Below are 144,179 nucleotides of genomic sequence, written 5' to 3' on the forward strand. Positions count from 1 at the left end.
GTAGATCTGAAGTCCAGCCGTTCCTAGCCTGGGGTTCTATGACACTCCCAGCCTGGAGTAGCTGGAACTAGAACCCAGGTCTTTGTACTACCCCGCCGCCGTCCAGCCTGGTACTGCTGTGTCAGGTTGGATTGGAGAGCTCGTCCCTACTCTATCCCTGGGTTTAGCTTAGTGTCCCACAGAAGGAAAGGCTCCTCCCCAGCCTGCGCTCGTCTCCTCTAACCCAGGAGCATCGCTCTAGGGTTAAAAGCAACCTCAGAGATCTTGTCTTGTCTCCCCCTTTTACTGACAGGGAGACTGAGGCTCACAGAAGTGATGGGATGTTCTCAAGGCAGAGCTGACATCTGAACCCAGGTCTTTGGACTCCCACTGAATTTGGTTGAGAGAAACGCCTCCGAACCTGTGAAAGCAGCCCTTTTGTTCCCTGCTCTAAGAATGCCGCCTTTCCTCCCCATTCCCCCTCCACCTCCTGAGGCTGCCTACAGCAGAAACATCTGGCCGGGCTACGAATGAGCCCCGGCGCTGGGCTGCCTTTTCAGGAAGTGAGAGAGCAGCGAGCCGCTTCTGCTCTCAGAAACTCGCGGTCCAGAGCCGCCTTGCTCCGTGGGAGACCCGTCCACGCTCTAATGGCGGCGAGCTCAGCCCTGGGAAAATTCCTCAGCCTACACACACCAGCTCTCGACGAACTCCGAATAGGAACCGCGGAGAGGGACGTCGCGGGGCATTTCGGAAGGGATTTCGGTGACGTCACAGACGTTTTTCCTTCCCAGAGGCTAAAGTGTGCAGAGAGGAGGGCGACCCTCCCCACCCCCCAGCGCCTAGATGGGAGGAAAGAGGAACAGGTGCGGGCCGGCCTCGCTGGGCTCTGCAAAGCATTCGGAAGGCTCTTCCACGGCCTCTGGAGGAATTGACCCTTCCCGGTGATGTTGGGAGGCGCGGGATATCTGAAAAGCTGGAGCAGTCTGTTTTTGCTTTGACCTAGCCTTCCTCTCCAAGGATTTCGTTCCTCCTCCCTCTGCCCAGGGAATCATCTTTCCGGACAAAGGAGAGAAAAGTGGGGCGCTGGGTGGCTCGGTGAATGGAGAGCCTGGCTTAGAGATGGGAGATCCTGGGTTCCAGTCTAGCCTGACACTTCCCAGCTGTGTGACCCTGGGCAAGTCACTTAACCCCCATTATCTATTTTTTTAAAAGGGAGAGAAAAAAGCCATTTAGCAAAACTAATCAAAACATCAACTAAAGATGACAGTCCCCCACCTATGCAAAGGAAGGGAAATGCATTCTACCAAATCTACACCAGGGCCAGGCTTAATTAACAAAACCATACAGCATTCAGGTTTTAGAGGGATGTTCTCCCCATTTACATTGCAGTATAGAGCACTGGACCAGAAATCAGGAATATCTGAGCTCAAATCTGGCCTCAGACATTTACTGTCTAACTCTGTTACCTAACCCTGTTTACCTCAATTTCCTCATCTGTAAAATGAGTTGAAGAAGGAAATGGTAAACCACTCTAGTATCTTTACCAAGAACACCCAAATGCAGTAAAAAAAAAAAAGTCAGACTTGACCAAAATGATTGAGCAGCAATAGTGATTGTTATAGTTTTCCTGCTTCTGTTGATTTCACACTCTTCATGAAAATCTTCTCATGATTTTCTGAGTTCTTCATATTTGTCATTTTTTTAAGATCCAGGAATATTCCCTTATAGTCACATAACCCAACTAGTTTTTCCATTTTCCTACTTTGTTTCCTTTTTGTGGAGAGCATTAAAAGTTCTGCTATGATATCACAACATGTATGACACCTTTCTGCCTATGAGTTCCATGGACATATATATCTAGTAGTGGGAGCTTTGAGTGGAAGACAGTAATTCCTAATGGCTTTCCAAAATGGGAGAACTAATTCATGGCACCAACAATATATGAGTGTGCCTATCTTTCCACAGCCCCTCCAGCGTTGACTGTTTCCATCTTTTATCATCTCTGTTAATTTCCTGAGTATGAGGTGAAGTAGAAGTTAATTTTCTCTTGGGTTAAAGCTCTGTGTGTAGTCTATGAATGGCTAACTCTCCTTTCATCAGCAAAACTGAATCCTGAGAGGCCTTAGGTACTATTAGTCCATTGTCTGATGTCATTCAGTAAATGACAAATATTATAGCAAAATTTCCAGGTAACTCCAAAACAATACTCTGAGATTTGATAGTCCAAAACATTTCTGCTCGGGTTTTTTGGGGGGGGAGGGGGAGCTACAGTCTAAGGTTGACAATCTGAAAACAACCCAATTCTGCCCTAAATTCTACAAAGTAGTGTTTCTGTTTCTAAGAATGAACCTTAAAAATAGGCTCATCCTTTTGAAGATAATAAATGATTATTTTTTAAACCCTCACCTTCTGCCTTAGAATCAATACTGTGTATTGGTTCCAAGGCAGAAGAGTGGTAAGGACTAGGCAATGGGGATCAAGTGACTTGCCCAGGGTCACACAGCTGGGAAGTGTCTGAGACCAGATTTGAAGATATATTATTTTTTTAAACCCTCACCTTCCATCTTGGAATCAATACTGTGTATTGGTCCCAAGGCAGAAGAGTGGTAAGGGCTAGGCAATGGGGGTTTAGTGACTTGCCCAGGGTCACACAGCTGGAAAGTGTCTAAGGTCAGATTTGAACCTAGAACCTCCCATCTCTAGGCTTGGCTTTCAATCCACTGAGCTATCCAGCTGCCCCCTTGAAGATATATTATTTTAAATAAATATTACTCTTAAGGTTTCTTAAGGTCATAGATTGGTAGTTGAACAGGCCCTTAGAATTCATCAGGACTAAACCAATCATTTTATACTTCATAGGATCATAGTTGTAGGGCTAGAGGGGGTCTTAGAAGATATCCAGTGTAAATCCTCTCATTTTGCAGATGAAAAAGATGAACCCCCAAAAGAGGAAGTTACTTGCCCTTGATCACACTAATAGTAAGAAGTAGTCAGAATTCAAATACAGGTCCTTGTGACTCCAAATCCAGGGTACTGATCTAAGGCTCAAATCTTACCCTGACCCTAATAGCCAAGTTATTCTAGCCCTCTGAGTTTCAGTTTGGCCATCTGTAAAATGGGCATACTAGGAGAACATATTTCCATAAACTGAGATCATGTAAGTTAAACAGCTTTTGAAACCTTTAAAGCACTGCAAAGTGACAATGTTTCTCGTGTTACTATTCTCTTTCTTTACTGGAAGACCGTGGATAGCAGCCATCCTGGGACAAGTCACCTTCCTACTATTGTTCTTTTTGGTCTCATGTTCAGCAGTCTCCTTCACGGGAATTTATGCCTTTCTGTCATTGTTTTGTAATTAAATAAAAGTGTCAGGATAGAACAATAATAAAATAACCTCTGAGATGACCAGGTGGCCACGTAAGTTCTTGATGTCCCAGAGAGCTCTTTAAGACTTGAAGTTGCAAATGGGCACTGGTGGAGGGAATCCCTCATCTGGGAGTTCCTGATACCAAGGAAATCAGAGACCAGGCCTAGTGGTGATGCTTTTCTATTCCTTCCTCTAGACGATGCTGCCTGTTCATAGCTGCGAACCAGGTCCAGGAGAAGGTAAAGCACTGCAGAGGAATGACTCCTGCCTGGGGGTCCCAGCTCCCCGCTAAGAGCTCCTTAGGAGGTTGTTCGCCTTCGAGTGGTTCAAGCCTGAAGAGATGAGAACACTCTGAGCAGCCAGGAGACTCTGAAATCAAGCAACAGTTCTGAAGATCTTAAGAACAGGCAAGGTGACGAGAACTCAGACATGGAGGTCTGATAAGTGCTGGGCTCGGGAAGAAATGTTGCATCCCGGCACCATTAGCCACATTGGTTGGGTTTTTTAAATAGTTGATAGAGCATAAAGCATTGACCTCAGCTGACCCCAAAGAGATGAAGCAGCAGAAATAGAGCACAGTTGTCAGGGCTTCCCAGAGACATTCATTCATTTATTCTACAAATATGTGTAAAAATATAAAACATATTTACTCCATCCAAAGCACTATGTCAGTCAATCAAGATATAGTCAAAAATGAAACAGTTATTGTCTTCAAGGAGCTTACTTTCTCCTGGGAGAGACAACACATACATAAGCAAATACAAGATACAAATCATTAATTCTAAAGTGGGACTGCTAGGTGGCACAGTGGATAGAGTACAGGCTCTGGAGTCAGGAAGAACTGAGTTCAAATCCAATCTCAGACATGTCCTAGTTGTGTGACCTTAGGCAAGTCACTCAACCCTGTTTGCAGTCATTTCCTCATCTGTAAAAATGAGCTGGAGAAGGAAATGACAAAACATTCTGGTATCGTTACCAAGAAAACCCCAAAAGGGGTCATGAGGAGGCTAAAACAACTAAACAATAACAAAAATTATCTAGATAGACTTCTCTCAACCAAGAAAGAAAGAGAGAGAGAGAGAGAGAGAGAGAGAGAGAAGGAACTAGGGAAGGGAGGAAAGGAGGAAGGAACGAATGAACAAACAAAGGAACGAACGAACAAACGAAGGAACGAAGGAAGGAAGAGAGAAAGAGAGGGAGGGAAGGAGGGAAGGAGGGAGGAGAGAAGGGGGAAGGGGAAGGGGGGAAGGAAGTCTTTTGAGGAAAAAGAAAGAAAGAGAGAGAAAGAGGGAGGGAGGGGGAAGAAGGGAGGTAGGAAGAAAGGAAAGGAGGAAGGAAGGAAGGAAGGAAGGAAGGAAGGAAGGAAGGAAGGAAGGAAGGAAGGAAGGAAGGAAGGAAGGAAGGAAGGAAGGAAGGAAGGAAGGAAGGAAGAAAGGAAGGAAGGAAGGAAGGAAGAAAGGAAGGAAGGAAGGAAGGAAGGAAGAAAGGAAGGAAGGAAGAGAGAGAAAGAAAGAGAGAGAGGGAGGGAAAAAAGGAGGGAGGAAGGAAGTCTTTTGAGGATGAGCTCCCTTTTGGGGAGCTATTAGCCAAATTGGTTATTATTATTTTTTAAATGGTTGATAAAACAAGAAGCATTGGCCTCAGCTAAACCCCCAAGGAGATGAATCAGCACTGATATAGCATGGTTCACAATATCTTCTTCAACAATGTCATTGAGTACTTCAAATTATATACTCCCAGAAGATATATATAGATAGATTATAGATATAGATATAGATGTAGATATAGATGTAGATATAGATGTAGATATAGATATAGATATAGATGTAGATATAGATATAGATGTAGATGTAGATGTAGATGTAGATGTAGATGTAGATGTAGATGTAGATGTAGATGTAGATATAGATGTAGATATAGTAGTCTCTTGGTGATCGAGAATGACTATTGTCTTTGTGCGTTTTCATCTACGGTGTACCCTCATGTGGCTTTGAAGTCCAAAGGCTGAGGCGCACAGTTTGTGGCACACGGGGCATAGGACGCCAGTTGTTACGGGAGGTGCGGTTCTGGCCCGGTGTCGGCATTCACACGCAGCAGCAAGACGTCGACGTCGCTCATCTTCAAAGGTGGTGGCGGCATGGTGAATGTGGGTTCGCCAGCTGCTTCTGTCAGAGGCAGCGAGTTCTAGTTGCTTTGGTGTAATATCAGCCCACTTCAAGTTGGACTTTAGCTGATCCTTGAATCTTTTCTTTGGTCAGCCTTGTTTCCTGAATCCAGCTGACAGCTCACCATAGAATAGCTGTCTTGGTATTCTCTGTGGGTCCATGTGGATGACGTGTCCAGACCATCGTAGCTGGGTTTTGAGGACCAGGACTTCAATGCTGGTGGAGTTGGCTCTGTCTGTCTGTCTGTCAAGGACTACCTGATCAGTGATTCGGTCCTGCCATTGGATCCTCATGATTGACCGGAGAGAGCGTTGGTGGAATTGCTCCAGCTGTTTCATGTGCTTCCGGTACAGTGTCCATGTCTCACACCGTACAGGAGCGAGCTGAGGACCACTGCATTGTACACTTTGAGCTTCGTCACAGTGCTTACACCTCTGTGTTGGAGGACTTTGCAGTGCAGCCGCCCAAGTGCCTGGCTGGCCTTTTGGATCCTGGCATTAATCTCGTGGTCTAGGGACCCGTCGCTGGCGATGGTGCTGCCCAGGTACTTGAAAGTGTTGACATTAGTAAGCTGCGTGCTGTCGATTGTAATGCATGGCTGGTTCGTTGGCCTCCCTGGTGCAGGTTGGAACAGCACTTCTGTTTTGCTGAGGCTGATTGTCAGGCCAAACAGTTTTGTTGTGGTAGAGAACCTGTCCACAATGGTTTGGAGATGATTTTCTTGGTGGGCCATGAGAGCACAGTCATCTGCAAAGAGAGCTTCCAGGATGAGTCTCTCTGTTGTCTTTGTTTTTGCAGTCAGGCGGCGAAGGCCAAATAGTGAGCCATCCAGTCGGTATTTGATGTAGACGCCCAGGTCTAGATCCATCACAGCATGTCGTAATACTTGGGTGAAAAATAGGTTGAATAGTACTGGAGCAAGGACACAGCCTTGTTTCACACCATTGGAGATGTTGAAGAGATCGGAAGTCTCTCCACCAGATAGGACTTCCCCTGTCATGTCAACATGAAAGATCAGTTTGACGAATTTTGCAGAGCAACCGAGCTTGCTGAGGATCACCCACAATGCGTCCCTGTTCACTGTGTCAAACGCCTTTGTCAGGTCTATGAAGACAATGTAGAGACTCAGGTTCTGCTCAAGGCATTTTTCCTGCATTTGCCTCACCGTGAAGACCATGTCGATGGTGCTGTGATCTGGTCGGAAGCCACATTGTGATTCAGGCAGGTTCTGCTCTGAAACAGATGACAGGAGTCTGTTGAGTATAACATGGGCGAGGATATTTCCAGTAGTGGAGAGTAGTGAGATGCCTCTGTAGTTGTTACAGGCTGCTCGTGCGCCTTTGTTCTTATATAGGGCTACGATGGAGGCATCTCTGAGTTCTGAGGACATGTCTTCCTCTTCCCATATGCTGGTCAGTACTATGTGGAATGCCTGAAGCGCCTTTCCATTTAAGGCCTTGTATACCTCGGTTGGGATCCCGTCTTTACCGGGTGCCTTGCCTGCACTCATTTGTTTAATGGCTTTTTGGACTTCCTCTATTGAAGGAGGGACATAAAGTTGTTCAATGGAGCGGTTTTGGGGGATCTGGTCAAGGGCACTTTGGTCAACTGAAGAGGGTCAGTTGAGAAGCTGACTGAAGTGTTCTTTCCACCTGTTGCTGATGCCTTTTTTATCTTTTATGAGAGTGTCACCATCAGAGGATAGCAAGGGAGTAGTGATGGGTTTTGATGGCCCATAGACAGTCTTGAGGGCACTGAAAAATTGTTTGTAGTTTTTCATATCAGCAAACCGCTGGATTTCTTCTGCCTTTTTTTCCCACCATCGGTCTTGCATCTTCCTGATCTCACGCTGCGTGGTGGCTTGGAGAGACTTGAATCTGTCCTTTTTAGGAGCAGAGTTTGGGTTATTTTGCCACTCCATAAAGGCTTTGTTCTTCTTGCTCAATAGGTCTTCAATAGCACTGTTGTTCTCATCGAACCAGTCCTGGTGGTTGCGTTGTTTTGGGCCTAGGACTGCCTTTGATGTTTCCTTCACTGTGTCTCTGAAGTGGTTCCATTTCTTGGTTGAGCTTCCAGTGAGTGGTCCCTTGGCAGACAGCTTGTTGTCCAGGCAGGACTGGAATGTTTGCAAATAAGATGGATCTCTAAGACGACTCATGTTGTAAAATACGCAAACTGTCTGGGCGCGTTTTGGATGGGGAGGCACAATGCGCATTTGAAGAGTCGCTCTAACCAATCGGTGGTCTGTCCAGCATTCAACTCCTCTCATGGCTCTGGTGATCTTTACATCCTAGATGTCTTGCCGTCATACAATGATGTAGTCAATGAGATGCCACTGTTTTGATCGTGGGTGCATCCACGTTGTTTTATATTTGTTCGCCATTCTGAACACAGTGTTCGTGATGGTGAGTTTGAACTCTGAGCATTTGCTGAGTAGCAGTAGGCTGTTGTTGTTCATTTTGCCCACGCCGTGTTTGCCGAGCACTTCTTTCCATCTTTCATGGTCCTGGCCAATGCGGGCATTGAAGTCTCCCAGTAGTATCAGCTTGTCATTTGTGGGCACTGAGTGCAGGACGGCACTCAGGTCAGAGTAGAACTGCTCGATGGTCTCCTCTGTGCTGGTCAGTGTTGGGGCATTTGCGCTGATGATTGTGGCATACCGGTCTTTGCCGAAAGGCAAACGGATCTTCATGAGCCTCTCACTGATGCCCACAGGCAAGTCTGGCAGCTGTTTGAGCAAACTGGTCTTGATAGCCAGGCCAGCACCGTGGATTCTGTCTTCATAACCTTTCCAGAAGAAGGTGTATCCAGTGGTGGGTTCGCTGAGTGATCCCTCTTCTGGTAAGTGTGTTTCACTTAAGGCTGCGATGTCAATGTTATATCATGCCAGTTCTTTACCGATTAGAGCTGTTCTTCTCTCAGGTCTTGGGGTATTCTCTCTGTCAAGTAATGTCCTGATGTTCCATGCTCCTAGTAGGAGTTTCTTTGTATTTTTTCTTTGATTTCGACCACTTAAAGGGATGACCCGCCAGCCGCGGTGTGCTGACCAGGTGTTTGTAGGGCAGGCAATGTTTGGGACACCTTTTCTAGTCCCCTCCCTTGATTAGGGTGAGCAGTGCTGTCCTAGAGAGGGCTGTTCAGTCGCCCAGGATGCTGCCGAACATCCTTGCTGCCCACAGGGCTGAGCGACCACTGGCCTGTGTGCCGCCTACGTGCAGGATCGTGACTACAACTGCCTGTGGTCACCTCCACCTGTTGCGTCGTCACTCCCCCATCGCCGCAGGTCTTGAAGAGGGTGGATGGGGTTAGGATAGATGAGTGTGCACAAAGATACTTGTGCGTGAAGGAGATTTAAGTGGAAAAGTCGATGCACAGAGACAGTCCCACTCTCTCAGCGTTGGAAGCCTGGGTCCAGTGGCACGAAGAGTCGTTACACCTGGAGACTTCCTCAGCTGCATTGGATGGCCGTGTTGTCTTTTGTGCTCCAACACGCCCTGAGCACTCCACAGTGCTTTGCTGCATCGCCATCTCAGCTGTTGAACCTTCTTGTTGGTTTCTTCCGCCTGTTCCGCTGAAGCAGTCTTCACATGCTGGGTGAGCAAAGCCCTGCTTCACCATGGGTCGACTACCCTCACAAGGTTTGGCCAGAAGAACATAATAATAAATATGTTACAACTTCATCTTTAAATCTGTAAGTCAAGGTGCCCTTATATACCGAGTTTGCATGTGTGAGTATATGTGCACATGCCTTTTTTTTTACATTTAAACCCTTAGCTTCTGTCTTAGAATCAACACTCTATCAATTCTAAGGCAGAAGAGGAGTAATGGTGGGCAATGGGGTCACATGGCTAGGAAGTGTCTGAGGTCAGATTTGAACTCAGGACCTCCCATCTCCAGACTTAAACCACTGAGCTACCCAGCTTCCCCATGTGCCTTCCTTTTGTAGAGTAAATAAACAGCTGTCCTGTTATATCTTTGTTCCCTTTCTTCTCTTTTGGAGAGACACTAGACATGAGCCAAACCTAAGTTTCAAGTGACTCTCCACAGAGCTCCAGATGAAGTTTTAAATAACCACAGACAATGAGAAAACACAAACAACAAACAAACAAAACCAACCCTGAGTCCTCTCTTTGGAGGCTGGCCATCCCCCTTAGCACTTGGGTCCTTAATGGAGGGGGATGGTGACCACCCAAGGCCCTGGAAACCATCAGGCTCTGTTGTTGGACTCCAACACATCCACTAACACTTTCTGCTCTGTATAAAGCACTTGGGGGGAAATGGCAGGCGTCTGCACTAACGTGTCATCTGAATTTCACATCGCAAATATTGGAATGGACATCTTCAAAGTCGGATTACTCGGTCCAAAAAAGACCCTTTTTCATGTAGGGATTTGACATACCAAAATTAAAGGAAGCAAGTTGACAGGAAGGAAATTCATCGCTTCCCCAGCAACTAAATCTGGCTTCCTTTCATTTCTATATTGAAACAGACAGATCAGCAGCAAGCATATTAATAGAAAACTAGAAAGCTCAAGAATGGATTAACCATAGGGTGGAGAGACTCAACACAAAATGTCATTGTTCTATCAAAATATCCATAACTCGGGGCCACACCTAAGCTAAAATGCCCTTACGTATAATTTTAACTGAAATAATCTCCCAAAGTGGCAGCCGGGTTGCTCAGTGGATAGGATGCTGGGCCTAGAGTCAGGAAGATTCATCTTCTTGAGTTCAAATCCAGTCTCAGACACTTAGTAGCTATGTGACCCTGGACAAGTGACTTAATTCTGTTTGCCTCCATTTCCTTGAGTTCCCTTAAAGTGGATGTCTTGTGGCAAGGGAGGCCAGGGTTTGGGCACATCGTCTTGGTGGTCCTCTTCTCCATTGATAGTGCTATAATGGCTGAAGAGGATATCTCCCAAAATGCAGCTGGCTTTGACCAAGGAGCCCAGCAGCTCCTAAGGAAGTCCCTCTTGAAATAAGCCAGAGAAGGAAATGGCAAACCATTCTAGTGTCTTGCCAAGAAAACCCCAAATGGAGTCACAAAGAGTCATCCAGGACTGAAATGACTAAGAACAACTACAATAACCATGTAACCAAAACCTACTTGACCACCTAAGTGATTTCACCCACCTCCCAAAAGGCATTGCAGACCTCAGATCTAGCCAGCAGAATCCTAGATCTAGGGCTGGAAGGCAGAGGTCATCAATGAAAAAGCTGAGGCTCACAGAGGTGAAGGGATATCGCACAGCCTGGAAGTATCTGAAGAAGAATCTGAATCCAAGACTTCTTGACCCCAAGTCTAGGGTTCGATCCATTAGACCAAGCTATCTCTTGAGGCATAAGCAGCCAAGTCCTATCTCTCCTCAACATTCCATTTCTTTCTAGCTTAATGAATGTTTTAAGATCCAGAAAACAATCATAGGAGGTAGTTTCCTGTTTTACACAGCCCTAGTCAATAAAGTTGAAGGTTGGAAGGGTAAATGACTGATACCAAAATAAAAGAATACCTTTCCATTGTCAGGGAAGCTCTCTACCTTAGAAAGGGTCTGAAGAAGGAAAAACTTGACTACATAGACCGAGGCTAGCTGTCAGTCAATCCATCCACATGATATCCACTTCTGAACCTCTGCTGATGCTATTTTCTATGCCTTTAATGTCCTTGCTCCTCTTCTTCTCCAGCAGAATTCTGCCCATCCTTTATTTATTTGTTTCATTTTCAAAAATTATTTAAAATAAAATCCTTACCTTCCGTCTTAGAATCAATATTGGATATTAGTTCTAAGGCAGAAGAATAGTAAGGATTGGGCAATGGGGGTTAGGTGACTTGCCCAAAGTCACACAGCTGGAAGTATCTGAGGTCAGATTTGAACCCAGGACCTCCCATCTCGGGACCTGGCTCTCAATGCACTGAGATACCCAGCTGCCCCTATCTGCCCATCCTTTAATAGCCAACTTGAAGGCCACCTGTTCCAAGAAACCTTCCCTGCTTCCCTCTAGTTGGTCACAACCTTTTCCCCCCAAGACTTCCTAATCATGTATTACATTTCTACTTTGATGGTACTTGTGTCTTATCCCTTTGGTGTTCTTTGTCAATAAATTCATAGATCCAGTCTCTTTTTTGATTGGAGGCAGGGTTCCACCATATTTCTCTTCCAATTCTATATACTGGACTCCTACTATTGCAGTGACTTTTTTTAACCAACTTTTGCTTACTCCATTCATTCACTTATTTATTCATCCATCCATCCATCCATCCATCACACTTCTATCAAGCAACTGTTGTGTGCAAAATATTGTGCTAGGTTTCTTGAAAGCAGTTGGGAACAATGTCCAAAAAGGCACTGATCTGCTTTCCCTTTGATCCAGCAATAACACAACAGGCCAAAGAGATCAGAAGTACTTACCTTTGCCAAAATATTTATAGCAACTCTTTGTGACGGTGGCAAAGAACAGAAAGCTAGGAGAGTGTCCATCTGTTGGGAGATGGATGAACAAACGATGGCATGTGGATATAATGGAATATTATTGCACTATTTGAAATGACATGGCTTCAGAGAAAACAAGGAACCAATGTGGAGTGGAAAGAGAAGGATCTGGTGGTCAGTGTGGTCAATAACAACATTCTCAATAAAAATGACTGAAGGGCTTGAGACTTCTGATCCCAATTCCAGAGGACAGAAGATGAAGCCTCCTATTCTTCCCTACTTGTTCCAAAGGTTTTATTTGACTTTTGTTATTGTTGTTATTCAGTTAGGGGAAAGAGAAGAAGCAGAGAATAAATGTTTGTCAACTGAAAAAAAGGTGGATGAAGGGAGGGAGAGATGACTCCATGCTAGGCTCTGGGGAAGCAACTGGAGTCCAGTAGACCCAAAAGGCTGCTGTCCTAATTTCTCCCAGGCCATAACAGCCAGACACCATCAGTTGAGCCAGCAGACCTGGGGCTGTCCACCGAACAGTAGCTGAAAGCCTGACAAGTTCTCAGCCTCTTGGCAAGACTTTTGTAGAAAAAGGCCATGAGAGGGGAAGGGATCCAGCACTTTCCTTTTTACATTACAATTCTGGCTAAAAATGACTTCATGCAGTGATCTCAACCACAAACTCCAGGGGGAAGTACTCTGCACATCGAGGGCATCCCGGAAAGAGCCCCCAGCGGAGAAGTCCTCTCAGCCTCCATGAACATCCTTCAGCCTCAGCTCGGGCCCATCTGGGAGCACGCTGGCACCTTCCAAAGAACACCCAGGCTGGGTTTGACTCCCTCCTCTAGCAGAGGAGTCAAGAGGGGGAAGGAGGCAGGCCCAGGAGTCAAACAAGCATGGGGAGAGATAGAAAGGAATGGAAAGAGGAGGCTGTGCCCTCATTTGGGCCGACAGGGCATAGGACCTGGGTTTGAATGCTAACTCTGTCATTGACTTGTTCTTGGGTGCATGGTCCCCTTTTCTGAGGCTGTTTCCTCATCTATAAAAATGAAGAGACTAAACTAGGTGATCCCTAAAGTCTCTTCCAGCTCTAATTCCTATTTCCTACATATAGTTAAGTTTTAAATGAATAATATACACTAAACTCAGGAAAAAGAAAAGGAGTCTACAAGTCTGTCAGCAATTTGTTAAGTACTCACTAGTACCTTGCAATGAGGTGGCACAGTAGTTAGAGTGTTGAACCCAGAATCAGGAAGACCTGAGTTCAAATCTAGCTGGGTTACCCTGGTCAAGCCACCTAACTCTGTTTGCCTCAGTTTCTTCATCTGTAAAATAAGCTAGAGGAGGGAATAGCATACCACTCCTGCATCTTTGCTAAGAAAACCCCAAATTGGGTCGTGAAGAATTGGAACTGAAACAACTGAAACAACTAAGCAACAACAAAAGTCAGTGCCATGAATAGAGCACTAGGCCTGGAGTCAGGAAGACCCGAGTTCAAATCCAAACTCAGATACTTACTAGTTGTGTGACCTTGGGAAAGTCACTTAACCCTGTTTCCCTCAGTTTCCTCATCTGTAAAATTAGGATATTCCATCCTCTAGAATAGATTCTTGAGGTAAAATATAGAGGAAAAAGAAATCACTAGAGATAGTGGAAGACTTTCTGAACAGAGCAGAGTTTGTCCAACTCAAAGGAGATTACAAATCAGTCAGATAAGATTTGGGGAAGTCATCCATTCTATTCTGAAAATCAGTTTGGAACTATACAAGAAAGTGCCTTCTAAATCTAAACCTACACTCCTCTAGAATCCCCTTAGAAGTCACCAGACTGGCCATGCTCTTTGACATATAAATTCTAGTATCCCAAGTAGGTCCAAAACACTATGAAGGTCCCATTTTCACTAAAATATCCAGAGCAGCACATTTCATTATAGCAAAAATTGTAAACAAAATGGATGCCTACTGACTAGGAAATTCCTGAATAAATCATGGCATGGGATATAGTGGAATATCATTGCACTGGAAGAAATGGTGAATAAGTGGGATTCCAAAAAACATGAGATTTGTTCAACTTGTATGAACTGTGAATAATGAAGAAAGCTGAACCAGGAGAATAAGTGGTTGCCATATGTAAAAAGACCCAAAAAAGCGGCATCTAAACTCAGATCAGTGATTAAGCCTGGTCATGAAGAGCAGTTCAACTCAACAAGCTTTTATTAAGCACCTGCTAAGTGTGAGGACACTATATTAGGCAGTGGAGACAGAAGGGCAAAAGAAAACAACATTGCCCTCAAGAAGCTTACATTCTACTGGCACAGAGGGTGAATCCTTCTCCCCCTTCTTTTTCCATTCTCCTCTTCTCCTTCCTCCTCCTCCAACTTTTACTAGGGATAAATGATAATATAAGGACAAAAGAAAACACACACTGCCCTTAAAGAGCTTACATTCTACTGGAAAGATGGTGAATCCCCTCTTCTCCTTTCCTCCCACCCCCCCATCTCTCTGTCTCTTTCTGTGTCTGTGATTCTCCACGAGTCTCTGTCTCTCCATGTGTGTTTCTATCTATCTGTCTTTCCATCTTTCTTAGGCTGTCTCTCTGTCTCTGTTTCTCTGTCTCTCCATCTCTCCAATTTTCTCTGTCCCTGTCTCTCTGTATGTCTCTCAGTCTCTCTGTCTCTGACTCTATTTTTCTCTATATATATTTCTGTGTATGTCTCTGTCTCTCTATCTATCTCACTGTCTCTCTCCTGATAAGAGATCAACCCCCAGTAGCAAAGAATAGGGCAGAAGATCCAAGGAGCAGACAGAACGAAACATTCCTCCACTTCTATTTCAATTCCACTCTTGGGAATATATAATGCCAGGAAAACAAATAGGTTAAATTGATCTTAAAAATGTGCCCTCAAGTAATCAACACACACACACACACACACACACATGCAAGAACCAACACTCAGACACACCCATAGCAATTCCAACATTCCTGGAGAAATAGGACACCTGGTTTAAATCGGGTCCCTTTAGATTGAAGGGGGGAACAGGGAGGAAGGGAGGAGGAGGAGAAAGAAATTCCCCCTCCCTTGTAAAGGTTCCGAACTCCCATTCTCTTTAGCTGGGTGTTTGTGACTGATCCTGGGGAGAGATGGAGTACAGAATATCTTTGACTCCTATTTGAAGCTGCCTCTCAGCTCTGGAGTTTTTTATTCTTCTGCCTGTCTCTGAATCTCTCTCTTCTTTTCTCATCCTTTCTTCCTCCCTCTCTCCTCTTCTCTCCTACAATTGCTGTTGCCACTGTGATTGCTCCCAGCACTCACCAACCTCCACCTCACCACCCTTTCCCTCCCCACCCCCAACCCATTCACAGCTTAGTGTAGTTGTCACGGGTTCTTCATTTCCCAGAATCCTTTTGGAGAAAGCAGAAACCCCAAAAGATTTTTACAGCATATATATATATGAGCTCTAAATTGAATAGATTTTGAGGGAGATTTTTAAAGTTACTCTGACAAGTTCAAAAAGGAACTGACCCTGTACTTTTAGCCTAAAATTCCTGAACTAGAAGAAAACCAGAGCATGAAAATGGGATCCAAAGCAAGCCTGGACCTGATAGTAAAGTTCAGTGAGTTCAAGTTCCTTTATATCATAAAAGGAAAAACAGAACTGTGTCATGGAAAGGCCAGCTGGGTTGAGCCTTAGCAGCTGTGTGATCACTTATCTCTGAGCTTCTTCATCTGTAAAATGGGGATGATGCCTGTTGGGCCTTCATGCAGAGTTGTTTGGAGGGTCAAATGAGATGGTGTATGCAAAGCATCTTGTCCAGTTATTGAAGTAGTTGCTCTGACCTCATAATTTTATTTCCCACAGCGCTTCAGTGGGTAGAAGGCAATGGCAAATTGCTGAATCAGAAGAGGGCAAATGGAGCATCATGGCTAGGAAGACTTGAATCCAGGAACTGTAGGTACAACCTGGTAACTCCAGAGATATGAGAGGCTTTAGCTGTTCTCAGTTGGTAAATATTCATTGTGGGTTAAGTACTGGATATAAATTCCAAACACAAGACAGCCTCTGTCCTCAAAGGGCTTACTGTGTTCTTGTTCATGGTAAAAGCAATACAGGTTAGGGACAAGATGAAAGCAAAATGACTTCAGAGGGTAAGGGATTAACAATGGGAGAGGGGCTGAAGAATCAGAAGAGGCTTTGAGGAAGTGGCACCTATCTAAGTCTTAAAGGGAGTGTGGGCTTCTAAGAGATGGAAGTCTGTGTCAAAGTATATGGAGACAGGGCGACTGGGTGGCTCAATGAATTGAGGACCAGGCTTAGAGATAGGAGGTCCTGGGTTTGAATCTGACCTTAGACACTCCCTAGCTATGTGATCCTAGGCCACTCACTTAGCCCCATTGCCTGGCCCTCTTCTGATTCAACAATTTGGCCATTGCCTTCCACCCACTGAAGCACTGTTGGGAAATAAAATTCGGAGACAAAGCAACTACTTCAATAACTGGACAAAATGCTTTGCATACACCATCTCATTTGACCCTCCAAACAACTCTGCATGAAGGTCCAATAGGCACCATCCCCCATTTTACAGATGATGAAGCTTAGAGATAAGGACTCTGCAGTGATCACACAGTTAAGGCTCAACCAGCTGGCCTTTCCATGACACAGTCCTGTTTTTCCTTTTATGATATAAAGGAACTTGAACTCACTGAACTTTACTATCAGGTTCAGGCTTGCTTTGGAACCCATTTGGAAGGAAGGAAGGAAGGAAGGAAGGAAGAAGGAAGGAAGAAAGAAAGAAAGAAAGAAAGAAAGAAAGAAAGAAAGAAGAAAGAAAGAAAGAAAGAAGAAAGAAAGAAAGAAAGAAAGAAAGAAAGAAAGAAAGAAGAAAGAAAGAAAGAAAGAAAGAAAGAAAGAAGAAAGAAAGAAAGAAAGAAAGAAAGAAAGAAAGAAAGAAAGAAAGAAAGAAAGAAAGGAAGAAAGAAAGAAAAGAAAGAAAGAAAGAAAGAAAGAAAGAAAGAAAGAAGAAAGAAAGAAAGAAAGAAAGAAAGAAAGAAAGAAAGAAAGAAAAGAAAGAAAGAAAGAAAGAAAAGAAAGAAAGAAAGAAAGAAAGAAAGAAAGAAAGAAAGAAAGAAAGAAGGAGGAAGGAAGGAAGGGAGGGAGGGAGGGAGGGAGGAAGGAAGGAAGGAAGGAAGGAAGGAAGGAAGGAAGGGAAGGAAGGAAGGAAGGGAGGGAGGGAGCAAGGGAGGAGGGAGGAGCGGGAGGGAGAGGGAGGGGAGGGAGGGAGGGAGCAAGGGAGGGAGTAAGGAAAGAGAGAGAGAGAGAGAGAAGTATATGTGTGTGTTTATATATATATATATATATATATATATATATATATAATATATATATATATATATATATATTACCCAGAGGAGAGTTGCCTCAAAATATTAGACATCCATTTCTGTTGGCAACCTTCAAAGGGATGTGATGGAAGGACCATTAGATCTTGAAAACTCCTGGTCAAAGGCTTCAGTACGCCACTTAACCTCCATTTTCCAATCTACAGAGTAGAGGAACAGGCTAGGAATGGAGAGACCAGCATGAGAGATCCATCACTTAGTGCTTGTACAGGAGGAGTGATCCAAAAGAGTCATCTGAGAGCTGAGTATGGCTGCTCTCAGTTGGAGCCATCTGTTTTTATGAGCCTGCTTTTTGCTCAGTGAGAAATTCCCCATTATGTAAATATCTCCAACCCAATCAATCAGGCTCCATTTTGCATCTGTGATGGTGAACTCCTGGGGCTGGTTACAAAGAAAACAGAGAGTCAAGGTTGTATGTTTAATGCCCATTTTAAATGCATGACTTGAAATAAGTCCCCTATGCATAATTCATGGTGCCACTTACCAGGCTTTTCTGGGTCTGCTCCTTTAAGGGGTAACTAAAGAAAGACCTCCTCAACCAGAACAAGTGGGTCATTCTGCAGATAGCTCACTCTTTGGAGCCTACTGACTAGCAGAGGCTGGAGCCTCATTGGGTTAAGAGGGAACTTTTTCTGGTTATATCACAGCCTGCATTAACTTATTTGTAATTAATGAGAAGAACTGGGCAGGGGTAAATATGGGTAGGAGCCCTTTTCTGCACTATGATACTGTTTACCCTGAAAAGTGAAGAATTGGAGGCATGAAAAATGCAGTGGGATCCAGTGTGAGAAGACATGAGTTCAAACCCCCGTTCTGTCACTTATAATCTAGGTGTTTTAGGGCAAGCTGATCCACTTCTCTGAGGCCTCGGTTTGCTCATCTGGATAACTCCAAATCTATTGAATCATTAATCAATCACTGATTCATTATGATAGAGAGAAAATGGCTGCTTTCTCTCCTCTGTGGGCAGACATTGAGCAGTCCTTAGCACTAAATTCCTAAGAGAAGAGGTGGAATGGAGAGAGTCCTGGGGCTGCAGCCAGAATCAAGTAAGACTTGATTCATGGTCCTACACTGCCAACCACCTGGATGTGTTACATTGAGCAAGTCATCTAGCCTCTTTTTGCCTCAATTTCCTAATCTATAAGAAGAAGATCTCTGACACCTTTTCCAGCTGGAAAACTTTGATCCTAGGACCCATCCAAATTTAAAATCGATCAACCAGTGTTAGATGCTAGTTAGTGGGGCTACAAAGACAAAAATGAAATCATCCTTGCTCTGGAGATTTTTTTAAATGTATTTAAGTTATTGAATAACATCCATAATGGATCTCCTTGTAATTTAATAATTAGTTTCTTCCTTCTGTATAATCTCAAATCTGGCCATCTTCTCTTGCTCCATTGTTAATAGAAATGGATTGTACAGTCTATAGAGAGAGGTATGTTCAGTGCGTACTTATATTATGTACAAATGTAATGGCACACAAGTCCCACTGCTCAGATCCCTCTCTCCTCTCCTTTTTTCCCTCTTCTTCCCTCTCCCTTCTCTGCTTCTCTTGCCCTCCCTGCACCCTATCACAGTCTATCTATCTATCAATCAACAGGCAGGCATTCATTACATACCTACTATGTGCTAGTAGATACTGTTAGGGGCTGGGAATACAAGAATCAAAGTCAAGCAGTATAAACAGGGATAACATACAAAAGCAAGAATATATTGTATATACTTACATATGGTAATTTTCCAAGGAAGGTGTGAGCAGCTGGGGGAATCAGGACAGATTTCAGGTAAAAGTTGGTATTGAGATGAGTTTTGAAGGCTACAAGGGATTCCCAGAGGTGGAGGAGAGGAGAGAATGAATTCTAGGCACAGGAGGCAGCCAAAGAAAGACACAAACAGCCAGAACGCCATAGAGCCCAAAAATGGAATCACTCTATTGACACAACCAGAAAGGTAGTTTGGGTTGATGTTCTGAAAGACCGTAAAAGCCCAGCAGAGGAGTTTGGATTTGATGCTAAGCACAATTGAGAGGAGGAGCTGGGGTACCACAGTGGATAGAGCACCAGGCCTGGAGTTAGAAGTACCTGGGTTCAACTCTGATCTCAGACACTTCCTAGCTCTGTGATCTTGGGCAAGTCACTTAACCCCAATTGTCTAGCCTTTGCCAATTTTCTGTTTTAGAATTGATGCTAAGGAAGAAGTTAAATATATATATATATATATGTATATATATATATATGTATGTATATACATATTTTTTTAAGTAGAATTGGGGTTTAGTAGCAAAGTGACCTGGTCAGATCTATAGTGAAGGAAAACACTTTGTCAGCAATGTGAATGATGGGATAGTGGGGGAGAGAACTGAGGCACAGGGACCAAGTAGGAGGCTGCTACTCTAATAATGTAGGAGAAAGGGTGTGAGTAAGATCAGTGAAGTATGAGTAGACAAAAGAAGTGGGATGTAAAAGATGTCGTAAAGGTAGAAATGAGAAGATTTGGGGGATGCCCTTCAATTGGGGAATGGCTGAACACATTGTGGTATATGTTGATGATGGAATACTATTGTGCTAAAAGGAATAATAAAGTAGAGGAATTCCATGGAGACTGGAACAACCTCCAGGAAGTGATGCAGAGCAAAAGGAGCAGAACCAGAACATTGTACACAGAGACTGATACATTGTGATATAATCGAAGGTAATGGACTTCTCCATTGGTGTCAATGCAATGTCACTGAACAATCTGCAGGGATCTAAAAAATACTATCCACAAGCAGAGGATAAACTGTGGGAGTAAAAACACCGAGGAAAAGCAACTGCTTGACTCCAGGGTTGGAGGGGATATGACTGAGGAGAGACTCTAAATGAACACTCTAATGCAAATACCAACAACAGAGAAATGGGTTCGAGTCAAGAACACATGTGATACCCAGTGGAATTGCGTGTGGGCTATGGGAGAGGTGGTGGGAGGGTGGGGAGGGAAGAAAAGAAAATGATCTTTGTTTCCAATGAATAATGTTTGGAAATGACCAAATAAAATAATGTTAAAAAAAAAAGAAATGAGAAGATTTGGCAACTGAGCAGATAAGTGGGGTGAGGGAGAATAAGGAGTTGAGAAACCAAGGTGTCTCTGTATTGGCCTTTGCAAGACCATCAACTTCGATTCTCTGGAGGTGATATCCTAGATATAGCTTCTATGTGCATAGCTTTTTACTTGCCATCTCCACTACCTTGAGGGCAGGAACTGTCTTTTGGTTTCTTTGCATCACCAGCATTTAGCACGGATTCAGAAATAGAGGAAATGAAAATCATTTTGTAATCAAGGCAGATTTCATTCTTAAATTTGGGTGCCAGTCGTGAACCTTGAAAACAGAAGACCTCAATGATGCTTTAAGTTGTTTTAATCAAGTGGCAATTGGGGCCCACAATCACCTGGTATGAACCTTAGTAACTCTTAAAGTGGAAGCCATAGTAAGTGGTTAAGAAATATTTACTGACTGATTATGGCGTTCCTTATTGTTGTTATTGTTCCTTTATTTAATTTAAACCCTTACCTTCCATCTTAGAATCAATACTATGTATTGTTTCTAAGGCAGAAGAGCAGAACTAGGTAGGCAATGGAAGTTAAGTGACTTTCCCAGGGTAATACAGGAAGTGAATGAGGCCAGATTTGAACCTGGCGCTTCACAGAGCCTACTTCAATGATCTTTGTGGCTAGAACAATGTTCTCATCCACCTGAATAGGATGTTCTCATTCACTGGGAGAAGTTTCCACATGCTTAGGGTAGATGCCCCACTAAGTCACCAACAGGTTTAAGGCCTGTCAGTTACCCTCAACCTGGTTTAGCCTCTCTGATGGTTTTACTGGGATGTGGCCATTGTGCATGCTATAGCTTCTTGGAGGCAGGTGAGAGTTGGGTGACACGTGGATACCAATGGTTGGAGAGCAACCCTGAAAAGGACTAGGCAAGACCTCACACCAGAGGTACTAGTCCTCCCTGAACACCTCTACACCCCATTCCTATAGCATTATCAGAAGAAAACCAATGTAAAAATGAATCTTTGTTTCCAGGGAAAGCATGGGATCATACAAACCTTGTAGTTTCCCAAAGATGAGCAGGAGAGAGCCAGAGAGAGGGAGAGGGACAGATGGACAGACAGAGACAGAGAGAGGAGAGAGAGAGGAAAAGACAGATGGGAGAAAGAGAGACAAAGACAGAGACATAAAGACAGAGGGGGGGAGAGACAGAGAGACAGAAAGACAGAGAGAGAGAGAGAGAGAGAGAGAGAGAGAGAGAGAGAGAGAGAGAGAGAGAGAGAGAGAGAGAGAGAGAGAGATGGGAGAAAGAGAGACAAAGACAGAGACATAAAGGGCATAAAGACAAAGAGAGAGGGAGAGAGACAGAGAGACAGAGAGAAACAGAGAGACAGAGAGACAGAGAGAGAGAGCACTCTATGGGTTATCCATCCAACTGTACAAATAGTCACCCTCCACCCCCTTGTTATACCTGAATAGATCACAAGACCAAACTCTTTTAAGTGATTTTGGATCTCATTTAGGGGCATCTGCAATACCCCAGGGGTGGATACAATCAGTAAAATGTCATCTACAAGCAAGGACATCTGGAGGACTTCACTAAACCAGAATCTCTCCTCCATCTGGACTCCATTTATATGTATTTATATATTTATTTTATATTTGTAATGAAGGTCTAACACTTACCAAGACAGTGTCATCCACTTGGAAGATGCTAGGAAGCTCCTTCTGGGAGAATCATGAGAATGGGGGGGGGGGGGGGGCATAGCCAGAACTATCAAAACTTTCAAAAGACCCAAGTCAATGCTGGAGTTTTCCCTGCAGTGGTGTCTGAGAGAGCAAGGTAGTCCTTTCCTGATGGAGAGAACTGTACTATAGGACAAAATTTACCTTCCAGGCCACATGACTCCTCAGAAGTTGGCCTGAGTCCTCAGACTTTTCATTTATTCTTTTCTGCTATAGGTGCAGAATATGATCTGGACCAGGAGGCAAGTCACAGGGATGGAGGACTGGAGGGGACTCCAGGAATCGAAGCCAGGTATTGCAGTCCTGAGAAGCAGGGGTCTGAGACACCAACTGAGCAGAACATGTGAGCCATGCTGACTTTGGACATGAACTTAGTGGCACCGATGCTATGTAGGAACTGAGCTACGTTGTAAACCTAATTACTGCTTCCCCTCCCATCCTTGTTCTTGCTCTAGCTTCTAAGTCAATATTCCTTTGTAAAAGCTATCCAGTAGTTGTTGGCTGAATGGAACCGGGATGCTAATCTCTGGGCCCCTAAAAATGAGGGGACACGTCTTGGCAGGGGGCATTGGTTCAAGCTGATAACACAGAAAAGAGAGACATCAGGTCCATCAGGGTACCTGAGAATCCTAAGGTAAGATGGAACTGGAACTGACATGAAAGATTTTTCTCCCAGGAATTTCCATTTTGGATACCCTAGTTTATAGGATCCCAGAGAATTGGACCGAAAAAAAAAGTTTTGACTATAATTGTCCCAAGGATTCCACACCCACTGCCCCAGGGAAGCTATGTAGTCCAATGGGTAGAGCACTGGCCCTATAGTGAGAATACAAATAGAACCTCAGACTCTTACTGGCTATATGACCCTGGACAAGTCACTTAGTCTCTCTGGTTCAGTTTCCTCATCTGAGAAATGGAAGGAAGTAATGATAGCACCTACCTCCCAGTGTTGTGAGGATCAGATGAGAAAATAATTCGAAAGCTGGTACCGTGGTGCCTGGCCCATAAGAAGTGGTCTATAAATGCTAGCTGTTATTATTCTAGGATGTGTTCCCTCTCAAGGCAGTTCCATTAAGGGGTAATTTTGCAAATTTTCCACTTATTGACTTCTTGAGTGTATTACTATATCTTGTGTAAGTGTTGATATTGATTCTAATATGAGAAATATGGGGTTGGGATCTCTAGAATATTGGTGCCTGGTTGGAAAATGTTGAGTTTTTTTCTTTTTGCATTTAAACAGACCTCTACTGCTTGCCCTGTTGTGAGATCAATATTCCCTGAAACTTTCTAGAGTAAGATCCGCCTATCTTGGGAGAAAATCCAAGTATTTCGCTTGGCTTCTCATTTTCCTAGCCAAGCCTAGGGGGTAAGTTGGCAGCTCTGCTTGAATTATCTTTGCAGTGGCAGGGATCAACTGGGAAAATTTGGGGAACCCTTTGAAATAGGATCCAGAGAAAATTTCCCTGTACCTCCCAGGAGGTTACGTTATGGTCAACAGCCCCCCAGAGGAACATCCCTAGGAAATGGTGTCCAGACCCATTGGTTGTGGATGGCTTTATGTATGGAAGAAATCATGGCAGAGGTTTCACCCAGCATAGTTGGCTTTTCATTTCAGAGTGAGGGAGTCTTAAATCTCTGTGGGAAGAGCTCCACTTGGCCTGGAAAGCCCTGTATTTCTTTTTTTATTTAAACCCTTACCTTCTGTCTTGGAATCAATATTGGGTATTGGTTCCAAGGCAGAAGAGTGGGAAGGGTTAAGCAATGAGGGTCAAGTGACTTTCCCAGGATCACACAGTTGGGAAGTGTCTGAGGACAAATTTGAACCCAAGACCTCCCATCTCTTGTCCTGGGTCTCAATCCACTGAGCTACCAAGCTGTCCCCTAAGCCCTATATTTCTAAGGCAGGAAACAAACTTTATGTATCTTTGCTTTTTCTTGCTTGCTTGCTCTTAGCTTTTTGTTTTCAACTTGAGAGAGACCATTTGCTAGACATTATCAGACATTTGTTGAGTATTAAGCAAACAGTAATCTTTGGTAAACTTTGTGAAATGTTCCTCATTTCCTGAATTTGCATAATGTTCTGTTGGGGCATAATTGTGATTTTCACTTAATATGTGGGACTGAAGTGGGCAGCTGGGGGGCTCAGTGGATGGAGAGCCAGGCCTAGAGAGAGGTCCTGGGTTCAAAATCTGGCCTCAGACACTTCCCAGCTGTGTGAGCCTGGGCAAGTCACTTAACCCCCATTGCCTAGACCTTAACACTCTTCTGCCTTGGAGCCAATACACAGTACTGATTTGAAGATGGAAGGGGAAGGTTTAAAAAAATATATGTGGGACAGAATGTAAGATCAGAGCCCAGTGGCTGTTTTCAGTCAGTCAGTCAATAAAGACTTATTAAGTGCCTGCCATATGTGCTAACGATGCAAAGTCAGAGTCCCTGCTCTCAAGAAGCTGACAGTCTAATGGAGGAAAGATGACCTGTAGAAAGAAAATGAAAAGGAGAGAAAAGGGGAGACTGGATGCTGAGGAGGAGCTCTCCAGCCTTCCTGAAGCAAGGAGTACTGAGGAGGAGCGAGTCTCAGGATTGCTGTGATCTTCCAGGATAACAAGATTCAGGGCATGACAAAACCCAAAAAAATACCCCTGTGGGGAAATGAGACTTTTCTGAATGACGCTGGAGAATCCGATGAAAGAAGGAGGCTTGTGCATCTCCAGAGACCCAAGAAGACTTCTAGGTTGTGTTCAAAATTTGCTAGAGATGGAAAACTTTTCACAGAAGGGAGCAATGTTATATGGAGGTCTGGTGAATGTGCAGAAGCCATCTGTATGATGCCAGCACCTGCGTGAAAGATCCTAGAGGGGACTGCATCTTGGATGGTCATGATTGGGCATCCTCCATTGGCTGACCATACATTGGCTAAATAATGGGAATTGTTGGTATCTTCAAAGTGGCCTGAGCTTCAGAGAGTCGAGCCCAAGGCCACCATGTTGCACATTTATTGCTGTATGTGTGTGTGTGTGTGTGTGTGTGTGTGTATTTGTCTTTCATAAAATGCAAGCTCTTTGGGATCTTTTCAGATTTGTATCCCCAGCAGTTAAAAATGCCTGGTACATAATAGGCATTTACACTTTTGTTGTATTATTTCCTAATTACATGTAGATAGCATTTTGAATAATTGTTTTCTGACAATTTGCAATCCATGTCCTCTCCTTCCTTCCCTCCCTCCCTGAAACAGTAGGTAATATGATAGCAATTATACATATTCTATCATGAAATACATTTTTCCACATTATGTTGTGAAAGAAGACACATTGTTTAGATAAGAAAAAACTCATGAAGGAAATAAATTTAAAGTGGTTTGCTTCAGGGGCAGCTGGGTGGTTCAGTGGATTGAGAGCCAAGCCTAGAGACAGGAGGTCCTAGGTTCAAATGTAACCTCAGACGCTACCCAGCTGCGTGACCCTGGGCAAGTCACTTAACCACCATTGCCTAACTCTTATTACTCTTCTGTCTTGGAACCAATGCAGAGTATTGATTCTAAAATGAAAGGCAAGATTTGATTGGTTGTTTTTTTAATGGCTTGCTTTCATCTGCATTCTATTCCATCAGTTCCTTCTATGGTGGTAGATGGCCTTTTTCATCATGAGTCCCTTGAAGTTGTCCTGTATCCTTGTGCTGCTAACAGTTGTCATTCACAACTGATTGTCATCCTTTATAGCTGTGACTGTTTACAATGTATCTCTGGTTCTGCTCACTTCACTTTGCATCATTTCATAGAAATCTTCCCAGGTTTTTCTGAATTCCTCCTGTTTGTTGTTTCTTATGGCTCAATATTATGTTAAATTTAAATTTGTTTCTCTATTAAAAGTATTATGTATTATGAGGTTTATTAAAAGAATTAAGAAATAAAGAAAATACAAAATAAGAGAGCATGTACCTAGGCACAGAGCCCATTCACAGCCACCTACATCTTTCCTTCGCGTGCTTAGAAACGGAAGCAGAGAGACCAAGTAGATGGTACAGTCAGTTTAACTACCCATTGTGTTCTCGGCCCAGGTGAGCACTCAGGTGAGATTTTAGAGAATTCTGGGAACTACCAAGGACTTCTGGGAATTGAAGTCTGGGGTTCAAATCTCCATTTTTACAACTATTCCATTAAAGTGGGCATTTAATAAATACTTAATTGATAGATTACGCCCTGGACATTCTCCATGACAACAGAAAACACCTTTCATCTCTGTTTTATAACTCATAAGAACTAGAATCGCCCAAGGGGTCTTTGTTGTTACCACTTCCTAAGAACAATAATAACAGTAGCCAGTGTTATATAGTTTCAAAGCTTACCAACCATTTTGTACAAACATGATCTCAATTCCTAAAGATAACACTTGCCTCTGGAGGCTTGATTCAAAGAGTTCCAATTTCTGGACCTCCAGAAAGCTTGTGGAGATTTCTTTTAGAACAACTTGAACCTGAGGCAACCTCCTGAATAAAACCATCCTATAGGTGATGACTTCCCAGTACTTGTGCATCAAATGAGTGTTGATGTGTTCAAGGTAGACCCCCTCAGGGAGACTATACACTCATTTTTTAAGGTGCTGCCATTCCTCAAAACATTTTAAACCCTTCCCTTTGAGAACTGTTTTCCAAGACTACAATGCAATCATTTGAAGATTTTCACCCCATGAGAACATCCAACAGTCATTTGAGGTCAAGTCTGAAGAAAGAAAATGGGCACAGTGGCTGAGGGATGCTGATTCGATTTATTTTTTTTTTCCATAAGGTAATAAGTCTGATTTTCTTTACTGTTTTTGAAATATTATGATCTGAAATTTTCAGACAATCCCGGCTTCAACAAGAAGTATCATGCATATACGTTTAGAGTTCAAGGGAAACTTAGTGATCATCCAATCCAAATGTCTTATTTTACAGATAAGGAAATCGAGGTCCCAAGATGAGGAATACCTAATGTGAGATCATATGGTAATAAGCCATGGGAGAGGGAATTTTTTTTAATAAACCCTTACCTTATGTCTTGGAGTCAGTACTACGTATTGGCTCAAGGCAGAAGAGTGGTAAGGGCTAGGCAATGGGGGTCAAGTGACTTGTCCAGGGTCACACAGCTAGGATGTGTCTGAAGTCATATTTGAACCTAGGATTTTAACACCAATGGTCCACTCCAAGTAGTCATTTGATTTCTTGCCTAACCAGTGCCAGCCCTGTTCAGATCTCTGAACAAGCTTTAACAAGAAAATAGAGAAGATACCATGCAAAGGTCATGGTCTGTGGTACAAACAGAATTAGAAACAAAACCACAGAGCATGTCTTCCCTCTTTCTTTCCCTCCCCCTCAAGGATGTCTCTTTATTGGGCCAGCTTCTCACTCATCTTAGCCCCAGTCACTCAAACAAATTATATAACCTGATAGCCTCTTGGTGTGTTCCACCAAGAAAGCAAGTATTCCTTTCAGTCATCCATGGACTGTGAGGCAAATCCTGAGGACTACTGCCATAATCGTTGTTCCGTTGTATCTGACTTCATAACTTCATTTGGGATTTTTATGGCAGAGATGCTGAAATGGTTTGCATTTCCTTTTCCAGTTCATTTTCCAGATGAGGAAACTGGGGCAAGCAGGGTTAAATGACTTGCCTAAAGTCACACAACTAGTAAGAGTCTGAGACCAGATTCGAACTCAGGGACATAAGTCTTCCTGACTCCAGTTGGGCATTCTACTTAATGAATAAAAAGGAAAGTGGGTGGCATCTAGTCTCATGGACCAGACAGGCTCTCGTGCATCCATTTCTCATTTTAGATCCTGCTGGATGATCAACAATGTCAAATGCTCCAGAAATATCAGGAAAACTCATACATAAGGTCTGTGGAACTAGATTTCAATGACTTTTCTCCTTATTCACTAAATATTCTTGAGGAGACATGGATAATGCCTAGAAGACTAAGAAAAGGCTACGGACAATTAGGAGATGAGCAATAACTTTTTTTTTTAATCCTTTACCTTCTGTCTTAGAATCAATACTGTGTACTGGTTCCAAGGCAGAAGAGCGGTAACGGATAGGCAATAGGGGTTAAATAACTCAGCCAGGGTCATCCAGTTAGCAACTGAGGTCAGATTTGAACCCAGGACCTCCCATCTCCAGGCTTGGTTCTCAATCCACTGAGTCACCCAGCTGCCTCCAGGTGATAACTTTAGAGAGCAATTTCAGTCAAGCAATGAGATCAGAAGCCAGATGGCAAAGTATTGAGGAGTGAGAGGAGAGGAAGTGAGTTCAACTCAAGTAGACAACTTTTCCTGGGACTTTTGTCCATGAAGGGTAAGAATTGAACACAAATCTGTACTTCTCTTTCCTTTCTAAAAGGAAACTTGTGAAAGTCCAATGTGGTCTCGCCCGCCACCCTTTGATTGGGTTGGGTTCTCGAGTGTTCTGGAGAGCAACATGCCATCAAACTCTGCATGCCCTTTGACTCAGTGATGCCAGCCGCTACTGGCTCTATATCCCAAAGAGGTCAGAGGAAAGGTGCTGCCTGGACACAAATATTTTTGGCAGCTCTTTATGTCGTGGCAAAGAACTGGAAACTGAAGGGTCGTCCATCCCTTGGGGAGTGGCTGGACAAGGTGGGGTCTGTGGTCATAATGGAACACTATTGTGCCATGAGGAGTGATGAGGATGAGTTCAGGAAAATCTGGACCAACTTCTATGAACCGATGTAAAGTGAAGTGAGAACAACGTATACGGTAGCAGAAATGTTCTACAATGCTCCACTGTGAAGGGCTCGACTCTCCTCAGCAAAGCAAGTTCCCAAGATGCCCACGAGGGACCCATGATGAAAAATGCTCTCCACAGCCAAAGGAGGGACTGTTGGAGTCTGACTACAAAGCAGAGCCTGCCATCTTCCACGTTATCTCCTTCCTGGCTTTTTATTCTATGTCTGATAGGTGTCCTCCTTGGGAAGACGCCAGGACACTGCTTTGATCCTATTTCATGCAGGTTTTTGGAAGGAAAAAAACTAAATCTGTTGTCTTTTATGGGTGGGGTCTTAGCTCCCTTCTGTGGCAAACTGGGAAGTAAGACTCTTCAAATGGGAGGACTCTGTAGAATGGACCCCACACACACACTCACACACTCACACATACTCACACTCACACACACACTCACACACACACACTCACACACACTGCTCCTTCCCCCAGACACCCAAAGGTGTGATCTCATCATCAGTTCGTCTAATATCATGGAAGGGTGACTGAATGCTGAGCTTATTAGAGTCACTAAACTCCATTCTCCTTTCCGGCTCTCAACATCTTCCACCTCCACCTCTGGGAGGAAGATGAGGCCATTCAAATAACGCTGGAGCCTTGAAAAACCTCCATGGCGGGGTTGCCTTTAATCCTCCAGGTCTTGTTTTATGCGTGTACAAACATTATTCTGAGAGATTCTGAGCAGGGTGTGTTTCCCCCCAACTGGGTCAGAACCCCTAGTCCATGCCCATCCTCTACATCGTGGCCAAATGGATATTCCTAGAAATCATGGCTGACCCTGTCATTCTCCTTCTCCACAAGTTCCCATGGCTCCCTCCTGCCTCTAGGAAAACGTGGAAAACCCTCTGCTCTTGGCAATCGGACGCCAGCCTTCCTGGCCAGGATCCCCTACGTGCAATCTGCTTTGCAGGCACACTGGCTCCTGCTGGCTTCTCCTACACAAGCTGCCACCCCACCCACATGCCTCGGTCCACGCCGTCCCTCATGCCACAAATCCAAGCCTTCTGCCCATGCACCTCACCGAAGCCTGGCTTCCCAGCTGCCCTCCCAGGCCACCTCCACTGTCTCTGATCCTCTCCCCAGACAGTTGCCTCTTCCCCTCCCCTCCCCCACAGTTGCCTCCTGCTGACTTTGTTTATAGAACGTATTTCCGGATTGGTGAACTTGTACTATCGCCGGGATGCTCTTGTGCTTGCCACAGAAGGACAAAGATGTTGGCTTTTGTGTTTCCACCGTCTAGCACAAAGACTGGTACAGAGGAGAGGAGGTGCTCCATAAAGGCAGGGGGCTTGAGTGATGACGTGTCTGCGTGCATGTGTGCATTCACATGGGCTTACACAGTGAAAGAGACAGAGACAAGAGACAGGGGAGAGAGGGAGATGGAGAGAAAGACATAGGGAGAGAGGGAGAGAGGGAGAGGAGGGAGAGAGACATAGGGAGAGAGGGAAAGAGAGGGGAGGAAGAGGGAGAGAGGGAGAGAAGAGACAGAGGTGAAGGGGAGAGAGAGAGAAAGGGGGTGAGAGAGGCAGACAGAGATAGAGATAGGGGAGACAGAGACAGAGAGAGAGGGAGGTGGAGAAAAAGACATAGGGAGAGAGGGAGAGAGAGAGAGGAGGGGGAGAGACATAGGGAGAGAGAGAAAGAGAGGGGAGGAAGAGGGAGAGAGGGAGAGAAGAGACAGAGGTGAAGGGGAGAGAGAGAGAAAGGGGGTGAGAGAGGCAGACAGAGATAGAGATAGGGGAGACAGAGACAGAGAGAGAGGGAGGTGGAGAAAAAGACATAGGGAGAGAGGGAGAGAGAGAGGAGGGGGAGAGACATAGGGAGAGAGAGAAAGAGAGGGGAGGAAGAGGGAGAGAGGGAGAGAAGAGACAGAGGTGAAGGGGAGAGAGAGAGAAAGGGGGTGAGAGAGGCAGACAGAGATAGAGATAGGGGAGACAGAGACAGAGAGAGAGGGAGGTGGAGAAAAAGACATAGGGAGAGAGGGAGAGAGAGAGGAGGGGGAGAGAGGGAAGGAGAGGGAGGGAGGGAGAGAGAGGAAAGGAGAGAGGAGAGACATAGAGAGAGAGGGAAAGAGAGGGAAGGAAGAGGGAAAGAGGGAGAGAGGGAGAGAAGAGACAGAGGTGAAGGGGAGAGAGAGAGAAAGGGGGTGAGAGAGGCAGACAGAGATAGAGATAGAGGAGACAGAGAGAGGGAGATGGAGAAAAAGACATATGGAGAGAGACAGAGATAGGGGAGACAGAGACAGAGAGAGAGGGGGAAAAGGAGAGAGAAAGGGAGAGAGAGAGGGAGAGATGTGTCTATGGACAGAATGCTGGGTTTCAGCAGAAAGATTCGGATTCAAATACCCTTTCTGACATTTGCCAGCTGAAAGAAGGGAAAGTCAATTCCATCTTCATGAGCCTGAGGCAACTCCCTAGGATTTATTGGTTCTACTTCTTTGTGTTGGGAAATCCCTGGTGGAGTTACTTCTGCAGAGCAAACCCTGTATGACCTGAGGCATTCAGATGTTAGATCAATCAATCAATCATAGCATTTATTAAGTGTCCAGGCCTGAAGATTCGTGTAAAAAGAATAGTTATCCCTGCTCACAAGGGGTTTACATTCTAATGGAAGAGACGAGTACATAAAAACATAGAGAAGATGAATATAAAATTAGGAGAAAGAGAGAAATAGGGTGAGGAGAGACTATAAAGGACTTTAAAAGCTAAATTGCCTTTGATCCCTAAAGGCAATAGAGTCAGTTGAGTTGGTTGAATATAGGAATCACATGTTATTGTTCATTCATCTCAATCATTTCTGATTCTTTGTGATCCCATTTGGGGTTTTCTTTTTTTTGTTTTTAAACCCTTACCTTCCATCTTGTAATCAATACTGTGTATTGGTTCCAAGGCAGAAGAGTGGTAAGGGCTAGACAATGGGGGTTAAGTGACTTGCCCAGAGTCACACAGCTAGGAAGTGGCTGAGGCCATATTTGAACCCAGGACCTTCCATCTCTGGTCCTGGCTCTCCATCCACTGAGCCACCCAGCTGCCCCCCTTCTCCAATAGTTCTATCCCAAGAGACCAGCCCTGTTTCTTGAAATTTGGTGTATTTATGGAATTGGTTTGACATCTCATTATCTTCCCATTCCCTCCTCCAACTTACCCTCTTCCTAGCTTCCTTATTACAGTTAAAGCCATCTGAATTCTAAGACTGAATTCTAGGGTGGTTTGAATTCCATCAGTGTAGAAGGATTTTACACAATGGGAGCTCCTTGGGTCAATGAACTCACAAGTATTAATGAAAAAAAAAATACTTGGATAAATGAAGCAAGGCCGTTTCTTATTGTGTGCCTCTCAATTAAACATGGACCAATAAAGCCAGATTTTTCAAATTCATCCTTCACTTACCATTATCTTATAATCACTTTAAAGGTTTGGTAGAATACATGACTGGGGAGGAAATATGCTCACTGTATGCTAATTTACATATTAAAGAAACAGAAATGCTGCAAATTAGGTCTATGATCTTAATTTTTTTTTTACTTAAATGCCTTAAAAAAGAATTGATCTTTGAATAAACCAGAGTTTTGGCTATTGCGATTTATTGATCGTTTCTGAGTAAGCAGGAAATTCTTGACCCAACACAGATTACCTCTTCATTTCCTATGAACCAGAAGCAGAAGACAAAGCAGCTTATCGTTTGCTCTGCACTCCTCTGGTTGGTTAAAAGTAGCTAAAGTTTTAACAAGAGTAATAAACATACGGGGGATTCCCTGCATGCAATGGCTCAGATGTATTTTCCAAAGCAAGCAAAGCTATTCTTTATGAATTGATGACTTGCCAGTAAAAGGACATTTTTTCTAAGGAGGTGCATATAGTAAAAGCTACATCGCATCCTTTTGGATGGAGGCATTTACTTTGATCAGCAGCCTGAACTCATTAAGAATATCCATAAATTAAGCCAGGAAATGAAGCTGAGGGAGATCATAAATGAATGTCTCAAAATGGCAAAGAGGTCAATTTCAGCTCCTGGCTGTCAGGAAAAGCTTCCTAAGAGAAGGGCTGCCTCAGGAGGGAGTGAGGTCCCCCTGCCAAGGCTAGAATGCCATTTGACCCAGGGACTCTTTGTCAGGCACTGGTTAAACTAGATGGACTCGGAGGTCCCTTCTGTCTCTGATGTTCGGCAATCTTTCAGGTCTCCTGCCATACACATTTTGAACCATCTTCAAAGCAATTTCCTTGAATATATGTAAATAACTTAAACCAGGATTGAGTAATCAACTAATCAGTCAATCAATATGTATTTATTAAGTGACTCTTTTATGTGATGTCCTTTGGTAGGCACTAGAGAAGCAAAGAAAAGGATGAAAGAGTTCCTGCCTTCATGGATTTTATATCCAATAATGGGAGAGAAAAGGCAGCTAGGAGGCACAATAGAGCACCAGAACTGCAGTAGGGAAGACCCAAGTTCAAATTTGACCTCAAACACTTACTAGCTGTGTGACCCTGGGCATGTCACTTAATCCTGTCTGCCTCAGTTTCCTCATCTGTCAAACAAGTTGGAGAAAGAAATGGTGAATCACTCCAGTACTGTAGCTGTGTGACCCTAGGCAAGTTACTTAGCCTTGTCTGCCTCAGTTTCCTCATCTGTCAAATCAGCTGGAGAAAGAAATGGTGAACCACTCCAATATATTTGCCAAGTAAACCCCAAATAGGGTCATGAAGAGTCATACACAACTGAAAAAAATGACTCAACACCACCACCAAAAAGGAAAAGAAAATGTCCACATATAAATATACAGTGTTCTCCTCCTCCCCTGGGGTAAACAAAAATAAAAACTCCTTCTGAACCACAAAGGTCTTTCCTTTTTCTGCCCTGCTGCTTTAGATAGTGGGAGGACTGGAAAGAAAGGGAAGTAACTTAAAGGTGATTCTCATCACTCTTGACAAAGAACCAGAAGCAGCCCCAGAGTTTTGAAAACGCGTGCTTCCCTGTGGTACATGAATGTCACGGAATATCACTACGCGGTAAGAAACCATGAATGTGGAGACTTCAGAGAAACATAGAAAAACTTAGATGATCCGAGGCGCGTGAAGTCAGCAAAACCAAGAGAGCAAGAGCACAAAGAATGAAACAAAAAAAGGAAGAGGAAACTGAACAGTGTGCAAATGAGAATGCCCCATCGAAGCCCTGGAAAGAGCTTAGAAAATGAACTTCCCCCCATTCTTGGCAAAGTGGGAGACGTTGGCTTTGGCATCTTGCATATACTCCCAGACATTGTTGATACATCGGTCAATTTTGCTGGATATTCAAAAAGATTTCTTTTTTATTTTTTGTTACAAGAGATGGCTCACTGGGACAGGCCAGAGAGGAGAGATTTCAAAATAAAATTAATTTTTTCCTAAAGATTGTGATAGAAAATAAACATTTTAAAAGAAAAACAGTGGGTGCAGCTAGGTAGGTCAGTGTGCCAGACCTGGAGTTGGAAGGATCTGGGTTCAAATCTAGTCTCAGATACTTCCTGGCTATGTGACCCTGGACAAATCACCTAGCCTCCATTGTCTAGCCCTTGGTGTAGAATTTATCAATATCAATAAATATCAAATAGTGATATTTGATATCAGTTCTAAGATAGAAAGTAAAGATAAAGAGAAGGAAACCTAATTTCCTTAATATTTTTTGAGGGAGGTTGACTAAAGTTGTGTGGGCATACATTTGGGGCAGGGGGAGAAAGAAGATAAAACCTGGTTTTAAAATTCAGAATATTGAATACATTTTATTCAAAATACAACAAATAATTTTAAATTGACTTTGATTTCAAACTGGGGCCAGTTAATCCGAGAAACAGAAGAGGAAAAGGAAAGAAAAAAAGGAGATGAAGAGATAGGAAGGGGGAAGAGAATGAGACAAACTACCATAGAAAGAGAAAAATGAAAGGTAGAAAGGAAGAGTATAAGAATGAGTGAGAATGGCTGTGGAGAGACTCTAAATGCATACCCTAATGCAAATACCAACAACATGAAAATGGGTTCGAATCAAGGACACATGTCATACCCAGTGGAATCGTGCATCAGCTATGGGAGGGGTGGTGGGAGGGGGGAAGGAAAAAAAATTATCTTTGTTTCCAATGAATAATGTGTGAAAATGACCAAATAAAATAATGTTAAAAAAAAGAATGAGTGAGAAGTGGAAATGGGTTAAGACTTCAGTGATGGTGACTCTTTTAGAGACCAAGTGCCTAAACTACAATCCTCGTGCTGCATGTGAGTCCCCCTGCCTTACCCCAGACAGGAAAGGGAGGAAATGCTCCCATTAGGCTGCTTGGCAGAGGGGCAGGTAATGAAAAAAATGTCCTCAGGTGTGCATGGAGAGGGTGAGAGGAGCAACTCCCTCCAGCACATGTGCCATAGGTTCACCAACACAGAGCTAAGTGAAGCTAGCCCAGTATGGGCTGACTATCAGTGAACATAAATTGCTTTTGTCAGCTAGTCTAAAGTTCACTCAGCTATGGGCATCAAAGGAGGATGATCACTTATCCCTGCTCTTGGAAATTGTTACCCATTAACTAATAGCTGATCCCAGATCTTCAATGCAGTTTTCATCATTAAACCACTGTAAGTGCCACTCCAAATGGGTTCAATCTAGTAACAAGCTTCCTTTCTGGTCTTCATTGGCCACAGCAATACTAGCCTTGGAGAGGGTTGTCCTGCTGAGAGTCGAGGCCAGTCTGCACACTAGAGGTTGTCCATTCTTTCCCTAAACCATGATCCTTTGCCTCACAAGGCTATTTTTCAAGTTTCTGATGACACGTGTCTAATGAAAAAGAGTCCCCTTACACTGTGTTATAAAGTAAGAATATAACTGGCATGGTATCATTTAGTAGAGAACCAGAACTCAGGGCCAAATCCAGGGATGCTTCCACTTCAACCTCTCTGGGCTTTAGTTTTTCCTGTGTACAACAGGGTCACACAAGGGACCTTCTTGTAAGATCCTCTTCAGTTCTAGCATTCTAGATCAGACATGAAGCTCAATGAGTTCCCACTCTACTCCTCTCATGGTCAGATACCATTTTGGAAGACAGGTAGACCTAGAACTCAGACTCTATCCACCTTTGGTATTGGGTAAAGAGAATCAAAACTTCAGACACACTTAGAAAACTTAACTAATCCATGTTGAATTTTTAAAAAGCAAACTTGACTTCCATATAACCTTTTCTCCTCCATGCTATAACCTTTAAAGTATACTGTATGGGCAGCTTTGTGCACATTGAATTGAGAGCCGGGCCTTAAGATGAGAGATCTTGGGTTCAAATCTAGCCTCAGGCACTTTCCAGCTACATGTGATCCAGGACAAGTCACTTAACCCCCCTTGCCTAGCCCTCACTGCTCTTCCAACTCAGACCCAATACAGAATATTGATTCCAAGATAGAAGGTAAGAATTTAAGTAAGTTGTATTATAATCTGATGAGGACTTTTTTGGTTAAAGTTCCAAAAGATGAGATCATATTCATTCAAAATGTAGGAAAATCTTTAGTGTGCAGAAAAATCATTGTCATAGCTCTGGTCTCTTTCTTCTTTCCTTCTCGTAATTGGATCTATCAGTGGAGATGCTTGTGGATTATCAAATTAGCTCATTCTTGGATAACACTTTCAAAATCCAAAAAGATCTCCACAGGCAAGAACACTGTATTGTATCTGATTTTGAAAAACAACAATGTTTAGTGGAAACGCATGGACTTGGATTCCAAAAAATAATTCACAAAACAAGATGTGGGCTAGACAACAGTCAAGGTGGAAAAAGATCTTGCTGCCCAAGTGGACTACAAGCTCATTATGAGTCGATGATGGGATATAGACTAACTTTTCCGAATTACTAACACAATTGTGGGCAGCTCCACCTGCCCACCCAGAGTTGTACCTACACAGAACAATGCAAATGTTCAAAGAAAACCAGATGCTGAAGACCAGCCCTTGGTAGACTTCCCTGCGGCTGCCTCCATTGGGAACACCCATGCCAGTGGAATTCACCGTGTCTTCTCTTGGGGATTTCAATTATATATTTGCATTTATATCTCTGGTTTTTACCATCTTCGTTTCTGAATCGATTCTTCCCCTTCCCTTACACCATGAGCTACCTCTTGTAACAAAGAATAAAAAAGATGGAAAAAATAGCTCAGCAAGGCTAACTGATACATAACCAAATAAACCACCTCTGCCATATGGCTTTGCACACAGGAGATGCTCAGCAAATGCTTGTAGGGCTTAAAATTTGACTTCAGCTGAAGACAGTTCATTGTATCCCAAAGGAATATGGGACCCTGGAGAGAGAGGCAACTCCAAACCAGGAGCACCTGGGGTCAAGCCTCCCTTCTGATCCATGTCTACAGCATGACCCCGAGTAAGGAATGGAATCCCTCAGTGCCTGGGCATTGAGTTCTCCAAGAGCCCTAGGCCTCCAAGACTAGAAGTGGCCCAGGGAGTGTCGACCTGCATTGGTAGAGGGACTTTCCTCATGTGGGAGTTTCCTATATGAATGAGATCACAGGTGCAGCCCCTGTTACTCTGCAATGACATAGGAGCCCAAGCTGCCCAAGGGTCCTTAGAGAGAGCTCACTGGAACTCTTCACTTTACAGTTGAGAAAAAAGAGGTATCTTGTCGTCCCTAAACCATTCCAGGTATTTGCCCAAAGTTTTAATTTTCCACAGTGGCAACATGTAAATTCCCACTTAACTCTACTCTACTCTAAACCAGCACTTCATCTTAGCTGCCTTTTATCCTTTATAACCCCCCCAAACTCTCTCTCTTTCTCCCTCCCTGCACCCCCTCTCTCCTATCCTCTGTCTGTCCTCCCTCTCTCTGCCTCTATCTCTTTCTTCTTCTTTCTCTTCTTCTTCTTCTTCTTCTTCTTCTTCTCCTCTCTCCCCCTTTTCTCTGCATATATGTATTTATTAAATGTTAAATTTATCTCATAGATATTGTATATGTACTTATATGCTTTCCTTTCCCTCCATTCAGTTGTAAACACAAGGAGAATCGAGTAGGTAGTCTACCATAGCAGAGAGAGTGGTTGTTGGGGAACCAGAAAACCTCTCTGACCACTGGCAAGTAAGCTCCATGAACAAACTCCACCTCAGCGAGCCACTTTGGATTCGACAACGCACAAACAGCGTTAATCACCCCTGTAGGAAATGAGATGATGTATTCTAGGCACTCTGCAAATTGTGAGGATGTCCCAGAGGGTCAGAGCTGGGAGGAACATCAGTGGCCATATATAGTCCAATCCATCCCCCAAAGGATTCCCCATTAAAACCTCTGGCTCTAATAAGGACTGGTCCTCTACCTCCCAAGGCAGTTAGGTGGGAAGACGATTTTCCAGACATCACACTTCTATTTGCCTTTTCATAATTTCCATCTTTCAATCCTGGTTCTGCTTTCTGAGGTCAAACAAAACAAGTTAAATCCCTTTTTTCTCATGCCTGAGAAACACAGGAGCATGCCACCATGCCCAGCTGTCAGTTGCCTCTTCTAGGACCTAGACCTTAACCATTCCCAATGATCTTCTCTGGACACGCTGCATGTAATTTATCTTGTTATGCATCAGCAAACCAAAGTGAGCATGATCAGATCCTGCAGGCAAGGCCTGACCAGGGTACGTACATAGGGCTATTATTTCCTTATTTCTGGATTCATAGCCTGTCCCCAAACTCTCCAAGACCGTGGCAGAAAAGGGACTGACCTGCTTTGGTAGAGGGAATTTCCTCCTCTGGGAGTTCCCATCCCAGTGAAATCACAGGCCAGCCCTGAGCCCTAGTTCAGATATCTTAATTATTTTGTCTCACAAATCACACCAAGGTGGTGGCTGGGTGGCCCCATGGATAGAGTGCCAGGCCTGGAGTCAGGAAGACTCTTCTTCCTGCATTAAATCTGTCTTCAGGCACTTAAGAGCTGAGTGACCCTGGGCAAGTCACTGCACCCTGTTTTCTCATTGGTCAAATGAGGTGGAGAAGGAGATGGCAACTCCTTCCAGTATCAATGCCAAGAAAATCCCAACCGGGGCCATGAAGAGTTGGATGTGACAGAAATGACTAAGCAACAACAAACATGGACTCTTTCTCAGAAAAACGTGTTTGTTTGTTTGTTTAACAACTTTATTTTTTTAGAACATTTTCCCATGGTTACATGATTCATTTTCTCTCCCTCCCCTTTTCCCTCCCCCCTCCCAGCATTGACTAGCAGTTCCACTGGATTATACATGTAAAAAAAAAATCCTAGGACTCGGTTTCTCTTTTCATGCCCTCCCATCTTTCTGGCTTTAGGGCTCCCCTGAGGATCAGACTCCCACCCTTGGCATTTCTCTTTCCCCAGCACTGTTCTAGAAGTCCAGCTGCTAACAGATTGTGCCACTGGAGGCACAGAAAACCCGCTTTTAACCCCATAAAAGGCAAAGAAAGCATCGGAATATTTCGCTGACACCCCCCACCCCACCGCACCCCAGAACCTAATGGAATTTCACCGGAGCTTCACTTGAGACCAGGAGACAGATTTAAAGAAGGAAAGGGCGCCAACTCCCTCACTTAACAAATGAGGAAACTGAGGCTAAGTGACTCACTCCATGTCACGCACATGTAGTAAGAGATTTGTACCCAGGTCTTCGAGGCCCCAAGGGTAGCTAGGTGGCACAGTAGATAGCACACCAGGCCTGGAGTCAGTAGGACCTGAGTTCAAATCTGCTCTCAGACCCTGGGCAAGTCACTTAACTCTGCCTCAGTTTCCTCATCTGTCAAACGCGCTGGAGAAGGAAAAGGATTGCAGACCACTTCGGGTCAGGGGGCGGAAAGGACTAAACGAATGAACAGCAGATCTCGCCCCGCTGCAGCTGCGGGACGTCGGGCTTCACTCAGAGTTCCCGGCTTGCTCCACCGGGTGAGGTGTCCCCCGGGGGGCCAGGGATGCCTCCCTCCAGCAGGAAAGCACCCAGCAGAGGCCCTTGGCTCTTTTTTAGAGAAAGGAGAGGGCAGGCTGGACTCCCGGGAGAGAAGAGGGAAAGCTCAGAGCAGCAAAGCAGCGGTCCAGCTTTTGGCCCTTGGAGCTGTGCAGTCTCTGGCAAGTGCCTTGCCCTCTCTGGGCCGCCAGTGTCCCGGTCTCCCATCCTCATCCCCAGGATGTGCTTTCGGTTTTGCCCGGGGACTAAGGCGGTGGATCCCGGGCTGGGCCGGGGCGGGGCGGGGCGAGGCGGCCGGGCGCGGTCTCGGGTAGAGACGAGTGGGCGGCCCGGGGACTTAATTCGAAAGAGTTTGCCTGGAGGGCTACACGTGAGCCGAGCCGCTGGTATAGAGAAAGCCGGCGCTTGGAGAAACAGACAGAAAGAAGAGAGGAAAGGAGGAGGGACAGCGAGGGGGAGGGGCGGGGGGCGAGAAGAGCCCGGGGCCCCAGAGGACCCTGGAAAGTCCCGACGGCCGCTACAAAAGGGGCCACCCCCTGGCTACCTCCAAGCCGGCTCCCACCTGCGCTGCCGATTCTAACAAGCCCCACCAGCCCTCGCTGAGCTCCGGACATGAGCCCCCAACGTGAGTATCCTAGCGGTCCGGAGCCCTGCGCCCCGCCGGCCCCAGCCTAGGGACGGGAGGCCCGCCAGGGAGAAAGGAAAGGGCCGGCCCGTAGGGGCGGGGGGGAGGGGGGGGACGGCTTTCGGGAGAGACTCCAGTCTCCGGCAGAAGCAAGGAGCGACAGCGGGCAGCTCCGGAGCTAGAGGAGGAGAGACCCGAGTTCTACTGTCACCTTTTAGCCCCCGGATGGTCCTCAGTTTGCTGGTCTAGTAAAGGAGGAGGGAAGGGAAGGGAACTGCTTGAGGAATGATTATTCAGCAGGAAAAGGGATGACTCGCATCTGAGCCAATATGAGTTCAAATCCCAGCTCTGCTACTTGGGCAAGTTAGTTGACTTCTCTGGGCCTCAGTTTACTCAACTGTGAAATAAGGGAATTGGACATAATGAGCTTTTTGCCTGTGATCTTATGATAAGGGGAAAGACTGGCGAATCAGGAGTCAGAAGATGGGAGTTCAAATCTCCATCCTGCTTCTTTCTACTTGTGTGGGATTGGCGAGCCTCCTCCATAGCCATGGTTCCTTCATCTATAAAATAGAGAGGGCTGCATCTGAGAGCTTTTCCTAGCCTCTGACTAGACGAGGACCTGAGGACTAGGAGAAACTGAGACTCACGTGGGGACTAAATTGGGACATTAGAACTCAGGTCTCCCCTCCTCCAGCTCCAGTGCTGGCCATGGTGGCCCCATGCGGAGAGCCCAAGGGTAAGGAAAGGCAGGACAGGAATCCAGGGGCTGAGGTGCCCACTGGGAAACAGAGATGCCACCCTCCAACAGAGGAAGCACCCAGCAAAGGGTCTTGGCTCTTTTTTTAGAGAAAGGAGATCTGAAGAATAGAAGGGGTCAAGGAGAGAGAGGGGAGGGGGAAGACAGATAGGATGGGAGAGAGGCAGGCCACACAGGAGGCCAGCTGGCAGATGGGCAGGAGGGAGAGAAGCAGGAAAGCCCAGGAGATGGTCCAGGGCATAGAAAGATCTCCCTGAACCAGCTGGCATGGAGAGGAGGCTAGGGAAGAAGTAGAGGCATTCGAGAGCCGAGGAGCAGGAAAGTGGATGATCCAAGTGCCCAGCATTTCCATGGCCACCTTCTCTTCCAGATATCTTCCTCATTGCCACATTGATTGGCCTCAGCCAGCTCCAGTGGGCCACGAGCCTTCCTGTGCCCCAACCCGAACCCAGCATGCCTCAGTGTCTCACAGCCTCCAAGAACCTAGTGGAGGCTACAAATGAAATTCTCCAGAAGGTACAGCAGAGATTCTTTCAGGGTCTTCTAGCTTTCCAACATGCCTCTCTTTACTTGTGACTGCTTAAATGAGCCAAAGACATTTTTAAGGGCTTTTTCCTTTTTTAAACTAAAACCCACTTATTTTTCTTCCCCCCCCCCCACCTCCCGCCCTGTGGGGGGGGGAGGGGGGAGGGAAGGAAAATGAAAACTTTATTTTAAAAAATGCATAGTAAAACAAAACACTCCCACATTGACCGGGTCCAGAAATACCTCACTCTGCTCCCTGAGTCCGTCATCTTTCTGGGCACATGTGGGCAGCTGGCTTCCTCACTGGTCTTCTGGAATTGTGGTTGGTTTTGGCTCTGATCAGCAGTCTTAAATCTTTCAAAACTGTGTTTTTAAAGTTGCTTGTGGCTGTCAGTGGGACCAGCTGGGTGGCTCAGGGGATGGAGGCCTAGGATGAGAGGTCCTGAGTTCAAATGTAACCTCAGACACATCCTAGTTGTGTGACCCTGGGTAAGTCACTTAGCTCCCATTGCCTAGCCCTTACGGTTCTTCTGCCTTGGAACCAATACATAGTATTGATTCTAATTTGGAAGGCGAGGGTTTGAGCTTTTATTTTAAGAGTGATTAGTCGATTGGTTTGGTTACCAATAAAGGAGAGACCAGTGAATTACCCTAACTAATGAACCAATTGCTTCCCTAAAATATGTCCTTGCCCAGGGTCACACAACTAAGTGTCTAAGACTAGATTTGAACTCAGGTTCACTTAGCTGCTCGGCTATCATTTATCTAGAACTTATTAGGTGCCAGGCATTGTACTGAGCACTTTAAAGTTATTATCTCATTTGATCTGCACAACAACTCTGAGAGGTAGATGCTATTGTTATTCCCATTACTGATGGGGAAACTAAGGTAAATGGAGATTAAGTGACTTGTCCAGGATCACACAGTTATGAAGTGTCTGAGTCTGGACTGGAATTCTCAGGTCTTTCTGACTGGAGGTCCCATGCTCTACCCATTGGGCCACATTGCTGCCTAACCAAGCTGAAGAATAGCATCTCAGAGGAAAAAAAGAGTTTCGATTGGATTTATTCTGTATTACTTTGGTTTTCTCAAAATCCAGTGAGGACAAGCCATGTTGTGAGGTTCCAAATGAAAAGATTGTCAGGTCACCCCAAGTAACAGTAACAGAGTAGAAAAGATTCGCCTTGTAAAACTCCCCGGGCAAAGGGCCGAAGGGCCCCAGCTACCCGGGCTTCCAGGAACAACAAGCAGAGCCTCTTCGAAGGAGCTGGCCGCTGCCTTTTTGATATCAAACTTCTGGGTCCTTCCAACTGTCAACGTAGGATCGCACGAGCACTTGTGCTCTCACCCCACCAAGGCACAAATGAAGTGCCAGTCGGCTTTGTCGGAGGGAATTTCCATAGCTGAAGTTCCCTCCCACATGAAATCATAGGTCAAAAGCAAAAAAAAAATTGAAGCAGCCTTAAGGTTTCCTTTTTGGAGAGTTATGCTTGAGAAAACAGTGGGGGTTAGGGGACTGCAACTAGGTGGCTCAACGGCTTGGGAACCAGGACTAGAGATGGGAGGTCCTGGATTCAAATGTGACCTCAGACACTTCCTTGCTGGGTGACCCTGGGCAAGTCACTTACCCCCATTGCCTCACCCTTACTGTTCTTCTATCTTGGAGCCATCACTGAGTGTTGATTCTAAGATTTCCAAGACTACACCTGTTGATTCTAAGATAGAAGGTAAAGAGGTTTGGTTTGGTTTTGATTTTTTTTAGACAAATTTTATTTTAGTTAGAATATTTTTCCATGGTTACATGATTCATGATCCCCCCCCTCCCCTCCCGAAGCCAACAAGCAGTTGCACTGCTTACACATGAATCATTGTTCAATTGGTTTTGATTTTTTTAAAGAAAAAGAAAAACTATTTGGGGAAAATAGTTCTTTGCCACAAGCAAGCATGGCAGCAGAGTGGTTACTGATGAGCAGTTTGTTTAAATGATGAGAGAGAGACAGAGACAGAGATACAGAGACAGAGAGAAGGAGGAAGGAATGGAGGGAGGGAGGGAGAGGGAGGGAGAGACAGAGACAGAGAGACAGAGAGAGAAGGAGGAAGGAACAGAGGGAGGGAGAGACAGAGAGAGAGAAGGAAGGAAGAAAGGAGGAAAGAAGGAAAGAAAGGAGGAAAGAAAGAAAGAAAGAAAGAAAGAAAGAAAGAAAGAAAGAAAGAAAGAAAGAAAGAAAGAAAGAAAGAAAGAAAGAAAGAAAGAAAGAAAGAAAGAAAGAAAGAAAGAAGGAAGGAAGGAAGGAAGGAAGGAAGGAAGGAAGGAAGGAAGGAAGGAAGGAAGGAAGGAAGGAAGAAAGAAAGAAAGAAAGAAAGAGAAAGAAAGAAATGACGGGCAATAGCTGTATTATGGAAAACACATCTCTGAAAGAACTTTGTCTAAACTGGGGATGGGGGCAGCAAAGGGAAGCACAGATGATTAAAATGGGGCTTGTCTTCTTGTGGTTCAATAAAACTGTGAAAGATGGAGGCCAGGGGAGCCATGTCTGTCCCAAGCTGGTCCACCATGACCTACTTCTTCACTAATACTTGGTGCAATTCACCGGATGGGCCATTCGGGAGGCTGAGCCAATGCTTTTATTTCTACAGTCAAGAAAGATACTTGAGCTTTATCCTTGCTCCTTGGAAGAAATTGATCACGAAGATATCACTAAAGGCAGAAGCGACACCGTGAGGGCTTGCTTGCCCCCAGAATTCATCAAGGTAGAGATGACATCTGGGTTTTGTTTTCCTCTTCAAAAGAATTTCATTTGTAACCCAGTGGGGCAGAGCTTGATCACTAACGTCCTCTTCTCTGATTCTAGAACGGAAGTTGCCTGGTTTCCACAGAGACACTTTTCATTAAGGTAAAACAGGAAGTTCTCCGCTGTTGTGCTTTTTTTTAAGTTCTTGGTGAATTTCTGTGTTTCCTTAAACCTCGTTTTGCTATTCTGCAGGATTTGTGCCTGAGAAGCATCTATGAGGACCTGGAGACCTACAAGGCTGAGTTTAACGTGATCAAGAAAACTCTCACAAAGGACCCTGCCAAGCAGATTTCTGTGGATCTCAACATGTTGGCTGCCATTGAGGAGATGATGCAGGTAAAAATCCTTTTGCTCTTTATTCCTTGGGCGCATCTGCTTGTATCTGATTGATGATTGATATCAATCGATGACTGTCAACGTGGAATCTAGAAGCCCCCAAACTTGTAGCCTAGTAAGATCTGCTGAACCCCAAGTTTTAGGAGTAGCTTGTAAGTTGGAGACCCCAAAGCTTGTCCTTGTTCCTGTGAGAATCCACCCTGAAGGGAATCTCAGGCTAGCAGTTTCAGATTGAATTAATGGATCCCAAAGTAAAAGACAATCCCTGACACATGAGGCCAAGCCCAAGCCAAGTGACTTTTCTTGTCTCCAGAAGGCTCTCCCACTGAATCACACCCTCCTTTAGCTGTATCACAACCCATCGAACTCAGGACCTTCAGCTTATGAGACTTGGCTTGGGCTTGGCCCCACCTGATGGGGATTTTCTTTTTTCAATCCAACAGAGAAAGCATTTATTAAGCATGCCCCGTGGGCAAGGCACTGTGCTAGGTGTCAGGGATAGGAGGGAAAATGACCTTGTCTTCAAGGCCCTTCAAGTCTCATGGGATGAGGATACAACTTGCAAACAACATTGTGGAGTCAGAGGACTGGAGTTAGAATCTAATGTCAGAAATAGCCTATGCAACCATGAGCAAGCCATCCAGAACCCTGCATTTTTTAACCCTTACTTTCCATCCTAGAATTAATACTGTGTATTGTTTCCAAGGCAGACGAGTGGTGAGGGCTAGGCAATGGGAGTTAAGGGACTTGCCCAGGGTCACACAGGTAAAAAATGTCTAAGGTCAAATTTGAACCCAGGGCCTTCCATCTCTGGACATGGCTCTCAATCCACTTAGGTACCTAGGTACCCCCCCCCAACATTTGTTAAGTACCTTCTCTGTGCTATTGACCATGGACAAGTCATTTAACTCAGCCCCATTCCTAGCACACAGTAGGCACTTGATAAATACTTTCTGTCTTGACTTGTTGCCTTAACTTAGGAAAACACAGAGTATGTGTAAAGGCATTTCAAGAGGGGGAAAGAGCTGGATGAAGGGGAGCCATCGGTGACAGGCGATTGCTAGGAGAGACAGTTTTGCTAACTACATGGACCGATTCGGATTGTAAAGTGAGCAGCAGTCTGCTTCTTAGTATGCCATAGAAACCATTGAGAATTCCAGGCAACACCATCTTTATTAGACTGCTCCTTGGGAGAACCCAGCTTCAAGGCAGGGATCTAAATGGCTTCTAGAGACTTGTCAGAGTTCTCGAATAGCTTCTGGCTGGCCATCTGACTGGAAGTCAATCTGGGGACTAAGCTTGGGATTTGCTCAATCAGTGACGAGGTAACAGAGTGTGCGGAAAGGGATGGTGGCTTAAAAGTGGGGGAGGATGGGGAAACTTGGATTAAAACCTTGGTTCCACCACTTCCTATGAGTATGACCTTGCACAAGTCATCTCCTTTCTCTAGTCCTTAGTTTCCTCAGCTATAACATGAGAGGAATTGGACTAGATGGCTTCTTGGGTCCAGTTGAGCTCTAGATCTCTGATGGAGAATCCAGACCAATCATTATTAGCTTTTCAGGTTTCTCCTGATGGATTAGTTTCATGCTCTCTCCTTCCTGTTGTAGGCCCTGAATTTCAACAGCAAAAATGTGCCCCTGATCTCTTCACCCAAAGAATCTGACTTTTACAAGACTAAAGTCAAGCTCTGTGTCCTCCTTCATGCCTTTCGAACCCGGACCGTGACCATCGATAGAATGATGAACTACCTGGCTCCCTCCTAAGGAGCCCATCGTCCAATGGCTTCATGGGCATTGGGATAAGAGCAAAGCCTAGTTCTGAAGAGCATCACCATTATTGAAATCCCAAAGGAATTCCTATGATTCATTGACCAATCACAGTTTTTCTTGAGAAAGGGTTGGGGAACGAGGGAAGGGGTGGGAATGGCTGGGCTCAATTGCATCTCACTTAAATTATTCTATTTATATTGCATGTGTTTACATTCTCCATGGCGCAATCCATGAAGGTTGTGGCCATCCTCAATAAGAGCCATTATTTGATTACTTTACTAGGTTTACAATGGATGGAATCTTCTTGGTTTTCTTGACTAGAATTGCCGATGACTTTGAATGTTTTGACCAAATATCTTCCTCTTTTTTTTTTTACTTTGTTAGACAAACCAGGTATTTATAAGCTATTTCTGTACCCAAATGTTCTCGGAATTGTGGAACACTTTTGAATGTATTCAGAAATATTTATTCAGAATTATTTATTCAGAATTATTTATTTATACCTTTAGAGGTTATTGTGGAAACATGCTGAGAAGTAACTTATATTTATTTATATTTATTCAAGTATTTATTCTCCAGTGGGTTTGAGAAATTCAACTGTGAATTTTGTTCTTATACGAATAAAGTTTTGATGATACAAAGATTGTGCTGCCTCATGCTTTGAAGCCATAGACTGTCACCAGAAACATATTTTCTTTTTATGGGATTTGAACTTGTAATTTCGAAGGTATATGGACTTCCCTTTGTGAAATCTCCCTCTGTCAATGCAGTTCAGAAAGTCAGCCATAATATATAGTCTTTAAGAGTTAGCTGGCAGGCTTAGAAATCAGAGGTCCTGGGTTCAAAGCTGGATTCAGACATTTCCTAGGTGTGTGACCCTGGGCAAGTCACTTAATCCCAGTTGCCCAGCCCTTACCTCTCTTCTGCCTTGGAACCAATATTTAGAATCGATTCCAAGACAAAAGGTAACAGTTTTAAAAAAATTAGCTGGACTCTAATAGTTATAAAGCCATCCATGATCTTGTGATTTGAACTCAGTTCTTCCTTGTTCCATTCTCCATACTGCCTCTCAATCAAAAAAAAAATTTTTTTGGACAAGACCTGTGATTTCATTGGCAGAGGGAATTCCCTTCAAGGAAACTCCCTCTGCCAGTGCCAGTCAGTACCTACTCTGTAACTTAAAGCTTTGGAGAATTTCCTGAATGAAGTGTGAGAGGTCAGTGCTTTGTCTGGGCTACACAACTAGTATGTGTCAGAGGTGGGATTTGAACACAGATCTTCACAACTTCAAGGTTACATCTCTCTCCATTACTCACTAGAAGAGTATTGGAAGGATACCAGAAAGAATACTGACATTACCAGGGGTATTTTGCTTTGGGTTAGAACCTTGCTCTCAGTCTTCTGAATCCATTGGCCATCTGCAGAACTATAGATTGGGAGTCCACTATGGAAGTGGTAAAAAAAAAAAAAGCAAATTAAGGCAGGGGCAGATTGAGAGCCAAGACTAGAGCTAGGATGTGGTAGTAGTCTCTCGGAAGCCGAGAATGACGATTGTCTTTGTGCGTGTGTGCGCAAAGATACTTGTGCGTGAAGGAGATTTAAGTGGAAAAGTCAGTGCACAGAGACAGTCCCACTCTCTCGGCGTTGGAAGCCTGGGTCCAGTGGAGCGAAAAGTCGTTACACCTGGAGACTTCCTCGGCTGAATTGGATGGCCATGTTGTCTTTTGTGCTCTAACACGCCCTGAGCACTCCACAGTGCTTTGCTGCGTCGCCATCTCAGCCGTTGAACATTCTTATTGGTTTCTTCCGCCTGTTCCCCCGAAGCAGTCTTCACATGCTGGGTGAGCAAAGCCCTGGTTCACCAGGGGTCCACGACCCGATGGCTACCCTCACAAGGTTTAGCCGGCCTGTCGAAGCCGTTGCCCGGGGTGTGGCCGCTACCACATGCTAGCAGGTCCTGGGAGCCACAAGTGAGAACTGGGTGTCAGGTGGGGGTCAGAGGCTGGAGAGCTGCCCTAGGAGGGCACGACAAGCCCTCCATACCAGAGATACTACCCCTCCCTGAACACCCCATACACATTCATTTGTATACATATCTGAAAAGATGTCAAAATATTTTTATTTCCACAAGTCTCATATGTACAGTAATACCTTGACTTTCATTGACATGATTATCATTGGTTTTGGTTTTCATTGATTTTTCCACAAAAATTTTGTCTCGGTTTTCGTGGGATACCTCAGATTTTGTTGGCATGCCCACTTGACCTTGCTGCTCATTTTGCAAAAACAAAGGGTATCTCATATGTTCTCCTACTCAATGTAAGCAATGCATGTACTGAAAAGCAAATAAATCCATTTATCTATATAGGTAGTGTCAACTAGAAAAAACACAGAACTATTAAATAGTCAAAATCACTCTTTAATCAAGGGAAAAAGGGGTTAGTGCTACTAAGTGCGACAACAGAGCTGCTCCCCAAGACTGCACAGAGTCTGGACGCCCTGGTCACTGACCCCTGGGAGTGCCACTGACTCAGGATGGACTCCGAGGAACACAAGAACTTGGGGAGCCTATATACCACTCTAGATGACCTGGGGGCTTGGAGTGAGAGGGACAGTTGATTGACTTTACAATGGTAAGAAAGGAAAATGAGGAGTTCCAGACAGGAATAACAGTGAGGGGCTGATGCCCTGCAATGGACACATAAAGGGAAAGACTCAGCCCAGGCCTGGGTCACCCTTGGTAATGGGCTGCTCCCACCCAAACTACCAGTATGTCCATTGTCTGGTGAAGTGGGTCCTTCCCTCAGGGGGAAACTCAAAAACTGGGGATCTCTAGATTTCCATGTTGACAGTAGCAAATGAAAATCAGATAAAGCATATAGAGGAGAATATATACCTGACAATACACAAAATGAATAAGCTCTCTCATTGAGAGTGAGATATCTCCCCTCAGTCAAGTAGAAATTCTCCCATAGTATCTGTGTAGGAGAGAATTTGCGAGGCACATATGCAAGAGAGAATTTACATGCATGCAAGACAGAAAGCTGAGGACAGAAGAGCTGCCAGTCAAGTGACAGTTCCATGGGAATGTTCCCAGGAAAGACAGTTGGAGCTAAGCCAGCAGCTGAACTGAGCTGGACTTACTTCTCACCTAGGCTGAGAGACCCTTTTGGCTTCTGGAGCTGGGGGAGAGACTTGTGAACTAAACTTTTGGCTGCTTGTGGATGATGGTGGAGACCCTGAAGCTTTTGCTGACTGACTGATGTTTACCTGGCTGGTTAGAAGAAAAGAAGGTCCTCACACCTCCCTGATAGACTTTGTGTCACGGTTGTGACAGAACAGCCATTTTCCCCCAATACCCTCCAAACCAAGGCTCCTTGTATAGACTAGGGAAAACCCCATCCCTCTTACCTCACCCTCTATCCTTGTCCTGTCTTCCCCAATAAACCTTCTTACTTGAGAAATTAAGAGAAAAGAGCACCTTCTCTAAATCTCATAGTTTACCCTGAGTAAAACTGAAGGGAAAGGGGGCGGGGAAGCTAAAGGCTTCAGAAGAGGGGAGGAAACTGGAGGCACTGAGGGAGGAGGGTAAGTAAAACCTTTGATCCATTAGTCATCCAGTAGAGAATCAATAGATACCCTCAAGAGTATCCCTCTATTACAATTTATCTCTCTATTACATATCTCAGCTAAGAAGAGGGATATAATCTGGGTGACAGCTCCTTTACATGTCAGCTTCTTCCCAAAGTCTTTCCAGATAGTGTCTTGATACTTAAGATCCTTATGGAGGGGGATTCCCCCTCCAAACAATAACCTCTCTCTCCCTTCCTTGTTGTTTTCTATGTGCTAAAAATAGTCTTCAAAAAGGTAAATGCCATGTTAATATTCACTTATCCTTTACATTCGTCTTTTATATTCATCTTGTTTCAATTTCTTATTGTTTTTAGTATAAAACACTATACTTATTCTCTCTAAAATGTGTTTGGGGAATATATTTTGTAGTATCTAGAATGAATTAATTGGATTTACATTGATTTATGTGGAACTAATTGCCTCGGTTTTCCTTGGTTTCAGATTTCGCCAATTGCTTTCCAATGGATGACAGACAAAAACTGAGGTATCACTGTAGCTCCTTCTTTCCAATCAAGCAGCCACTTTGGTTCAGCTTCTCATTATCTCTTGCCTAGACTATTGAGATAGATCCCAAAGTGATATCTCTGGCTCAAATCTCTCTCCTCTTTAGGCTAATTATCACATAGTTGTCAAAATGAATTTTCTAAAATGCAAGTATGATCCCATCACCCCTACCAAAAGAAATGAAGAGACAAAAAAAATCCAATGCCCCCCTATACTTCTTTAAATAACAACAGCAACCTTACTTTCTAACTTAGAATCAATACTAAGTATTATTTCCAAAGCAGATGAAAAGTAAGGACCAGGCAATTGGGGTTTAGTGACTTGCCCAGGGCCACCTAGCTAGGAAGTGTCTGAGGCCAGATTTGAATTCAGGACCTCCCATCTCTTGGCCTGACTTTCTGTCCACTGAAAGGTGAAACTGCCCCACCTCCTTGTACTGGGTTCAAAACTGGCCTCAGACACTTTCTAGCTATGTGACCCTGGGCAAGTCACTTAACCCCTATTGCCTAGCCTTTACCATTCTTCTGCCTTGGAATCAAACTCAGTGTTGATTCCAAGATGGCAGGCAAGGGTTTAAAAAGCAAAAATTAAGGCTTAATATTAGGGAAAACTTTCCAGCAATTAGAGCTGTCCCCTTACTGAAGGTTCTCCATCTGGAGAATATTTCAAGCTGAACAACCTTCCTAAAATAAGAATGTATTATTAATCTAGGTATCATTTGGACCAGATGATGACCAAGGCCCCTTCCAATGACAAGGATTCTGTTTGTGTGACTGATGGTCATCCCTTTGACTTGCCATCACATGCCCACCCTTACTTGCTCTATTCCCACGTTCCTGAACTCTGGAGTTCCCTTCTCTGGTGTTCACCTGTTATCATTCCACCTCTCTCTGTCCCCGAGACCTCAAATCTTCTTCATTCTCAGTGACACCCAATCCCACAACTGCTCTATTCTCTCCCATCATCACCCCACTAGCTATGCTCTTCTCCCATCCCTCTCTTGGCCCCTTGGTGAGCTGGTTCAGCTCTATAGTGCCCTCTTCTCTCTAGTCACTTGCCCCTTTTCCCATCAGTTTTCCTTTCCAAGTCTCAGCCTTGGATTACCCCCACCCCTCCACTGCCTTCACTCCTCCTTGTGGGCTGCTGAACAAAACTGGAGAAAATCCTGAAGTGATCCCATCTGGGACCAAAATAAATTTGCTACATAATCCCAACTGGGCTCTCACCACTGCAAGGCAGTCCATTTACAGCTCATGAGTTAGCTCACTATCCTACTCACCACAGCAGCTTTCCCAAACTTCTTCTCCCGCCCCCCAGGCTTTCCCAGGCTCCTCCTCTCCCCAAATCCCTTTTAGCTGAGAACCTTGTCTCATATTTCACTGGAAAAAAATTGGAAGCTATTCACTGGGGAATTCCTCTTTTCTTCTCTTGCTCCTCCTCCCAGATCACCTGAATCACCGTCTGCCACTCTCTTCTCCTCTCTCCCTTATCCTCATTCTCTCCACATCTATTGGCTGCTTCCCCACTGCCTACATACATACCTGAATAATCCCTATCTTCTTCAGAAAATCTTCACATTGATCCAGTATTCCCACTGACCTACATCTCCAGCTTTTCCCTTATTTCATCCTTTAGTGACTGCTCCCAAAGTAAACAAGGTCACTCTGGCATGAATGGTATTGGATTCAGCCATGTTGGTTCTTTGTGGTTACTCCTTCCTTTTCCTATTTGCTCACTGCCTACTGCTTTGGATTTTTAAAAGCCTTTATCAGATCTTAGAATCAATATCAAGTATCAGTTTCCAAATCAGAAGAGCAGCAATAGCTGGGCAATTGGGATTAAGTGACTTGCCCAGGGTCACCCAGCTATGGAGTGGCTGAGGTCAGATTTGAAGCCAGGACCTCACAAGTCTAGGCCTAGCTCTCTACCAGTTAGGCCACTGAGCTTTCTCTTTAATAAAATATTTTGGGGGGCAGCTGAGTTGCTCAGTAGATTGAGAGCCAGGCCCAGGGATGGGAGGTCCTGGGTTCAGATCTGACCTCAGACATTTCCTAGCTGTGTGATCCTGGGCACTTAGTCACTTGACCCCCATTGCCTAGCCCTTACTGCTCTTCTGCCTTAGAACCAATACATAGTATTGATTCTAAGACAGAAGGTGAGGGTTTAAAAAAATAAAATAAAATAAAGTATCTTGGAATAGTCCCAGAAATCAAGGTCAAGTTCACTAACCTATCTTTGCATGCTTCACTCTTTTTTTTATTTAATTTTTTTCTCAATTACATGGAAACAAACATTTTTAACATTTATTATTTTAATTTTGAGTTTCAAATTCTCTCCTTCCATCTTTCTCTTCTGCCTTGGAACCAACACACAGTATTGAATCTCAGACAGAAGGTAAGAGTGAGAAAAAAGGAATAAACATGAATGAAGACCGCATTATATTTCTAATGTTGACTTGGACAAAATAAACTGATTTTTGAAGGAAAAGCATACACATAGCCAAAAGTAATAATGATTTAATGTTAAAATATTTCAAAGAAAAATATTTCCTACTTAAAATTTAAATGGTTAAGAATTCAGAATTGCACGTTTGCTGGTTTCATGACAAAGTAATTATATGTTTGTTATTAAAGAAAGGATCCAGAATTCACGAGCTTACTGTTTTGGTTAAATAAAATAAATATTACTTGGGCAATCGTCGTCCTTCAAATACAACATGGCGCCACCAGTCCCGTCTTCCTTAATTCCTCCCCCAACAATCTACTTCGAATCAGAGTTTTAGGGCCAAGGAAACTTGGAAGTTAGAACTCCTTTGCAGGTTAGTTTATATGAGCAAAATAACTAGTGATTTCAAAGCAACAGGACAAAAGGAATATGGTCTTAGATATAGAGCTAGAAGAGATTTCAAAGGCCTTCTAGCTTAATCCCCACATTTTACAGATGAGGAAACTAAAGCTCATGTAAGTTAAATGACTTACCCAAGGCCACATGGGTAGTAAATACCTGAGCCAGGATTTGAATTTAGACCCCTTGTCTTTAAAGCTGGTACTCCTTCCATAGTCCTTGCTGCCTTTGACTTAGCTGGTTTTTAGAGCATTGCATAAAGCGAATACAGGTAAAAATTACTTGATCAGACAGAAGAAATCTTTTTAGCAAATGGCTTGACATGGTTAAATGGGTATTTAACCCCAAAGAGAGATTTCCAGTATCTTGGGGAACATAAACTGTACCAACTGTTGGAAAAGGAGCTCTCCCTTTGGCACCCTTCATTTTATTTGATTATGGTAATTCTTTTTTTTATTTTTTAATTTAATTTATTTTTAATTTCAAATATTGTTCCTTGGTTACAAAAATCATTTTATTTCCCTCCCTCCCCTCCCATAGCTGATGCGCAGTTTGATTGTGTATTGCCTGTATTCTTGATCAGAACCTCTTTCCATGTTGTTGGTATTTGCAATAGGATTCTCATTTGGAGTCTATTTCCCCATTCATATCTCCTTCAGCCCATGTCATTAAGCTGTAGTTTTTCTTTAGTTTTTACTCCCACAGTTTTTCCTCTGGATGTGGATAGTGTTTTTTCTCCTGCACCCCTCTGGGTTGTTCAGGGTCACTGTATTACCACCAATGGAGGAGTCCATTATATGGTAATTCTTTTAAATCGGTGTACCCAGTGGTCTTCCAATGAGAAAATGGACAGAAAACTTACAACTTCAGGAAAACCTAAAAGGATCCATTTTGTTTCTCTTTGAAAACAATGAGCAAACTTTTGGTGCACATTCCACGTGGCCACAGGGAGAGCCCAATGAGCAATGTACGCTTTGGAGGACCAGAGAGCCATCAGTCTGTTTATAATTAGAAATACATGATCTCGGACACAGGGGAGAAGTCTCTGGATTGGTCTTGCATTTTGGGTAGGCTGTTAAAAGAAAAAATCAGGTTTCTGTCCAATCCTCATGTAAACTTTCAGAGCGCTGTTTACATTAACCTGCCTGGAACTGAGCTAGAGAAACCGAGTCAGGTTAGCAAAGAAATCATAAGATAGACGAGAGATGGAAATGACCTTTGGGATCACCTAGTTCATGGGGTCCTCAATCTTCTTGGTGTTTGGCAGCCAATCTGGCAAAGCCTGTGTGTTTCTCAGAACAACATTTAGAAACAATATTGATAGAGCTTAATTTTTTATTTAATTGCTCTGCTGCACTTAACAGGAGATTAATGAGATGTATAAAACACCACATAGAATTACAAAGGAAATTAATGATATTGAAAGAATTATCAAAATATATTTTTTAATGTTCCTGGACTCCAGCCTAAGAAAGGCTGAATCTCCACTACTTATCACCCCCAAACACTCTCACGCCCAGAAAAGGAAGTGAATGAGTAACAATTAAACCTTGAATTTTATCTATAACTTTAGAGTTTACAAAAAGCTCTTTCCATCCCTGCTCCTATTTGATCCTCACAGATGATAAGGGATATTAGCCCCATTTTACAGATGAGAAAACTGAATCACAGACGATCAGATTTGGAAAAAGCTCAGGTTATTATAGGCAAACTGTACCAACCTGAGAGTCATAGAATTATGTAGTCAGAGGGGAAAGGAGCCCCAGAGGTCATCTAGACCCACCCACTGTTTTACCTTCTACAAATAAATGATTATATCGTCATCTGAAGACCTCCAACAAAAGGGAACCCACTGCTTCTTCTGAACGGCTCTAACTGCTAAGAAAATATGCCTCACGTAAGCCAAAATGCTCTCGTGCAACATCCAGTCATTATTCTTCATTTTGACCTCCAGAGCCAAGCAATTTCTTTTAAAGTTGGTCTCTGATTTTTGTAATGATCATATTTGTAAGTGTTAACAATAAAGCATGAAAGACAAGAAGGCATGGCAGACAGTTCAAAGCCTGGCTCTCACACTTGCTGCCTGTGTCACTGAACCACAGTGCCCCTGAGCAATTATTTCAGGGAAGACAAAGATAGCTGCCAATCGCCATCATAGAAGTCATTTCCTCATCAAGGTCCATAAGCTTGATGAAATCAACAGAGATCGTGATTTTAAAAACATAGCAGAAAAAAGAAGCCATAATTCAGTCAGAACCAACAAGGCTTATCAGAGGGTCAGGAAAGTTGAGTGCCTTTGCCCATCACCCTTCCACCTGGAACCTCCAGACCGCCAATGTCTCCCCCTGAGGTGTACGTCATATTGTTTCTCATTAATAACAGCAACAGGATACAAGAGGGAGAAACCACTAAGACACCCAGTCATCCAGTCAGCATAAAAATGTACAGAAAAGTAGAGACAAACTCTTCAGGATGCAAGGAAGATTTATTTGAGCATAGACAAGCCCTTCAGTGTTTATTCGATCATAGACAAACATCGGTACCCAGGCAGATTTTTTTTCCTGACATCACAGCCAAATGGAAGCAGATAAACATGGTGCAACTTATGGCATCATCTCATCCTCTAGCAATCCATTGAAATGAACAGCTTTCTTTAGTATGCTTATCCAAAAAAAACTGTCTAAACAGAACAGAAACAATCTCATTTATATAGTTTAAAAAGCCTACCTTCCACCTCCATCCTTGTTTTCTAGGCTACACTGCATCTAAAAAAGAAACTCATAGAGATTCCACATGGATTCCTGAAAGCTAAAAACATGTGCGGTGCTAAGAATTCTTTTTTCTAAACAAGCAAGAGTGTTATCTTTAATAGAGGGTAGGTCAAAGTTCTATTTCATGTCAGTTGAGGGCCTTTTGACATTGGCCTCCAATTTTTTTCCATTGTACATAGAACCAGACATCTCAGTCATTCCCACACCTCATACATGATTTTAGTCAGTCAGGACAATTGCTCAAGATACACAACATTTCAATCCCCCCAAATAAACCAGATTTGAGGGGATTGCAATAATAACATTAAAAAAAACAACAATACCCAAAGAGGGCCAATGTGGCCCAAAATTCCTTGGGAAAAGTCTTCCACAAGAAGACAGGACAATTTTTCCTTGGCTCTGCCGGGGGCTCAGCATCTTGCCCCTGGCAGGGCAGGAATCTCATTTTGAAAGTTTAAGAACCGTAGTGGTTGTTCACACACTCATGGCAGTGGATCAAGTCTGAGTCAGCATTCATCAACAGCGTGGTCATGAAGGTAGGAGAAAATTTCATTCCTCTCCATTCACCCTGAGTGAAGATCAGCATGGTTCAACAGCTTAAAGAAAGTGGCTAGCTGCCACCCAATCAATCCTAAGCCATAGCCTTGGTCCTTTCCACCAGTGCTGGAAAGAAGCCCTAGACAAATAAGAGACAGAGAGGCAGAGAGAAAGAGAGAGACAGAGACAGACAGAGAGAGAGAGAGAGAGAGAGAGAGAGAGAGAGAGAGAGAGAGAGAGAGAGAGAGACAGAGAGACAGAGAGACAGAGAGACAGAGAGAGAGAGAGAGAGAGAGACAGAGAGAGAGAGAGACAGAGAGAGACAGAGAGAGAGAGAGACAGAGAGAGAGAGACAGAGAGAGACAGAGAGAGAGAGACAGAGAGAGAGAGACAGAGAGAGAGAGACAGAGAGAGACAGAGACAGAGAGAGAGAGAGAGAGAGAGAGAGAGAGACAGAGAGAGGCAGAGAGAGAGAGACAGAGAGAGACAGAGACAGAGAGAGAGACAGAGAAAAAGAGAGGCAGAGAGAGGCAGAGAGAGAGAGACAGAGAGAGACAGAGACAGAGAGAGAGAGACAGAGAAAAAGAGAGGCAGAGAGAGGCAGAGAGAGAGAGACAGAGACAGAGAGAGAGAGAGAGAGACAGAGAGAGACAGAGACAGAGACAGAGAGACAGAGAGAGAGAGAGAGAGAGAGAGAGAGACAGAGAAAAAGAGAGGCAGAGAGAGGCAGAGAGAGAGAGACAGAGACAGAGAGAGAGAGAGAGAGACAGAGACAGAGACAGAGAGACAGAGACAGAGAGACAGACAGAGAGAGACAGAGACAGAGAGAGACAGAGACAGAGACAGAGAGAGAGACACAGAGACAGAGAGGGAGACAGAGAGAGAGAGACAGAGAGAGACAGAGATGAAGAGCGAAAGACAGAGACAGAGGCAGAGAGAGAGTGTGTGTGTGTGCAGTGTTTAATGGAGGTTGTATATTAAATAACCAAAGGAAGGTGCATTATTCTTTCAGCTTAACAGGTTTCAAATGCCTGATATAGATTTCTTGGTTCAGTTTCCTTAAGAAAAACTGAAGACGTTTCACCCCCAGCTAAGAGGTGAATACTGTTCAAGCATCATGGAAGACCTAAGCAAACAGTACGCTGACTTGGGGAGAGAAGGGCGAGACCAAAAGGTGAGGAGGAAGAACTTTCTTAAGATGCTGAGCTCTTCGCTCCTCCCCTGCTCCTGCTCCCCTCAAGTTTTCTGGCCCAGGCTATCTTCCATTTTTCCCCAGCTTTACTTCAGCTGGGCAATATGGCTGTCTTCTGGAACTCTACAACAGCTCTCTTGTTGGCTTGTAATCTCAAAGCTGCATCCATTAATGTACCCTTGGTACGGTCCGGAACGGCTCTTTGCCGAGCTTCCTGAGGCTTCTGTTTTTGTAGCTGCTCTTCCAAGACGTCACATCTTCTCCAAGAAACCTGCGAGAAAAGAAAGGCCAGTGCAGGTCAATGCAACGAAATACAGCTCTGTCCTTAGGTTAGAAGCTCTTCGAGGGCCAGGGCTGTCTTCGCCTCCTTTTTTATGCCCAGTGCTTAGCACAGCTCCTGGCACATAGTAGACACAAAACAAAATGATTGATCATCTACATCTACATCTACTGTCCTCTCCACAGCCTGGGCTTCCTTCAGTGTCCTACGAGATCTTATTTGCAAACCGAGAATGTGATGCCAGATCTTGCATAATCCCATAGCCTTGACAGTTTTACTGTTAAAGCCCCAAAGATAGAGCCTGGAACCCTGGGGCCCAGCAAAGAGCTGGAACTAAGGAGGTGCCCATCAAACGGGGAAAGGCTTAGCAAGTACGGTGTGTGGCTACTATAAGCACCATCAGAACAACGAAAGAAATGTTTGGGGAGAAACCTGGGAAGACTTCTGAACTGATACGGTGCTTAAGGGGAGCCAAGAGAACAATGTACAAAATAACACGGTTGTAAAGACAGCTTCTGACCAACCATGATTCCAGGGAAATGAGGATAAAGTTCACTATGCCGGGAAGTCATGATGGGCTCAAAATGCAGAATGAGCCCCCGATTTTGGACATGGACAACGTGGGGACTTGCTTTGCTGGACGAGGCACATCCCCCTCCCCTCCCATCCTTGACTCAAAAGGAAGGAATGGCAGGTGGAGCTGGATAAAGGTTTGCTCATTTTTTAAAAGTCACGTAAAATAAGTTAGAAAAAAGAGGGGAAAAGGAGTCCGCTCAAGGGCGTTTGCTTCAGAAGCTTTCACCCCTTCTCTAAGGTTCCTTTCCATCTACTCTGTCTGGATGGATCCCGTGTGCACCTATTTACATGTTTCCCCCATTAGCACGGAAGCTCACTGAAGGGAGGGATTACCGTTGAGTTTTTGCCTCTCTGTAGGTTAGTGGTTAGCCCTAGTTCTTGGGAGTTTGTTGATTGATTAACTGATGGACTGATGATCTCAAATGTGCCTACATATTTTTTTCTTTGAGAACATTAAATTAGTACGTAATGTCTTCTTTTTCATTCAAAGATATGTCATTTTCCCAATGACATGTAATAATAATTTTCAATATATATTTTCCAAAATTATAAGATCCAAACTGACTCCCTCCTTCCTTCCCCCCACTTGGAGATGGTCAACTATTTGTCTGGGCCGCGCATGCATTATCTAAAGCAAGTTTGTATCCTGGAGGACCCCTTGGGCAGCCAGGCCTCAGCAGCCTAAGGACCCCTTCTCAGAATGCATTTAAACTCATGAAATAAAAAGAATAGGAGGACAAAGGGAATAAATTTTATTGAAATGCAAGATAATTGGGGCAGCTGGGTGGCTCAGTGGATTGAGAACTATGCCTAGAGCCTGGAGGTCCTAGATTCAAATCTAACTTCAGTTACTTCCTAGCTGTGTGACCCTGGGCAAGTCACTTGACCCCCATTGCCTAGCCCTTACCCTCTTCTGCCTTGGAGCCAATACATAGTATTGATTCCAAAATGGAAGGTAAGAATTTGGGGTTTTTTAATTTAACTGAATTCTTTAAAAAATTTAATGCAATATAATTAAGATAGTTTCAAAAAAATTCATAGATGATTCCCTTCACCCCTAGGTCAAGAGCCTACATGTCATCCAAGGCCAAAGCAACTTCCTGCTGCTCCAAGCAAACTAAAAACATGCAGAAGAGATTACAAATAAGCCCCCCTGCTCTAAGATGACCCTTCACTGAGGAGCCCCAGGCAGAAATCAGAGAAAGAAAAATTAGGTAACACATGTGTGTGCACAAACTTATACACATGTGCACATATATGTTCCATGAAGAATGGGTGGTTTGGGGACAAAAAGGAAGGGAAATTCCAAACAAAATCCTTCCCCCCAGTTTACAACACAAAACGTTTCTGGGTTCCACAAGGGTCATCACCACTGGGCTACTTGGGATCTAGCTGGTGCTTACGGTAATGGAGAAACGGTTGGAGGTGGTGAAAGGACCAGGATCTAGGAGAGGACAGCTGATGTTTAGGGTTGGCTCAGAGAGGAGACCTTCCCCTTCTGCCTTCCCTCCTGAGCTAGGGCCGCTCTCCCAGATTCTCTCTTGTCCCTCTGGTTCCCCCCCACTACCTGGAGCCTGGCCCATGACAAAATATGATGGGTCAAGTGGGTCCAATTTCAGGCATCACACATTCAAAGACGAAGGGCATAAAGGAAGGAGTGATGCGCTGTCCACCACACGTTCCTGAAACATTTACTCTGCTTCCTAAGGCAACAAAAAATAGTCAACTAAGTGAGAAGCACGTCTGCGTCTGTCTGTCGACTTGGGGAAATGAGGATGAATCTAGAACTGGGGGAAGGGGTGGGAAAGAACATGAATCTTGTAACCATGGAAAAATATTCTCAATTAATTAATTAAGTAAAATTTTCCGAATTAAAAATAATAAAGACTTTGATCCTTCTAAATATGAATTGACAAGGAGCCCATTTGCCAGGGATAAATCTAATGGGATATTCTGCTCTGGCTGTTACAAAAGACAATCTATCGATCTCAATTAAAGCTAAAACAGAATTAGCAGGATCAGGGACACCACATCAGTCCTGAAATACTCTGGGCCAAAAAGAAGCCTATTCATCTCATTAAAATTATAATTATGGTTATTATCATTATAGGGAACGTGTATGAAAAGTGTAAAGGATCTTATCAATAAATATTGGCATTTCTGTGTAGCGTGCAGTTTGGGTAGCATAATAACACTGTAGGAGAGTAAATGATGAGCTAATAGGAGGATAGATGAATAGGCAGGACATTCATTATGCAATGGTTAAGAGGGTGAGGTTTAAGGAAAAACAACCTGAAGGAGGGGCACGATAATTTTTTATAAATTTTTTTATTTTATAAATTTTATAATTTTTTATATTTTTATATTTATATATTATATATAATACATATATAATATATTTATATATTTTATATTTTGTTTTATAAATTTTATAAAATTTTTATAAATTTTATTTTATTTTATATTTATATATTTATATATTTTATATATATGATACCTATATAATATATTTATATATTTTATATTTTATTTTATAAATTTTATTTTATTTTTTATATTTATATATATATTTTTATATATATGATACATATATAATATATTTGTATATTTTATATTTTATTTTATTTTATAAATTTTTTATTAAAAAAATTATAATTTATAACAAGCATTCGTAGCCCAGCACTGTGGTCTGCCCTACAGAGAGAGCCCAGGCATGCTTGCTCAAAGGGGTCCCGTCTCTGACTGACGTCATTCCCAGACCTTTCCCGCGTACCTTTCAGCATCTCGTGGACCTCGATGGAAGCATCGCTTTCCAGGCAGTTGTACAAATTCTTGGCTGTGGCACTGTTCCGCTCCTTCTCCTGCCATTTCTTCAGCATTCTGAACTTGCAAACCGTAATGTCTTCGGACTTTTCCTGAATGGTATCGATGTCGGCAATTTCTAATCCCAAGTTGGCGATGGCCAGTTGAATCCACTCCTTTCCAAGCTTCCGAGCCAGAGTCATCAACTGCTTATCTGACAGCACCTTCTCCTGATCTGTGGGTTCTAAAGACAGAGGAGACTTTTAGCAATCAGTTCTGACTCTTCTGATCGGTGAGAGCCATTTATAATGAAAATAGAATCCCCTAAAGTCAGTCGATAAACGTTGATGTGTCAGGCACTGTGCTAAGTGCTGAGGATACAAAGAAAGTCAAAAGTCAGACTCTGCTCCTGAGGAGCCACTGGGTGATGGAGGAGGCAACATACACAAAAAACATCAACAAGATAAAAAGGAAATCCTCAGCGGAGGGAAGAAGCCAGCGTTAGAGTGGAGCACCCTCTCTTGGAAAATGTTGTGCTGCAGTGGGAAAACATTAGACTGGGAGTGAGGGGGAACCCAGGCTCAAGTCCTGCCTCCTGTACTAGCTGTATAACAATTTTCAGTCCCTCAGTCTCATCTGTAAAATGGGGGCAATAACCGCACCCACCTCATAGTGTTTCTGTGAAGATAAAACAAAACCACTGAATAGACATCACTTTGCAAACCCCAAAACACTACATAAATGTTGGCTGGGATTTTTTTCATTCTACAGAGGGTATTTATCAGGCATTTACTATTCATCGGGCACTGTGATACATGCTGGGGTTACAAATATAAACTAAAAAGATAGTCTTACACTCTCCTCGATACATTTACATTCCATTAGAAGGGCTACTGTTTGTCCTTCTTGTTCTTGTTTTTTTTTTTACACCCTTAGCTTACATCCTAAAACCAGTACTGTGTATTGGTTCCAAGGCAGAAGAGTGATAAAAACTAGGAAATGGGGGTCAAGTGACTTTCCTAGAGTCACACAGCTAGAAAGTATCTGAGATCAGATTTGAACCCACCCACCTGAAAGTTAAATTAACAGGAAGATAATAGACTGAGGGCTGCCAAGAACTTTACAAGTCAACCATTTTCTGTGTTTTCTAGTCAAGGAAACTGAGGTCCAACAACCAAGACAATTAATCGATGAATAAACACCTAGGAAGCTCCTACTATGCGTAAGTCACTGCACTGAGAGCTAAAGATACAAAAAGAGGCAAAAGATTGCCTCTCTCCTCAAGCAGTTCATGATCTAGTAGGGGAGACAATGTGCCAGCAAATACATTCACACAAGTCATAGGCAGGGTAAACAGGAAATCATTAAGAGAGGGAAGGCACTAGAATGAAGAGGGAAGGCTTCCTGTAGGAGGGGGAATTTTATTTGGGACTTAGGGGAAGTCAGTGGTCTGGGCAGAGGAGGGAGACGACTCCAGGACTGGGGGAAAGACAGTGAGAATGCTGAGAGATAAAAGATGGAGCTTTTCTTGTTTATGGCACAGCCAAGAGTTTTGAAGGATGTGTTGAGGTGGAAGTGGGGTGTAAGTTAGTGGGAAAGGCAGGCAAAGGCAAGGGCTTTGAAGGCCAAACAGAGCACTGAGTATCTGACCCTGAAGGAAAGAAGGGGCCCCTAGAGTTTACTAAGTAGGGCACGGCATGATTGGACTGTACTTTAGGAAAATCATCTTAGTGGCCAAAGGGAGGAGAGACATGAGGCAGGGAGATCCACCAGAGCCTACTGCAATAATCGGGGCATGAGGTGATGAGGCCATGCAGGGCAGTGTTGGACGAGAAGGGGGTGTATTCCAGAGATACTGCAGGGGTCCAAACAGCAGCTTGGAAATGAAAGGTGAGAGACAGGGAGGAGACCAGGAGGATGACGCCTAGGCTGGCAGCCTTAGGGACTGGGAGGAAGCTGGTGCCTCCTATCATAATTGGGAAGGGAGGAGACGGGAGAGTTTAGGAAGAAAGATGATGAGTTTGTTTTGAGTAGAAGATGTTTATTGGTCAATGAGTTCAAGATGCCTGAAAGACAGTTAGAGATGGGAGATCGGAAGACAGCAGAGAGATTGAGGCAGAAAAAGTAGCCTTGAAAGTCATCGGTAAAGAAAGGAATTGATATGAGCCATCAGCATAGAAATGGGAATTGCTAATATCCCCAAGAAAAGTAGTACACAAGGAGAAGAGGGCCCAGGACAGAAGCCTGAGGGACACCTGTGGTTAGAGGCATGATCTGGAGGAGGATTCAGCAAAAGACAGAGAAGGAAGGGGAAGAACCAGGAGAGGAGGGTGCCCTAAAAACCTAGAGAGGACAGAGTTCCCCCCCACCCACTCACACACCCGATGTAGCATTCCATTATTCTGAGGATGCCGTGGTGACTGAGGGAAATGTCACGCTGGCACCCTTTCTGCCCAGGTCCCTGCTCCAACAGTCTTTTCTTGCTTTTTAATATTCCAAACATTGACCTCAGTGCCTGGCACAGAGTAGTCACTAATAAACGCTTGCTGAGTCGACTCAGTGGCCAAAGGACATTTAAGATGTCACTTCCCTTAAAACCCAAGTGGTAACCAGGGTGCTCTCAAGGGGATCCACTGTCCTTGGGGGCTGCAGCATGAAAAAGGAAGCAAGAGCAGCCACCCCCTCACTCATCTCTTGTAGAAAGCATTCCTGAATGGGAACTGAAGCCAGGAGGGGAAATGGGCATCCTCCCTGCTGCCAAGCTGCCTCCTAGAAGTCAAGATGGCAGCTTAAAAGCAGCAAAAATCCAGACGTCTGAAACCCTTTCATACCAATCAAAAACAAAGTGGTTTGAGGGGACAGAAAACCAAATCTAACAACAAAACAAAGATGGGGGACCCTCCTGCTGGATTCAACTTAAAAAGGTGCGCCCCCCGAAAAGCCTGAATTATTGAACTCTCGGGTTCAAGGTAAAGGAAGAAGAAAGGTCCCAGGACCCTCTCCCACCTACAGTGCTGAGTCTCCAGCAGTGGCTAGAATCTCTGGGCAGGCAAGGGAACTAGTTTGGAGGAAGTGCCTTGCTGGCACAGCTGTGCCATGCTCAGGGCATTGAACACAGGCATCAGGAAGGCAGCTGGAAGAGAAGCTCAGAAAGGGCAGCCTAGTCGCAGCCAAAACACTCCATCTTGCCCCTCCCCTTGAGGTTTTGGCCTCAGGGCACGTCCAACACTGCAAATCAACTCTGCCCTGGCTTAATCTTATCAATAGGGCAGAAAAGAAGCCTTCAGAGGGCAAGGAAGCTCAAGCTCCAACATTCCTCCCCCATAGACTGCACTGAGAACAGCTGTAAGAATCCAGCTGACTGAGATCCCAGGGCAAAGGCTGTAGAATACCTTGCTTACAGGATTGGAAGCCCAGCTCCCTTCAACTACACCTTCACTTACCTGGGGAAGATCTCATCAATACCATCAGCCTAACCTAGTCAATTAGCAGAGCAGTGAAGAAGCCCCTTCAGGGTAGAATAACTCAAACCCACAGATCCAGCAAATAATCAGAGGAGCAAGATTACAGTCAATTACCTGGGGGGGGGGGGGAGGGGAAGAAGGAAAAAACATGAGTAAACAACAGAAAAGAAAAAAGAAATTCCCTTAAATGGCTTTTTTCCAGGTAATGAACAAAGAACAAATGGAACAGAGCAGGACCAAGGAACACCAAGCAAAAACGCAGAAACTACAGTGAATTGGACACAGGCTTTGGAAGAACTCAAAATACAATTCAAAAAACAATTCAAAAAACAATTAAGAGAGGCTGAAGAGAATTGGGAAAAGAACTAAAAAAAAGCAAAATTCCATCTGGAAACAGAAAATAATGTCTTGAAAGCCAATTTGCAAATGAGGCAAAGAAGATGAAAGATAATCTACAAAGAAAATCAGACAAGAAGGAAAAGGATGACCAAAAAGTCAGGAATGAAATTCAGTCTTTAAAAATTAGAATCCAAAAGATAAACAAATGACTTTACAAGGCAGCAAGAATCTATAAAACAAAATCAAAAGAATGAAAAAATTGAGGAAAATATGAAACTCCTCATTCACAAAACATCAGACCTTGAAAACAGATCGAGGAGAGACAATTTAAGAATTATTGGACTACCAGAAGATCATGACAAAAGAAAAAGCCTGGACATCATTCTACAGGAAATTATCCAAGAAAACTGCCCTGACATTCTTGAACAAGAGGGAAAAGTGGATCCACAGATCACCTCCTGCATTTAATCCCCAAATGACGATACCAGGAATGCTATAGCAAAATTCAAGAATTACCAGACCAAGGAACAAACATTACAAGCTGCTAAGAAGAAGTCATTCAGATACCAAGGAACTACAGTTAGTACAACACAGGATCTGGCTGCATCTACACTGAAAGACCAGAAGGCATGGAATATGATATTCCAGAAAGCAAGAGAACTAGGTCTACAACCAAGAATCAACTACCCAGCAAAACTGACTATATTCTTGCAGAGGAAAGTATGGTCATTTAACAAAATAGAAGAATTTCAAGCATCCATAAAGAAAAGACTGGACTTAAACAGAAAATTTGATGCCCAAACACAGAACTCAAGAGAATCACCAAAAGGTAATTAAGAAAGGGGAAAAAACAACCAAAAAAAATTAAGGACATAATAAGTCCAAATGATTTGTATTCCTATAAGAAAAAATGATATTGGTAAATATTAAAAATTGTTATTATCATCAGGGTAGTAAGAAGAAGTATACTTAGAGGGAACAGTGACAAACTGTATAGGATGAAATGTCAAAATCTATATATGTATGTATAAATATATATAAAACTAGAGGTAAAAAAAAGAAGATAATACTAAGAGAAATGGGAAAAGAAACAAAAGGAGGTAAATTTATATGTCACAAAGAAGCTCATGGTGGGAGGGGAAGAACATCAATAAACTGGAAGGGTAAAGAAGTTGGAGATAGGAAATACTTAATTCTTACATGCATTGAAATTGACTCAAAGAGGGAAGAATAATCAGATCCATTGAGGCAGAGGATTGATTTGTGCCCTATAGGGGAGTAGAAGGGTAACAAGCTGCCTCCTGCCTCTTAGTCACCATTTTGGAAAAGACGAACTATAAAAGGTGACACAGTGCCCTCTAGTGGCTGCCTCGTCACATCAGGAGGACCTCTACAGCACTGCCAACCAGGGCCCTTGTCCAGAGGGACCAAAACATTAGACTTGCCCAAAGGCTGGCTTCAAAGAAGGGGAAGAAAATCCGCCTCCCACCCCCATCTCTGCAAAAGTCAAGAATACTACAGAGAACATGGGATGGGGGAGAACGGGGGAGGGAGAGCAGGTTTTCCCCTGCTTCCTTCTCTCTCTGTGAGGGGATAGAGGAGGCAGACATTGGGAAACAGGCAACAGCAGAACAAAAGACCTAACAAAACTGATTCTAAATCCTATCAGAGAAGAATTGCTTTCACATGTAACATTGGCTTATAAACAGAAGCAAACAAACTTGGATGTCTACGTACTTCTCTCTCCCCCTCCCTCTCCCTCTCTGTCTCTGTCTGTCTCTCTATCTCTGTTTCTCTATCTCTCTCTGTCTCTCTCTCTCCCCCTGTCTCTGTCTTTCTCTCTGTCTCTGTTTCTCTATCTCTCTCTCCCCCTCTGTCTGTCTGTCTTTCTCTCTGTCTCTGTTTCTCTATCTCTCTCTGTCTCTCTCTCCCCCTCTGTGTCTGTCTTTCTCTCTGTCTCTGTTTTTCTATCTCTCTGTCTCTCTCTCCCCCTCTGTCTCTGTCTGTCTTTCTCTCTGTCTCTGTTTCTCTATCTCTCTCTGTCTCTCTCTCTCCCCCTGTCTCTGTCTTTCTCTCTGTCTCTGTTTCTCTATCTCTCTCTGTCTCTGTCTGTCTTTCTCTCTCTCTGTTTCTCTATCTCTCTCTGTCTCTCTCTCTCCCCCTCTGTCTCTGTCTGTCTTTCTCTCTGTCTCTGTTTCTCTATCTCTCTCTGTCTCTGTCTGTCTTTCTCTCTGTCTCTGTTTATCTCTCTCTGTCTCTCTCTCTCCCCCTCTGTCTCTGTCTGTCTTTCTCTCTGTCTCTGTTTCTCTATCTCTCTCTGTCTCTGTCTGTCTTTCTCTCTGTCTCTGTTTCTCTATCTCTCTCTGTCTCTCTCTCTCCCCCTCTGTCTCTGTCTGTCTTTCTCTCTGTCTCTGTTTCTCTATCTCTCTCTCTCCCCCTCTGTCTCTGTCTGTCTTTCTCTCTGTCTCTGTTTCTCTATCTCTCTCTGTCTCTCTCTCTCTCCCCCTCTGTCTCTGTCTGTCTTTCTCTCTGTCTCTGTTTCTCTATCTCTCTCTGTCTCTCTCTCTCCCCCTGTCTCTGTCTTTCTCTCTGTCTCTGTTTCTCTATCTCTCTCTGTCTCTCTCTCTCCCCCTCTGTCTCTGTCTTTCTCTCTGTCTCTGTTTCTCTATCTCTCTCTGTCTCTCTCTCTCCCCCTCTGTCTGTCTGTCTTTCTCTCTGTCTCTGTTTCTCTATCTCTCTCTGTCTCTCTCTCTCCCCCTCTGTCTCTGTCTGTCTTTCTCTCTGTCTCTGTTTCTCTATCTCTCTCTGTCTCTGTCTGTCTTTCTGTCTCTGTTTCTCTATCTCTCTCTGTCTCTCTCTCTCCCCCTCTGTCTCTGTCTGTCTTTCTGTCTCTGTTTCTCTATCTCTCTCTGTCTCTCTCTCTCCCCCTCTGTCTCTGTCTGTCTTTCTCTCTGTCTCTGTTTCTCTATCTCTCTCTGTCTCTCTCTCTCCCCCTCTGTCTCTGTCTGTCTTTCTCTCTGTCTCTGTTTCTCTATCTCTCTCTGTCTCTCTCTCCCCCTCTGTGTCTGTCTTTCTCTCTGTCTCTGTTTTTCTATCTCTCTGTCTCTCTCTCCCCCTCTGTCTCTGTCTGTCTTTCTCTCTGTCTCTGTTTCTCTATCTCTCTCTGTCTCTCTCTCTCCCCCTGTCTCTGTCTTTCTCTCTGTCTCTGTTTCTCTATCTCTCTCTGTCTCTGTCTGTCTTTCTCTCTCTCTGTTTCTCTATCTCTCTCTGTCTCTCTCTCTCCCCCTCTGTCTCTGTCTGTCTTTCTCTCTGTCTCTGTTTCTCTATCTCTCTCTGTCTCTGTCTGTCTTTCTCTCTGTCTCTGTTTATCTCTCTCTGTCTCTCTCTCTCCCCCTCTGTCTCTGTCTGTCTTTCTCTCTGTCTCTGTTTCTCTATCTCTCTCTCTCCCCCTCTGTCTCTGTCTGTCTTTCTCTCTGTCTCTGTTTCTCTATCTCTCTCTGTCTCTCTCTCTCCCCCTGTCTCTGTCTTTCTCTGTCTCTGTTTCTCTATCTCTCTCTGTCTCTGTCTGTCTTTCTCTCTCTCTGTTTCTCTATCTCTCTCTGTCTCTCTCTCTCCCCCTCTGTCTCTGTCTGTCTTTCTCTCTGTCTCTGTTTCTCTATCTCTCTCTGTCTCTGTCTGTCTTCTCTCTGTCTCTGTTTCTCTATCTCTCTCTGTCTCTCTCTCTCCCCCTCTGTCTCTGTCTGTCTTTCTCTCTGTCTCTGTTTCTCTATCTCTCTCTGTCTCTCTCTCTCCCCCTCTGTCTCTGTCTGTCTTTCTCTCTGTCTCTGTTTCTCTATCTCTCTCTGTCTCTCTCTCTCCCCCTCTGTCTCTGTCTGTCTTTCTCTCTGTCTCTGTTTCTCTATCTCTCTCTGTCTCTCTCTCTCTCCCCCTCTGTCTCTGTCTGTCTTTCTCTCTGTCTCTGTTTCTCTATCTCTCTCTGTCTCTCTCTCTCCCCCTGTCTCTGTCTTTCTCTCTGTCTCTGTTTCTCTATCTCTCTCTGTCTCTCTCTCTCCCCCTCTGTCTCTGTCTTTCTCTCTGTCTCTGTTTCTCTATCTCTCTCTGTCTCTCTCTCTCCCCCTCTGTCTGTCTGTCTTTCTCTCTGTCTCTGTTTCTCTATCTCTCTCTGTCTCTGTCTTTCTCTCTGTCTCTGTTTCTCTATCTCTCTCTGTCTCTCTCTCTCTCCCCCTCTGTCTCTGTCTGTCTTTCTCTCTGTCTCTGTTTCTCTATCTCTCTCTGTCTCTCTCTCTCCCCCTGTCTCTGTCTTTCTCTCTGTCTCTGTTTCTCTATCTCTCTCTGTCTCTCTCTCTCCCCCTCTGTCTCTGTCTTTCTCTCTGTCTCTGTTTCTCTATCTCTCTCTGTCTCTCTCTCTCCCCCTCTGTCTGTCTGTCTTTCTCTCTGTCTCTGTTTCTCTATCTCTCTCTGTCTCTGTCTTTCTCTCTGTCTCTGTTTCTCTATCTCTCTCTGTCTCTGTCTTTCTCTCTGTCTCTGTTTCTCTATCTCTGTCTCTGTCTCTGTCTGCCTTTCTCTCTGTCTCTGTTTCTCTATCTCTCTCTGTCTCTCTCTCTCCCCCTCTGTCTCTGTCTGTCTTTCTCTCTGTCTCTGTTTCTCTATCTCTCTCTGTCTCTCTCTCTCCCCCTCTGTCTCTGTCTGTCTTTCTCTCTGTCTCTGTTTCTCTATCTCTCTCTGTCTCTCTCTCTCCCCCTCTGTCTCTGTCTGTCTTTCTCTCTGTCTCTGTTTCTCTATCTCTCTCTGTCTCTCTCTCTCCCCCTCTGTCTCTGTCTTTGTGTCTGTCTGTCTGTCTGTCTCTCTCTCTCTCCCATAATTACAAAGATTTCATTATAAGGACAAACCTGCACATAAATGCACAAACATACATGTCCACTCAGACAAGCACACATATGATCACACATGCCTGTACTTACTACAGACATGGTATCCCCAAAAGGTTTAGAGCAATTTTAAGCTTTAATTGTTCAAAATGACACTAAAGTTGAGATGACGTGTGTGTGTGTGTGTGTGTGTGTGTGTGTGTGTGTGTGTGTGTGTGTGTATCCTGTGAGTTCCCTATTAGGAGTCTCCCAGTAGGCACCCCTCTAGCAAGTAGCTCCCACCTGCTCTGCAGCTTCTAGTCCTAAAGAGAACTGCTAGCGAGATCTGGCCAGGGGCACACAGCCAACATCTAATGAAGACGGGATCTGAACCCAAGTCTTTATGACCCCAAGGCCATCCTGGCATCCACGCAGTGTCCGACTCCTGTCTAGGATCACCCCTGGATGGATGCCTGATGGAGAGCTGTGAGCCCATCTGGCCCAATCTCCCCATTTCCTGAGAGGCTCAGTGACTTGCCCAGGGTCTCCTGGCAGTGACCACCAAAGCCGGAGCTTGACCCCAGGTGCCCAACTCCGGATGGGAGCAGAAATGATTAAGAAGTGCTCTCACTCTCCGGTGAACACCTGAGTTCTCCTGAAGGCCAGTATTAGCCCATTGTTTCGCTCAGAGAGCATTAATGCCTGCTAACGGGCACTGAGGAAGTTAGAAAAGAGCCCCCGATGCTCAGGCCCCAGGACGGGAGGCACGTTTCAGGAGTTGGACAGCAGTTTCTCAAACTGAATCGTCCCTTCCCAGGAAGTCAAGTCACCTTCTTGACGAGTTGTTTTTAAAATGCTCTCCATAGTGTGATTGAAAACAAAACAGCCCCCAACACACTTTTAAAACACCTACTGGGTGCTGTGGGGTACGTAAGGATACAGAGTTGAACAGAAGCTCCTTGAAGGCACTGACTAATTCATTCATTTTTGACTTTGTATCTCAGTGCCGAGTTCAGAATCTACAAGGCACTCGGGAGGAATAAGAATAATAACCGGCGTTTGTGTGTACTTTAAGGTTTGCAAAACACTTTATATCTGCATCTTTTGGGCTCCTCACAACAATCCTGTGAGTTAGGTGCTACTATAATTCCCATTTTACAGATAAAGAAACTGAGGCTGAGAGAAGTTAAAGGCTTTGTGAAGGGTCACAAAGCCAGTGAGTGAGTATCTGAAGCCAATACAGAAGTCAGATCTTCCTGCCTTCAGGTCTAGCATTCTATCCGCTACACCCAGAGTGCTGCTGGAGCCAGCTCAGGCTGGGAGCTGGATGTTCAGTCTTCAGTGGGAGCATTTACACCCCAAAAATCAGCAAAGGCTACAAGCCAGGGCCTGAGGGATTGTTCTGTTGATTGTCTAGACTTAAGAAAGTGATGGGAGAAAAAGTAAATAAAGCAGAATAAACGTTAAAATGTGGCACGTGAACATTTGGGGTGGGGGACAGACGAAAGCCAATGGTTAAACATTTACCAGCATGCCACCGACTATCCCTTCTAATTCTTCCAGAATTATTTGTTAAAATGACAAAAACAAGACGTCTCTTTTACTCAAGAGACTTGGATACTAATCAGGCATAATCATATACTGGGGAGGGGAGGACAAAGACAGAGAGAGACAGAGAAATGAGGAGAGACAGAGAGAGGGACACAGAGAGAGCTAGAGACAAAGAGGGAGAGGGAAAGAGAGTAAGAGAGCGTGCGCGTGCGCACGAGAGAGAGACAGAGACAGAAACAGAGACAGAGACAGAGACAGAGAGAAACAGAGAGAGAGCGAGAGAGAGAGTGAAAAAGACAGAGACAGACAGAGAGAAAGAGGAGAGAGAGGAGAGAGAGAGAGAGAGAGACAGAAAGGGAGAGAGAGGAGACAGAGAGAGCGGGAGGGAGAGAGAGAGAGAGGGACAGAGACAGAGAGACAGAGAGACAGAGACAGAGAGAGAGGGAGGGACAGAGACAGAGAGACAGAGAGACAGAGACAGAGAGAGAGGGAGGGACAGAGAGAGGGACAGAGAGAGAGAGAGGGAGGGAGGGAGGGAGGGAGAGACAGAGACAGAGAGACAGAGAGAGACAGAGAGAGAGAGAGAGAGAGAGAGAGAGAGAGAGAGAGAGAGAGAGAGAAAGAGAGGGAGGGAGGGAGAGAGAGACAGAGACAGAGAGAGAGGGAGGGACAGAGAGAGGGGACAGAGAGAGAGAGAGAGAGAGAGAGGGAGGGAGGGAGACAGAGACAGAGACAGAGAGAGACAGAGACAGAGAGAGAGGGAGAGAGAGAGACAGAGACAGAGGGAGGGAGAGAGAGACAGAGACAGAGAGAGAGGGAGGGAGAGAGAGGGGGGAGGGAGAGAGAGACAGAGAGGGAGGAAAGAGAGAGGGAGGGAGACAGAGACAGAGAGACAGAGAGAGAGAGAGAGAGAGAGAGGGAGGGAGGGAGGGAGGGAGAGAGAGAGAGAGAGAGAGAGAGAGAGAGAGAGAGAGAGAGAGAGAGAGAGAGAGAGAGAGAGAGAGAGAGAGAGAGAGAGAGAGAGAGAGAGAGAGAGAGCACATGCTTTCTGGCAAGGAGGCAAGTTAAGTGACAGCCACCCGCCCGTGCTTGGGTGAGTGTGGCCACTGCATGAACTCAGCTTTACGCACCTGGAGCCTCGTCGTACTTTGGTCTCTTCACACAATACTCCTCCTCAGGTAAACTGTCACTTTTTTTCCGCCTTCTGCTAACTAGCAAAGAGACAAAACAAAGAGTCCTTCACGTCTCGGTTCCATCTTCAGCCTCCCCCCACAAAGCAAAAAGAACAAATATTCAGACAGACACAATTGTCTGAGGAGGATTCCCGAGAAGATGGAGACAGCGGTCTCCCCCAGGACTCCCCCCATCCCCTCCCCACACTTCCGTGTTTTCAGTCCTGGGCGGGGGGGGGGGGGGGGGGGGGGGGGGGGATAAAGCTGCAGATCTGGGGTCTTTAAGCAGGCCACAAAAATGTCCACTGAACGCCGATGGTGGTCACTCACCGTTCTGAACATTCTGGTTCTGATCGTGCTGGATCCAGTCACCTGTTAAAACATTCAAAGATGAACAGCTTTGAAGGGAAAGGACCGATTCGGGCAGAAACAAGGCACAGGGGGCCTGACGAGAACATGTAAAAAGTGTCTCCCCCACAGGGATGCCGGGACATCCCTGCCATCGTCTGCTCAGGTCTGGGCTCGATTCTGCCTCTATCGGCTTGGAGGCAGCAGGCGTGGGGGCCCGTCTCCCACCCAGCTGGCCTCGGGCTGATTCTCCGCAGGAAGAGGCCAGTTGTCCTGGGCTCTGCACCCAGTGGGCCTTCATTCTCCCTCGTGCTTTCTTCCTGCTCCGGCTGTCCATGGACCCTTCCTTGACTTTGGGCCTTTCCCCCCACCCCAATTCTTTAGAGCCTCCCCTTCTGTTTCAGAACTAATATGAAGTATCGGTTCTGAGGCAGAAGAGCAGGAAAAGTTACACAATGGGAGTTAAGAGATTTGCCCAGGGTCGGCCAGCTGAGGCCAGATTTGAACCCAGGACCTCCCATCTCCAGGTCTAGCCCTCTATAACCTAGCGGCCCGTACCCCTAAAACTCTCCCACCTGGCTTCTGGATCTGATAGCTCCTATTATTTCTGGGTCTGACTTTTGGACGCAGTTACTGGTCGCTGGCCTGAACCCTGAAAGGGGATGTGACAGGTGAAATCCTCTGTCCCTGCTTCCAGGAGCTCATCCAGTCTCTCTCTGTTCCCACAACCTACATCTGCTTCCTGCCGGGGCCCCTTCCTGGAAGGACGAGGTCACGTAGGGTAGCCGGCTGTGGGGCCCGGAGCTAGGAAAGGGTCTTCCTCCCTTGGAACTTCCCTGGAAACCAACTTTCTTATCCGTGAACCCCAGAACCCTCCCATGGAAGTGGGCAGAGCATTCTGTGTAAATTCTAGCTTGGATTAAGCCTTTTCTCTGGGTGCACCTGAAAGAAATGCCCCAATGGCTTTGGAACATCTTGATCAATGAGTTGACTTTGAAGAGAAGACCTGGGTGGAGACTCCTCTCTTCTCATCATTAAGAAATGGGATTACTGGGGGTAACTGGGTAGCTCAGTGGATTGAGAGCCAGTCCTAGAGACAGGAGGTCCTGGGTTCAAATCTGGCCTCAGACACTTCCCAGCTGTGTGACCCTGGGCAAGTCACTTGACCCCCATTGCCTAGCCCTTACCACTCTTCTGCCTTGGAGCCAATACACAATATTGACTCCAAAACAGAAGGTAAGGGTTTAAAAAAAAAAAGAGAAAGCAAAGAAGTAAGGCTGGGGAAGGGAGAGAGGGGGGGAAGAAAAGAATAAGAAAGAAAGAAGGAAAGAAAGAAAAGAGAAAGAAAGGAAGGAGGGAGGAAAGAAAGAGATCATCTGATCTGATGAGTTTCATCAAATATATATCCAAGTCAGTGGAAGATGAGTAGGACACAATATCCATGTTAGATGGTTTTGCTGAAATGTTTTTCTTTTTCAGAAAAGAAAGCTCAGCTGAGGGGGCAGCTGGGTGGCTCAATGGATTGAGAGTCAGCCTAGAGGTCCTAGGTTCAAATATGACCTCAGACACGTCTTAGCTGTATGACCCTGGTCAAGTCACTTAACCCCCATTGCCTAGTCTTTACCACTCTTCTGCCCTGGAGCCAATACACAGTATTGATTCCAAAATGGAAGGTAAGGGTTTACATTTTTAAAAAGGTGGATTATCGAAGCCCTCTCTATCCCCAGCCACCCCCAAAACCCATTCTCCACTGAGCTAGGAAGCATCTCTTCATGCTTCTTCTTGCCACTGTTACTTTACTGCACAGGTCCGAGGACATTAGTTCCACAGCCCTGGCACTAAAGGATAAATTGTCACTGATTTGGGACTCATTTACTCATGCAAATCTAGGAATAAAATGGAAAACAACCCATTTCTCTGTTTGGTGACACTGAACTTTGCAAGGTGTGTTGGGCAAAGCAGAAGGATTGTGAAGAGCCAGCAATCAGGTGGGGCTGGAGCCTTAGAAAGGCATCCAGAATGCAGAATGATGACTGGACAGAGGGAAAGGAGTGCGGCGGCACTGGGCTCTGGGCTGCGCCACCCTCGGGTCTCAGGGAGAAATAAAACAGCCCCAGCACCCACACCCGGGCTCTACTGATCTGCACAAACAACAGCTGTGAAAGGGAAGGTCTGCTGATCATCCCTACAGATACTGTAAAGCCTCCACCGTGGAGAAGCCAGGGATGGGTATGTGAGTGAGTACTCAGACAGCAACAAATGCAAGAAGGACTTAAGAGAAGATGTCGGAAGTGTTTCTCCTTAGGAACAGTTAGGTGCTCAGTGGATAGAGCCAGGTCTAGAGATGGGTTCCAATCTGGCCTCAGACACTTCCTAGCTGGGTGAAGCTGGACAAGTCATTTGATCCCTATTGCCCATCCCTTACTGGTCTTCTGCTTTGGATACAAAATAAACTATTGATTCTAAGAGAAAGTAAGGAGGAGAGAGAGACAGAGAGAGAGAGAGAGAGAGAGAGAGAGAGAGAGAGAGAGAGACAGAGACAGAGACAGAGACAGAGACAGAGACAGAGACAGAGAGAGAAAGAGAGAGAGAGAGAGAGAGAGAGAGAGAGAGAGAGAGAGAGAGAGAGAAAGAGAGAGAGACAGAGACAGACAGAGAGAGAGAGAGAAAGAAAGAAAGAAAGAAAGAAAGAAAGAAAAGAAAGAAAGAAAGAAAGAAAGAAAGAAAGAAAGAAAGAAAGAAAGAAAGAAAGAAAGAAAGATGGGAGAAAGAAGGAGGAAGGAAGGAGGAAGGAAGGAAGGAAGGAAGGAAGGAAGGAAAGAAAGAATGGGAGAAAGAAGGAGGAAGGAAGGAGGAAGGAAGGAAGGAAGGAAGGAAGGAAGGAAGGAAGGAAGGAAGGAAGGAAGGAAGGAAGGAAGGAAGGAAGGAAGGAAGGAAGGAAGGAAGGAAGGAGGGAAGGAGGGAAGGAGGGAGGGAGGGAGGGAGGGAGGGAGGTAGGAAGGGAGGGAGGGAGGAAGGAAGGAAGGAAAAGGAAGGAAGGAAGGAAGGAAGGAAGGAAGGAAGGAAGGAAGGAAGGAAGGAAGGAAGGAAGGAAGGAAGGAAGGAAGGAAGGAAGGAAGGAAGGAAGGAAGGAAGGAAGGAAGGAAGGAAGGAAGGAAGGAAGGAAGGAAGGAATGGCTTCCCCCTTAACCTGAGAGTTGGATAGACATATAGAAATATATTTGTATACACACACACACACACACTCCTAATGGCCCAAAAGTCAGTACATTTTAATAGTTTATTATTATTATTATAAGTTATTATTATTAATAGCTTAAAGTGGCACTAAGACTTTTGGGGCCAACACACATATAATGAAGCCCTAATCCCAAGCTGTGTGGTTCAATAGGATGAGCACTGACTGGCGTCAGGAAGATCTACTTTCAAATCCAATTTAATACACTGTGTGGCCTTTGGCAAGTCTTGAGCTCCCTGTGACTCGGTCTCCTCTTCTGTAAACTGTAGGAGCCTGGACCAGAGATGCTCTGAGGTCCCCTCTAGCTCTGAATCACGATGCTATTGGAGCTTCTATTTGGAGCAATAAACATTTCTATATACCTGAGCCTGCCTGGCCTGATACTCTCCGAGCAGACTCGGAACAGCATGATCTTTCCATGTTGCCATGACTGCACATGTATAATCTGCATCGAATGGCTTTTGCCTTCTCAAAGAGGGCAAGAATTGGGAACTCAAGTCTTTATTAAAATGGACGTTAAACATTTTTGTTTGCATATACTTGGGTAAAATAAAAACGAAGTGAAAAAATGAAACAAAAATAATATCCCCACACTGATGATACAATGAGAGGGTGTTTCTGAGCCAAGAGGGCAAGAGCTGCTGTCAGCACTTTGGGGGGGGGCTCCCCAGCAGTCTCTCTCCCTCTTGGGGCTGCCTAGAAACAGTAGATAAGACCCAGAGACCTCCAGCACCTTGGGATATTCCTAATCTGACTCATCCACACAGAGGGGCTGTGGAACTGATCACCTTGGGAGGAGGGAGACCATCGCTGTCTTCTGAACCTCTTGGGACAAAACAGGGTGGACTTGGGGGTCTCAGTGTCCCCTGAGCATCTGTGCTTGCACTCTTCTGGGAAAATCTAGGCTGTGCTGCAAACTGCCTGAGATTTTAGACCCAAAGACCCAACGGTCACGAGGCAGGCAGTGATGGCTCTGTGGGAGTGAGGAGGGGGTATAGAATAGAAATGGGGGAGCTAAGATTTCACTATAAATTGATTTCAGCAGACGAGGTGCTATCGACAAGCAGTGTTCCATTTATCAGCCAACTGAATAGATAAGCAAACACCATCCATTGCTTACTTAGAAATTAACTCCTGAAGACTTTGTTGTTATTCAATGACTCTTCAAGACCCCACTTGGGATTTTCTTGACCAAGATGCTAGAGTGGTTTGCCATTTCCTTCTCTGGCTCATTTTACAGATGAGGAAACTGAGGCAAGCAGGTGAAATGACTTGCTCAGGGTCACAGAGCTATTGAAGTGTCTGAAGCTGGATTTTAACTCAGAAAGGTGAGTCTTCCTGACTCTAAGCCTGGCCCTCTTGCCACTGGGTCATCAAGCTGCCCCATGTATAATCTTTTTTATACCCTTACCTCCTATCTTAGACTCAATACCGTGTATTAGCTCTAAGGCAGAGGGCCGAATGGCACAGCTAGGAAATGTCTGAGGTCACATTTGAACCCAGGACCCCCCATCCACCAAGCCCCCCACCTGGGCCCCATAGATAAATTAACACCTGAAAACTAAGAAGTTAAAAACTATTTTATTTTCGAGGGCGAGAAGGGAGGTGAGTTTGCTGACTCGTTATCTATCCCGTGCTCTCTGAATATCCTAAAAGGACTGAATCGCCCAACGCCAGGGGAAGGAAAGGTTCTCTGAAAATCACGACTAGCCGCCTGCCCAGAATCAAAGACTGTGAAGAGCATCGGATCCCACCCGTGGGGGGCCGAGCGTCCACTCTACAACCTGACTGGTGTTCGCTGTTCCTCCCCTGGAGACCCCCAGCAAGAGCTCCCTCCTGGCTTCCTGAAACAGCCCAGTCCCCTCCTCTCCTTTCAGGCCAGCTCCAAGCATCGCTCCTGTTCCTGCCAGAATCCTGTACTAGTGCAGGGAGAGAAATAAAGAGGGACAGGGATAGGGACGGGGCTTGGTTCCAAGTCGAGAAAACAGGGCAGGGGAAAGACTTTCCTAGACTTTTGACCTGAGAGAACCCCAAGAACTTAAACCTAGAACCTGAGAACGTGAGTGGCGTGCTCAGGGTCGGCGGTGAATACGAGACTGAGGCGCTTGCGAATGAGCAGACCAAGCTTATTGGACACGAGAAACACTCACATTCTCTCAGTTTCGCTTTCCAGACGATTTCCTCAGAATCCAGTTCCACCAGAGACAGCTTAAACTCCAAAGGCTGCTCCAAGAAGACTTCGATGTAACTCTTCAGCTTCAGAAGGGAGCCGTCAACAAACTCAATTTCCTTTAAGAGAAAATCGATACACACATTGTTTTGTAAACCGTCGCCGCCTCCCCTCTTGGAATCCATACTAAGGATTGGTTTTAAGACAGAGAAGGGTGAGGCAATAGGGGTTAAGTGAGTTGTCCAAGGCCACACAGCCAGGACTCGGGACATTTCCTAGTTCTAAACCCCAACGAAGTCCCTTAACCCTATGTGCCTGCCTTACAGTTGTTAGCAAGGCAGAAAGTCATTGTTTAAAAATGAAATTAAAAATAGAGCATCCCAACAACAGAACTGAGCAGTGGCAGGAGAAGCTTAGAAACCTGAAGCCCCAAAGGCACCCTGGCCAAGGCAGCCAATCTTAGGGGAGGGATAAATGAGGCTGAAAGTTGGGGCTCGGAGAATTGTGGGAAGAAAAACCTATTCACCCTGTGGGAGGAGCTCCAACCATTGGCCATCAGCAGAGAAAACTGGCTCAGTGGTCCATAGTTTTAGTAAGTCCCTCCTCACGAGGGCCCTCAGCCCTTCTTTGTATCATGTGGACCCCCATCACCCCCGCCTGGGAAGCCCTCAGGATCTCTTCTCAGAGCCATGTTTTAAAATGCACCAAATTAGATTCTTTTAAGACAGAAATAACGGTGTATTTTTTTTTCTCATTCAAGGGAAAAGAATTCTAGGCTAAGACTTCTTAGAGAACTACCTAGAACCCTGAGGTCTTGTGACTTGCCCAGGGGTACAGGAATGAAACTGGAAGCCAGGGTTCTTTCAGGCTCAGCGGTCAGCTCTCTGCCTGCTGTCCACGCTATCCCAGAAGACCATTAACCCTCGGGGGGACCATCCTTTGGGGGGTGCTTGAAAGATCAGTCATTTACTAGAGCCCAAAGTGGTCTCTTCATTTCAGAGGCTTTACATAACCCAAAGGCGCCACCAACCTCCGGGGTGATCTCGGCCTCCGGCTCACTGACCAGGCGGTACCGCTTCCCGTTCTCCAGCAGCTTCAGGCATACGGGAGGCTTGTCGATCTTCATGAACTTCTTGGAGGAGTGTTTGACGGATTTGGCAATATCCTAAAGGTGAAAACGGGGATTAACCTGGAAGTCATCAGGGCCCAGCCTGGGAGGGGGTCTGAACAAAGCGAGCAGCTGCCCCACCAGCCCCTGCTCTTAGCGGCCTTTCCTGTTCCAATGAGGAAGGCTGACGAGCTGAAACTCCGGAAAAAAGCCAGAGATCTGCCCACAGAACCCGGACGCTCCTCGAACCCTCAAGCAGACACACTAGCCATTCACAGCTGCCTTGGAGTTCAGAGAGAAACACTCCAAGAGTAGGCAAGTGACTGGGGGGTCTTGATAGCGGATCATAACTAAGATTCTTGATATCTAATGCTCTCTGGGCTCCAATGGATCAACTGCTTCTGAGAATGAGATAAAAGTACTGGATGGAAATTCATCTTGGGCTTGCTGAAAGTATCTTGGGAACAGCTCCAGAGTGGACAAGACAGCAGGGAGGGAAGGAGGGAGGGAGGGAGGGAGGAAGGGAAGGAGGGAAGGAGGGAAGGAGGGAAGGAGGGAAGGAAGGAAGGAAGGAAGGAAGGAAGGAAGGAAGGAAGGAAGGAAGGAAGGAAGAAAGAAAGAAAGAAAGAAAGAAAGAAAGAAAGAAAGAAAGAAAGAAAGAAAGAAAGAAAGAAAGAAAGAAAGAAAGAAAGAAAGAAAGAAAGAAAGAAAGAAAGAAAGAAAGAAAGAAAGAAAGAAAGAAAGAAAGAAAGAAGAAAGGAGGGAGGGAGGGAAGAAAGGAAGGAAGAAAGAAAGGAAGGAAGAGGGGAGGGAGGGAGGGAAGGAAGGAAGGAAGGAAGGAAGGAAGCAAGGAAGGAAGCAAGGAAGGAAGGAAGAAAGGAAGAAAGAAAGAAAGAAAGAAAGAAAGAAAGAAAGAAAGAAAGAAAGAAAGAAAGAAAGAAAGAAAGAAAGAAAGAAAGAAAGAAAGAAAGAAAGAAAGAAAGAAAGAAAGAAAGAAAGAAAGAAAGAAAGAAAGAAAGAAAGAAGAAAGGAGGGAGGGAGGGAAGAAAGGAAGGAAGAAAGAAAGGAAGGAAGAGGGGAGGGAGGGAGGGAAGGAAGGAAGGAAGGAAGGAAGGAAGGAAGGAAGGAAGGAAGCAAGGAAGGAAGCAAGGAAGCAAGGAAGGAAGCAAGGAAGGAAGCAAGGAAGGAAGCAAGGAAGCAAGGAAGGAAGCAAGGAAGCAAGGAAGGAAGCAAGGAAGCAAGGAAGCAAGGAAGCAAGGAAGGAAGGAAGCAAGGAAGCAAGGAAGGAAGCAAGGAAGGAAGCAAGGAAGCGAGGAAGAGAGGGAGGGAAGGAGGGAGGGAGGGAGGGAGGGAGGGAGGGTCCTTTATCCTGTCCCCATCATGACTTTGGTTTCTCTCCCCCAGTCTCTGTATTTTGAAAGCTTTTCATTCCCTAGAATACAAAATGAATGAGCACTGGGTATGGTCCTTTTAATTCAATCTGACTTGTGATTTAATTCTTATCCACTAATAGTCTAGTATCTTCTCTGTAATTTCTAGAACCCTGATATACTAAAGGAGCTCCTTGCCCAAGACCAGACAGCCAGGATGGGACAGAAGCAGGATTTGAATTTGGGTCTTGCAGACTGCCAGGCTACCTCTACCTTCTATATCCTACTGCTTCTCAACCAGATTGTTCTTTCTTATTTATTGTGGACTCTCAGGATGGCCAGTGCCAGACGGAATAATTCTATTACCTTTATTTGTGGAGTCTGTTTCTACTCAGGAACTGATCCCTCGTTCTGTTGTCCTGTTCTATCTAGCAGAAGGGCTGAGGGGTGGATGAACGAGAGGCAGCCATGAAGCCACCGAGGGAACCAGCCAGGTTTCCTGAGTGCAGAGGTCAGAGCTACCTTTCCCTCTCAGTCAAACAGGAAAAGTCACCCCAGGAAGAAAAGGCCAACCCCCACAAACCCTAAAAATAACAGAAGGACGGCGCTTCCTTCCTCTGTTTTCTTCTTTTAAAGAAGTCAGGCCTCTCATGGGGCCTCAATTCCTCACCTCGATTTTGTTCAAGCTTCCCTTGGTTGGTGTTTGAAAAAGGAATTTCCTGTTTTCCTTAGTTCATAAGTAGGGGAGCCCCTTATTCACCCCAAAGTCAATGATTTGGAATTTGTGGCATTCTACCTAAAGTACGATCCAAGACGAGAGACCCTGAATAAATAACTGGAACTACGAGGATAGAGCTGGCTTAACCTGATTAAAAAGGAAAGGAAAGTTTTTCACTTTTACAGCACATGAACTGTTTCTGTGCTAATGGCTGGGCCCCATTACTCTGGGTCAGTTGGGTCACCTAGCATTTATTAAGGGCCCAGACCAGCTACAGCATCTCAGTGGCACAGTGGATAAAGGACCAGGGCTGCTGTCAGAAAGAGGAAGCTCCCTGAATTCAAATCCAGCCTCAGACACTTACTAGCTGTGTGACCCTGAGCCAGTCACTTTTTACCCTATTTGTCTCAGTTTCCTCATCTGTAAAAAGGGCTGAAGAAGGAAATGGCTGATCACACCAGGATTTCTGCCAAGAAAAGCCCAAATGGGGTCACTAAAAGTCAGACTTAACTGAACAACAATAGTTGAGCCGAGCACTAGAGACCAAGAAAGGAAGAAAAAACAAAAAAGGATCCCAGCCTTCTGGGAGTTTGCATTCTAAAGGGGTAGAAAACAGAGAAATAACTCGATCCACATAAGCCGAGAGAGGAAGGGAGTGAATCTACTCAGAAAAGGAAAAACAGCAAAGAAACAGCGGACGGGAGGATGGTAAAGCCAACAACTGTGTGCACTTGAAAATAACAGAATTATGCTCTTTTTTGGTTACTCTTTTTTATTTTCATTAAGTACATGCTAATTCATTTTTAAGGTTCATTGTTAGATTTTATTTTTGTATCACTTTCATTTTCAAATATATTCTTCCTCTTCCTTTACCCACTTAACAGTTGCCTGCCTCAGTTTCCTCAACATTAAAAACTAAAATGAAAATAATGCCAGCATCCACCTTCCAGGGTTCTTGTGAGGACCCTGTGAAGTGACAGGCAAAGTTTAAAGCACAAAATAAATGCTAGCTATTGCTGCCATTATTATTATAAAAAACAAAGAATAATAGAGGGAAAACAGTTCAGCAACAGCAGTTCATAGCCAAGAGGTTGTCAGAACCTGCAGTCTCTCTGTCTCTCACACCCTTTCCTCTCTTCTTCAGAGACAAATCTGAGGACTAAGTAAATACTGATGGCTACAATTTTAAGAAAAAGCTTCCATAATTCAGATCTATCATTAATCCATGATTCCTCATTTCATCCAAACTACTGAAGTTTTACACCCTCACCTTCTGTCTTAGATTGATTCTAAGGCAGAAGAGTGGTAAGGGCTAGGCAATGGGGGTCAAGTGACTTACCCAGGGTCACATAGCTGGGAAGTGTCTGAGAGCACATTTGAACCCAGGACCTCCCATCTCTAAACCTGGCTCTCCATCCACTGAGCTACCCAGCTGCCCCTTAAACTATTTTTAACAGCTGGCTGAGTCAGAAAGGCCCATTTGGAACCTGAATCCCCAGTTGTTGCTTTTAAGTCAAATCATTATTTCCTGCCTTTGTCTCAGAAGTCACAGAGCGTAAGTTTGGTTTCTACTATGTGATTTGCATGTTAAAGAGATAGAAAAAGCACAGGGTTGAGTCTGCATAAAGGACAGGGCAGGGCGGAAGCCTACAGTGAAGTTTCAGGGATGTTTGTAGGCATTTCTCACAGCAAACCAGCAAAGAAACAAAGAATGAAAAGTCAGTGCTAGAGGGCTGTGGAGAGACACCCTGAGGTGGGCTGAGGAAAGGGCCTCGCCATGGGCAAGCAATCTGGGATGACGACGCTTTTTTCACAAAAAGACCATAAAATGTCCATGCCATTCAATGGAGAGTTCCCACTGCCAGGTGCAGACTCCCCGGCATGAAGGGGAGAAATTAAAGTCCGCCAGAGAACAAGCTAGTCCCAGAGGCTCGAAACAAAGTAGACATCCACTGGCTGCAGAATGGCTCCCCAAGGGACACAAGGGAATGTGACGGGACCACGAAGGATACAAAGTAATAAGGACAAGCTTACATGAACAGATACAGTAACACAGAGAGAGCCTGGAGAACAATGTACACAATGACTACTACAATGTAAATGGAAAGACCAAGAACCACAAAACCACAGAAACTGAATGTTGCAAAATTACAAAGAAAAAAATTTAGCAACTAAGTGGTTCAGTGGATGGAGAGCCAGGTCTAGAGACCTGGGAAGTCCTGGGTTCAAATCTGCCCTCAGATACTTCCTGGCTGGGTGACCCAGGGCAAGTCACTTAACCCCCATTGCTAAGCCCTGACCACTCTTCTGTCTTGGAACCAATACACAGTATTGACTCTAAAGACAGAAGGTGAGAGTTTAAAAAAATTTTTTTAAATAAATCTGGCCCCAGAGAGGAGATGCTTCCGGCCCCCTTTGCATAACTCAGAGGTCCATGGGAGTAGAACAGAGCACTGCATCTACCATTAGTTTGGATCAGTTTTGCTGAGTTTTCCCCTCTTCTTAAAAAAAGTTCTTTGTTAATGATTTTATTACAAAAATGAATAATATGGAAACAAGTTGTGAGTGATAATACATGAATAGCCCAATGGAATGGCTTGTCAGCTCTGGAAGGGGGAGGGAAGAGGGGAGGGAGACAACACAAATCGTGTAACCTTGAAAAAATATTCTAAATTAATTATTTTTTTTTAATCCTTACCTTCTGTCTTGGTATTAACACTGTGTATTGGTTCCAAGGCAGAAGAGTAGTAAGGGCTAGGCAATGGGGGTCAAGTGACTTGCCCAGGGTCACACAGCTGGGAAGTGTCTGAGGCCAGATTTGAACCCAGGACTTCCCATCTCTAGGTCTGACTCTCAATCCACTGAGATACCCAGCTGCCCCCCCACCAATTAATTTTTTTAAAAATAAAAGACTAAAAAAAAAGTTTTTAGTTACAACAGATGGTTCTCAGTCAAGGAGACAAGGGAAAAGGGAGGGGGTTAAAGGAAAAGATGTAAATAAAAATCTCCTTCAAAGAGAAAGTGAATAAGAAGAATGTGGAGAAGCATAAGAAGATTTGTATGAACTGAGGCAAAGTGAGGTGAGCAGAATCAGACAGAACAATCTATGTGACTGGAATCCTGAAAATGGGAGGAAGAAGCCACATGACCCTGAATGTCATGAGAGCGGGGGCTGAGCAAGCCTCCTCCTCCCCCTGCCCACTGCACAGAGGAGCATGATGGGCTTTGGGGGTGGGGGATGCAGATTCTGTCCAATATGATGCCACAGACAAGAGCTGAGACGCCGAGCGCCCGGCTCTGAACTGCTGGTTGGTGTTACTGAAATGGCTTTTTTTTTCCCTTTTTTAATCCTCGTTAGAAGGGCAAGCTCGACTGCAGATCAAAGCAGGCAACCCTCGCTGGCTTTTCCTTCCTGAGCATTTTGTGTGGGTGACGTGTGTCTTCTGTCACGGCGTGGGGAACGTGGCAATACGTACTGCACGAAAGTGCCACCTCGGGGTGGGGAAGGGACGGAGGGAGGGAAGGAGGGAATCTGAATCACAAATTGTCAGAACACAATCGTCGAAAACTGCTTCTGCTATCATTGAAAATAAAGCTTAAACAGGAGAAAAAGAAGCCAAGGGAGAGCTCGAGGCATGTTGGAGAGGGGAAGAATAGCCTCAGAATTATAACAACAGGAAAACCAAAATCTGTTGACTGACCTGAGGAAGAGCCTGGCCCCCCTGGGCAGCTGTCGATAAATACTGGCTGTAGTGAATCGTTTAATGAACTTTTCCATCTGCCCTCTCCCATCTACGTCCGAGTCCAAAAGGCGGCACCGTCCACACTACTCTCCATAGAAAGCAGCTCTGCGGTGGCCTCACTCACCCTGCTGCGGTGGCAGATAGGAGGACCCCACGTCTTCCCAGTTTGGAAGGAGCCTCCGATGCCGCGTGAACTGGAGTAGACGGAGCCTCCCCTGTAAGCCCCCTTTCCTGTGCTCTAGTTCTTGACCAAAGACAGCAAAAGGCTCAGGACTGCCTTTGATGGGTCTCAGTGCGTGAAACTGGCCCACGCTCACTACAAAGGAGCCTTTTCCTCCCGCCTTTTCCAAGATGACTCAGCTAAGCAAACGGGGTTCCCTAACTGCTTAAGGACTCTGGTCTCCCCCACTTCCCCTCAGTGGTCTGGTGCTCGAAGCCCCAGCCCCACAAAGCTTCCCTTTACAGGCACAGCCAAAAGCCGGAAGAGAGCCCTGAACACCAAGCAGAGGCGACTCGTGAGGGCACTGGAAAGGGCCTCACCTTGATGAAGGAGTCGTTGTTCGTCGCCACATAAACGCGAAAGGACAAGGACGGGTGGCCGTCGATCACTTTGTACAGAATCACCGCCCCGTGGTGTTGCACGGCTTCCTGGGCTTGAATGACCGGCCCCACTGGAGAAAGGGAGCTCACGTGCCACTTGACGTGGGTGGTCGAGTGATCCACGGTCGATTCGAGAGAGGGGCCAGACTTGGTGAGGTGGAACACCTTGAACGTCATCAAGGAATCGTGGTCTGTGAAGACGTACAAAGAGAGAATCATTTCCCGCTTCAGGCGGCTGCTCTGCCACAGAAACTCACAGTCCGTGAGTGGGTAGGGAAGGTACTAAGGACACTTACGGCCCAAGCAAAGGGAATGTGGAAACTGGATGGAGACCAGAATGGCCGGGTCGCATTTGACGTCAAATAAGGGCCCGCCCACGATCCACGGTTTCACCACCAAGTCGGCGTATTTGCTCCATGACAGAACAGAGTATTTGATGTCCGTCTTCTTGTTGACTTCAAAAATCAGCCCCGTCCGGGCACACTGGTATGTTCCTTCACTGTCCACCTTCAACCTGAGTTAGACATTTACGGTTCTTAGCAAATTTAACGTAAAACGGTTTCCCTGCTAGTCATGAGATGACTTAAAAGTTATTAAAGGGGGCGACCAAGTGGCGAGGTGGCCTGAGAGGCAGCGCTCGAGCCAGGAGGACCTGTAGGTCCTGAGTCTGGATCTAAGATGCATAGGCGTAAAAATAAATAAATACCCCTAGTATTTCAAAATATATAGGATTCTTAATAATAAATCAAAAAAGAGGGAAAAGAAAAAAGCTTCTTTCAGTCAAGTGAGCAGAGCAAAGAGAGCCAGAGACTCACAGCTGCAGCACTTAACCAAAAGCACAAGCTCAAAAAAAAAAAAAGCCCCACAGCGTGGGTCTCAGCCAAATTTTTCTCCTAAGCATCCTTCCATAAAATGAGAATATAACTTAAAAGGATGCTGGGAATGTAGCTCAGGTGTTGCAAATTTTCCATCTGCACATCCCCCCCCATGATCCTTTGGGAGACCAGTCTCCCCAATGGATCATTTTAAACATAATTAACTAAGGTACATACAATTTTACACAGGGAAAACACAACAGAAGGAAGGTTTTAAAAGGAGAAAAAGTTATTAAAGTTTTTAATTCGCTTAAAAAACACCAAAAGCAATGTCTAATTAGAAATCATTCTTTTGCCATTTAAAAATGCCTACTAGACATTCTGAGGGGCTGAGGACAAAGAATGCGCTCCACCTCCAGAGAAAGAATGCTGGAGTCAGATTGCAGAGGAAAGCAAACAACTTTTCAATTGTTTATTTGGACTTCTGTTTGGGGGAGGTGGGGCGTGGTTTTATAAGATGACTCACTCATAAAAATAAACACTATGGAAATATGTCTGATGTGACAAGACACTTATGACCCAGATCAAGTCACCTGCCAACACCTGGAGGGGGAAGGGAAGGGAGGGAGGGAGATAAGTTCTGTCATACAGTGTAGGAAAACTTGTGTGGAAATTTGTTATAAAATGTAATTGGTAATTAATAAATAAATTAACTAAAATAAAAGGGCCTACTTGAGGCAGTGTAATGTAGAGAAGACAAAAGCAGCCTCAGAATCCAAGAGACCTGAGTTCAAATTCTGCCTCTGAAATATGGACTTGTGTGACCTTAAGCACAGTCCCTGGGCAACTCCAAGCAATGCTCCAGGATGACAGCCTTTCAGGGAGTTTCTTCACTGGGACTTCTTACATCAGTGAAGTCTGATCTACACACCCCAATTTACAAGCATTTACTTTTCTAATAAAAAACCCTGACCTTCTGTCCTAGAATCAATCCTATGTATTGGTTGCAAAGCAGAAGAGTGGTAAGGGCTAGGCATGGGGATAAAGAGATAAACACACAGCTAGGAAGTATCTGAGGCCAGATTTGAACCCAGGACCTGTCATCTCCATGCCTGGCTCTATCCACTGAGCATTTCTTAAGTGTATCAGACACTGGGTTCAGTAACAGGGAGACAAAGACAGACCCAGAAATAGTCATTGCTCTGGAGGAATTCACAGCCTAGTAAGGGAGGCAATAAGTGAGCAGCTCTACTTTATGGAATCCCAGAAAACTGACAGGCGATGCCTCCTGGGTTCAAGAGATGCCAAAACAAGGAAGCCTTGGCGACTGCCCCTGCAGAGCTACCAACTCATCAGGAGAGGAGACAATGGGGGGGAGTTCTGACCTCAAATGTGCCCAGTGTGTGAACGTCCCACTGGAGAAAACGCCCTCTACTACAGAAGTTCTCTCTCTGGGTCTCGGACCCTCGTGATGACCACGTGGTGACCCCCTGCTCAGAATCCTACTTCTAGATGGATGAAGCCACACAGAAAAGGATTTGGGACGGCGATAAAAGCTCTCGGCTCGTAACGCCGGCGATCACTTACAAGAATTGTCCCCTGGAAAGCTGCCTGGGCATCACCTGCTCATTCTGCTTCTAAAGAGGAGAAGGCAAAGGTCAGGGATCAGTGCTGCGCGAGGCTCTGGGCTGGGAACGCCCCTCCCCACGAGGGCACTTACATTTTCGGTGATGCAGTGTTCACAGTGAGCAGGAGGGTAGCCAAGCTCTGAAAAACAGAGAGAGGATCTTCGTTACTTTCTAGGAACGTCCCTGGCGCTCCGGGCAATAGTCTGGCTGTCAAATGGAGGCCGTACCTGCTGGGAAAGGACCCTGGAATTCTGCCTTCCTCGGATCTTCCGCTGGAAAGGAAAAAGCCCCAGTAAATCCCAAGCCAACGAGAGCTTTTACGGGCAAGCTTTGCATTGGGCGGCAGACTGAAGCACGGGTGTCAGTGCTGGCAGGACATCCGAGTCACTCCAGATGGTGGGAAACCACGTTTAGGAATTCTGTTCTCTATCTCGGGGATGTGGTGGCTGAGCCTGGAGCCAGGAAGACCTGCATTCAGGGCTTCCCTCTGGCACATGCTAGCAGTGCAACCCTGGGCAAGGGTTTTATGGGTAAGGGTATTATGAGGCGTCTGACATTGGAGAAAGGAGTTTCCATACCTGGGGTTCCCTGCAGGACTAAAATCACAAGTCTAGACCAAAAAAAGAATCTCTCCACTTCAGCCATGAATATAAGTTAAGATACAGTTTCAAGATGGCTGCTTTTTAGTACTATCTAAGATTTGTACAACCCTTGGTAGCACACATAGCAAGGAAAGACCCTAGATTTAGAACTGGAAGAGACCTTAAGGGTCAAGTCCAATCCCATTTTACAGAAGAGAAAACTGAGACCAAGAGATGAATGAAGCGGCTGTTCTAAGGTTACAGAGGTGACAAAGTCAGCATCTGAACCCAGGTCCAGAGACTGCAAATGGAGGTTCCTTCCCTTGCCCCCCATTCCCCTCACTCCCCTCCCAGCTCTGCTTCTGACTTCCCACACTTTGCCCCAATGCCCCTGCTGCCTTCTCTCCCTGGAATAAGCTTGTCGCCCTGGAACCTTTTCCTGCCAGGCTGGCCAACTCATCCTAGTTACTCCTAGGGGTCGGCCAACCTTCCTCTGACTTTCTGAACGCAGACTCTGGGTCCCTCCAAGGTATCTGACCCCCAGCTTCTGGGCACCGTCTTGTGTGCTGCCGTCTCCCCTCCAGAATCTAAGCTCCTGGAGGGCAGCCACTACCTTCTTTATATGCCCACATTGGCATCTCCCGGGTTTAGCCAAGGGCCTGGCATAGAGCACATTTTGATTTAAATACTATTTTATTAACTATTAATTCATTAGTATTTCCACCCCCATTACACATAAATGCTCGCCATCTACCCACACTGCCTCATTACATTCTTTCCCACAACATACCCCTGTGGGCTAGACAGCCCGGTGAGATTGGGGGATCAGAGATTTAGGGGAAAGCGGAGTTACGTCATCCAGCTCAATCTGTTTATTTTACAGATGGGGAAACTGAGGCCCCAAGAAGTGGGACATCACACAACAAGTAAACAGCAATCCAAGGGATAGAAGCCAGGCCTTCTGAAGATCCCACAATCATCTCCTCCGTGCCCCTAACTCCCTACTGCTCTCATCAGGCTCACTCGTCTCACACCCATCCTACAAGCCTTCTGAGAAAGGGGGCTCCAGGGGGGCAGCAGAGAGAACAAACGGGGCCTTTGGGTTACCTTGGAAGAAGGAAGATTCCTCAGCAGAAGACTCAGTCTGCTCCTCACCTATGGAGACAACAAGCAAAGAATTGAACCCTTGTTAGCAGTGATCTCTCCCTGAAAAGGCTCTGGCAGTCATTAAGCCTGCATTCACCACTGAGGCCAGTCCAATCCAAACCAGGCTCAGCAGAGAGGGAGGGAGGGAGGGAGGGAGGGAGGGAGGGAAGGGAAGGAAGGAAGGAAGGAAGGAAGGAAGGAAGGAAGGAAGGAAGGAAGGAAGGAAGGAAGGAAGGAAGGAAGGAAGGAAGGAAGGAAGGAAGGAAGGAAGGAAGGAAGGAAGGAAGGAAGGAAGGAAGGAAGGAAGGAAGGAATGGAAGGAGGGAGGGAGGGAGGGAGAGAGGAAGGGAGGGCGGAGAGAGGAAGGAGGGCGAAAGTGAGAAAGAGGGAAACAAAGAAAAAGAGAGAGAAAGAAGGGAGGGAGGGAAGAAGAGAGGGAGGGAGATAGATAATAGATAGATGGCTAGAGATAGATAGATATAGACAGACAGATAGATAGATAGATAGATAGATAGATAGATAGATAGATAGATAGATAGATAGACAGACAGACAGATAGACAGATAGATGGGTGTATGGATGGACAGATAGACAAATGGTAGATTCCCATCCAAGTTCCCAGACTCTGAAGTCTCTCCACAGACCCTGTTCAGGACCCCCAGTATAAAGGAGGCCAGATGGAGAGTGAGGCCCTGGGACCTTGGGACACTGGTAGGACAGAAGGACACTGTTGTGGCGCCCGGCTTATCTGGGCCAGACAGCGTCATGGCCAAGTTCATTCCTAGCAGGGAAATGCATTCTCTTGCTCCAGTGTAACCTCTTTCCCAATAGCTGTTGAGTCAACAAAGGCTGGATGGATGCCCATTTGTTTCCCCTTAGTATGACCTTAACTGTCCCCGCTGCCAAGCAGCCTTCGCGGGCACTTTTCCTCTCTCGTCTTTTTTATTTAGTTATTTAGTTTTTAGCAATGACATGTATAAACAGATTTCCACACGAGTGTCCCTAAGTCTAGGCTCTCCCTCCCTAGCCGTTCCCCTCCTGGTGCCTCGCCTGTCAATCCCAAATATCCTTATCAGGATGAGGGTGAAACTCCACCGGCTACTTCTAAACATGAGCATTTGATTCAATCATAGAGTCGGACCCAACCAGCACTCATTAAGATCCTCCTGGGGGCCAGGTGCAGGCACATCAGGTGAGAAGGGCGAGGACTTAGGACCATCCATTTTTTTTAACTCTTATTTTCCATCTTACAGTCAATACGGTGCATCGGCTCCAAGGCAGAAGAGTGGTCAGGGCTGGGCAATGGCGGTCAAGTGACTTGTCCAGGGTCACCCACTAATAACGTTGGAGAGGGCAGTTCCAGTCAAGTGATGAGGTCACAGGAGGTCAGATGGCAAAGGATGAAAAAGAAGTAGAAGAGGAAGAGGAGGCAGCCAGCCTGGACAGCTAGTTTCTAAGATTTCGGCCGAGGAGAGAGGTACAGGCTCTGGCTTGAGGGACTGGTACAGTCGGGAGCAGGCTGTTTAGTGTTTACAGTATTTGTGGGGAAACTGCATTGTCACGACCAGGTCCAAATCCCTTAAGAACTGACTGCCCTCCCTGACGACGAACTCCAGCAGCGCCTTCTTCTGGGCACGCTGCATTTTGGCTCTCTCACCTCGTGGGAGCCCAGTCCTGCATTAAGCACTGGGGATACAAAGACAAGACGATCCTCCAGGCCATTCCACCTTGTCAAGGGAGAGAGCATATACAAATTCTCCACAAAAGAAATGGAAGGTGGAAGAGGAGGAGGGATCAAGGAAGGCATCATGTCAAAGATGGCGCCCAAGGAAGCAAGGGCAGCTGGGTAAGGAGGTCAGTCCAGGCAAAGAGATGGAGGAAAGAATGGAGAGTCATATTTAAGGAACAGTGAGGAGGCCAGAATGACGGACTGTAGATAGTAAGAAGTGGATTCAGGTGCAATCTAGCTGAAAAGGTTGGATGGAGCCAGGCTGTGACTTTCTTAAATACCCAATGGAGGAATTTTTATTTTACTCTAGAGGTAAGTGGGAGCAACTGGAGTTTATAGAGCAACATGGTACCTCCAAACCTAAGTTGCAACCTTTAAAAATAATTTTCTTGATGATACATTAAAAACATTTGAAATTATTTTTTAAATTAAAATAAAATTAAATAAAAACATTTGAAATGGTCAACTTAAAATTAAGCTGGTTCCATGAATGATGAGCCAGAAATCTATAAAACTGAAGATTCTCAAGGTTTGTGTTTATTTTTAACAGTGAAAAAATAAAATATAAAAGCAAGAGATAGCTCACTCACTTGACTTTCCTGCTTCCAGCTGTGACTCTTCACTCTCTACAAAAAGAAAACATCCTAATTAGTTTCAGAATGGCACCAAGCATGAAACACAAATGTGGACTGCTGTGAACCTGGGCCAACAAAAACAGAGGTTTACCTGTTCCCATAGCAACTGTTTCCTATCATTCTTCATCACATCATCCTGTTTTGCCGCTTTCCTTTGCCAATTACAAACCTGTCTGCTGTGTGAGCCCCTGGAGAGACTCCCAAACCGAAGGTCCCTCCCAGCTGCCAGAGTGTCCATGACAACAATCTCCTGATTGTCATCAAGTCCTCTGGGCATGGCTTTGGTTTAAAAAGAGATGGCACGTCAAATACTATCAACAAAGCAATGGGTTCAAATCAAGAAAACATCTAATGCCCAGTGGACTTACGCGTCGGCTATGGGGGGTGGGGGGGAGGAAAAGAAAATGATCTATGTCTTTAACGAATAATGCTTGGAAATGATCAAATAAAATATATTTAAAAAAAAAAAAAGAGATGGCACGTCAACTCACTCTGAATAATCAGAGAAAAGAATGGTGCCCGTCAGCCTCGCAAGAATTGTGGGAGAATCAGACGACTGAATCTGCGAGTCTTGAAAGATCTACTGTCATCTGACTAAGTCATTTCACTGATTAAGATAATTTATTGTTGATGGGATTTTAAATAAATATCACTTGAAACTCACCAGATTCTGTTTCAGTACTGCTCTCAGAACTCTCTTCTCCTAAGTAAAAATCACATAACATACGTAAGCAAATCAGTTAAAAAACAAGCGCCTTTAAAAGAATACTTGAAGGCAACTTAAAATTCAATTAATTAAAGCTTAATTTTCCATTTGGTCATGTTAGTTTGTTAAACTCCCTGTCAGAAGCGTGCGGCTAACCTGTACAGACACTCCACGATGAATTAGCCTTCTATCCCAAGGAGATCAAAGGTCCCATCTATGCCCCCATATTCATAGAAGCACTTTTTATGGTAGCAAAAAATGAAAACTGGAAACCAAATGGGTGAGCCATAATTGGGGGTCTGGGCAAAGAGGCTGTCCTATGTAAATATAATGGAATAGCACTGTGTAGATGATAAAGAATAAACATGAAGAATTCTGAAAAACATGAGAGGACATGTAGGAACTGAGTGAGCTAGAAGAGAGTAGACAGAGAAGAACAGCAAGCATGTGACTACAAAAACATAACTGAAAACAACCCCAAAAAGCAACTGAACTTAGAGAAAGAACCCTGGGGGCAGCAGGTGGCTCAGGGGATAGAGTCAGACTTAGAGACAGGAGGTCCTAGATTCAAATCTGGCCTCAAACACTTCTGAGCTGTGTGACCCTGGGCAAGTCACTCAACCCCCATTGTCTAGCCCTTAGCGCTCTTCTGACTTGGAATCAATCCTTGGTATTGATTCCAAGACAGAAGATAAGGATTTAAAAAATAAACAAGCTAAAACTAGAGAGCTCCTGCCCTAAAAAAAAAAAAAAAACTTCTTTTCCAATATGCACAGAGAAATAAACTCAGAGCATATACTACAACTAAATACAAAATTGAGGTGGGAGAGAGTTTGAAGGGCAGAAATAATGAGTAAAAGTCAGAAGCAGTCTCTGAAGTGAACCCTGAATGATAGTATGATTTCCAACCCCCCAATAAAGAATTTATAATTAGTAACTACAAAAACATTTTACAGGAAACAAGTTGTTGATATTTTTTTTTAAGTCACATTTTGGCTGTGTCTACATAGCATAAAGTAAAACCATAAACAGGCAATGTGGTCAACCTCCAGAACCAGTCTGGTAATTCAGGTAACAAGAGTCTCATCATGCAGTCTGATTAACCAGCACTCCACTTGGTAGAGTCAGCAAACTTTGACCTGAAAGAATCAGTCTCCTCCATACCTGATCCGGTGCCTGGAGAAGTGCCTTGAAGAGAACTGACAGTCTCTGATACACTTTCTAAATTTGGAAAAGAAACAAGAAAATGCAAAAAGAAAAACAGAAACAAAGATGAGTAAAGTGTGGACAAACCCCAAATTCCTTTCCATTGTAATCCCAGAAGCTACCACCACATCTAGAACCAGCAGGTGGTTGAGTTTAGCAAGCCAGGCACTGATTCCGATTTGATGCCAACCTCAAACCCTCCACGTTGGCTATTTTATATCATAAAAACAAAGTCATCAAACCAGTGCCCTGGAAATACACTTGCTTACATTCTAGAGGGGAAATTATTTTAGACAAAGTAAACCTTAAAGATTATAACAAAAAAGAAACAAAGAAAAAACCAAACGGTCTACCACAGGGTGGGGCAACATTTGACTTGCTTTCTTAGTCATCAGACTTGACTTTAAACAAAGGAAGTTGGAGTGTTTTCTTTGTGTGCCCAGCATGGAGCTCACACTCACTGTTACTGAGGAAGCTAGAAAGGGGCCAGTGGAACACCTGCTTTTAGACCTATTGCGTAATTCAGAGCACAGACGATCAAGTTCCTGTACCAAAGCCTGGCAATACCAGAAGCCAAAAGCCAGCTTTGAATGCTTGTCTTTTTCACCTTGAATTGACCAAGTACGACCTCCATATGCTTTGTTGTTTTTAAGATAAAAAATCAGGCTATTCACACTGCTTTAATCAGTCCATTCACGCAGCTCTTCTAGTCTTCCCTTTACTATTCATCATCACTTCATTTGCCTTTCCTATTATTCACTCATCATCACTCTTAACCAAGTGCTTCTATCTCATCCCATTACATCATTCCACAACAACCTGTTTGGCCGTTCTCCATCCTCTGCATATGAAGTTTCTGTCTGGTTTTTCCCTCTTTATCAAGAAATTATGAAACAATGTATGTGGCTATTTTTTAAAATGTTCCATTACATGCTTAGGATATTCTTTGATTAATGGGATCATTGAGTCATAAAGGACAGAACATCTATTTCCTAACTCTTACACTGGATAGGCAGCCTGATCTCCCAGAAAAACGTGATTCCCCCAGTTGTGGCGTACGTACTACACCTCCTTCCCTACAGTCTCATCAAAAAAGAGGCCTCACTTTGATCTGATTTGCCAATTTGATGGGCACAAAATAGAGGTGTTCTGGAACCAGTTCTTATAGGTTCCAGCTTGAGCATTTCCACCTTAGAAACTGGCAAATGGTGCCAAGCAGGGCTTCAGTTACTGTTCACTCGCTAGGTTTTAAGAAAGTGAGGAGGAAAATGTTGATAATGCAGAAACTTAAAGGTGTGTTGTGAATCGCTTTTTTAACCCCCCTAAACCCACCGAGAGCCAGTGGCTAAATACTAACCAGCACACCCTGATACAAGATATGGATAGAAAAGATATCGATATGTCAAACTATATATATATATATATATATATATATATATATATATACACAGATATCCATATATTTTGATCTATCTATCTTGTATCAGGGATGTGCTGGTAAATATATATATATATATATATATATATATATATATATATATATATATATATATATATACATAAACCTTTTCATCAGGATCATCAATTTCAATACAGAAGGGACCCTAAGAGGTCCCCTAGTAAGACTTCTTTATTTAATATTTTACTCTCGGAAATCCAGAAGACCTGAGTTCAACTCCAGCCTCAGAAACTAACCATAAGTTACTTAAATTCTGCCTGCCTCCATTTTCTCATATGTAATACCATATGAGGGTACACCATAGATGAAAACGCACAAAGACGATTGTCATTCTTGGTCACCGAGAGACTACTGCTAATACAAGGGTAATAAGGACACCTATCTCCTCATGACAGTAAAATGAGATATTTGTAAAGCACTTTGTGAACCTCAAAGCACTATATAAATGCTAACTACTACTACTATTATTATTATTTTACAGATGAGTGTACATTTGAAAAATTAATATTCAATACTCCAAGTATTATATTCAATAACATTTATTAATATTTAACTTGAAGCAAAAGGAAACTAAAAAGCTAGAGAAACAGGGAGAGCTCACCCAGCCTCGCACGTGAAAAAGAGAGACTGAGGGAGGCATTACCCACAACTTATATACAAACGTGAACAAAGGGGAAAAGGATTCTTGGGACAAGAAAAGAATTCTGGGAGATGGAGTCTAGATTTTTCTAATTATACATTAAACTGAATGTAAACAATGTGACTTCCCCAAAGTCATCACACAGTTAACAAGTGGCAGAACCAGAAATCAACCTCAGTTTCTTTGACTTCAAACTTAGCACTCTTGATACTAAACTGGGATCTCTCTTCTTTCATTGGACATTTTGGACTTTTCATTTCTATTCTTTTCCTGGTCAGGGGACAGTTTTATTAGGGTTAAAAACAAGGAGCTCTTGATGTTATTTCCCATCCCCATTATTCTAGCTTTACAGATTGGGTTTGTTTGGCTCTTTTCTATTTCTGCCATCATTTTAGTTGTGGCTTTTTTAAAAATTTCCTTTTCCAGGGGCAGCTGGGTAGCTCAGTGGATGGAGAGCCAGGCCTAGAGATGGGAGGTCCTAGGTTCAAATCTGACCTCAGATACTTCCCAGCTGGGTGACCTTGGGCAAGTCACTTAACCCCCATTGCCTAGCCCTTACTACTCTTCTGCCTTGGAACCGATACACAGTATTGATTCCAAGATGGAAGGTAAGGGTTAAAAAAAATTCTCTTTTGTTTCTCATTGTGTTTCTTTTCCAACTTCTTTAGGGAGCCTCACTTGACTCAGTTTGTCTTTCTAATATAAAAAACTGATCAAAGAAAGTTCATTTCTAATTTTCAGGTAACAACAAAGGCCATTTTTGTGGGGATTGTATGTCCATGATATTACAAATATGCTCAGTCTCACAAAATACCGTCTTTGTCCAAAAATAACCAAGAAATCAAGAGATTGGTTGCTAAAAAGAAAATGGTTATTGGTAAAGTACAGTTTCAGCTTTTAAATAAATGCATATGGATTTAAAATGACCTTACCTCTATCTTGTGAAGAGAGAGTATCATAACCACTAGAATGGGAAAAAGAAAGAGACAATGTGGTAAATGGAATGGTTCCTGGACAAGATGAAAACACTACTTAAGATGCCCATTCTAAAATGTTTTCCCAGAAATACTGGTGATAAATTCCCAGAATGGAAAATACCATTATGGAGGACTGTTCTGTATGCCTAAGATATTTTCCTTCAGATGGCCCATAGAAATATACTATTTAATCTGGTTAAAGATGGATAAAGTTTGTATGTAGAATGACTCGCCATTGTGGAAAGATGTGATCTGGGAAACCCATTCCCATTGGAGTGGAAGTCACTTGACTGCTCTGGGCCTTGTTTTTCTGACCTGTAATAAATGGAAGGACTGGACCAGAAGATCTAAGATCAGACCCAAATCCAAGTCCAGAACTTCTAGGTCTAAGCTCTCACATAACATTAGTTTTTTCACGATTAGAGTTTGACGACTTTTATTTTCTGGTCCTAATCCATTTCTCTCAGATGTAACCCACAAGAACATTTGGTTTGGAACCAATAAAGCCTGAGTTCCAACAGCTCAACCTCTACGTGTCTCAGCCAGCTCCCTAGGGCATATGTGTCAAATCATGGATGTCATGCAATTTTTATTGGTGGAGGGCATGCCTACCCTGAGGAACTCTTCTTTTTCTTCTTTTTTAAATAAATTTAACCATTTAAACATCAATAAATCTCCTTGAATCTCTGGTGTGACCACATAATTTGAGCTATTTAGAATACAAATATACTCTAATTAATAACAATAACAACATATTCACTGCATATTTTTGTTTGTGTCTATCCTTTAATATGTTTGTAAAAGTGTCTCTCTCTATGTGTTGTAGTTTTTTATTTAGAAAATCATGAATCTGGCTACACTGTTTGTCTAGTCCTTCCTTCACTGGGTATCATTCCAACATCATTTCCTGGGACTTTCCATACTTCCTGGTGGTCCTGACATTTTCCCTTTTAAGGGGGCCATCAGATCACATCCCATTAACAGTTACGTCATCATGTGTCCAATCATTTCCCTACTTTGGGGCATCAAGTTTTACCCAGGTTGTAGACTCGAAGTGATCCCCCAAGTGCAAATATTAATAATATGGAAATAGATCTTCATCAGTGACACATGTAAACTCAGTGGAATTACTCATTGGCTACAGGAGAGGGGAGGGAGGAGGGGAGGGAAAAAACCATGAATCTTGTACCATGGGAAAATATTCTAAATTAGTGAATTAAATAAAATTTTACAAATCAAAAAAAAAGTTTTACCCAGATTTTTACTCTTATATATAAGTTATGGAAATATTTATATGGCTAGATTTTTTCTTCCTCTCTCTCTCTCTCTCTCTCTCTCTCTCTCTCTCTCTCTCTCTCTGTCTCTGTCTCTGTATCTCTCTCTCTCTCTCTCTCTCTCTCTGTCTCTCTCTCTCTGCCTCTGTTTCTCTCTCTCTTTCTTTCTGTCTCTCTCTCTCTTTCTGTCCATTCTCTCTACATAATAGAAAAATTTCTGATCACTCAGTGATTTCACCTTTCTTTCCAGGATGATGGAGCCAGCTTTGGAGCCCTCAGAGATCATCTAATTCAACCTCTCATTTTTGATATGAGGAAATTGACGGTATTCAATGACTTGCCTAGGATCACACAGGATTGAATCTGAGACCTCATTAAAGAACTAGTACTTTTTCCTGGGGCAGGTAGGTGGCTCAGTGGATTGAAAGTCAGGCCCAGAAATGGGAGATCCTGAGTTCAAATCTGGCCTTCAACACTTTGGCCCTGGGCAACTCACTTCACCCTCAGTCTAACCCTTACTGCTCTTCTGCCTTGGAACCAATACATAGTATTTATTCAAAGACAGAAAATAAGGGATTTTTCTTGTAAAAGAACCATCTTGAGCACTTACAGAGAGAGATAGGATAAGCTGTCTACCTTGCACCTGATCAGTTCATGCCAGATAATGATAATAAAATTAGTATTTAATATAGAACTTTAAGGTTTGCAAAGTGCCTTGCATATGCTATCTCATTTGATCTTCACAACAAGTCTAAGGTAGTATGATTATCCCCATTTTGCAGGTAAGAAAATTGAGGATAGGAGAGTTTAAATGACTTGCTTGTCACCCAGCCTTAAGGGTCTGAGGCAAGATTTGAACTGAGATCTTCCTGACTCTAAATATAGCCCTTTATGCACTAAGCCACCTAGTTGCCCATATAGAATCACTGCTCTGCCTGCTCTCAGAGCTCTGGAACTCACCCTCTCCCTAAGTCCTAATAACCGTGACTATGCCAACCTCATCATCCCCCCAGGCTGCTCTCTCCAAGGTCAACAATGATCTATCTCTCAATTGCCAAATGCTCCTCCTTCTTGACCTCTCTGAAGCCTTTGGCACTGGTCTTCCCTCACCCTCTTCTCTCTAGGTTTTCAGGACACCTTCCCTCCTGCTTCTCCCCCTACCTATCCACTAGCCCCTCTTTGGTCCCCTTTGCTGTATCTTCATCTAGGTGAAGTCTTCGAATCCTGGGCTCCCTCCTCTTCTTTTTCTCCAATATGGCGGCTTTCAGCCACTCCCATGGACTCAAGGATAGTCTCAGTTCTAATGATTCTCCAATGGATCTCTCCATTCAACCCTAACCTGCCCACTGACCCCAGTCTCAGATTTCCATGTGGCACTGCTATCCCACAAGCCCATTAAACACGACTCGTCCAACACGAAGCTCTTTCTCCCCAAACCCTCCTTCCTTCTCGTACTTCCCTTTCTATAGTCAGGGCACCCCAATCCACCCAGCCACCCAGCCCTGCCACCAAAGTGCCATCCTCGACTTCTCATCTTCCCTCTCACACTCCATAGCCAATGGGTTGCCAAGGACCATTGATTTTAATTTTGCAGCGTTTCTCGACTACACCTCCTCCTCTCTTCTGACACTGACATCCCCCTAACGCAGTCCCCTCAGCAGCTCATGCCTGGATGACTGCCACAGCCTGTCAGTTGGAATGCTGGCCACGAGTCTCTCCTGTCTCCGGTCCCTCTTCTGTCCAGCTGGCAATGATCTTCTTAGAGGATAGAGCCAATCACAGCATCCCCTCAGTATGCTGAAGGTCTTTCTTGATTCCTCTTTCTTCTGATGGCTCTTCTCTTGCTTATTTCCTAGCTGGCCTCTTAATAGCTTGTTTCTATGTGGCTGTCTGCATAATGTCTCTCTGCCTTTAGAGGGAGTGCCTTGAGGATGCTCCTCTGGATCCTCCATGTTCGGTATGGAGTCGGTGCTTAATAAATGCTGACTGGCTCACTGATGTGAAGCAAGAGGCCAATAAACTCTCATCTAATAAATCAAAGAGTAGGAAAACTACAATAAGGATGCTGGTGGTGACCAGAAGAGGTCACTCTGCTGACTCAGAGATGGTTGGTGGGAAATCAGAATGAACTCAGGGATCTCCCAGATATCTACCAGTCTCGAGCTGTAATAAATAAATGGTCCAGTGTGATTTGTACCCAAGAGAGAATCAGTAGGGAACAATGAAGATATTCTAGGAGAGGGGCCACTTAAGCTGGGGAGCTTAAAGAGGAGGCTTCACGGGGAAATGACATCTAAAATGGAACTTAAAGGGAGAACACAGAATTTTTTTTAACCCTTACCTTCCTTCTTAGAATCAATACTATGCATTGGTTCCAAGGCAGAAGATCGGTAAGGGCTAGGCAATGGGGGTGAAGTGACTTGCACAGGGTCACATAGCTAGGAAGTATCTGAGGCCACGTTTGAACTCAGAACCCTGGGCCTAGCTCTCGATCCATTGAGCCACCCAGCTGCCCTTCAAGAATCACAGAATTTTAAAGGTATTTAGGGCAGCCAGGTGGATAAAATGGAACCTGGAGTCAAGAAGACTCATCTTCCTGAGTTTGAATCTGGCCTAAGACACTCACTGGCTATGTGACCCTGGGAAAGTCACTTCACCCTGTTTGCCTCGATTTCCTCTTCTGTCAAATGAGATGGAGAAGGAAACAGCAAACCACCTCAGGATCTTCACCAAGAAAACCCCATATAGGGTCACAAAGGGTCAAACAGGGCTAAAAAGAGAAAAGACTGGAGCAATATAGAGGATTTCCCACTGTATCAGACCCCAGAAGGGGTTCCAAGCAGTGCTTGAGGAGGAAGTCTAGGACTTTGTGTGCAGCACTGATGAACAGTGCCATCTGTACAAACTTGGCAAACAATATACTTGGATGAACTGAGAGCAGGGAGAATTGAGCAGAAGCAGGAAAATAATGTATATAATAATAACATCTTAAGACATCCAACTTTGAAGGACCTACGAATTCTGCATTGTTGTTTAGTCAATGAGTTGTGTCCGACTCTCTGTGACCCCATTTGGGGTTTTCTTGGCAAAGATATTGCAGCGGTTTGCCATTTCCTTCTCTAGCTCATTTGACAGACAAGGAAACTGAGGCAAACAAAGTAAAGTGACTTACCCAGGGTCACACAGCTAGTACATATTGGAGGCCACATTTGAATTCAGGTCCTGACTACAAGGTCAGCACTTTATCCATGGTGTCACCTAGCTGCCCAAAAGATAATATTACTGCTGTACAATTTACTAGGCAACTTAGTAAATGGCCAGAATTAGGGAGCAGAGGAAGAAGAGAAGTTCAGAGATGACCCTGAGATCAATCTTTCCCACATGGGTGACTGGAAGGATGGAGATCCATTAAGAGAAACAGGAAAATAATATGGAAATGGGTCTTGATCAATGACACATGTAAAACCCAGTGGAGCTGCTCATCAGCTCCAGGAGGGGGTGGGAGGAGAGGAGGGAAAGAACATGAGTCTTGTAAGCATGGGAAAATATTCTAAATTAACTAATTAAATAAATCAATTAGAGAGAAAGAGAGAGAGAGAGAGGAGGGAGGGAGGAAGGGAGAGAGAGAGGGAGGAAGGGAGAGAGAGAGAAACAGGAAAGATCCAGAAAGGGAGGTGGCTTGGGAGATGATGAGGGCTTCCATTTTGAGCATGTGAGATGTTGGTGGAATATCTCAGGGAGACAAGTTAGAGGTGCTGGCCAAGGGATCAGGAAAGAAATTGGGCTGAGACCTACAGAGCTGGGAGTCATCCACAAAGAGGTCAGGGATGAAGCCCTGGGAGATTGCCAACCCATTATTATCCAGGACTCCTCTAGGATTCTGGACAAGCTCCCATTTCCTCCTCAGTGCTTTTTTCCTCACCCTGGCAGCTGGCTCGGCTCCCCCACGTGGCACTCCCCCAGCTCCCAAGAGATCATTCGAGCTCACGAACACACAAAGCACTCAACAGTCTACACACTTGGGGAGCACACCACCAACTCGAGCCATGGTCCTAGAGTCTGGACAACCTGGAACTGCACTCAGTAGATCTGGATCACTCTAAGAACTCATGTTCAGTTCTAATGTCTTCATCTTTGACACGCAATTTCCACCTTAATCAACAGCTCGTGGGTTGAACATCTTGAAGTGCCAGATGTAATGACAAGAAGCTAAAGTGACAAAAGCAAATGGACTGGCTGTGCCAGCCTGTCCCGTCTTGTCCTGTTGGCCTCTAACTACCTTATGCAACAAATGTAACTGAATAACCTTTTTGTTTCAAAAGGAACAAGAAACAGTTATTAATGCATCACTACAAAGCAGGTCAGCTCAAAACCTGCTTCAGTACAGATGGAGAAACCCAATCCCCTCCTCACAGCAGAGAAGCCAGGGCTACTGGGGCAGAATATTAAATGCAAACATACAGTTGGTGGCCTGAGTGGGTGCTTCTTATGAAATTATTTTTCTTTATGACGGGGTTTCAATCTGGGGATGGGAATGGTTTTTTCCCCCTCAGAAATGAAGTGGGATAGAAAGACAAAAACAGGAAGTAATAAATGTTTTGTTTCTAACTTGGAAAAGTCCCAGGGACACCATAGCCAAAATGTAGGGCTCCCACACGAATGTCCTAACAGATGATGGACACCAGTTTTTCTGGTTGTTACAAGTGTTTTCTCTTTCTCTTTCTTTCTTTAGGTTTTTAGTGGGAGGGTGCAGATGGAGGAAGGGGATTTGCCCAAAAAAAAAAGGGGGGCCACTAAGCAGTGGGGCCAGTTTTTTTGAGTTTAGAGAAGGGATAAGGAAAACAAAACATTTACTTAAAGGACAGAGAGCTAGAATTATATTTTGTAATAATTATATAAGCATGGCAGGGGATTTGAAGGAGGAAGATCATAATAAAAGCAAAGATTCTCTAAATCTCTGAAATGTAGCACAATCCAGTGGTGGAAGAAAGAGGGGTGGACACTTCTGGAAAGAAAAGAAAGAAGCCCAGACAAGCAGGGCAGTTTTGAAAGTAAAAGGCAGGGAGCCAGCTAGGTTGCTCACTGGATAAAATACAGGGCCTGAAGTCAGGAGGAAACTTCCTACTTGTGGAACCCTGAACAGATTAACCCTGTTTGCTTAGCTCTTGCCTTTTTGTCTTAGATTTGTTTCTAAAACAGAAAGTAAAGAGAGAGGGAGGGAGGGAGGGAGGGAGGGAGGGAGGGAGGGAGGGAGGGAGGGAGGAAGGAAGGAAGGAAGGAAGGAAGGAAGGAAGGAAGGAAGGAAGGAAGGAAGGAAGGAAGGAAGGAAGGAAGGAAGGAAGGAAGGAAGGAAGGAAGGAAGTTGATGAGTAAGGGGAGGGAGGAAAGGGATGATGAAAGAGAAAAGGAGAAAAAGGAGAGATGAGAAGGAAGGGAGGGAGAGAGGGAGGGAAGAAGGGAGGGAGGGAGGTTAGGAAGGAAGGAGGGAGGGAGGAAGGGAGAGAAGGGAGAGAGGGAGGGAGAGAAGGAAGGAGGGAAGGGAGAGAGGGAGGGAGAGAGAAAAAGACAGAAAAAGGCAGGTGACCTGAAACAGACTGATAGTTTCAATGCTGTCTATGAACATGTCCCTTTTTTTGGTTTTCACATTCAAAATAAAAGGTTGTTGGGTTGTTGGCTTTTAAAATCCTCTCCTGTGTCTGGAAAGCCAAAGTCATGATTGTTTGGCTGCTGACTGTCGGTTTCACATGTCGAGGCTGTCATCTGTCCCCTAGCTGCTCAGAATCAAAAATCAGCAGAGTTTTCTTTCCCACCAGGGTAGAACACTTTCATTTTGAAAATGAGAAATTCTCAATGAGGTAGCATGATTGTCAATGTGGCGGATGGAGATCCTGGGCAGATCACCTGACTTCCTCTCTGTGCCTAGGTTTCTCCATCTGATAAATGGGGGTGCTGGCCTCCATGGCCTGTGAGATGGCTCCCAGCTCCAAAGGCATCATGCTTAATGTGTTTGTTACATGTAGAGGACGAGGCAGCCAGGGAGAAGTAAAGCGGAGGCCAGAGGAAGAGCATGAATTTAGGATGAGGGGATCATTATCTAGCCGGGGCCAGGCTAGGACTAGACCGGAGTGCCCTGACTGCCACCTCCTTTGAGGTTTCTCTACCACACGGTACTGCTTCCGGCCACCACATCTGCTGCTCTGAGTAATCTTCCTAGTGCCTGCAACGATTCAAACCTTAAATGAGGAAGTGAGGGCCACGGAAGCCCCTGTGAATGCTGGTCGGAGGGGGCTTCAGAGCCTGATGACCAGGACCCTGGAGGAGAGAGCCGTCTAGGGGAGGACCCCGGGCTCGATGAATTCTACAGCCTCAGAATGACAAAACGGCAAATCTGAAGGCATTTAGGGGCCTTCGAGCCCAAACTGTACCCCAAAGGAACAGCTACTACAAAACAGGGGGCCAAGTGGTGACTCAGCCTTTGTCTGAGGACCTGCACGAGGTGCCGTCCCCTCCCCCACACCCCCAGGCAGCCTGTTCTACCTGCGGCCATCTCCAGTGCAGCCTGATCTAAGATGGCAGCATCTACCCACCATTCCCTGGGGCCAAACAGGGCTGGACCGACCCCTGGTCCGCATGACAGCCCTACAAATACACTCAGTACAACGATCACACCTCCCAAGCCAGGGATCTTCAGCATCCCGATGGTCCTCCGCTCGACCCTCCCCATTTTACCCAGGTCCTCCCTGAACCCGGGTGCCCAGTACTTCCAAGGTGCATCCTGGGATTGTTTGCCAGCCAGGCGGAGAACCCGTCTGGTACTAACAGGAAGAGAGGCTGAGTGTCCTACCGGGGTGAAGCTCCCTGAATCCAGTGGGAAGAGAAGAGAATGAGCACTTATTACATACCCACCAAGTTTTTAAAGACAACTCTGTTACAGAAATGAATACAATGGAAATGGGTTGTGAGTGATAATAGATGTATAACCCAGGGGAATGGCTTGTCAGCTCTGCGAGGGGGGAGGGAAGAGGGGAGAGTGTGAAAATGGAGATTTTGAACCCCAGACTTCATTACCCAGAAGTCCTTGGTATTTCCCAGAATTCCCTATAATCTCACTTGAGTCCCCAGGTTGGCAAAATCACAATTGGTATTTAACTGGCAGTAATACCTCCCACACTCTTCTCTGCCATTGCAATGATGTAGGAAGTTAGTGGTAAACTAATCTGGGGATTCTGAATTGGCTAATCAGCCATGGGCACGAGGTTTTTATTTTGTATCCTTGATTTCTAATAATCCTTAATAAACCTCATAAAATATAATATTTTTACTATTAGAGATATAATTTAACTTTTACAAGGGGATGATGAATCATTTAATTGTGGAAAAGTATTTAAAAATAAAATTATATTTAAAAATTAAATACCTGCCAAGTACTAGGTGCTGTGCTAAGTAAAATATGTATGTGTATGTATGATGTGTGTGTGCATAGAGATAAACATATTATTTTAGTATATAATATATATCATATTGCTATATTCATATATATTATGTATATATACTATATTATGTTGTTATATTACATTATTTGTATATTGTAAATATTACATATAATATGTAAGTATATTATATTAACATATTGATCATTAAAATATATTATACAATTATATAACAAATACTATAACAATGTATTATATAGAATAATATGTGGTGTATAATAAAATATATTATATATATATATAATTTCATTCCATCCTCACAACTCTAGGAGGTAGATACTATTGTTATATCCCTTTTACAACTGAGGAAACTGAGGCAGGCAGAGGTTAACTGGCTGTGATCACAGAGCTAGTGTGTGAGATCACATCTGAACCCAGGTCTTCCTGACTCCAGCCCCATCTTGCTCCAAGACTAGCCATAGCTACCCTCTCCTTATGCTACTTTTCAATCTACCTCACCCATCACTCCCTTTTGAGGGGCTGGAGATGCTCCCCCAAACTCTAGAAAGGAAGGGAAACAGAAGTAAAGCCAAGGGAAAAAGGAGATGTTCTGATTATTCCCCGCTTCTCCCCCTTGTCACTGTCAGGCAGGCCAGCTTCGCAGGAGAGAGTAAAAGGGGGTGAAGGGAGGGGAAGGAGGAGTTCTGAGACATCTGGGTCCACAGTAGCCAGAGGGAGGGAAAGGAAAGGAGAGAAAGTCCCAGCACCAGCCTCCTCTGGGGGAGGCACAGCTCCCACTTGTGTACAAGGGACCTGAGTAAACTCAGGATTTCCTCTATTTGTGTATAAAAGTCACTCAAGTCAATTTGTACAACAAAAGCATCTGTTTCTTTCCAAAAAAAAATCTTGATCTGAAAAATGTGGTTTTTCTCTAGTTTGTCCTGTAAATTCATTCAGTATTTTCTGGCTTCTAGTCATTCACCGCCAAGCCCATTACAGGGAAAAGAAAGTGGGTTCCAGTGGAGGCTTTGCCAGTGAAATCCTTTGTGACCCTAACAAATCACATCTCTTCAACAGGACTCAGTTTCCTCATTCATAAAATGAAGAGGTTAGACTAGATGGCTTCTCAGGTCCTTCACAAGTCGTGAAGGTTGAGGAGATGCCTTCCAGGCATAAACCTGCCACCAAGTTTAGCTCAGCAAAGCCTCAAGTGCCTTCTTTGTTTTCCAAAGATAATATCTTGCATCAGTTTGCAAATAACCTCCATAACTAGGGATGGATGGAAAGGGTCCAGGTCCCAAGAGGAAAAAGTTGCTGGGGGCTATAAACATCCCCTTCATTAAAGTCAATGTTTGAATCAGCTCCCTTAATTTATGATGGGGGGGGGGGGGGAGGCAAAGAAATTCAACTCAACAAGGATTTATTAAGGATACAAGGACAATGTATAGAGCCACTGGGCCTAGCTAGGGTCAGGGGGATTCATCTTCTTGAGTTCAAATTAGGCCTCAGACACTAGCTGTGTGACCCTGGGCAAGTCACTTAACCCTGTTTGCCTCCGTGTCCTGGAAAAAGAAACAGCAAAACATTCCTGGTTCTTTGCCAAGAAAAACCCAAAGGTCTTGATCAATGAAACATGCAAAACCCAGCAGAGAATCTTGTAACCATGGGAAAATATTCTAAATTAATTAATTAAATAAAAATTGCCAAAACTGGGGGGGGGGGAGGAAACCCCAAATGGGGTCCTGAAGAATCTGGCACAACTGAAACAACTCAGCAACAACAAGGGTACAAGGACAAAACGATGCCTAGCCTTTGTCCTCAAGTGTGGATCCTGGGAAATTCCGAACAAACAGTGGCAACGGAGAGTAGCCCCCAGACCACCAAACTCTCCCCAGGGCCAGCCTGCGCTTTGGTAAACAGTAGATGGGACCAAGGGGGCCTGTTTTACATTTTCTAGAACTTGCACCGCACAGTCTGCCCCTTTTTAAGCCCCGCCCCTTTGATGCCCTTGGGGGCTCTCTTTATCTGCCCTCCAAGCCCAGCTCTTACTATCTTATCTCCCCAATTAGAATGTAATCTCCTGGAGGGCAGGAACTGTTTCAGGGCTGTTCCACGGCTCCCGGAGCTCAGGCTCCGAGTGGATACTTAGTAAAAGCTGCTCATGACAGCCTGACTAGTCACTATCAGACACAGAAATACTCTCCTTTCAAGTCTGTGTATGTTGTTACAGTGAAAACCCTGATTAGCCTGGAGCACAGTCTCCTCCCACGAGGCAAAGCGCGGCTGCTTCCAGGGCTCCTTCCACTGGCAGATTAGCATCTGAACCACAAAGGCAGAAGCTCTTTAGGGAGGAGACAAAGAGAGCCAATCCTCCAATGAGAATCCAGCTGCTAAAGGAGCTCGGCTGTTCCCGCCTCTGGCTAGTCAGTTACTAGATTGGTGGCAGGATCTGACTAGGACAGTGAAGATTCTTGGCTACTGAAGGTGCCTTTTTCAGGATTTCTGCAATGGATGGGATGAATGTCTCAAGAGAAGCTACCCGCCAAGAATAAGCGGGAGAAAAGAATATATAAGGCGGGTCTATTCTGCAGGCGTTCAGTTCAACAGTTATTCAATCAATCAGCATGGATTAAGCACCTAGTGTATGTCATGAGTAGTTCTAGGCAAAAATAAAACTCCTGTTATTAAAGAACACACACTGTGCTGAAGGTTGTGCTGGCCTTAAAATCAGACAGACTTGAGTTCAAATCCCACCTCAAATTATCTTTGGGAAACCCTGGACATTCAAAATCTCAATTTCCTCATCTATTAAATGAGGGTGGGAGCAAGATGGCCTTTACCATGCCTTCCAGCTCTAAAGTCATCATCCTATATACATGTACACACATATTACTTGGGGAAAGTCAGAAGATCTTTGGAAAAGCATGCAAGCAGCTAGGTAGGTAGTGCACAGGAGAAGCGCCACTCCAAAAGGCAGCCTCGGACACTGGCTGGCTCTGAGACTCTGGGCAGTCCCTGAACCTCTGAACCATAGCAGGTGCTCCATTGTGTGCTAGCCCCTGGGAGGAGAGACAAGATTCAGAAAAGACTCAGTCCTCAAGGAAACAACAAGTATGGTACTGAGTCATCCAGAGTCCAGTCACAACACCCTTTGAAACTAGTTAAATCCTCACCCCAGGTGCCAAAACACTTTGAAAAAGATGGGTGTGGGAGCAGGTAGGTGGTTCAGTGGATTGATAGCCAGGCCTAGAGATGAGAGGTCCTGGGTTCAGATCTAGCCTCAGATACTGCCTAGCTGTGTCACCCTGGGCATATCACTTAAGCTTCATTGCTTAGCCTTTACCAATCTTCTGCTTTGGAACCAATACACAGTATTGATCCTAAGATGGGAGGGAGGAAGGGAGGGAGGGAGGGAAGGAAGGAGGGAAGGAAGGAAGGGAGGGAAGGAGGGAGGGAGGGAGGGAAGGGAAAGGAAGGAGGGAGGGAGGGAGGGAGGGAGGGAGAGAAGGAAGGAAGGAAGGAAGGAAGGAAGGAAGGAAGGAAGGAAGGAAGGAAGGAAGGAAGGAAGGAAGGAAGGAAGGAAGGAAGGAAGGAAGGAAGGAAGGAAGGAAGGAAGGAAGGAAGGAAGGAAGGAAGGAAGGAAGGAAGGAAGGAAGGAAGGATAAAGGTGCCAAACTGAGTGACCTTATCCATGCAGGTAGATCAGAACAGATCCTTCTAACTTAGTTCCTTAACCTGGAGTCCTATGGGCTTGAAAATAAAAAAGAAGATAGCTATGTTTCAATGTCATTGGTTTCCTTCCTAATCCTACATATTTAATTTTATACATTTAAAGATGTGATTCTGGGAAGAGGTCTCTAGGCTTCACCAGACTGTCCAAGGGGACCAGAATACAATTACATTAAGAAGCACCATCCCGTCTCTGCTCAGCACAGCTTTGTACAAAATAATCAATTAATAAGTGCTTTGGATTGTTGACTGGTCATGGGCTTCCTTAAAACAGTAGCTATCCACAAGTCCAAGCCAGGACGGAGAAGTTTGGAAGAGGGAGGGGACCAAGCACTTTAATTCCATTCAATAAGCATGTAAGTGAGGTGTTGGGTGCTCAAGGACAAAAAGATGAACAGTCCCTGCCCTCCACAAGTTTAGGCTCTAGGTGGGTTAGTGGTTTTCAGTGTCAAATAATTTCCCCGTTTAGAAATGCTCTGCATCGGAGAAAGCGGGAAGCTGATTTCAAGTCAAAACGCTGTTAGTGACAGAAAGCCCTGAGTCAGCCAGAAACACCAGCTCTCTCGGGGAAGACACTTATCTTTAAGTTTCCATCTTATCAGAGTAAACCTGGTGAAGCCTCAGGAAAAGGAGAAGGAAAACTGAAACCCCAGGGGGAGTTTGTGCAAATGGACTGTAAGAGTTTGGGCCACAATCAAGGGCGCCCCACGAGCAGAGGGGGAATCCCTCCAGCTAAAGTGAGGTCGCTAGGGAGCTCAGGACTGAGCTGACTAGGGAGCCCGATTCCTCGGGGGGGGGGGGGTGAAGATGGGGATAGCGAATGCGGGGATGAGGGCACGGTCCTGCCGGGGTACCAGGAGCCAGTTCGAGGGCCTCAGTCTCTATCCTGGCCCCTCACCTCGGCCGTGGTCTAGGGCCCCAGCACGCTCCCTTTAATTCTCCCGCCCGGTCCACAGTACGAAAGTGGGTAGGAACCCCCGCACCAATGGCGGAGGAGAAAAGGGACAAGGTAAACAAAGTCTCCCCGCCAGGGCCAGGTCCCTCCCAGAGCCCCGCCTCCAGATCCCAGGGGAATCCAGCAGCTAAATCACCCGGCCCTCGCCCCCTTAGGCCCGGGGGTGGGGGTGGGGAGCGAGTTGAAGAAGGGAAAGCGGGAGAGGAGAATGGGGGACCTGAGGAGAAAGGGGTACAAGAGGAGGTGGGGGAGAGAAGAGGAGGAGGGGGTGGCATAAGGAAAGGAGGGAGGGAAGAGAGGAGGATGCCGAGCGCCTCCGCCCACCTCCGACCCCCTCCCCGCCAACTCCTTCCCTCCCTCGGCCATGGGAGCCAAGGCGAGCGCCAGTCCAAGGCCTGAGGAGGGGGAAAGCGAAGGAAAAGAGGTGGGGATCCGAATGCAGCCCTTAGCAAGCCCAGGGCGCCCCTCACCACGCAGGGCGGGCGCCCTGAGCCGCCCACCCCAAATGCGTGCACAAAGCGTCCCCCCCGGCGGCCACGCCGGGCCCCTCCTCTGATCTCCCCGGCAACTCCCCCCCTCCCCGCGTGCCCCTACGGACGTGCTTCCTCCGTGCCTGCGCGCGCCTCACCTGCTATCCTCCTCTGGCCCCTCGCTCTCCTGGCTGCTCAGGCTGCTGCTCATGATCGCTACGGGAGGAGGCGGGCTGGCAGCGTGGGTCCTTACAGAATGCAGTCGGGGGCTGCGGGCACCCCCCGGAGGGGGAAGAGACGGGGGAGGGGGGCGGCTCGGGAAAGCGTAGCCAGAGAGACGGCGGAGCAGAGCGCGCCGCGTCCGTCCGCAGGCGGCGGGAGGGGGAAATGCGCCGCGGAGCGCAGGAAAGGGAGGGGGGAGGAGGGAGTTGAAGGGGGGAGGAAGGAGGGAATGAAAAGACGAGGGGGGCGGGGGGGCGAGGGCTAGGGCGGCCATCTGCAACCGCGAGGAGCTCCGGACCGGAACGGAAGCTCCTGCCAACTGCGCACCCCTAAATACGAAGAGAAACCCGCGGCGTGCGACTTTTATACATCGCCAGTTGGGGGAGAAGCAAGACCTCGAAGCTCCAGGTCTTCCACCACCAACAAAGCGGGGTTTTCTAATGCAAGGCTCCCCTGGTAGCTCCTCATTAGGAACACAATCAGAGGCACTTTTGGTGCCTGGAGGGGCCAGGTCTGGCCATCTGACTTTGTTTTTATCTGTGATGTGATGTCATCCCCTTCCAAGCACAGCCAGGGAGATCTGAGTTCAAACTCTACCTCCGCCCCGGGTGATTGCCTGTCCCTGGACTAGTAGCTAAATTCTCTTAGTTTCCTTCTCCATAAAACGAGCAGGTTGGACTCTTTGGGACCAATGATGTATGGTACCTGTTTTTCGGTTTACTGGCTTGTACGTGACCTGAGGCACTGAGGTGGTTTAGTGGCCCAAGTGGACACGGTCAGATCTTGCAGAACTGGAACCCACATCTTTCTGAGTCTAAGCCCAGCAGTCTCTGCTCGACCTTGTCACCCCGTATATCCCAGGGAAAGGTGCTCTTCAACTGAGAAAACAGAAGCCCAGGGATTCAAACTCAGAGCCTCTGAGCACATTCTCAGTCCTTTTTCCATTATGCCAATTTCCAAGGAGGCATGACTTCAGTTGAAATTAATTCAATGACTTTTTGTAGTTCAAAGAGCACTGGTCTGGGCTCAAGGAGGCACGGGCAGTCTTGCTTCTGTGCTAGTTGTGACTAGAGGTAAGGCAGGGCGGTAAGGCAGCGCTCTCCCAAGTTGTTTCCTCATTTTAAAATGAAAGTGCTCAGGCAACGTCCCTTCCAGTTCTGCCGTTCACTGATTTCTTAGGACCTTCCTTCCTTACTTACTTATATTGTCCCATGAAATGGGCAACTTCTGCCCACATCTCAGGCACTGTGCATACAGCCCAGAGAGCTTAGCATGATCTTCAGAGCCCTCCTCACTACTCAGCAAATGGCTGCATCAATAAAATGGGTATGTTTGTATGTATATTAAGTAAAGGCAAGTAAAGGCAAGTGCCTTTACTTAATAACCCCTTTGGAATAATAGCCAAGCATTAACTGCAATATGGGCATACAGATCATAATAGGCTTTGAGAGGGGGAACAATGGGAATGGAAGGAGAGAGAGGGAAATAGGGAGAGCTGGTGAAGGGATTCTTCTTCCCCTCTCTTTTCTGGGAGAGTCTTGTCACCCTAACAGAGGGAATATTTTCAAGTATTGAAAAAGGGATGTGCTGCTGCGGTTGGAGTGCCCTCAACAGTAACGGGGCTTACTCAATCAGAACTGTGGAAACCCGAAAAACCGTTAAGAGGAAGAAAAAGTTATATAATATTCCATTTCCATCCCTGAGAGATGGGAATTAGAGAATGGCTGGATTCCTATTTTGTTTGATTCCTGCCTATCTGATCAGTTACTCTTTTACCTAAAGAGCTCACAATACTTGAAATAAGAACAGAAACCAGGAAGTAAGTGGGAAAAGGCCTTTGTGGCTCCAGCTTGGTCAAAGAACTTTTTCATAAAATTAGTGCCTTTTGTCTTGGGCCTTCACTCCCTGCAGGATTTCTCTTTTGAGCACAAAACCCTTATCAGCCTCTATGGTTCCACACGTCTAGCAAATCATAGCCTAAAGAAAGGTGCCCAGCGGGTCTGGTCTAGGTGTGATGACAGCAAAGGGACAAACAAATCACAAGGAAAACACAGGGAAAAAATGATATCATGAGACTGTATGATGAGGGAGATTTCTAAGGATGACAATGAGTTAAAGTTACCAAATAATGTTCATGTTGTGCAGACTTGTTCTTTATTTAAGAGATCAACCATCCCAAATGACCTAAACAAAAAGAATGTAGGCAGTTAGGTGGCCCGGTAGATGGAGCCTAAGACGAAAATCAGGAAGGACCACTTGGAACCAATCAATACACAGGATTCCTTCTAAACTGGAAGGCAGGGTTGAAACACACACACAGAACCATGAAATAACCTACATACAATGATGAAGAGTGACATGAGCAAAATCAAGAGAACATTCATTCTATACTGCAACAGTCACACAATGTGAAGAAAAACTATAAAGTTCTTCTCCAGAGAAAGAACTGATTAATATTATGCAAGGCATAATACATATAAATTGATTATGTATATGTTTATATATTTATATGTACTATTATTTTATATGTTATTTGTATATGTTATTTGCATATATTATTCATGTATATTATTTAACCAGATGTATTATTCATGTATATTTTTGAATACATATTATTATTTGTATATTTTATTAATTTATATATTATTTGAAGGTATTTTATATTATTATTTGTATATATTCTTTGACTATACATTATTATGATTTGTATATATGATTTTATATATTATTTGTATATATCATTGTATGTTATTATTTTATATATTATTTATCTAGATGTATTATTATTTGTATATCTTATTCATATATATTATTTAACTAGATGTATTATTCGTGTATATTATTTGAATATATATTATTAATTTATATCTTATTTGTAGGTATTATTTTATATTATTATTTGTATATATTCTTTGACTATACATTATTATGATTTGTCTATATTATTTTACTATATATTATTATTTTATATGTTATTTGTAAATATCATTGTATGTTATTTTATATATTATTTAACTAGAAGTATTATGATTTGTATATATTATTTGACTAGATGTACTATTATTTGTATAGATTATTTGACTATTTATATGGTCAAATGATATATTCTTTAATTTGGGGAGGGAAAGTAGGGAGACACCTAGGAACTGTAATATAACAAACAAAATTTTAAAATTCAAAAAAATTTCCCAAAAACAACTTCTTTCTACTCTAAAATCCTTCCTTATAGGTTTTTTGCATGCACTGGTATAACTGGATAGTGCTGTCCTCATCGGTGTTAGGAAGATTTGAATAAAGATGAATTCTGTTAAACATAATTATATACCTATATTTATATATGTTTATATACTTAAACATAAATTATATTAAATGGCTGGATTTCTTTTTGCTTTATAACGATTATTAGTTTCCTAGCCTATTAGTTTAGGTATCCTTGGGGCCTCGTACCAGGACCTAAGATCCCATCAAGACAAGGCCCAAGTGAAACCCTTGAGTTCTTGTTCATCCTTTGTTTCTAAAGTGGACCAATGGCATCATGGAGTGATATCCTGACTTGCAAGTGAATTGGATTTAAGTGAGGCAGAGTTGCACAAATTCTCTCTTCCAGTCACCAAACTCCAAAAAGAAATGGGAGGAGGCCTCCTGTCGGTTCCTGTGTTTTCAGGAAGGCTAAGACCAGAGATAGCCCTAAATTGCTCTAAATACAAACCCTTGCTATAGATCAGACTAAGAAATTAGTCTCGTTCCAGGCACCAAACACTAGGAGAGCTTTAGTCACTCAAATCTATTCAAATTAAGAATCTCTAGGCTTGAGATTCTTCATTTGAGGCATAAATCAAATCAAAAAGTACTTATTATGCACTTTCTATGAGCCAAGCATTGTGTTTATGCCATAAAGAATTTTTCTCTTTTTTCCTAAACTCTTGCCATATACATTCTACTTGTCTTGTAGTTTAAAAAACCTCTTGCTCCCCAAAGAGATCATAAGGAAAAAGACTTGTACAAGAATATTCATGGCTGCACTCTTTGTGGTGGCCAAAAATTGGAAAATGAGGGGATGCCCTTCAATTGGAGAATGGCTGAACAAATTGTGGTATATGTTGGTGATGGAATACTATTGTGCTAAAAGGAATAATAAAGTGGAGGAGTTCCATGGAGACTGGAACAACCTCCAGGAAGTGATGCAGAGCAAAAGGAGCAGAGCCAGGAGAACACTGTACAGAGACTGATACACTGTGGTACAATTGAATGTAATGGACTTGTCCATTAGTGTCAATGCAGTGATATGAGAAAAAACACTATCCACATTCAGAGGAAAAACTGTCGGAGTAGAAACACAGAAGAAAAACAACTGCTTGAATACATAGGTTGAGGGGATATGGTTGGGGAGGTAGACTCTAATGATCATCCTAACGCAAGGCAGTAGGTTCTGATCAAGGACACATGTAATACCCAATGGAATTGCTCATCAGGAAGGGTGGGGTTAGAGGAGGGAGGGAAAAAATATTATTCTTGTAACCAAGAAATAATGTTATAAATTTACTAAATTAATTAATTTAAATTTTAAACATTAAAAAAAATTTAAAACCTCTTGCTGGGGGCAAAACTAATTTTTTCTCTAAAGAAATCATAAGGGGGAAGCTGGGTGGCTCAATGGATTGAGAGTCAGGCCTAGAGACAGGAGGTCCTAGGTTCAAATCTGGCCTCAGACACTTCCCAGCTGTGTGACTCTGGGCAAGTCATTTAACCCCCATTGCCTAGCCCTTACCACTCTTCTGCCTTGGAGCAAATAAGATGGAAGGTAAGGGTTAAGAAAGAAAGAAAGAAAGAAAGAAAGAAAGAAAGAAAGAAAGAAAGAAAGAAAGAAAGAAAGAAATCAAAGAAAGAAAGAAAGAAAAATCAAAGAAAGAAATCAAAGGAAGAAAGAAAGAAAGAAATCAAAGGAAGAAATCAAAGAAAGAAAGAAATCATACATTTGGGGGCATAGTAGATAGTCAGGAAGATCTTTGTTCAAATTTGACCTCAGACATCTCCTAGCTATGTGATGCCTACTACCCCTTACCACTCTTCTGCCTTGGTAGTGATACTTAGTATTAATTCTTTTATTTTTAATCCTTTCCTTCTATCTTAGAATCAATACTCTATATTGGTTTCAAGGTAGAAGAATAATGAGGGTTGAGTCATGGGGGTTAAATAACTTGCCCAGAATCACATAGTTAGGAAATGTCTGAGGTCAAATTTGAACCCAGGACTTTCCATCTTCATCATCTAGATTTGGCTCTCTATCCACTGAGCCACCTGGTTGTCTATACTTAGGGTCAATACAGAAGGTAAGGGGCTCTTGTCTCATTTAAATCATATATTTGCAAATGAGAAATCCCATAATCCTTATATTTTATAATCCTGAAGTACTTTATAGCTATTCTATTCTAATATTGCCCCCCATCATGATTTAAATTTCTGACCTTATTCATACTAGACTGATTTGCAGTCATCTTATTCTTTTCCTGTACTGTCACATGGCTATGCTGTGAAATTATTAATCTGGTATACACAAATTATACTACATATACTTTGCTGACTCCTCCTATATGTAAAACCCTAGTATATTCACATCTGCTGATTTCACGCTTATGTCATCATTTCCTGTAGAAGGGGTCTGTTCTCAAGGCTCAAGGTCTTTGCTTGCCAATGGGAATCTAGCTTTCTTGTGAGACCAGCCCTCTCTCAATAAACCTATTTCTCTTTGCCTTGGAGACACTGTTCTATTTTTGGTGTCTCAGCTAATAAATTTCTACCACACATTTTATCATCGATGCCATAGCTATTTCTTGAAGCTTTCCCTCCCAGCTTTCTTTGTGTTGGTCATCTCCCCACATTGAACAAAGAAAAACACCTACCCAGAAACCACTGACAATATAGACAACACTATCCTGATTGTTCCCTTTCCACAGGGAGGAAAGAAAGAAAGAAAGAAAGAAAGAAAGAAAGAAAGAAAGAAAGAAAGAAAGAAAGAAAGAAAGAAAGAAAGAAAGAAAGAAAGAAAGAAAGAAAGAAAGAAAGAAAGAAAGAAAGAAAGAAAGAAAGAAAGAAAGAAAGAGAGAGAAAGAGAGAACTAGAGAGAGAGAACTAGAGAGAGAGAAAAGAGGGAAGGAAGGAGGGAGGGAAAGAAGGAAGGAGAAAGAGAGAAAGAAAGAAGAAATAAAGCTATTTCTTACAGAACATGGTTGGTTTTCAGTTAGAGAGAGGTAGGCTTCTTGTCAGTGATCTTTCCATTTCTCTCATTGTAAATAAAAGTAGGCATTAATTTAATGAGTTGACTTATTTTATGCTGCATCTGTTCATACAAATATGGTGTTTCTCTGAAATCCTCATATCTATTGTTTCTGGCTGCATGAAAGCATCCCATTTTTGTTTGTTTTTAAACCCTTATTTTCTATCTTAGAATCAATGCTGTGTATCATTTCCAAGGTAGAAGAGCAGTAAGGATTAGGCAATGGGGGTTAAGTGACTTGCCAGGAGGGTCACTCAGCTAGGAAGTGACTGAGGTCATTTTTGAACCCAGGACTTGGCTCTCAATCTACTGAGCCTCCTAGTTGACCCCTATTCCATCATTTTTGAAGGCCAATTTCTTTTTTTTTATTCAATTTTTTATTCAAAGATATTTTATTTTCCCAATTACATGTAATAATAATTTTCAACATACATTTTCTGAAATTATGTCACTGTTTCTTGAGCCATTTCCCAAACCTCATTCAGAGATCTACCTTCTTTCAAGTTCTTGGAGATCACAAAAAGTTTGCTCTGAATCTCATCTTATATTGGAATTTTGTTTCTGTCCTTGATATCTTTGAGGTGGGTGCCTAAAAATGAGAATGCTGGTTCAAAGGAGGTGAACAGCTCAGTTACTTTTCTTCCAATAATTCTATATTAATTAATATCCAGAGTGGTCCCACTAACATTTCTCTGGGTATATCTGCCTTCCCAAAGCCCTTCCAACATTGCCTATTCTCAGTTTGTATCCCCTTTCCAGATAAGAGTTCATTTAATTTGCATTTCTCTTATTAGTGAGTTGAGACAGATTTTTGTTTGGCTGCCCATCATCTGCAATTTTTCTTTTGAAAACTCCTCATATTTTTATGGCCTTTCATATTAATACTCAGATCAATTCCCTACATGTCTTGGAGACTAGACTTTTATCAGTAATGTTGGTTATAAAGATGATTTCCTACTCTGTAATTTCTCTTCTAATTTTGTCACCATTGATTTTATTCATATAAAAGCTTTTTAGTTTTATTAAGGTAATTAACATGATCCATTTTTTACTTTTGGATGACATCCTTTAAGAACTCTCCCACTAGGAGAAGGAAACATTCATTCAATGCCTACTGTGTGAGAGGCACCAAACCAAGCATTTTAAGATATTGTCTCATTTGATCTTCATAACAACCCTGGAAGTTGGTACTATTAAAAACCCTATTTTACAGATGAGGAAACTGAGGCCCAAAGAAATTGATAACTTGGCCAAGGTCCAGCCAAGACTTAAAGTCAAAACACCAACTAAAGTTGACTTGGGAAGTTTATTTCAACCTCAGAACAGAGGAGATCAGTCAATTGGTTTTACTATCTATATCAATGATCCCTCATATGGGGTTAGTTATTGTATCCCAAAGCCATAACTAGAACAAAATATCAAGTATTCTATCCCGAGGTGCTGGCAACACTTGTTCTACTTTAGGTATAAACAATGGAGCCTAGAACCCAGTTAGAATAATTAGTCAGTACAGCTCTCTTCAGGTGAGCTTTTCTTGGTCTTGCCCCATCTTCCATCTTGTTCCCTCCCCTGATAGAAGACTCCCCAGGAGTGTGTGTGGATAGTGTGGCAAGCCCCCCCTCCCAAAAGCTTTCTGTTCTGTTCTGCCTAGAGCACCCCTCACTGAATTGATTGATTTGTAAGAACCTTTATACTCTCCCATCCCCAGCAAAATGTACTTCATCTTCTGTGTTTGACTTCATTTCTCCTAAAACTGTCCTATTATGTACATTTTGGTTTTTTTTCAGTCAAGTAGATGAAAATGAAAGCATGAGAGCTTTTAGAGTTATAACTTTGTATAAGGGTAATGCTTTTCTGACACATTGTAGTGATTAAGATCTAGAGGAAGTATCTACATAATCAAAGGCAAATCAACTCATTTGAATAGCTTTTCAAGGGATATTATTGTTTCTTTTCAAGTGGAAACCTTCCCTGATAAGGTATGTCTTTGTTAGCCTCTGGGGTTCAAGTAAACTCCCAATTCGACCACGATAGCAGAGCTATTGGCACCTGCTATCTTGGGCTGTGGGCCTTGGCTCTTGTATTTCTGTAGATTTGAATGACTGGCTCCCATAGTGCTTGTTGTCTGTGATGGGATCAATAATTAATATCTTAGTTCAAGCAGGAGCACTATTTGCATTTAAGGTAGTTTAGGGCTTTCCCTGTGGCTTGACCTTCCTGAAAACCCACTGGAGGACTTCCCTAGGGTCATGCAGAGCACAGCAAACTTGCTTGGGATGAGTCCAAACTTGTTGCCTCCCTATCAGGGAGCTCATTCCACTACAAGACCATTGGGTTGAGACTATATTGTCACAGATGTAATTCCAAAAAGGGGGGGGGGGGGCTCTCAGGAATGGAGAATGAGAAAAAACCAAAGGACAGCCCAACTAGGACCCTTGCTATATTAAAAAGAAGCAGACTCTGGGGTCTTGAGGGGATTTAAGGAAGCGCATGAATAAAAATTGCCCATGGGGAGGGCGATCTGGAATGAGAATGGGGAGAGACCATACTAAAGCAATCACTGATCTCACGTAGGCCTACCAGGGGTGATTGGGGACCCCACGATCCATTGGACCAAGGTACCTCTCATGGAGTTGGATATGAGCTCTGGCTCCTTAGTGAGAGCCACACTACTTCCTAGAATGACAGAGAACTACTGATTGGTCCCCATTGACTAGGGAGTTGTGAAAGTGGATTGTGAGATTGAGGCATAGAGTTCTTATGAAGGAACCTCCTACCTCTGTAGTCTACTGGGTATATGGGGTGTTCAGGTAGGAGGATTAGCACCTCTAGCCTGAGGGTTTGCTAAATCCTTTCCAGGGCTGCTCTCAACCACATTCTCTTTCTTTCTTTCTTTCTTTCTTTCTTTCTTTCTTTCTTTCTTTCTTTCTTTCTTTCTTTCTTTCTTTCTTCTTTCTTTCTTTCTTTCTTTCTTTCTTTCTTTCTTTCTTTCTTTCTTTCTTTCTTTCTCTCTCTCTCTCTCCCTTTCTCCCTCTCTCCCTCTCTCCCTCTCTCCCTCCCTCTCTCTCTCTCTCTCTCTCTCTCTCTCTCTCTCTCTCTCTCTCTCTCTCTCTCTCTCTCTCTTTCTTTCTTCCCCCTTATTTTCTTTCTTCCCCCTTACTTTCTGTCCCAGTAACAACTCAAAGACAGAAGTATAAGAGCTAGTCTTGGAGTTAATATTGTGTATTGGCTCCAAGGCAAAAGAGTGGTAAGAGCTAGGTAATAGGGTCAAGTGACTTTCCCAGGGTCACACAGCTGGGAAGTGTCTGAGGTCGGATTTGAACCCAGGACCTCCCATCTCTATGCCTGGCTTTTCAATCCATTGAGCCACCCAGCTATCCCCCCTTTCACTCAATTCTGACCTGCAACTCCAAGAAGTTGTAGCATATGCAGTGGCCACCCCTTGGTAAACCATCTCTACAGATGAACTAAACCAGGGTGAAGGTAACAAACAAACCTCAAACTGTCAATAATTAGGGGGATATCTACCCCTAAACACACAAAAACACCTTCTGATGGAAGAGACAGATGAGAACAATTTGTTCCAATGGCTGACAAAGGTGCTGCCCAGGCCATCTTAATTCCACTTTTGTCTAGCCACTGGACTTTGATGACTCTGGAAGAGAGTAAGACTAACACCTTTGTACAATTCTTCCTCATTTAAATCCAGTTCACTCAAAAGCCAAGATGGCACTGGTCTTCAAAAATGAAGAATGAATAGCAATGAAAATAAGGAGAAACCAAGGGGGCAGCTGGGTAGCTCAGTGGAGGGAGAGCCAGGCCTAGAGATGAGAGGTCCTGGGTTCAAATCTGAACTCAAACACTTCCCAGCTAGGTGACCCTGGGCAAGTCACTTGACCCCCATTGCCTAGCTCTTACCACTCTTCTGCCTTGGAACCAATACACAGGACTGATTCTAAGACAGAAGGTGAGGGTTTAAAAAAAATTTTTTTTAAACAAATCTGGCCCCAGAGATGAGATGCCTCCCCCCCTCCTTCGTATAACTCAGAGGCCCATGGGGGTAACAATAGAGCACTGAATCTACCATTGGTTTGGATCAGTTTTGCTGAGTTTTCCCCTCTTCTTAAAAAAGTTCTTTGTTAATGATTCTATTATAAAAATGAATAATATGGAAACAGTATTGATTCCAAGATGTAAAGTAAAGGTTCTGAGAGAGAGAGAGAGAGAGAGAGAGAGAGAGAGAGAGAGAGAGAGAGAGAGAGAGAGAGAGAGAAACCAAAGGGGGGAAACGGCACTGACTTCATTGGGACCCTTTTCAGGGTCCTTTCCCTTATGCCTTAGAATCAGTGCTGGCTCTCTAGCCACTGAACTACCTAGCACTTGGGGGTGGGGAGGTGTGTGTGTGTGTGTGTGTGTGTGTGTGTGTGTGTGTGATTTCTGTTCAGTTCTGGAAACCACCATTGCTGCTAGGAGGGAAGGACAAACAATATTTCTTCTTCCTTAACCCTGGTGCCCAGATTCCAAGGAGAGAAAGTGCTAGAAAAGAAAGCCAAAAGAGCATAAAACCATTGCTCCTCAGTTGTTCTTATAAAGTCCAGAGGAGGGAGGTTCCCAGACAAGGGTGACCCTCCTGTCTCAGTAATTGATCCCATTTCACACAGGCCCTAGTCACTGTGGGCAGAGCAGGGGTTCCTGGTGGCATCCTAGGAAGTGGCATGCACCTCGGCCAGCATCCAAAGTCCCATCCAGCTCCATGAGAGGTCTCTAGTCCAACAAATCAGGGCTTCCACCAATTAACCCTACTGCATAAATGTGAGTCATACCCAGAGCAGAGTGGGAGAACTGAAGGGTGAATCAGTGTGGGTGATGACACAGAAGACTTGTCCCCAAGTGAATCTGTTGGCTCTGGGCTCCCTGCCACTCTCTGAAAAACAAACAATCGAAGGCACTTGAACGTGAGAAGTCTCTTAGTTGGCATTGCTGATCGCTTGAAAATCAGGAAGGAACTTGCAGTGCCCAGCTTCAAAACCCAGAGCAGTTCCTATTCCTGAGTGTGGTCCAGGAAGACTTTGGCCAAACAACCCTGGAGTAACCACATGGGGCAAGGCAGAGAAAGCCTCTGGACCCGAATTCCCAGGCAGAGGGAGCTGAGGGACTGGGCAGATCTGGTTCCCCACGATGAGTAAATGGAGAATGCATGTAGTAAGCGTTTACTGTGTGCCGGGCATTAGGCTAAGCATGTGCTGTTTTGCTGTTCAATTGTGTCTGACTCCTCCCAACCCCATTTGGGGTTTTCTTGGCAGAAATACCAAAGGGGTTTGCCATTTCCTTCTCTAGCTTATTTTACAGACAAGGAAACAGAAGCAAACAGGGTTAAGGGACTTGCCCAGGGTCACACAGTTAGTACATGTCTGAAGTCAGATTTGAACTCAGGAAGATGAGTATTCCAGATTCTTTTCACACTGCCACCTAGCTGCCCTCTGTGCTAAGCACAAGGGAAAGAAATAGAAAAGAAAGACTTTCCCAACTTTCAGAGAGCTCATGTTCCAACAAGGGACAAAACATCTATGGGAAGTTTCACCTACAAGACAAAGGAGACTATCCCATGATCCTTTGTACCCACAAAGCTGACAGTAATGCATCTTTCATATCATTAGAGAATGTCACTATAATTTTAATTACACATTTTTTAACCTTTCCCCTCTGCCTTAGAATCAGTGCTGGCTCTCTAACCATTGAGCGACCTAGCTACCCTCATAATATATTTTCGTGTGTCCTTCTGAGATCTTGGCTACCTGTATAATTTTTCTACAAGGACTCGATTTTGTCGATGGTGTAGTAGACAGGCTTTTTTCTTTGTTTTTTTGTTGGTTTGTTTGTTTGTTTCAATACTGGTGTATTGGTATTCAATACTGTGTATTGCTCTCCATCCCCTGAGTAACCCAGCTGCTCCCTAAGATGGGTTTAAAGTGTACCCTGCCACATACTGCCAGAGTGATCCTGGGTGGAGGAGGAGGAATATGTTCCAGCACCCTGCCCTGCCATGAAGGTTGGGCTCATTCTTTTCCTCACCAAGTATTGAAAACATCTTCAAGATGTAATTGGTCAGAGGGGAGGGCAGGGGGTACAGATAGGTGGATCAGTGAATGGAGAGACAGGAGATTCTAGGTTCAAAACTGGCTGTAGAGTACTTCCTAGCTGTGTGATCCTGGGCAAGTCACTTAACCCCCATTGCCTAGCCCTTATCACTCTTCTGCCTTAGAACCAAAACACAGTATTGATTCTAAGATGGAAGTTAAAGGTTTACACAAATTAAAAAGATGTCATTGGTCAGGGCAACTAGGTTGCCAGTAGATAGATGCCAGGTTGGATTCAGGAAGGACTTGGGTCCAAAATGTGACCTAACTATGCACCCCTGGGCAAGTCACTTAACCTTGTTTGCCAAATTCTTGCTACTCTTCTGTGTTAGAAATGATACTAAGATGAAGGTAAGAGTTTTTTAAATTATAAGCAGTCACCTGACTCCAAAACAGCTGGAGGCAAACCTCCCCAGGCTATAGGCTCGCAGAATCACTTTGAGTCTTTTCCCTGTTGGGGCTACTTAAAGCCTCCTTTTGGTGACTGACAGATCTTCAACAAATTGCATATTGTAGTCCTGCATCAAGCCTCAGACATCAAGCCAAACCTCCCCGCCATCCGGGACAAATTGTCTCAGTGTTCTAACTCTGAGCCTCTAAGTACCAAGGGAGCCCCAGGGCTTCCACCGAGACCCCAGGAGCTGCCTCTCCTGGGCCTCCCTAAATCGGCAGCCCCAGGTCGGCATCCCTTCAGGATTATTTGGAGTCCCAGGAATCTATTGTGATTCCAATTCTGCTTTCCCTTATCTGCTTGACTGAGGATCTCTTCTGGGGTTTTCTGTTCTTGCTTGTGGTGTTGGTGGTTTTTAAATGGTCTCTCTTGGGGACCTCGTGGGGGATTTGCTTTGACATTTCCTTCTCCGGCTCATTTTACAGATGAAGAAACTGAGGCAGAGCGAAATGACTTGCCCAGGGTCACACAGCAAGCAAGTGTCTGATCCAGATTTGAACTAAAGTCCAGGTCCAGTGCTTACTGTACCTTAGCTGCAGATCTTTTCGGATCTTTCCGTTTTACAATGGCTTCAGGGAACATGGCTGTGAAGGTCCATAGTTTTTCATCATTGGCACCTTGCTCGGTGTGAGGCATTTGTTAATACAGCTTCAATGACACACTCCCAGCCTGGTGCTTGTGGGGGAAAATGAGAAACGAGACAGCTGATTGGTGTAGAGAAAGTTAGCCAGATGGTAGAATCCTGCCTTAAACATTTATTAGTTAGGTGACCCTGAGCAAGTCATTAAACTCCCTTGAGCCTCAGTTTCCCATCTGTAGAATGCGGATTATAAATACTAGCACCTGTCTCTCTGGTAGGGCACTTGGATGGTACAGTGGATAGTGTCAAAACTGGAGCTCCAATCTGGCCCCAGACACTAGCTGCATGACCCTGCACAAATCATTTAAACCCTGTTTACTTCTGTTGCCTCATCTGTAAAGCAAGCTGCAGAAGGAAATGGTAAACCACTCTGGTATCTCGGCCAAGAAAACCCAAAGGAGCTCACAAAGAGTCAGACACAACTGAAAATGACTGAACAACTGACAATAATGGAAATGCAAATGAAATGGAAACTGAACTGGTGACTAGGTGGTACATTGATCTGAGCCCTGGACTTGGAGTCAGGAAGCTCTATGATTCAAATCTGGCCTCAGACACTTTCTAGCTTTGTGACCTTGGGCAAATCACTTAACCATCCTTGCCTAGTCCTTACCATTCCTGCCTTGGAAGCAATCCATGGTATTGATATCAAGTCAGAAGGCAAGGGAGAAAGAAGAAAAGAAAGAAAGAAAGAAAGAAAGAAAGAAAGAAAGAAAGAAAAGAAAGAAAGAAAGAAAGAAAGAAAGAAAGAAGAAGAAAGAAAGAAAGAAAGAAAGAAAGAAAGAAAGAAAGAAAGAAAGAAAGAAAGAAAGAAAGAAAGGAAGGAAGAAAGGAAGGAAGGAAGGAAGGAAGGAAGGAAGGAAGGAAGGAAGGAAGGAAAGGAAGGAAGGAAGGAAGGAAGGAAGGGAAGAAGAAGAAAGAAGAAGAAAGAAAGAAAGAAAGAAAGAAAGAAAGAAAGAAAGAAAGAAAGAAAAGAAAGAAAGAAAGAAAAGAAAGATAAGAAAGAAAGAAGAAAGAAAGAAGAGAAGGAAGGAAGGAAGGAAGGAAGGAAGGAAGGAAGGAAGGGAGGAAGGAGCAGGAAGAAGGAAGGAAGGAAGGAAGGAAGGAAGGAAGGAAGGAGAGGAAGGAAGGAAGGAAGGAAGGAAAGGAAGGAAGGAGAGGAAGGAAGGAAGGAAGGAAGGAAGGGAAGAGTTTTCCTTCATCTAGCCAAAGGTTGTCCATGCTCTTGGGGCCTTTAAAAAGCAAGCTTGCCCCTAACTCTGAGAAACAATTGTAGTTGAGGCATGAAGCAGTTTTGTGGAGTATGGCTGCTAAGTGGCAGAGGGAGGATTTGAATCCAGGCCCCCTGGTTCTAAATCTTGGATCCTTTCTATTGTCCAATGCTGCTTTTCAGGGAGGTATTTTCAGTCATGTCTAAGTCTTCATGACCCCATTTGGAGTTTTCTTGGCAAAGATACTGTGGTAGTTTGCCATTTCCTTCTCCAGCTCATTCTGCATAGGAAGAAACTGAGGCAAACAGGAATAAGTGACTTGCCCAGGGTCTCACAGCTAGTAAGTATCAGAGGCCAGGTTTGAACTCCTGAAGATAAGTCTTTCTGACTACAGGTCAGGCTGTCTATCCATTGTGCCACCTCGCTGCCCTGGCTCTCCGTGAGCTGACTACTGGATAAACATTCAGCCCCATTGAACATCCTGGCTGTAATGTAGCTAAGACTTGGAAAGTGCTCCAGAGCCATTTTGCCAGATGGTAGAGAGAAGAGAAAGTGACTGCCTGCCGGCTGACCACAGAGTCATTACTGAGTTTAAGGGAGGATGTTTCCAGGCTTTAGTCATTTTTCCTGGCACATTTAGCTTCTCCAGTTGATGGGACTCTTCTTGGGGCTGATCAAATTTTATTCGCTAATTGAATTCCACTCAACGAGTCCCTGTTGAGCCCCAGCTTTGCCCAGTGTCTCCCCTGCCTCTTCGTGGCATGAGGACCCTCCTGGGGGCTCTGGAAGGCCATGCCACATTGGAGAGGCTTGAAGAAGGGGCTGCCAATGGACTGCATTCACTCTAGGGGGAGCAGGAAAAGCTGGAAGGGGACCCAGCCCTGTGGATTCCCAGACCTGTGAGGTGATGCAGCCTCTGGGAGAGTGCTGAAGTGGGAGCCCCAGAGTCGGAGTCTTCTGACATTTTAGTGTAAGAGACTGAACTAGGACGTCCTTGGCTTGGAACCTGCGGGATTTTCCCTGGAGAGGAAACCTCTTACCAATGCAAATCAGCGCCTGCTCTTAGAGTGTGCTGAGGGCATTTAGAGGTTAAATGACTTGCCTAGAGCCATATAGCTAGTATATCTCTCCTCTGAGGCTACTTGTCCATACATTAGATTTTACTGCAGCTCATACTCTCTGTATTACCCTGGATAGATCATGGCATCCTGGACCTCCAGAACCCCATAAAATTGTCCAGAAGGAAGGGTTACATCAACACTGGATGTGGTGTATGTGTAACTGAGTATGGCTGGTGTTAATGGTTTCTTTTTGGAATCTATTCAGTTAGAAAAACACTTCCCAGCTGTGTGACCCTGGGCAAGTCACTTAACCCCTATTGCCTAGCCCTTACTGCAATTCTGCCTTGGAAACAATACAAAGTATTGATTCTAAGATGGAAGGTGAGGGCTAAAAAAAAGAAAGACAAATTTGACAAGGGTAGGTAGGTGCACAATGGCTAGAGTGCCAGGCCTGGAGGCCTGAGGACCTGGGTTCAAATCTGGATTCAGATATGCCTTGCTATACGGCCCTGGGCAAGCCAGGCCTAGAGATGAGAGGTCCTGGTTTCAGATCTGGCCTCAGATACTTCCTAGCTGTGTCACCCTGGGCATATCACTTGCTTAATCTTTACCAATCATCTGCTTTGGAGCCAATACACAGCATTGATCCTAAGATGGGAGGGAGGGAGGGAGGGAGAGAAGGGAAGGAAGGAAGGAAGGAAGGAAGGAAGGAAGGAAGGAAGGAAGGAAGGAAGGAAGGAAGGAAGGAAGGAAGGAAGGAAGGAAGGAAGGAAGGAAGGAAGGAAGGAAGGAAGGAAGGAAGGAAGGAAGGAAGGAAGGAAGGAAGGAAAAGAGGGAGGGAAGGAAGGAAGGAAGGAAAGGAAGGAAGGAAGGAAGGAAGGAAGGAAGGAAAGAAGGAAGGAAGGAAGGAAGGAAGGAAGGAAGGAAGGAAGGAAGGAAGGAAGGAAGGAAGGAAGGGAGGGAGGGAGGGAGGAAGGAAGGAAGGAAGGGAGGGAGGGAGGGAGGAAGGGAGGGAGGGAGGGAGGGAGGAAGGGAGGGAGGAAGACTTGCTGAAGGCCATCTGAAATACCAGATCCTTCTAAATCCATGATATTAATCCTTATTCATACAGCCTCTATAATGTATTAAATAAACTTAATTTACTTTATATGTCATGGAATAGGGCAGCTGGATGGTACAATGGCTAGAATACTGGGCCTGAGGTCATGAAGATTCGTCCTCCTGAGTTCAAATCTGACCTCAGACATTTACTAGCTATGTGACCCTGAGCAAATCACTTAGCCCTTAGTTTCCTCATCTGTCAAACGAGTTAGAGAAGGAAATGGCAAACCACTATAGTATCTTTGCTAAGAAAAATCCAAATGGGGTCATGGAGAGTCAGATATGACTGAAACGACTGAACCACATAATGGAATGTGAGAGTTGAAGGAGACCTTACAAATTATTTAGTCCAGTGTTCTCATTTCACAGATGAAGAAATTGAGGACCAGAAAGGAGAAAGTTGCCAAGATCACTAGTCATCACAGAAAGTTTTTATTGGATGGTATGTTAGCTATTTCCTGATCAATAACAATAGAGATACTTGGAATGACAGAATCAGGTCCTGGAAACTACAATCTCCACCCTACTCAGGGTAACAGGATTTAGGAAGGGCTGCAGCAAAGCTCAAGATTTAATTATTTGAGAATGTGGCCTTCAACAGACATGTGCAAAGCCACAGACCTCTGGGTGGTCCTGGGTGAAGCTAGAGCCACCATTGGCACAGGTGAGACACAGGAAGTGAGGTAGAGGACATCTGAGGGGTCTGGGGACTTCCTGTGTGGAGGGAGAGTGTGATGTTTAGAGCCTGGTGCTTGGAGTGGAGGCGCTCAGACTGTTTCTCCATTTTGGTCACATGAGTGATAGGGACTGATCTCTTTTCTTTGCCTCTGTTATCCAAGGCCTTGGGCCTTTGGCCCAGCCTAAGCAGAGGGGGTATTTAAGCCCTATTCCCTTCTCTCCCCTTTCTCTAGTAATTAAAAACTCCATAAAAGGTTGACTGCTGACTTGAGTTTTCATTTAGGAATTACATAGCTGAATTCCTTGGTGACCTTAAATTAATATATATCAGTCTTTTAATGTGATTTCCATATCACAATGGGGTAGCCAATATTTTCCTCTAAAATCAAAGATAATTTTAGGCAATTTGCTCAATGACACATAGTAAGCTAAGAGCACAGTTAGGACAAGACCCTATATCTGCTAATGGCCAGTCCTATTCTCTTTCCAAGGTCACCATATTAAAAGTATTATAGGGGTGAGATATGAACCCTGGTCTGGATCTTTCCAGTTTACCCTCAATCAAAAAGCCGACGTCTTTCTTTCCTATCCTTGAAGGCTAGCTAAGTCCTAGTGTCCTTTGGTGAATTATTTTAGAAGATCCTAAATATTTTTAACACTCCACTTGGTCAAGCAAGCAAACACAGAAGGAAGGCCTAAACCTGGCATGAGTCCCCTTTAATCCACTTTGTGTCTTTTAATCATCCTAATTAATATTTTAGAAGGTGCTCAAAGTTGCCTAGATCTTAGCCTTCTGGAGATTCTGGGCATTTGCAACTGAGTGAGAAACAACAAATAATGGAATCCGGTACTCTAACAGATCCTGATTGAGGACACCCTGAATTCACAACATTGATCAAGAGGCTGTTCAAGAGTGGATGTTGGCTTTACCAATGGTTTCTTCAGTTCAATTTTTTAAAAATGATTTGGATCTCTTCTGAATGGTTTTACAAAGTTAACACTCAATTAGTCTCTCTCCTTTTAAAATCCTCAAAAGTCATATGGAGGCTTTAAAGAATGATAATTCAATTTACCTTGTAACTTCAGAGAAAAATTCACAAAACGCAATTGTTCTTTGGCTCAGCTTTAGGAGGGATTGTAATTTCACTGAAAAGAATTGGTAAGAGAAGCAGAAAGTGATGATGGAGAAGGCACTGGGGTTGGAATAAGGAAGAACTGAGTTCAAATCCCGCCTCAAAAATTAGCTATGTGGGAGGTAGCTGGGTGACTCAGTGGATTGAAAGTCAGACCTAGAGATGGGATGTCCTGGGTTCAAATGTGACCTGTGTGACCCTGGGCAAGTCACTTAACCCCCATTGCCTAGCCTTTACCACTCTTCTACCTTGGAGCCAATACACAGTATTGACTCTAAGACAGAAGGTAAAGGTTTAAAAAAATTTTACTATGAGAACTTGGTAAATCACTTAACAGCTCTATACTATACTTCAGTCTCTTCATCTCTGAAATGGGTGGGTTGGCCTCTGATGTCCCTTTCAGCTCTAGATTCTTCATCTTTTTATACTGGATTCTCCAAGATCACACAGAGAACACTCAAGAAATAAAGTATACACAAACACTTATGTTTCAGCCCTCCTTTCTAGAAAGCATTTTGAGGGAACCTCAATGCCCAACCTTTCTTTTTTCTTCTTCTAATATTTTATTGTATTTTCCTCCAATTACCTATGGAAATAATTTTTGACATTTGTTTTCTGACAATTTGGGATCCAGATTCTCTCCCCTCCCTCCTTCCTCATACCCCTCTCTGAGACAATAAGCAATTCCTTACAGGTTATAGGTGTGCTATTGTGCAATATATATTTCCATATTCATCATGTTGTAGAAGATATATCATGCATTCAAGAAAAAGCTCATGGAGAAAATAACGTGAAAAATGTCATGCTTCATTCCACATTCAGACTTTCTCAGTTCTTTCTCTGGTGGTAGATAGCATTTTTCATCTTGAGTGCTTTAGACTCATTCCAGATCCCTGCCTTGTTGATAATAGTTAAGTCATTCACAATTGATCATCACCCATTATTGCTGTTGCTATGTATAACATTCTCCTGGTTCTGCTCACTTCACTCTGCATCAGTTCATGCAAGTCTTCGCAGGATTTTCTGAAATTGTTCCCCTTGTCATGTCTTTATAGCACAATAGTATTCCAGCATCATCACATACCACAACTTGTTCAGCCTTTCCCCAATTGATGAATGTTCCTTTAGTTTCTAATTCTTTGCCACCACAAAGAGAGCTACTACTATACATATTTTTGTGCCAGAAGGTCCTTTCCCCCTTTTTATGACTTCTTTAGGATACAGACCTAATACAAATATTGCTGAATCAAAGGGCATATAGTTTTATAGTCCTTTAGAATGCCCAACCTTCCAATAGTTCTTTATTATTATTATTATTTTAAACGTTCTGTCTTAGAATCAATACTGTGTATTGGCTCCAAGGCAGAAGAGTGGTAAGGGCTAGGCAATGGGGGTTACCTGACTTGTCCAGGGTCACACAGCTAGGAAGTGTCTGAGGCCAGATTTGAACCCAGGACCTCCCATCTCTGAGCCTGGCTCTCAGTCCACTGAGCCACCCAGCTACCCCCCCCCCCAATAGTTCTTTAATCCCCAGGCTTGTCATTGTATTCTAGAAAGTCATAACCCTTTGGTTGCTGCTTAAAACTCAGAACTGAATTTTAAAAATATTATCTCCTTTGGGTGGTTGTTGTGATTAAGTTGTTTTAGTCTTGTGACTTCATTTGGATATTTCTTAGCAAAGATACTGAAGTCAATTACCACTTCCTTCTCTAGCTCATTTTACTAATGAGGAAACTGAGGAAAACAAGGTTAAGTGACTTGCCCAGGGTCATACAGCAAATAAGTGCCAGATTAGAATTTAGAAAGATGAGTTTTCCTGATTCCAGGCCTGGAACTCTATCCACTTCACCATCTAGCAGTCCCTAGGTACTATTATTATTATTCTCCATTTTACAGATAGTGAAACCAAGGGAGGTAGAGAGGAAATGGCATGCCCACAGTCATATAAGTATTAAGTATATGAGGCAGGATTTGAACTCAAGTCTTCCTGAGCCTAAAGTATAATACTTCTTAATAATAAGACCTAAAGTCTTATTATATTATAATTTTATTATATATTAAATAAGTCACTCATATAGAATAAATACATATTTATGTAATGTATAAATATATATGATCTAAAATATATATTAAATAAGTCACTAAAGTAATAATATATAATAAATACATATGTTAAATGTTACTAAAGTCACAATCACATGATGACTTATCATGGCATGAGCATATTCTTGAGGACCACAGTGGTAGACCACGAATTTTGCTAGATCCTACAAATCCGGAAACATTTTGATTCAAATAGGCCCTGTAAGGACCAACCTAGCAAAGTCCAGAGAGTCTCATAACCAAAAAGTTGACTATTTTTTGTTCATAGAAACTCGTGAGCTCATCAACTGAAACGTGGAGGTAGTGTCTGTGTTAGTGGAAGCAGAATCCACACACAGAGCCACAAAATTATTTGAAGTATTGGTAAAATGCAGCTAAAACAGATGATTTCTTCTAAACTAGGAAATTCCTAAAGAAGAGTGTTGGGGGGCAGAGGTTGATGACTGACAGTTTTTGAGTGTTAACTGAGCCTATCATCAGTCAAGTGAAGTGACAAAGTGTCCCAAGTTCCAAAATAAATTCTAAAAAATCACCCTCATTTCATGTACAGAGGACAAAAATCTTTGGGATTCCATGCTGGGAGCTATCAAGTCCATGCTGTCTGACATGGTATTGGTGGAAACCGGTGATTACACAGTGGCTCCCAGGAAGGATGGAAATACCCATTCAGACTCCTCCTGTGTGATTTCTCTTATTCACACTCCCTTCTTATTGGAATTGTTATGATTTACACAGCCCCAGGAAAACATAGATGAGAGCAAAATGCCTCCAGGGTTGAAATAGATGCCCCACTCTATTACCCTAGAATATTGCCAAGGGATGCTACTTGCAAAATTAAACCTAAGGATTCCTATGGATCCATTTAGATAAGGGATCATAGATGGGACCCCCGTTTTAGGTATAAAACTCCTAACAAAACTGTATTTAGATTCTTGACCCCCATACAGGTCAGGGACAAGCCTCCCCTGATTCAATACATTAATTGCCTTTCATGGAAGAGGCTGGTACATTCCCCCTCACTGCAATTGTTTTGTTAACTGTTGTCTAGGCAATATGTGTTGGACACCTTAGTGAAACATTAGAAAATGAAAGCCTGATATTGGAATACTACTTAAAACTGGGTTATGTTGATTACCCTTTGACCCCGCTGACTTGGCAAGAATGTTGTGTTGATTATCTTCTTGGAAGTCTGATTGATCATGTATTTGATTAGTACAACGAATAATCACTCTTGACTTAACTGCCTGTCTAAGCACCTCATGGGTTAATGAGGAACTGACCTCTAGCTGTGCTGCCTGTGATGAGAAAATATTTATCTTTTGTAAAGCTTTGCCTTTGTTGTTAGAATCCATGGAATCAAAGTGTGTAGGATAATTGTAGAATGTTGATCAAATGATTTGTTAAAAGTTAATGTATGACTTATTCTATTACCTGCAAGGAAGCATTTATGTTGAAAAATGAAACTGTGAGCCAAGTAGATGTGTAACCACTGAGGGTATAAAAATAAAAAGATCAATCTGAGCCAACGCAAAACAGTTTTTTGTGACACCTGGCTGCAGGTGAAAACCTTAACTGTCTCCCCATCTTCTTCATTACAACACAACGTCACACCCCCAAGGACCCCTGTACCCCTGCAGGAAGGCTGGCCCCTCCAGCAGCAATTCCACAGTACAAGAAAAAGACATTTAGAATTTGTCTCAAAAATAATCTCTGGAGTTGTAATAGATAATAAATAATTTTTGATTGTTAATTGATAGTTAAAGACCAGGCAGTTATCTTCTTTTTGCCTATCCTCCCTTCCTCCCATTTCCTCCCTCTTCAGCCTCTTCAGCTTCCCTCCCCCTTTTCTTCTTCTTTCTAAATCACTCAGGGTGAGTTAATAATGTTTCAAATGCTTCTTTTAGCTTAAGTAAGGGTTTATTTGGGGAAGACAGGAAAAGATAGAGACTGGAGGCAAGAGGATTGGGGATTTCCATAATACTACTGTAAGCCTTAGGTTGAAGGATATTGGGATAGAGTTCAAATTGAGAGGAATGATTGATAGGTCTGGCAGTTCAGCCACTATCATGAACAGAGCAAGTCAGAGAGATATCTGGGCTATTGTCCTTCAAAGTCACCAGGCCACCTTCAGCTTGATTCTCCAAAGTTCAAGAGAGAAATCAGCTTCTTCCTTTCTTAATACAAGGCATCCAGGATCCCACAGTTGGTCTCTCTCCAAACTGCCTGTCCTGGTAATATTCCAAATCAGAATACACTCATTTGACGGACAGGTCTTCACTCAGATGTTTCCTGTCTTGCTAAATGCCTTTTCAATATCTGTCTTCCACAAATCCACAGAGTCCAGTCCCCTTGTCCACCTGTTGTACTGGAATTAGGAAGAAGAGTTTGGGGGTGTTCAGTGAGTCAATTAATAAGCAATTATTAGGGGATTTGCCCACTGTTTGCTCCATAATCAGCAAAATAATCATCATTGAGGAACTGATGGCCTCTCTGGACTAGCCAACACAGACAGTGGTGATGCACTACATGTAGCCCACAACCCAATGGTCTTGTTCAGAAAAACTGGGTAGTTTGGTAAAAACAACAACAACAACAATGAATGTGTCTTTGACCATAAACAAGGTACTAATAGAGATTATTTTAGAGACCAGAAATAGGACAACCAAAACCATTAGGGAAGCTACCTGTTGGGAGCCATCAGGCCATGGCACCTTGACAAAGTCACTCGTGGTAACTAAGGAAGCCACAGAGTGGCCCTTAGTCAGCTGTGACTTGCTGACTTCTCTCTCTTTTACTTCCCTTTTCTGAAAACTGTGTTTAATTATTTCAGTGAATAGCTCTCTTTCCTTTGATTCACTGTGTCCCATGGCAGCCCTTTTCTTCTCCTATCTTCTCCTGTTCTGAACTGCATCTCTTATATTGGGAGTTCTGAATTACTCCCCCCCAAACCCTTCTCTATCCACAGGGGGGCCCAATACCTCTTGGGGGGAGGGGGAACCTGATCCATCTGAAACTCATGGGGCTTTGGGGAAGGAGGACTTACTCAGCAGGGAAAGGTCCTGTTCTGGCTCCAGAAATGCCATGGGCAAGGTCCAGCCCCACTGGCAACTCCAGGGGTTCTCAACAAGTGGTGAACAGTCAGTCAAGTAATTAACAAATGGAAGACCATTGTATATCTTTCAGCCATGGGCATGCTTTGAATCTGATAGCTGCTCCACCATCCCCAGGCCTGGTGTTTGTTTTTATACCTATTTTTTGGGGGCACACAGATACATTACCTGACACACATGTCTAAATAGAGATAATTGGAAAAGTGATACATTAACTCTTTTTAAAAAAATTTTTATTTGGTCAACTTCAAACATTATTCCTTGGTTACAAAAATCATATTCTATTCCTCCCTCCCCCCCCCCTCCCATAGCTAACACACAGTTCTACTGGGTATCACATGTGTCCTTGATCAGAACCTATTTCCATGTTGTTGGTGTTTGCATTAGGATATTCATTTAGAGTCCACATCCCCAGTCATATCCCCTCAACCCATGTAATCAAGCAGTTGTTTTACTTCTGTGTTTCCACTTCCACAGTTTTTTCTCTGAATGTGGATAGCGTTCTTTCTCATAGATCCCTCCAGGTTGTTCAGGATCGCTGCATTGTCACTAATGGAGAAGCCCATCACATTCAATTGTGTCACAGTGTATCAGTCTCTGTGTACAATGTTCTCCTGGTTCTGCTCCTTTCACTCTGCATCACTTCCTGGAGGTTGTTCCAGTTCCCATAGAATTCCTCCAGTTCTTCTTTCCTTTGAGCACAATAGTATAACATCACCAACAGATACCACAATTTGTTCAGCCATTCCCCAATTGAAGGGCATCCCCTCATTTTCCAATTTTTTGCCACCACAAAGAACACAGCTTTGAATATTCTTGTACAAGTCTTTTCCCCTATTATCTCTTTGGGGTACAAACCCAGCAGTGCTATGGCTAGATCAAAGGGAAGGCAGTCTTTTATCACCCTTTGGACATAGTTCCAAATTGCCCTCCAGAATGGTTGGATCAATTTACAACTCCACCAGCAATGAATTAATGTCCCCACTTTGCCACATCCCCTCCAGCATTCATTACTTTCCTTTGCTATCATGTTAGCCAATCTGCTAGGTGTGAGGTGATACCTCAGAGTTGTTTTGATTTGCATCTCTCTGATTATAAGAGATTTAGAACACTTTTTCATTTACTTATTAATAGTTTTGATTTCTTTAACTGAAAACTGCCTATTCATGTCCCTTGCCCATTTATCAATTGGAGAATGGCTTGATTTTTTTTGTACAATTGATTTAGCTCTTTGTACATTTGAGTACAAAGAGCTACATTGTCTTCATAGACCTGATGAAGGCATTCGACACAGTGAACAGGGATGCATGGTGGGTGATCCTCAGCAAGCTCGGTTGCCCAGCAAAATTCGTCAAACTGATTCAGCTCTTTCATGTCAACATGACAGGGGAAGTCCTATCTGGTGGAGAGACTTCTGATCGCTTCAACATCTCCAATGGCGTGAAACAAGGCTGTATCCTCGCTCCGGTACTATTCAACCTATACTTCACCCAAATATTACGACATGCTGTGATGGATCTAAATCTGGGCACCTACATCAAATACCGACTGGATGGCTCACTATTCGACCTTCACCGCCAGACTGCAAAAACAAAGACAACAGAGAGACTCATCCTGGAAGCTCTCTTCGCAGATGACTGTGCTCTCATGGCCCACCCAGAAAATCATCTCCAAACCATTGTGGACAGGTTCTCTACCGCAACAAAACTGTTTGGCCTGACTATCAGTCTCAGCAAAACAGAGGTGCTGTTCCGACCTGCACCAGGGAGGCCAATGAACCAGCCATGCATTACAATCGACGGCATGCAGCTTTCTAAGGTCAACACTCTCAAGTACCTGGGCAGCACCATCGCCAACGATGGGTCCCTAGACCACGAGATCAATGCCAGGATCCAAAAGGCCAGCCAGGCACTCGGGCGGCTGGGCTGCAAAGTCCTCCAACACAGCGGTGTAAGCACTGTGATGAAGCTCAAAGTGTACAACGCAGTGGTCCTCATCTCGCTCCTGTAGGGTTGTGAGACATGGACACTGTACCGGAGGCACATGAAGCAGCTGGAGCAATTCCACCAACGCTCCCTCCGGTCAGTCATGAGGATCCGATGGCAGGACCGAATCACCAACCAGGAAGTCCTCAACAGAGCCAACTCCACCAGCATCGAAGTCCTGGTCCTCAGAACCCAGCTACGATGGTCTGGACACGTCATCCGCATGGACCCACAGCGAATACCAAGACAGGTATTCTAGGGTGAACTGCCAGCTGGACTCAGGAAACAAGGCCGGCCGAAGAAAAGATTCAAGGATCAGCTAAAGTCCAACTTGAAGTGGGCTGGCATCACACCAAAGCAACTAGAACTCGCTGCCTCTGACAGAAGCAGCTGGCGAACCCACATCACCATGCCGCCATCACCTTTGAAGATGAGCGACGTCGATGTCTTGCCGCTGCGCCGACACCAGGCCACAACCGCACTTCCCGAAACAACTGGCGTCCCATGCCCCGTGTGCCACAGACTGTGCGCCTCAGCCTTTGGACTCCAAAGCCACAGGAGGGTACACCATAGATGAAACTGCACAAAGACAATTGTCATTCTCAGACACCAAGAAACTACTACTACTACATTTGAGTAATTAGACCTTTGTCAGAGGTGTTTGTTATGAAGATTGTTTCCCAGTTTCTTATTTCCCTTCTGATTTTGGTTACATTGGTTTTGTTTGTATAAAACCTTTTTAATTTGATGTAGTCAAAATTATTTATTTTATATTTTGTGACTCTCTGATAAGTCTTGCTTGGTTTTAAAATTTTCCCTTCCCAAATATCTGTCATGTATACTACTCTGTGTTCACATAATTTACTTATAGTTTACTTCTTTATGTTCAAGTCATTCACCCATTCTGAATTTATCTTGGTGTAGGGTGTGAGGTGTTGATCTATTCATAGTCTCTCCCACACCGTCCTCCAATTTTCTCAGAAGTTTTTATCAAATAGTGGATTTTTGTCCCCAAAGCTGGCGTCTTTGGGTTTGTCATAGACTGTCTTGCTGAGGTCACTTACCCCAAGTCTATTCCACTGATCCTCCTTTCTGTCTCTTAGCGTGTACCAAATTGTTTTGATGACTGCTGCTTTGTAATATAGTTTGAGATCTGGGACTGCAAGGCCACCTTCCTTTGTATTTTTTTTTCATTATTTCCCTGGATATCCTTGATCTTTTGTTCTTCCAAATGAACTTTGTTATAATTTTTTCTAATTCAGTAAAAAAGTTTTTTGGAAGTTCAATGGGTACAGCACTAAATAGATAGATAAGTTTGGGTAGGATGGTCATTTTTATTATGTTAGCTCATCCTACCACATGAGCAATCAATGTTTTTTTCCAATTGCTCAAGTCTAGTTTTAGTTGTGTGGCGAGTGTTTTGTAGTTGTGTTCATATGGTTCCTGTGTTTGCCTTGGCAGATAGATTCCTAAGTATTTTATATTGTCTAGGGTGATCTTGAATGGAATTTCTCCTTCTAATTCCTGCTGCTGAGATGTATTGGAGATAAATAGAAATGCTGATTGATGACTTATGTGGGTTTATTTTGTATCCTGCAACTTTGCTAATGTTGTTGATTATTTCCACTAGCTTTTTAGTTGATTCTCTCAGATTCTTTAAGTAGACCATCATACCATCCACAAAGAGTGATAGCTTGGTCTCTTCATTGCCAATTTTAATACCTCCAATTTCTTTTTCTTCTCTAATTGTACTGCTAGTGTTTCTAGTAAAATGTTAAATAATAAAGGTGATAATGGGCATCCTTGTTTCACTCCTGATCTTATTGGGAATGCATCTAGTTTATCACCATTGCAGATGATGTTTGCTGATTGTTTTAGATAGATACTGTTTATTATTTTTAGGAAAGACCCTTCTATTCCTATACTTTCTAGTGTTTTGAATAGGAATGGGTGTTGTATTTTATCAAAGGCTTTTTCTGCATCTATTGAGATAATCATGTGATTTTTGTTGGTTTCCTTGTTGATATGGTCAATTATGTGGATGGTTTCCCTGATATTGAACCATCCTTGCATTCCTGGTATAAATCCCACCTGATCATAGTAGATAATTGTGATAAGGAAATCACTTTAAAAGACTGATATATATTAATTTAAGGTCGCCAAGGAATTCAGCTATGTAATTCCTTAATGAAAACTCAAGTCAGCAGTCAACCTTTTATGGAGTTTAATTACAAACAGGAGGAAGAAAAGTATTAGAGAGAGAGAGAGAGAGAGAGAGAGACAGAGACAGAGACAGAGAGAGAGAGAGAGAAAAGGGAATAGGGCTTAAATACCCCCTCTGTTTAGGCTGGGCCAAAAGGCCCAAACCCTTAGATAGCTGAGGCAAAGAAAAGAGATCAGTCCCTATCACTCACGTGACCAAAATGGAGAAACAGTCTCAGGGGCCTCCACCTCCAGCTTCCTTCAGAGCAAGCTTCTCAGAGCACAATCTCTCAGAGCAAAAACTCTCCAATGACCCACCCAGTCCTCAGACCCTGCTATCTTTAAGGAAAACATCCAAGTTCCCTCCCCTCAGTTCTCACATCTACCAATCACTGTCCATGTCTTCCCTGTGCCAATGGTGGCTCTAGCTTAACCCAGGACCACCCAGAGGTCTGTGGCTTTGCACATGTCTGTTGAAGGTCATATTCTCAAATAATTAAATCTTGATCCTTTGCTACAGCCCTTCCTAAATCCTGTTACCCTGAGTAGGGTGGAGATTGGAATAATTAAATTTTGATCTATGCTGCAGCCCTTTCCATTGTTCAGCAAAAGGTTTCTGTCCTAAAGTAATCTTAAGAAGGGAGGAGAAGGAACTTCCCATGCCAATGGGGTTCACATTCCAATAGAGTTCCCACTATCAATAGGAAATTTTTCAAGTATGAAATTTCCCAATGGTGAAATTTCCAACATTTATAAGTCTAAGAAATTTTAAGGTTTACATAACCCTCCTGATCACTTGCTGGAGTCTTTTTGCTAGTATCCTATTTAAGGTTTTTGCATCTATGTTCATTAAGGAGATTGGTCTATAGTTTTCTTTCTCTGTTTTTGACCTGCCTGGCTTTGGAATCAGTATCATATTTGTGTCATAAAAGGAATTTGGTATAACTCTCTTTTTGCTTATTATGTCAAATAGTTTGAATAATATTGGGATTAGTTGTTCTTTGAATGTTTGATAGGATTCACTTGTGAATCATCAGGCCCTGGGTAATTTTTCTTAGGGAGTTCTTTGATGGCCTATTCAATTTCTTTTTTGATATGGAATTATTTAAGAATTCTATTTCTTCCTCTGTTAATCTAGGCAATTATATTTTTGTAAATATTCGTCCATATCACCTAGATTGTCATGTTTATTGACATATAATTTGGCAAAATATTTCTTAATGATTGCCTTAATTTCCTCTTCTTTGGAGGTGAGGTTTCCCTTTTCATCTATGATACTGTTAATTTGATTTTCTTCTTTCCTTCTTTTTTATTAGATTGACCAGTACTTTGTCTATTTTGTTTGATTTTTCAAAATACGAGCTTCTAGTCTTATTTATTAGTTCAATAGTTCTTTCACTTTCAATTTATTAATTTCTTTCTTAATTTTTAGGATCTCTAATTTAGTTTTCTTCTTGAGATTTTTAATTTGTTTGATTTCAAGTTTTTTTTATTTTTATGTCCAATTCATTGACCTCTGCCCTCCCTAATTTGTTAATATATGAACTCAAGGATATAAATTTTCCCCTGAGTACTGTAAACCTTAAAATTTCTTAGACTTATAAATGTTGGAAATTTCACCATTGGGAAATTTCATACTTGAAAAATTTCCTATTGATAGTGGGAACTCTATTGGAATGTGAACCCCATTGGCATGGGAGGTTCCTCCTCCTCCCTTCTTAAGATTACTTTAGGACAGAAACCTTTTGCTGAACAATGGAAAGGGCTGCAGCATAGATCAAAATTTAATTATTCCAATCTCCACCCTACTCAGGGTAACAGGATTTAGGAAGGGCTGCAGCATAGATCAAAATTTAATTATTTGAGAATATGACCTTCAACAGACATGTGCAAAGCCACAGACCTCTGGGCGGTCCTGGGTTAAGCTAGAGTCACCATTGGCACAGGGAAGATATGGACAGTGATTGGTAGATGTGAGAACTGAGGGGAGGGAACTTGGATGTTTTCCTTAAAGATAGCAGGGTCTGAGGACTGGGTGGGTCATTGGAGAGTTTTTGCTCTGAGAGATTGTGCTCTGAGAAGCTTGCTCTGAAGGAAGCTGGAGGTGGAGGCCCCTGAGACTGTTTCTCCATTTTGGTCACGTGAGTGATAGGGACTGATCTCTTTTCTTTGCCTCAGCTATCTAAGGGCTTGGGCCTTTTGGCCCAGCCTAAACAGAGGGGGTATTTAAGCCCTATTCCCTTCTCTCTCTCTCTCTCTCTCTCTCTCTCTCTCTCTCTCTCTCTCTCTCTAATACTTTTCTTCCTCCTGTTTGTAATTAAACTCCATAAAAGGTTGACTGCTGACTTGAGTTTTCATTAAGGAATTACATAGCTGAATTCCTTGGCAACCTTAAATTAATATATATCAGTCTTTTAAAGTGATTTCCTTGTCACACTACTGACCTCCTCAGGATATGCAATCCCTGAAATGGAACATTCTTCTAGGATAATTTAAAGTCTATATTGTTGGGGGGGGGGGCGGGAAGAGCTAAAGGACTTACTTGTACAAAAATATTTATAGCTGCTCTTTTTCTGGTGGCAAAGAATTGGCAACTAAGGAAATATCCATCAGTTGGAGAGTGGCTGAACATATTGTGGTATATGATTATGATAACATATTTTTGTGCTGTAGGGAATGATTTCAGAAAGAGTTGGGAAGACCTACATGAATTGATGCAGAGTGAAATAAACAGAACAGGGAAAGCATTGTATACAGTAACTGCAATACTGTGGAATGATCAAATATGATAGACTTAGCTACTCTCTGCAATACAATGATCCAGGACAATTCTGAAGGACTTGGACAAAGAATGCTCTCCACCTCTAGAGAAAGAACTGTTGGAGGATAAATACAGATAGAATGCAGATATGATTTATTACTTGTTTATTTGGGTTTATATTTTCAGGTTTTGATTTTATAAGATTATTCACTTTAAAAAATGAACAATATGGAAATACATTTTACATGATAACACAAGGATAACCCAGATGGAATCACTTGCCAGCATAGGGTTGGGAAAGGGAGGGAGGGAGGAAGGGAGGGAGGGAGAGAAGTTCAATCATATCACAGGAAAATGTATTTGGGAATTTATTATAATATAATTGGTAATGAATAACTGAATATTTTAATATTAATATTTTAAAATTTATTTTTATTATATAGTCTTTTAATTGTTAAGAATAAAAATGTTTTTAAAATTAAAAATATTTTTCAAATTAAGTGTTGGGGGCAGGGAATATAAATCCAGGAATCCCTGCAACATCTCGATTTTACCCATCGAGATTTCAACATGTCACAGGTTGGCATAAGAAATTAAATGGGAATTTTGGGGAAGTTTTGTAAAAGTTATAGATGACATAGAAAAAGTTTAGACACTCAGAAACATATGTGTAGCATTATATGATATCAATATATTTTATCTTTTAATTCCATAAACATACACAATTGACTATAAACATCCCAGAAAAGAAAAAGAAAAAAATCAGACTTTTCCCCTATGCAGGGAGGGCCAAAAAATCAGATTCTCAAGGATACTGGACCCCTAACTCCTCCAAGTGGGATCCGGATACCTGTACAAGCATCCAGACAGTATTTATGCTCAAGCCACTTCCATTCTAAGGGCCAGGAAACAGAAGGAAGATGAAAGGGAGGGTAATGATAGGAAAAGATGCTCAACTTGGGGCAACCAGAAGTTCTGAGTCAAGCACAAAGCCTAGAGTGGAACAAAGGAGTAAAAAGCCATTAATAAGAGCACCTGGATCCTGCCTGGGGTGTTGGGGAGGTTCGAATTCGAATGTGCATGATGACACGCCTTAAAGAACTCTATAAATGCAAATATTCAAAAGAGCATGACATAAGCAGCAATGTTGGGGTGGTGGAGATAGTATTGGATTTGCAAATGAGGAAACTGAGGCCAACCGGTTTAAGCGACTTGTTCAGGGTCACACAGCAAATATATTAGTTTGCCATTTCCTTTTCCAGCTCATTTTACAGATAAGGAAACTGAGGCCAACAGGGTTAAGCGACT

At 44.0% G+C, this 144,179-nt stretch overlaps 2 protein-coding genes across 2 annotated transcripts; one reads left to right on the forward strand and one right to left on the reverse strand.

Annotated features, from left to right (window-relative positions):
* Window positions 1-39,711: 39,711 nt before the first annotated feature.
* On the forward strand, window positions 39,712-47,192 carry IL12A (interleukin 12A). Its single transcript, XM_056808479.1, has 7 exons — window positions 39,712-39,791; window positions 40,025-40,191; window positions 41,128-41,169; window positions 41,561-41,706; window positions 44,353-44,589; window positions 44,700-44,843; window positions 46,454-47,192. The coding sequence occupies exons 1-7, from the start codon at window positions 39,712-39,714 to the stop codon at window positions 46,607-46,609; spliced, it is 972 nt and encodes a 323-aa protein (XP_056664457.1). The 3' UTR covers window positions 46,610-47,192.
* Window positions 47,193-56,062: 8,870 nt separating this feature from the next.
* LOC103103965 (caspase recruitment domain-containing protein 8-like) lies at window positions 56,063-112,186 on the reverse strand. Its single transcript, XM_007502476.3, has 17 exons — window positions 111,961-112,186; window positions 97,900-97,931; window positions 94,827-94,883; window positions 93,621-93,659; window positions 92,912-92,947; window positions 90,554-90,601; window positions 89,093-89,137; window positions 88,958-89,004; window positions 88,825-88,874; window positions 86,719-86,936; window positions 86,363-86,613; window positions 79,914-80,048; window positions 78,864-79,002; window positions 73,458-73,499; window positions 73,086-73,166; window positions 61,726-61,998; window positions 56,063-58,367 (listed from the first exon to the last, which is right to left on the reverse strand). Exons 1-17 carry the CDS (start codon window positions 112,011-112,013, stop codon window positions 58,348-58,350), a joined length of 1,566 nt encoding a protein of 521 aa, XP_007502538.2. The 5' UTR covers window positions 112,014-112,186; the 3' UTR covers window positions 56,063-58,347.
* Between the last annotated feature and the right edge of the window lie 31,993 nt (window positions 112,187-144,179).

The sequence above is a fragment of the Monodelphis domestica genome, chromosome 8, assembly GCF_027887165.1.
Source record: "Monodelphis domestica isolate mMonDom1 chromosome 8, mMonDom1.pri, whole genome shotgun sequence".
NCBI classification, from domain to species: Eukaryota; Metazoa; Chordata; class Mammalia; order Didelphimorphia; family Didelphidae; genus Monodelphis; species Monodelphis domestica.

Coding starts and splice junctions, on each gene's coding strand:
- IL12A (XM_056808479.1), top strand. CDS start 39,712: ATGAACAGCAGATCTCGCCCCGCTGCAGCTGCGGGACGTCGGGCTTCA. Junction 41,707..44,352: donor CAAATGAAATTCTCCAGAAG/GTACAGCAGAGA, acceptor TTATTTCTACAG/TCAAGAAAGATACTTGAGCT. Junction 44,844..46,453: donor CCATTGAGGAGATGATGCAG/GTAAAAATCCTT, acceptor TTCCTGTTGTAG/GCCCTGAATTTCAACAGCAA.
- LOC103103965 (XM_007502476.3), bottom strand. CDS start 112,013: ATGAGCAGCAGCCTGAGCAGCCAGGAGAGCGAGGGGCCAGAGGAGGAT. Junction 97,932..111,960: donor GGGCCAGAGGAGGATAGCAG/GTGAGGCGCGCG, acceptor TTCCCATTCTAG/TGGTTATGATACTCTCTCTT. Junction 73,167..73,457: donor GAACCAGAATGTTCAGAACG/GTGAGTGACCAC, acceptor TCTCTTTGCTAG/TTAGCAGAAGGCGGAAAAAA.